Here is a 121,215-nt window from a genome sequence, read left to right on the forward strand (position 1 = left end):
CATCCTAATAATTGACAAGTTCATGATATTCAAGAAACAGCAGGGGTGGTATTAACTCATAAAAAACCTTTTCTACGATATTTCTATAAAGTTAAAAAGTAACATAAGACCCAAAAATATGATATTTCCAATTGTTTATTACCGAACCGTTTTTCGACACTAACACTTTCGCCAAACTCCAACTTGGACTAGCAACCAAACTGATCAAATTATATCAACGTATTTGGTAGTGTTGTAAGTAGCAAAAATTTCCAGAAAATGACCGAGGCCTCTTTTCCGAAATTAATAAAAAAAGTTTTCATTCCATGATTAGTCTAATATTTTGTTTGCAAATTTAAATAAAGCGGCATTTTCGCCTCATTTTTTCGAATCTAAAAGTAAAACTAAACCTCTAGACTAGCTTTAAAATGATTAACAATGTAACAATATTAATTTTTAGTAGTATGTTTACTGTTATTAGACATTTTATATCGATAAAAAGTTAAAAAAATATTAAAACCCTGAAAAAGTAATTTGAGTTTCAATTTTTATTTTTTCCGATTTACGGAAATGTTTCTGGAATTTTTTCCGAATTTTATTTTTCCGGAAAATTAACAACACTAGTATCTGGTAATAGTATATTTCGCTGTAAGAATAAAGGCCTAGGTTCACCCCTCTTGGCCGAAAAAAGGGTTCAAACATCCTTTTTACTTCCCCCTCGAAACCCCACCATTGATAGCGACGGGTCAGCTCGCTCTCCCGACCTCTCCGTGTGGAAGGATTAAGTCCGGCATTGTTAGCGCTGTCAAAATGGTCAGCAGTGACAATGCCCTTGAGAACCGCGAAGTCCGAATTACGATATGACCGTCGCTATCAATACGGGGATAGCGAAGGGAAAAGCAAATAGATGTTTGAACCCTTTTTCGACACTGGGGGACGAAATTATCTGAAACTAGGCCTTTAATTTTTGCTAACTGTCATACTTATGACGTTATGTTACTTATGATAAAAATTATTTTAAAAATTTTCAAATTTGAAAAATGAAAACTGTTTATAGTTAACGTACACGTATAGTTCTTAGTTAAGAAGAACGCAAAAAAACCGTTAATAAATAATTCATTTTTGTCGCGTATAATAAATAACGTGGCATCGAACTTCCGGTCATCTTGGACGCGCCAGAATACGAGACCGAACATTCAAAGAGGAGCGCAACCGTTAATTTTGTGTCCGTGGCCCGCTGGGGTCCCACCGACTTCCCTCCTCCGCCGGGCCACGAAAGAGAACAGGTGGCGGTAGCCGCTCCGTCGCCGCGGGCCATCGACGTCGCCAGGGCCGCCAAAGCGCCGTTGAGGAGTTCCCCAAAAACCCTCCGGCGATTTTACGAGTACTTATTTTACCTGGAGAAGATAAAAAAAGTATCTTCTAAATATCGTATACGGTAGTTTTAGGAAGAAATTACATAACGACCAAACACGGAGAGCGAAGGGAAGTGGCGCTCAAAAGTCCCGAATCTATCAAAGGCGCAATCCACCCCCACCGAGGGTCGGACGCCTAGTCTCCGGCGGCTATTCCTCGGTCGGAGGGGTGCGAAAAAAGGTACCCCTCCTTTGGAGAATATAGCCCTCCCCATCCAGGTAAGGGGAAATGACGCGCCAGTTTTCGTCGGCAAATCAGGGCCCGCGTGGCGTGGCAATTAGTGGTGCCTTCCCCCTGGGGAGAGCGCCGGGGGACACTCCGGCACAGGTGGTTGCGGACATAGACATTTGTTCCAAGTTGGGATTCTAATACTTCTCTCTCTCTCGCGCGCGCTCTCGGATCAAAAGTTTCCGCCAGGTAAATTTTAATACGCGCGGAACAGGCACGGGGAGGTCTCCAGTTTCTAGCGTACGCCCTCCTGGTTTCGCCCGTCGAAAAGAAAAGAAGAAAATGATCCGTAGGCAATAAGGGGGGGGGGGGGGAGTGGGAGACCCACAAACCAACTGGTGCACACTCCGGTAAGTTTGTCGATGGACCATAACGCGTTACTCGCTAGGTTGGCTGGCTTAGTTCCACGGCTGACTTTGCCGACGCGATACAGCGCGAAACGCGTGTCCGATCTTTCTTATTAGGGGACGAATATTAGCCGCGAAGTTTTCGGCCCAAGCCCTCGGACGCAATCTCGACGCGTCGCCACGATCGGTTACAGTTGGATCGTCGCCGCCATGTCCCCGCAGCGGTCAAAAGCCGTCAAACCGTGACCCGGTAACGATATCCGCCCCTGACCTCCCTGACCTTTCATCTCGACCGGAAATTAAAAGTCCGTGTCCGCGACGCATTCGGAAGAGTGATAAACGTCAGTCAACCAAATTATCGCCTTTTCGCGCCTCACCTGAAAATTAATTTGGTCTACTCGCGACGAGTAAAAGTGTTTGACTTGTTCGATAATATTATACCCAATTCGACGAATTCATCTTTTACAACGCGAAAAGAGAAGCTTCGCTTAAACCATGACCTTGGGATTTTTCAGAGGTTGTTTCGAAATTTTCGTCCAAAGTTGAATAGAGCGGAAGACCAAACTGCCCCCGTCCACACAAAAAAGAGTATTACATAAAAGGGAAGATAGTAATTGTGTTGCGAAAAAGTGCCTTGTTTGAAGAATTGCCGACGCTAGCCGAAAGTGTTCCTTTTCACCGGAGGGCCCGCCAAAATATTTCGGAAAAAAATAAAACCGTAAAAAGTTCTTTTGGTCGGCAAACATTTTTTGGATATATCCACGCTCAACTCAAAATCCACAAAAAGGTATTTCAAATATTGTCTTTTTAAAATACGATTTTTTTAAAATATTCTTAAAATAAAATAGAGGTGAAACTTATACCCATAGCTGGAGGATATTTAACGGGTTTAAACCTCACGACGGTTATGGAAGATATATAGCCCGAGGGGGTTCCGAGGTATTTAATTAAGATTACGGGCAAACCCACAGGAAATACGTCGCTTCCACACTCCCATGTTTTAAGGGTATGAGAAACGGCCTATTAGAAGTCGTAATTACCTTGGCATCTATTAAGAGGTAGGGAAAGGGATTCGCGACATCTTGCGGCCTAGAGCGAATTCGCCTCATCCAGAGGCTAATTGAAACTCCCAGGGTGTAGCATCTCGCGAGCCTATAACCCCACAGGCGAATTCGTTAGTAAGTTTCGACGGTTGTCTACGGGGAACGATAGAAGAATCGTTTCATCAAATATTATTCAACGGCAGTATGCGTTCTTTCCGGTTTCTTCTTTTGGAAATTAATGTAATTGACGTTTAAAAGGCTCGAGAAAAACCCCTGGCCTACAGCCATTTCAATGATTTCTTTTTCTTTTTAAGCCACGAACAATGTTTCAGGTGTATTATGAAGTAGTTATCGCCTCTTTGAGAGCGAGAGTCATGGGAAAATTCAATCGAGTGGTTCCCTGAAAACGAATTTATATTATACGCATTTTAAACTTTTAAATTGATGGATTGAATTTGCATTTTAATAAGAATTTAAATTTGAAGAATCTTTACTATTTGATTTGATTTAATTGTTATGAATACCCATCCCATTTCCGTTTTTGATTCATACCAAATTTAGAGATTTTTAGCATGGATATTTTTCCAATTTAAAAGATTATTTAAGAGTTTTTATTAAAAACGTTTGTTTAGTTTGGATAACGGGTTTTTGACAATAAGTCAGTCATCATTAACTGACTTAAACTTATTATGTCAATTCATCGCCGTAAGCGATTGTAAATGCTATTGGTGGTTGTAAGCTTCCGTATTGCAAATGTCCATAGATGGTTTTAGGCTTCCCTGTTGCAAATGTCCATAGATTGTTTTAGGCTTCCCCTCGGGCTTCCCTATTGCAAATGTCCATAGATGGTTTTAGGCTTCCCTATTGTAAATGTCCATAGATTGGTTTAAGCTTCCTTATTGCAAATGTCCATAGATGGTAGTAAGCTCCTTTATTGCAAATGTCCATCTAGATAGTTTTAGGCTTCTTTATTGCAAATGTCCATCTAGATAGTTTTCGGCTTCTTTATTGCAAATTTCCATAGATGGGTTTAAGCTTCCTTATTGCAAATGTAAGATTGTTTATTGCAAATTCCCGCTTATCGATGGGCGGGCGCTTATTTCGCGCCAATTTAAATGCTCATCTACGAGTTCTATAAGCTAGCGGCGGTTGTCGATAACAACTGCCTAAACAACTATCTTTAGAGAGTGAGAGATATTCGCCAATACCACTTTTAATTAATACGTCAAAATACTTCTTTGAAAAACTTAATTTATAACCGAGTTAAGTACAAATAGCGTGATTAATTAGGGGACAGAATCCACACTGTCGTAAATTCGCTTAAATAGTCAATTATCGATGTTTAATTCACGACGAAACTGAATGTCAACTCCCAAAAACTGCGCCTTCAAATGCGGGAAATTATCGGCAATAAATTTCGTACGGACACTCGGCAAAACAAATAAATCAGAGGCCCCGAATATCCCTCAGCAGAGAAGCTTACAGAATCGCCGCTGATAACGCGTACCGGACTAGCGCTTTTAAAAAACCACCAAAAAGTGATCCCGTCCTCGAGCAGATAAAGTAGACATTTTGGTCTGAAAATATATTAAATCTCCTCATAGTTTATAATAAGGAGCGCCGGCCCAGGCTGGCAAATAGAGTCCGATATCAATTCCCGCAATTCCTGGTACCATGTCTACGGGAAGTTTAGATACAGCAAAATGTCTCTATTGACGATAAATTCTGGGCTTATCAACGCGGTATGTTGTTACCGTGCTCCTCTGGTTTTTCTTTTCTTAAAACGGACAGAGAGAAAATCTTATTTTGAGTTGATGACCTCTCTTAAGGTGGCGAACGCCGAAATGGCCCCCTCGTCACAATAAGCCAGGAAGGCGCCGAAATAGTTTCTTCGCTAAAAAAGGTGGTTTTCTCTTTATTCCGGAGATATTTATATCAATGGCGTGCCTACTTTGACGGGCATCTCAAATTTCGTCCGTAACGTTTTCTGATTTCTGAGTCTGAGTATTCTAATTTGAAAGTTTAATTTAAAAATTGAGAAGTTTCCAGTAAATAACATTGCAGGCTCCCAAATATATCGCCTGTATTACTACACATGAGGAAGTGAAATGCAATAATTACACATAAATAATTCAGAAAAGTATCTTGAAATCAATGTTTCAAGCAAATAACATTGCAGGCTCCAAAATGTATCGCTTGTATTACTACACATAAGGAATAAATTTAATATTTCATAGAAATAATTCAGAAAAGTATCTTAAATATCAATGTTTCAAGCAAATAAAATTGCAGGCTCCAAAATATATCGCCTGTATTCCTACACCTGAGGATGTTAAATGCAATAATTACACATAAATAATTCAGAAAAGTATCTTGAAAATCAATGTTTCAAGCAAATAAAATTGCAGGCTCCAAAATGTATCGCTTGTATTACTATACCTGAGGATGTTAAATGCAATAATTACACATAAATAATTCAGAAATGTATCTTGAAATCCATGTTTCAAGCAAATAACATTACAGGCTCCAAAATGTATCGCTTGTATTACTACACATAAGGAATAAATTTAATATTTCATAGAAATAATTCAGAAAAGTATCTTAAAAATCAATGTTTCAAGCAAATAAAATTGCAGGCTCCAAAATGTATCGCCTGTATTAATACACCTGAGGATGTTAAATGCAATAATTACACATAAATAATTCAGAAAAGTATCTTGAAAATCAATGTTTCAAGCAAATAACATTGCAGGCTCCAAAATGTATCGCCTGTATTACTACACCTGAGGAAGTTAAATTTAATATTTCACATAAATAATTCAGAAAAGTATCTTGAAAATCAATGTTTCAAGCAAATAAAATTGCAGGCGCCAAAATGTATCGCTTGTATTACTACACCTGAGGATTTTAAATGCAATAATTACACATAAATAATTCAGAAAAGTATCTTGAAAATCAATGTTTCAAGCAAATAACATTAACAGTGTAAGGCCTCTTTAAGAGATATATATTAAATGCTTATGGCGTAAGATAGAATACTGCATTTGTATTATCTTAATATTTCAAAATGTATTCTCCAAATGTTGGTACCATATTTTGTAAATGTTTAAAATTAATTTCTTTGATTTGCATTTCCCTTAAATGGCTACTACCCACAAAACTTTACTTGACAATAAAACGAAGCTGAACTTGTATCCCAGTTTTTTAAATTTAAATTAGATTTTGTAATACTTAAACTTTAACCGAGCTCAACAGTACCATAAATAAATGTTAAAGATCCAAAAAAGAATAAATATTCTAGAAACTGGAAACCATCTCGAACGAACAAGAATTCTTATAAATAAACCGAATTCGATTTGGTAGTAAAATATCCGCCTATAGAACAGGAGCGCTTACTTCAACTCGTAAAAAAAGCTGAACTGCCAATTAGTAAACGGACCGCATTGGCGGTAACGGCTAAAGAGATAAATTGTAAATTCTGAATTGCGGAGTCAGACCTTAAATTCTAAATTTGGGGGAAATCGGACCCTTATATCGGCGCTAACAGAAAATCGTCCCGAAAGCGTCGAATTTAAGGCACACGATCGTCCCCATCCTAAATCTATACGTCCTCCGTCGTATATATATCTTTCGAGTTGATCTTGACCTTTCAAAGCCTGTCGTTGGGTCATTCCACTTTGCGAGCGACGTACCTGTCTCGCGAACCTTTTTTATTTCCTCTAACGGCGAGCAAAACCGTCCGAGTAAATTTCTTAGCGGGCAATATATTTTTGAAACGAGGGGCTCATCAGCTAGATTTCGTGCCCTTGTCTGCCAAAAGATGGCAGCATCCGAACTACACGTCTATATGGGCCAATTGACTAATTTCTTCGCGAAAAAAATGCTCGCGTAAGAAATGGCCCGAGGCTTGTAGGAAACGCGCGGGATAACTCATCATCCAGCCCGTTGGAAAATCGTGTCTCCGTTTGGCCCGGAGGTCCTTATCGAAAGAGAACTTGAGAGATATAACTTTCTATTCAGGGTCTCTTCTACGGTATCCACGCGTTGTTAAATTTTCGTCGACAAACCGGGAGAAAATGGTTCCCAAGGTAAACCGTTCGAAGAGGTTTTCTCGCGGGGAACCTTTTCAAAATGCTACAACATTTCGTTCTGTCATTTTCTGTCGTACTACAAAATTTGTCTGTCGTCTTAACATGTTCAGAAACGAATTCGCTTCCCCGGAGAGTTCTTATAAATGATATTTTAAGAGAATCATGAGATACCATAAGTATATAGCATGTGAAGTAGTCATAACTGCTCGTGTTATTTGCTAGAAACATTTATCTTCTCAAGCTCTTTTGATTTTTTAAAATACATTTCGATGAAACAAAATTACTGGTCGAAATATTTAATTATGGTGTTTTATTAATGTATTTTATAGTAAAACTATGGTTAATTATTAAGCAAATAATGCTACATAGTATAAGTTTTACATTTTACATTATTAGGCGGACTAATACACGCAGAAAATTAGCTCTTATTTTGAAAACTACTTCAGACAATACTTTTGTCTCCTACATTGAAAAAAAAAGCTCAAAAAACGTTGTTAATTTCAGGAAAAGCACTTGTTATTTTGGCGGTGTTATGGTAATCCTCTTTGGAGATTTATTTTGAAATGTCGACTCCTAGTAAGGCGCGGAAGGGTGATAAGCTACTTGTTCTCGACGGAAGACCATTAATTAAAAGCCAAGAGATATATGTACGCTAAAGTGTATGTACGCGCTAGTAAGGAGACGTCTTCACGTGAGATGTTTAAAAAAAAAAAAAGAAGGTTATTTACAACAAGAAAATACATAAATTTTAAGGGTGTCATTGTGTATACGGCTTCATATTTGTTTATTTTTGGGTCCGTTTTTGGGCCTTGTTCGGATTTAAATATCGTTGTTTCTTTTGAAAACTGTGGTATTTGGAATTTAAATTGACTATCCCATAGGAATAACATATTGTTGAAGATAGCATAATCATGAAAATTAATACGCAATATTTATCAAAAGTAAAATAAATTAAAATTTAAAATTCTATTATTGCAGAAATCATGTAATAATAAACGACTCTATTTATATTAGCAATATAGGATCTTCCTAATAAATTTGAGTTAGTTCTTACGTTGTGTTGTCCAAACCATTGTTTTGTATTCACGTACCCTGTTACACCTCAATATTTTATCAATTAGACTTTCCAGCTGAACTTGCTAAGCTATATTTAAAACAAATCGTTTTCAACGTTACTGATTTTGGTAAATATTTAAAGATTGCTAAAACCTAAGTTCATAATCACTTTTTATAAGTTTGTCAGTTAGTTTAAGTAATTACTGATGACTATGTTGGCTCGCGTGGCGTGAAGGGCTTGCCACCACCCTCCTACGCATTGTAACCCGGCCACCTGAATCAATGGCTTTAAAACTAGCTAGATGACTTGGGCCTTAGGTGGTGCCTTGGGTATTAGCCTAGCTGATTATTGTTATTATTATTGTCGTTAAAACCCAAAAGATAAGTACACATTTTTCAAACAAATTATCAGAAGCCTCTCTATAATTCACCATGATGGTCAGTCGAAAAGCAGCGTGAAATGCACTATTAGCCTCCCACACAAGGAGAACGCAACCCGTCAAAAGTCGTGCATTTTTTGCGTACATTTTTCATTGGTATAGACGCTTTAGGGAAAATTCGGAAATTGTCTTCCCCCTTTCCGTAAAACATGCAGCGTAAAGGCTCGTCCATGGAAATTTGTACACAACACGGTGTTTAAAGACTAGCTGCGTTCTCCTTGTGTTAGTTGCTCCTATGTTTCAGTAAACATTTATCACGTGCTGAAGATAGAGAATAATGATAATAATAATCAGCTATGCTAATACCCAAGGCACCACCTTATAACTGACACACTTTCGTATTTATAAACTTCTGTTAAAAGTATGTAGTAGAAGTAGTAGTGGAGCTGAAAAATATGTGAATGAAACTTTTTCTCAGATGAACCTTTTCAACGTTTTTGGTTATTGGAAGAAAAGAGAATTTAATAAAACAAAGAGGGGGAGGGGGAAAGGGGGGAATCGGAGACCGGTTTGGTGTCTTTGAGAAGTGGCTGTGGAACAATGGCTCAACTAGGATTCGGAGAATACACAATGGAACCGAGAGGGGAAGGCAGTCCGCCAATCTGCGGATATGTAGACAATGACAATTAATCGCCTGGCAACGAATGAATTGGCGATAAAATGAACGTGCGGGGAGCTCTCCCAAATAATGAACCGAAGGAAAGGTCTATTGGCAAACATGCTGGGATGATTCCCAATAACAGACAGGAGCTGACTGCAACGCGTTGTCTCAGAATGCAAACCTCGTAACTCTAGAGAAATTTGGGGCGATCTTTGTCAAAACAAGCGCCACTTTTCCTTCAGCTTTTGATAAATCTGGTGGCTTATAAAAGTGAAATTTGTGTACTCCCTTTAAGAAAATATGAATGTAATGATTTGTTTTGAGAAAGTACATTGATTCGAATTAATATGGTCACTCTTCCAGATCCGGAATATTTCTGAAAATTACGTTATAATTTGTTTGATCAAGTCGATACATTTTAAGTCGTAATGGTGGATTTTATTTACTCAAATTGAGAGATTATTGTCGGCGGAGCTAGATACTTCCACCAAGTCAAATTCCAAATTCCAGAAAGATATTATTGACCAACTTTTACTAGATTTTGTGTCTTTCTAAGACTGTATTTAAAATTCAAGGAGCTCCACGATATTATGAGTTGCGCTATGATAGAAATAGTTTCGGAAGAAACAATTTAAATATCGAATTTTTTTTCAACCTTGGTTTCACGAAGTGACCAAGGTTGAGAACCACGGAATTTTAAAGTTATTTGATATTACTTGATAATTGTACGTGATAATATATAGTAATTCGATTTTTTTCTATTATAATTATATTTTAATACTAGAAACCTTAGAAATGTAACCCGGCCACCTGAATTAATGGCTTTACAAATTGCTTAATGACTTAGGTCTAAGGTAGTGCCTTGGGTATTAGCCTAGCAAAAAATATATATTTAGTTTGGACCAAGAAATCAATAGTTGAAGATTTAGTTTATCAGTGTATACTTGCGAGTTCTATCTTAATTCGAGTAAAGTGTGTTATTTAAAAGCGATTTCGTTATTAGAATTTTCGCCCTTTAAAGATTAAAACCAAGTTTATTCTTCTAAAATAGTTTAAATTATATATTTCTTGGCTATTTCTAGACCGTGATACAAATCTTAACGATTTATGAGACCAAGTCGTATTTGCGGAGGATTTAGATCATTTTCTCTTTGATTAAATGAAATGATTACTAAAGTCGCTAGATGACTTGGGCCTAAGGTGGTGCCTTGGCTATTAGCCTAGCTGATTTAGCCTAGCTGATACCCTTCATTAAACTTCAAATAGTTAATTTTCCCAAAACATGATTTTTCAAATTACGATATATTTGCTCTCGGGGGGCGATAGATTCTAATGGTGGTAGCCAAATTTCGGTTGAATTTAGCCCGCGGTTGTGCGCGCGAACACGCCTGGGACGGGCCGAAATGAATTAGCGAGCTGGGATCATCAAAATCGGAGAGTCGCGCAGCAGCAGATGACGGAGCCGGCGATCTCGGGCCGGGACGGTTACCCGAAAACTTTGTTATTCGCGGAGCGGAAATACCTAACTACCTTTCCCCGGAGATAGGCCAGTTCGGTAACCCAGGGTTTCGTCATTTGCCGGGGAAACGAGTGCAGTTTACGCGGACGCGGTTCTCGTCGAACTGTTAGCTGACCGCCCGCGAAGAAACTCGAAACATGTGGCGAATGGCGCTCTGATCCCAGCCTTTGTTTCGCTCGAGTTTGATCAATGAACCCCGGGTCTGCAACTACCCCCTTGAATGGAAAAAAACGTACAACGTCTCGTCCTTCAGACAACGTACATTTTTATTGCCAAATTATATATTTTCTAAACACTTATTGCGCGGATACCGGGTGTTTCCAAATTCTACGGTACAATTTTAGAGATGTTGGACAAAAGGCACTAGTCACGGCATTTGACTAAATTATTCGAAATCTGGGGCTCACTAGTCAATTTGACTAGTGGGAAATTTATCTAATTAATCATAAATATTGGCGAATATGGCGTATCACAAATTCATCAACAAAACCATTTTATTTAACAAAAATTGTAACTCAAGTGATAATAAATTCCTATTTTAATTCTGACGGGTAAAGCAAAATGTTGGCTGTCCTTCTTGTTTTATACCCCCATCAGGGCTGCCACGGTACCTGGAATTCCTGGAAAAGTCAGGGAATTTTAATATGGATATAAAAATCAGTGAAATGTCAGGGAATTTAATTTCGGTGGCAAAACAATGCAAATAGGAAACTTTTTCTAAAATATAGGTTTACAAATACAAAATCTTGGCACAAAATAAGTCAGGGAAAATCTCCAGAGATGGTCAGGGAAAACCTGGAAAAGTCAGGGAATTTGATTGTGAAATCACTGTGGCAACCCTGCCCATATTTACCCCCACTAGTCAGTGACTACTAAAATAAATTAAGATAGGAGGTTCACTAGTCAGGCTGACTACTACTAACCCTGGTCGTGGAGGGCCTCGAAACTAAATTAAATTAGACAATAACCCGCGTAGAGACTACCTCTAGCGTGGTCTACCAACTAAACTTCTCCAATTGTACAGCGCCATCTCGTATCAGCAGTAAGAACGTTTTATTTAATCTTTCGCGAAAATGTGTATCATTAGTTATGGAAAACTCTTAAACTAGTTTTAAAACTGAATTTAATTATTTATCTAATTTAATTAATAACAAATGGCAATTATTGCGCGATGGAAAAATATTTGAAAACAAGTCCCCCAACCAAAATCCAATTTAAAGTACTTTTTGTTTCTGTAAACGGGTCAACTCGTACGTTCTCAATCACATAAATGCGTTCTTGTGGTTATTTAAAACGTAACACGTACGTAAATTTCGCCCTCGTTGTACAATATTTAATGAAAAATATGAAAATTTAAAAATATATTGCCAAGAGAATATCTGCAAAAATTTCAGGCGTCTGTTAATGGCTGTGTTTGGTATCTCGGCCGATATTCATTGATATCGCGTTCGGCATCAAAAAGAAACCGGTATCTTCGATATAAATGTAAATGAAACGTGTTCATTTTGAGAATAGATTTGATATTAGGGCCCTATGAGAAAGAGATACCTCAAGGTTGGGCCAATTAAAAACGGACCTTCATTTGCTTATCAAAGCGAACGGAATGAGCCCCAGAATTTGAAAAGATTTTGATTAATAAAAGAGTCTAATAAAAGGAAAGCGATAACTTATAATCGAACTGACTACATTCATAAAACCATACGTAACATAATAGTTTAAAAGTATGACTGTGTGCTGCTTAGAAAAACAAATCAATGAAACCAGGTTTAATACGGAACATGCAATGACGTCTTCAAGGAAATATGTTGGTCGCCTAGCAACGCCCTATAATTCGGTGAAATTATCCTTTGCAAATTACATCTAGCAGCGTAGAGCTCAACACGGGAAGTTTATAAACCGCAACTGCGTAAAATAGAACAATAATAGGCTAACTCTTTAATTGTTTCAACGATAATACTCACCTTAATATTAAAATAGATTTTACAATATTCAGAAATTTAGAGTTGCTTCAAACGTTATTATGAAAATTCTGATATTTTTATTCTTAGTTCACGAAATAAATATCAATTAACACTTTATTTTTATGATTTAAGTGTCATGAAATAAATAAGAAAGCAAATTAATGTTTTACATTCTTTTCGTTTCAGATTTGCACGAACAATACACACTTCGGACGACAATCTCAAAATCAAAGTGTTACCGCGTTTGTTAGCAGTGATTTGAGGTCGGTGAAACAGTTCGTGTTCGCGTAGTTTCGATTGGCCATTCACTGTCCGCGGATTGTCCACAGCGGAAACGAAAGGCTTGAACTGACCCTTGGCCAGGCCTCGCCTCATTTCCGCCATTTCGGTGTCTCGAGCGGGCGCCCTGCCGCCCTACACGTCGGTCAGCGTGGCCCTCGGCCCCACCACGGCCACCACGTCCCCCTCCGCCTACCCTCCGTTCGAGCTGGCCCATGGCGGCGGCGGAGGGCGCCGGTCGGACTCCTGGATGCAGGAGGACGTCTACGGGGGCATGATGGACCTGGGCGGGGGACAACTCAACATGTCGTCCTCCGTCCACAACCCCTCTTCGCACCATCACCAGCAAGAGAACGAACCAAAGAAGAAACGTGAGTACTCTGGTACAGTACTTTTTTGAACATTCAATCTCTTATAGCGTTTTCCATTTGACTGCTCTAGAGCGCTCTAGATCTCTCTGATTAACATTTTACGTTTTATTTACGTGCTCGGATCTGCTCCAATCAAGTTGGTTTAGGGAGCTGTCAGCTCGCGTGGCTTGAAGGGCTTGTCACCACCCTCCTACGCGTCGTAACCCGGCCACCCGAATTAATGGCTTTAAAAGTCGCTTGATGACTTAGGCCTAAGGTGGTGCCTTGGGTATTAGCCTAGCTGATTATATAGTTTCGCGTGTTCCATTTCCTGTTGTCGAGATCCCCCAAAACCCATCTGCCGATTTCGACAGATCAACGGATCGAGATCGAAGCAAATTTTTGCGTGTTCCTTTTAGATTTTAGGCAAAATGGCGGACCAAGACGCAAAAATTAAAATTACTAGGAGACGAAAAATAAAAAAGCGCGGGAAAATGTTAATGGGATGTTCCATTTACGGTTTTACTCTAGTCGATTGGGGCGAGATCTATGACGTCAGAGACAGATTCGGAGCGAATCTCGGGCAATCAAATGGTAAAACGCTTTTAGTTTTAAGTATGACCACGAATCTATTCATATACACCAGTGAATATTGAACGCACCACAAAACTATTTATATACACCCGGGTATGTATGAATAAATTCGGGATATCATAGGCACTTGCAGGGCAAACTATGGTTATACCAAAGTTCTTTTTCGAATACCATTTACATTCAAGTTTATTAATTATCCATATAGGACATCAAAAAACCATATTGTACCATATATCGAAAAATGGATTCGATCAAAAATATCCTTGAATTGTGACATAATTTTTTTAAACTACTCATCATTAAATTAGAGATGCTAGATCTTATTCTGAATGTGAATGTTATTTCGTAAATCCGTAAATAAGATTGGATATCTAAACCATTAGCTACCGTGAAAGTGATTTTTATACGCTATCATTAAGCGGAATAAACAAGAATATTTTTGCGTGTTTCATTCTTCGACATTTATCGCTTTTCGTCTCTAGTTTAAAAAGTGGGAGAAAGTGTAAAAAACCGCGCGAAAAGCGTTTCTTATCAGCGTCCTCACCTTGTTCTCAGACTCTCTAATTGGCATTAAGAGAAAAAACGCCGCGTAATTGGCACCGCAACCTTAGCGCAACGTAAGCCGTAAAAATCGAGGTTGTCTTATTCAGCGCTAGACCCTCAGAAACCATTTGTCATCCGTTATAATGGTGAAATTGCCATTACAAAAGTTCGGAATGAGCTCACTTGGGGACATTTGAATAGCGGACATTACAACGCTACACCCTTCAGCCGAAAGTTTTCGTTACTCGAGGCTCTCTCTATACTCAGTATAAAAGAAAACAAGTACCTAAGGGATGCTGTTTGAACGTGGGTGGGTTGCTAACGGTTTAAGCCCTACAGTGCTAGTAATACAGCTCTCCTGGTCCTAAATTAGTACCAGTTACTGAGATAATAGTCCCAATCTAGTGTAAGATTAGTTTTTAGTTGATACGAGACTGTTCCAAAACTGGTGCTATAGACAAATCTTAAATTGGGGGTCTTAAGATACTTGTTCAGTACGATTTTAAAGATTATAAATAATGGAATAATAAGGTGTTTTTACCACCATTTTAGAATCACAGGGGGATTTTGGTAGCCTTGTTATTTGATCAAACCAAAGTTAAATTTTTAGCTAGGCAAACACATCTCAATATTTGCGAATCGTTCACGCTAGCAGATGTTAAACTGGCTAGTATATTTGTCAACTTGTTATAACCAATTTGGAAAACCGTTTTGCAACGAATTTATTAGTGACAGGTGTTTGCTCGCAAATAAATTAAACGATCAAATAATGAAGATAATGATATCAATGGCGAATGAAGGTGACGTGGCTCCGGGCGCCGCATCAGAAAGATGTAGAACGGACCATTCGGAACTTCGGGTACATCACCGATGAGCGTGGTTTGCTGACACGGTTCGTGAACTTCTACGCACGAACGAACTCGAAAGAAAATATTACAAAACTTGTCGAAACTCTCCACAGATGGCGTCAGCTATTAAGGCCCAAACAAAATGTACGTTTCACAAAAATTAAGTTTAATTTGAAAAATCTTAATTTTCACTTAAATTAGATTTTAATTTATTTTCTACAGAAAGTATATTTATTTAAATTATGTTTACAAGTCTATACGAAGTCGAAGGTTTTCTATATCTTATATCTTCAGAAATATTTATATAGAAAACTAACAGTTCTACGTCATACGACGTCACCCATGCTTTTTCCTATTGAAAAAAAAATTCTACCCAACATGGCGGCGACAGCCAAAGCTACGAAGTTTTAGTTCCCTATAGAGTTATCTATCACTGTCTGTAAAAAAACTACCAACATTTCTATAGATTTTTTTTAGACATTTAGGTATTCTATAGAATTCCAATTACATTTATATAATAATAATATACTATAATAATTTATAATAATGTCTATATAATTTTTTGGTCTAACCAACTCTATAAACAAAATTAAACCTTTTTAATGATTAATTTATTTCATTCCATAATTAAATTAAATTTAAACCAATTGATAAACTGCTAGATTTTCGTCTGCTAAGCAGACCAATGGTTATTTATAAATAACAAAGCGTTTGCTGAGCAGAAGAAAATCCAGCAGATAATAAGTTAACCGCGTCGTCCACTACGTGTCTCTGTGTAAATTGAAAATGCTAATTGATTGGATTGGAACCCTAAGACGGGTAATTAGTTTTCGTGGCAATCAAAGAACGTTGATCCTAACTTACAACGTCACGGCGATCATATAAACGCAATAAAACTTTCTGAGCAATGAAAGCGATTTTATGTCCCACAAGAGCGTTCGCAGCGCGGCAGGTTTCGCATCAAATCAAGACGCTGAATGCACTTATTTGTCGCTTTTCATTTCCCTCGAAACCCATAAAAACCCGCCGAGGCTTAAGAGGGTCAAATGACTGTTTATAAATGCGATTTGAGGGGACGCGAAATAAGATTGATGGCTCTATCGCGGCGAAGGTAGCAAAGGGTCGAAAGATTGTCAGATATAGTTATATTTGCTAACGGCTTAGCGAGCGCGTGCTGGATCCTGGAAAGCACCCGCTTCTTTTACATCCGACGCCACATAGATGCCGCCAGAACTATACTCTGACTAATTTCGTTTTGGTCGCGCCATTGCCACCAAGGCAGAGTGGACTTGTGGAGTTGGCGTATCAACTTCAAAGAGTAATTTTAGAAATAAATCATTATAAAATTAAAATTAAGAATTAATTATATTATTATTAATTTAGTATTAAATAAATAATAAAATAAATGTTAAATTAATATTAAAAATAAAATAAAAACAGAAATTTACTTTAATAAACCAGTTAAATTACATTAATATAAAACTTATTATATATGTAATATTATATATGTATTATTAACTTTAATAAATTACATTAATAATAAATTTATGAACTTAAGTAAATTACATAAATCTGAAATTAAATAAATTGCATCAGTATTAAATTCATTAAATTACATCAATATTAAATTCATTAAATAACATCAATATTAAATTCATTAAATTACGTCATTATTAAATTCATTAAATTACATCAATATTAAATTCATTAAATTACGTCATTATTAAATTCATTAAATTAAATCAATATTAAATTCATTAAATAACATCAATATTAAATTCATTAAATTACATCAATACTAAATTCACTAAGTTACAATTATATTAAATTCATTAAGTTACAATTATATTAAATTCATTAAGTTACAATTATATTAAATTCATTAAGTTACAATTATATTAAATTCGTTAAGTTACTATTATATTAAATTCGTTAAGTTACTATTATATTAATTTAATTAAGTTACAATTATATTAAATTCATTAAGTTACTATTATATTAAATTCGTTAAGTTACTATTATATTAATTTCATTAAGTTACAATTATATTAAATTCATTAAGTTACAATTATATTAAATTCATTAAGTTACAATTATATTAAATTCATTAAGTTACAATTATATTAAATTCATTAAGTTACAATTATATTAAATTCATTGAGTTACAATTATATTAAATTCATTAAGTTACAATTATATTAAATTCATTAAGTTACAATTATATTAAATTAATTAAAGTACATTAATATTAAATTAATTAAAGTACATTAATATTAAATTAATTAAAGTACATTAATATTAAATTCATTAAAGTACATTAATATTAAATTAATTAAAGTACATTAATATTAAATTCATTAAAGTACATTAATATTAAATTCATTAAAGTACATTAATATTAAATTCATTAAAGTACATTAATATTAAATTCATTAAAGTACATTAATATTAAATTCATTAAAGTACATTAATATTAAATTCATTAAAGTACATTAATATTAAATTCATTAAAGTACATTAATATTAAATTCATTAAAGTACATTAATATTAAATTCATTAAAGTACATTAATATTAAATTCATTAAAGTACATTAATATTAAATTCATTAAAGTACATTAATATTAAATTCATTAAAGTACATTAATATTAAATTCATTAAAGTACATTAATATTAAATTCATTAAAGTACATTAATATTAAATTCATTAAAGTACATTAATATTAAATTCATTAAAGTACATTAATATTAAATTCATTAAAGTACATTAATATTAAATTCATTAAAGTACATTAATATTAAATTCATTAAAGTACATTAATATTAAATTCATTAAAGTACATTAATATTAAATTCATTAAAGTACATTAATATTAAATTCATTAAAGTACATTAATATTAAATTCATTAAAGTACATTAATATTAAATTCATTAAAGTACATTAATATTAAATTCATTAAAGTACATTAATATTAAATTCATTAAAGTACATTAATATTAAATTCATTAAAGTACATTAATATTAAATTCATTAAAGTACATTAATATTAAATTCATTAAAGTACATTAATATTAAATTCATTAAAGTACATTAATATTAAATTCATTAAAGTACATTAATATTAAATTCATTAAAGTACATTAATATTAAATTCATTAAAGTACATTAATATTAAATTCATTAAAGTACATTAATATTAAATTCATTAAAGTACATTAATATTAAATTCATTAAAGTACATTAATATTAAATTCATTAAAGTACATTAATATTAAATTCATTAAAGTACATTAATATTAAATTCATTAAAGTACATTAATATTAAATTCATTAAAGTACATTAATATTAAATTCATTAAAGTACATTAATATTAAATTCATTAAAGTACATTAATATTAAATTCATTAAAGTACATTAATATTAAATTCATTAAAGTACATTAATATTAAATTCATTAAAGTACATTAATATTAAATTCATTAAAGTACATTAATATTAAATTCATTAAAGTACATTAATATTAAATTCATTAAAGTACATTAATATTAAATTCATTAAAGTACATTAATATTAAATTCATTAAAGTACATTAATATTAAATTCATTAAAGTACATTAATATTAAATTCATTAAAGTACATTAATATTAAATTCATTAAAGTACATTAATATTAAATTAATATTAAAATATTGCGGTGCTTTTCTCGGAAAATGTAAAGAGTATCTTAAGCGCCGAACTGTAACTGGCCGGGCCGCCCTGTTTTTTAACGACCCCACTATGTTAAGATTGACGCCGCGCGGTGCAGATCAAAATATATCGTCGGCGGCGAATTCCTTTCTTTCAGGTTTTTCTCAGAACGGCTCTTTATTAGCCGTTTCCGATAAGAAATTATCTCAATTCCCGATTTGAAACGTTCAATAAAACTTCGCCGATTTCCCCCAAACTTCTAGAGTAGCCTAAAAATCTACGAAAGAATTCTTTTTAAGGGACAGATATTGCTTCATTTTCTTCTTCTTTCGACCTTATCTTTAAGCTTCATTACCAGAAGTGTATTACATATCTCTTACGAGTGAATCTACTATTTAAGCTATAAAAATGTAACGTTTACCTTCGCAGACTCGAAGCAGTTTCACCTACTCCAACTTGGATTCGCAACCAAACTGAGTAGTATTTTATTGTCCTTGGTATATTTAGGCACTAGGGGGCTCTGTGCTGAATTTAACCTTAATTGCGCGATTGCACCGACAATGAGTAACAGTTTTTGCTTATTGTCATACTTGATATATTTACTACGTCACAATATAATTTCTTGATATATTTACTACGTCACAATATAATTTACTGATATATTTACTACGTCACAATATAATTTACTGATATATTTACTACGTCACAATATAATTTAAAGATATATTTTACTACGTCACAGTATAATTTCCTGATATATTTAAATACGTCACAATATTATTTCCTGGTATATTTAAATACGTCACAATATAATTTCCTGATATATTTAAATACGTCCCAATATAATTTCCTGTTATATTTTATTACGTCACAATATAATTTCCAGACATATTTTACTACGTCACAATATAATGTCCAGACATATTTTACTACGTCACAATATAATGTCCAGACATATTTTACTACGTCACAATATAATGTCCAGACATATTTTACTACGTCACAATATAATGTCCAGACATATTTTACTACGTCACAATATAATTTCCTGATATATTTTACTACGTCACAATATAATTTTCTGATATATTTTACTACGTCACAATATAATTTCCTGATATAATTTACTACGTCACAATATAATTTCCTGATATAATTTACTACGTCACAATATAATTTCCTGATATAATTTACTACGTCACAATATAATTTACTACGTCACAATATAATTTCCTGATATAATTTACTACGTCACAATATAATTTCCTGATATATTTAAATACGTCCCAATATAATTTCCTGTTATATTTTATACGTCACAATATAATTTCCAGACATATTTTACTACGTCATTACACAATGTATTTCACCCCGTACAATTTGTTCTTGCAAAATAAATTTTTGGAAAGTCAACGGGAACCTGCGAAAGTTTCAAACGAACATAACTTATGTCTAAAAGTGAATTATTTACTTCTGATTCGTTTAGCTAATTTAATTAGTACCTCTGCCTTAATTGTAATTTATGCCCTGAGGATGAAAATATCTTCCGAACAAAGGAAAAGTTATTTTTCTAAAAAGAAACTATTCTGGCAGATTATAGGACAAACAATGCTTTAGTTTTTAAAAAGCTCCAAGTTTAAATTGTAACCTCTAGGACATTGAAATGTCAAATTGAATTATTTATCTTTGAAAATGTCATTATCATGTTAATAATTAAACCATTAAATGGAAATTATCAAATAAAGAAAAAATCGGGTTTTTTTTTCATTCCTTTCACGAAAATATTCTATAAAAAAATTATGTATTAATGTAATTGAATTTCTATAGAATAATTGCTTAAATTTCTAAAAACCATCTAGAAATTCGGGTATTTTCTATAGAATATTTGCTTAAAATTTTAAAATCAATCTATAGAAATGTGTATTTTCTATAGAATAATTGCCTGAATGTCTAAAATCAATCTATAGAAATTTGGGTATTTTCTATAGAATAATTGCCTGAATTTCTCAAATCAATCTATAGAAATGTGGGTATTTTCTATAGAATAAGTGCATAAATGTCTAAAATCAATCTATAGAAATTTGGTTATTTTCTATAGAATAATTGCCTATATTTCTAAAATCAATCAATAGAAATGTGGCTATTTTCTATAAAATAATTGCCTAAATTTCGAAAAACCCTCTATAAATTTCGATATTTTCTATGGAGCTATTTATAATAATGTAGAAATCTGTAGACTTTTGATATAGACTTGAATATGATTTTATAGAAAAAAATTGTTGTGTCGAAAACGTGTCAATGGGAACTTGTACAAGTTTCCCGTACCCGTTTTTGAAAGGTGGCTTAATCCGACTACTGTTAAATTTGCTTGAACTTTTCCTTGCAAAATAATAAATTTGAAAAATAATTTAGTGAAAAGTATAACATTATTATTGGAATTTAGCACTGATAGTGCAGCTCCAAAAACCAGTTCGTTGGATCCGATAACAGAAACCCGCGAAAACTTAGGCCGAAGCCGCGCAATATTTTAGCATAAATGAAAGTTCTTTGGAGAAAGAAGATTCTTTGAAATCGTGGTCCCGCGTCGAAGTTGTCCTCAAATGAGGGATGACGGTGCTAAGACACCCGCGGCTGCTGCACGGAGAGGATGGGAGGTGGGCTGCCTTACCCTCGACATCGGTGGACAGTGATTGAATTGAACAAGCTCAGGTCAAAAACTAAATACTTCGACTCTGTTTAAATCCCAAATCTATTGAGAGTGGAGACCCCTAGGGACGGCGGTTACAAGTAACAAAGTTCTTCCTCTATCGTTTGAAACGACTAGAATAGTAAGAGATTATTGCCGCTCGGTTTGATCGCAATAAATTATACCAAGAATATCAATACAGATAATACTCTGTCTGATGATGCCCGAGATAATAACCACGCCCCCTCACGTAGTATTTCCCCTTCTGTCCCAGTCGTGGGGGGGGGGGAAGAGACCTCGCTACGATCGCCGGGTTCCTCGTTCCGTGTAGGCGGGGCATATTTTCGGGACATCATGAAACCAGAGGTTACAGTCGCGTACACATATTCTTGGTTTACTTAAATACGTTCTTTTTTATATTTCCTTATAAAAATATATGAAAAAGTACTGCTCAAGTACAACTTGGGTTTATTTCGATCGGGGTAGACGGTTTTAACGTTTGGTTGAGATCGCGATTGACTCGATAGCCTTAATCCTATTTTTTGTTTGTTTCGTTATGATTTTATGATTTCTTTAAATGAGAAAAGCGCCTTTATCCCGACAGGTGGGGGCAATACGAGCTCAGGAAGCATGGAGTCACAAAATTCAAGTACGTTTTCAAAACATTCATTTTGTTTGGTTTCTATTTTTTGGGTTTTTTATTTCGTTTTGTTTCATTTGGTATATTTTAAAATGGCCGTTTCCTAAGAATCGAAGTCTTAAATAACTCTTAGTGTAAAAATCGTAGTGTGATAACACTTAGTAAAAATCGTAGTGTAATAACACTTAGTGTAAAAATCGTAGTGTAATAACACTTAGTGTAAAAATCGTAGTGTAATAACACTTAGTTTAAAAATCGTTGTGTAACTACGCTTAGTGTAAAAATCTTAGTGTAATAACTCTTAGTGTAAAAATCTGATGTAATAACTCTTAGTGTAAAAATCGTAGTGTAATAACACTTAGTTTAAAAATCGTTGTGTAACTACGCTTAGTGTAAAAATCTTAGTGTAACAACGCTTAGTCTAGAAATCTTAGTGTAATAACACTTAGTGTAATAACTCTTAGTGTAAAAACTTTGTGTAATGTTAGTGTAATGAATATCAACTGGGTGCTACAGTTTTTATATAGAAAATAATCAAACTTCAAAATGTTTTAAAAATGATCACATTACAAAATTTTCACACTAGACTCAATAAAAATATTTCATTATCTAAAATTTTAAAACTTTAACACTTTAGAAAACATTGAAAGATTATCACACTTTAATATTTAAATAAAAAATTAAACTATATTTTAAAAGTATTAGATTAGAGAAATTGAAAAAATATTATACTAAAAAATTTGGAAAGACATTATCATATTAGAAAATTTTTTAAAATATATCACAATAGAAAATTTAAAAATATCACACTAGATAATTTGGAAAGACATTGTCATATTAGAAAAATTAAAAAATATATCAGAATAGAAAATTAAAAGAAAAATAACACTAGAAAATTAAAAAATATCACACTAGAAAATTAAAAATATCACACTAGAAAATTAAAAAATATCACACTAGAAAATTAAAAAATATCACACTAGAAAATTAAAAAATATCACACTAGAAAATTTAAAAACGTTATCATACTAGAAAACTAAAAAATATCACATTGGAAAATTAAAAAATATCACACTAGAAAATTAAAAAATATCACACTAGAAAATTAAAAAAATATCACACTAGAAAATTTAAAAACGTTATCATACTAGAAAACTAAAAAATATCACATTAGAAAATTAAAAAATTTAACACTAGAAAATTTAAAAACGTTATCATACTAGAAAACTAAAAAATATCACACTAGAAAATTTAAAACGTTATCATACTAGAAAACTATAAAAATCTAGAAAATTTGCAAAACTTGTAACACTAGAAAAATGTGAAACTGATCAGAGTCGAAAATATGCACGACGGTAAGTGATGAAGTGATTGAATTGAATCCGCAGCACCCTGTACACACGATTTGGAACGCTCAATTGCGGGCGTAACAACGCGTTTAATATCGGGATGATTGAAATCACAGCAGCGCGACCCCACTTTCATTGACACAAGTGGCCCACAATGCCCATTGACGGCTTCGCGGACGGAGCACTCGAGTATGACTCGAGTTGCTGCCGCCAGAGGTCGGGACCCTCGGTGCGCGTCAACCCGTGATAGCGCTATTATTATTTGCTGGATAAACACAACCTCCAACCATGCCCCTCCGCGTGAGTTATGTACACATCAAATTTGCCCCTTCGAGTGAGTAGCAAGCTTGGTTGATTTTCATAAATCAACGCCTTTCTTCCACCTCAATATTTGTACGCATTTGTTAAGCGAACTATCGATAAATATAGATTACTAGATGGTGATTCTGAGTCTCAGACAATATTTACATCGTTACGCTCTGTAAAAACAATGTTGAGGTAAACGGTAATGATAAGTGTTGCGAGCTGTTAGCTCGTGTGGCACGAAGGGCTTGCCACCACCCGGCCATCTGAATTAATGTTAAGTTAATAAGAAGTAAGAACTACCTCTGCACTGTATTGCACAGAGTAATAAAATACGCGAATGTGTAGAATAGTCCTAAACAAAATAAGGTTTAGCTTTTTTCCCCGTTTTCATTATGGCGTATTTTACCAACCGAATGTTGGTAAATGACATTAAAAGTCGTAGCTGAATTGGGTCTAAGCTATAGTTGTGTTGGCTCGCGTGGCATGAAGGGCTTGCCACCACCCTCCTACGCATTGTAACCCGGCCACCTGTTTAAAGGCATTATAAGTCGCTCGATGACTTGGGCCCAAGGTGGTGCCTTGGGTATTAGCCTAGCTGATTATTATTATGTGTAAGCTTTTGGGATCCAACATTATTTGTTATTGTTATTCACTCAATAATGCACCTCGCATATTTCAACAAATCAGCGTGAGCCATAAAGATTATTTACTTCTGGTGAAACCTAACCTCAGCTTCCCAGTGACAAAAAAACGCATAGAGCAAGTATTGACTAGACTCTGGAATTATAGGCAAATAAATGGAAATATTTTCTTGTGGGAAATTGTTTAATTTAAAAAATATCCTTAGCTACCGAACTAGTCTTTTCGGATATTTCTCTGGGAACGTAAAATAGGATACTTAAAGGAATAGGTATTTTTTACGCTTAGTCCGATCGCCGGCAATACAGGTTTCAAAAGAGTACGTTGCGCCAAACCAATTGGTGAGGCCAGATGGGTTTTATACGCCTATTTATCTTCTGGTGGGAACTTATGAAATCGGTATCCGTAGACGACTTGTAATACTAATAATTTGTTATACCACAATAAACTAATTGAAGGATATCCGGTTCTCTGTTTTCCTACTGCCTGCTAGATGGCACTGCAGACCGAAATGATGACTCGGAGGAAGTTCATAAATATGCTGTTAAAACCACTCTTTAAATGTTAGATTTTCGTAAGATTTCCCTAATGAGTATATCTAAGGGTACAGTTGATCATTATTCGATTTTCACTTCGTGAGATTTTGATCAATATTCGAGTTTCACTCCGAAAGATGAGATTTTAAACATAATTCCAATTTTAATGCTGTGAGATTTTGAACTACAATCGATCCTCTGTGAAACTATATAAAACTCTTAGGGCCATCTTGTCACGGACACAAACTCGGGTAGACAAATTCCCAGGAACCATTCACAAGTTTCACCGTCGGTGATGGCGAGTAAAAACGGACCAGGGCCGAGAAATAAGCAAAAAAAGCGACGCCAAGAAGCCCCTGCAAAGTTGTAATTTAGCACGCAACCCCCCTTTGCGTTTGTTTTTTCACGTATTCCTGGCGTAATATTACTTCCCCTCGTTCCCATCAACAACGGATACCCCCTTTCTACAACCAACCACCCCCAAGTAGTTTATCAATCCACCTACACCGTCGTCAAGGTCATCGCCAGACAACGTTACCTCTCTAATCATCTCGCAACTGACTACCGTTCGCGGGAGGAAATTTTCCCACACACATACACACTCGAGGTTCGTAGAAAATAAATATCACTCTAATATGTATATCCACTTCTTCTACGAACCTTTTTCGCAGAAATTTAAAATATTGGAAAAACATAATTTATGTACGTGAAATACCGTTACATATTTTATCGGTTAGTAAATACATTTGGGGTTATCCGCCTCGTCTCGTCCGGCCCGGGGGGGGAGTGGGGGGAGATAACGCAGCCGGTGAATCGTCCACCTGGCGGCCGATAGAGCTAGTTAGTAGTTTCCGTTGGATGGACGCCATACACGCAATTGCGGTATCCGTGGAGGAAAAATAGGCTACTCGATACATCATATTATATAGCTTTTTTCCACCCTTGATAGAATGCAAAATTAGAGACTATAGCCCGGGGTGTCCTTGGCTTTTTTGGCTTCCCCTCGTTTTGAATTGAACCCCCTCTTCCGTTGGGTTGATTAAACAGAAAAGGGGTCTTCAACGGGTCTTCCTCCCCTCTACGGTTACCTATCTCTCTCTCGTGTGTGAGTTGGGAAGAATCAACAGACTGCCAACTTCATTATCTATCGAAATGTTGAATAGTTCCTTTTGTTTCCCAACCGTTCGCCGCGCCGGAAGTCGAAAGCGCGCGTGACAGGTGGATGAGTAACGACTCTTTAGAGATATTTCCACCGGTCGAGGTTCGCGCCTAGATGGCGTTATTCACGTTCGGACTATTAAACGACGTCGTTACAATGACCGTTGCTAAAATATCCTATCGACGCGATTGTATTTTGAGCTTAGCTACATTCTATGGATTCGAAATATTAAATAAACTATTATTTATAAATATATTATATAAAATAGGTTTTATTTTATTTATTAAATAATATGATGTAAAGTAATATACAAATATAGCTTATATAATAGTATATAATATATTTTATATTTTTATTTATTTAATACTAATAAATAATCGGCTAGGAACCACCCTAGACCCAAGTCATTTAGCGATTTTTAATGCCTTTAGATTAATAATAACGTTTTATTTTAAAGTAATTATTGTCTAATTTGAGACCTAAATATTTATCAGCTCAACATAACATTTTAGTAATTCTGGCAACTACGAAATAATAATTGGTCAAATATTTAAAAATTATTTAACTTCTTGTTGAAATCTCTTCATTTAGATAAATCAATTTTGTACACATATTTATTAAATCTAAAGTCCATGGACATTGTTATCAGTCAAATTTAAGAACTTGGCACTCAATATTAAATTAATTTTAACCAAAAACGTAGCAACAATTTAAAATTAATTATCTGATAACAAAATAAATTAAATTTAATAAGTCATTGACGATAATTGGGCACTATTGTTTGGGAGATCTGAAACCGAATTTGACTCCGTACTTCGTGGCTGACAGGAAAAATGTTCATTGAATCATTGTATAATATTTTTTCGTGGTTTCCTTAATTACCGATAAAAAATGTGATGTCAAACAAGGAACAATTTCACCGCATTCAAAGACAGCGGACATTACACGATGGTACCAAGCCGTCATTTTGAAACAAACACACTCGATTTGGTGTATTCAACTCCATCCGAAAGCCGATATTTTTGAGCCGGCGAATGTTTCCTTTCGCGTCTCGCAGAAAAGCGCCTTGTTTTGCTAATATTACCCTCTCGCCGGGAGACGAAAATTCGAGACAAAGGAGAATGGGAAATTAACTAATAACCTTTACTGTACGAAGACGCTAATAGGCAAATCAAATTTAATTTGATATTTTGCGGGAAATAGCCAAAGAAAAGGGGTCAGAGTTCAAGGACAAGGCCTCCTCGAATTACCGCGCCGAAACTCAACAGGATATTCAGCGATATTTTCTCGAAAATTTCGCTAATAAGGAAACGCCATTGTTTAAATGGTGCTTTACCGCCGGTTATGTTTAATTTGATTTTCCAGGGAAATAGTTATTTATTCTTACGAGTTTCCAAGCTACCCGCTTTTGAGTCGTATTAGAGTTTATGCGATAATAAGGTAGAGAACAATATTCAATATGCCGTATACTCTTCGCAGAAAAATAAAGTGTTTATTTCTTAAAATCAATTTGAAAATCCTCAAGGATTAATCAGCCAGGGATTCTGATGAACAATTTCGTAACAATGACTAGAAATTAATGGAAATCTGTAATCTTGTGTACGAAATTGTTCTCAAAATGGGTAGCCATTGCAAAAACCTGAAATAAGCGTTGTAAACTTTATAATGTCGATGAAAATTTTAAATTTTTTGAACACAGTACCTTGATTCAAAATTTCATTGAAATTGCTTCACTTTTACTAACTTCGCGATGTGAGTTTGGTGGATAAGGGATCTTCACTTCAATAAAACAACTAAATTAAAAACTAAATTACCATCAAAATAATGAAAATATGGTTAAATTTCAGTTAAACTGTTAATAAAAATTTAGTCACGATTTTGGTCAAATAAAAAGATACTAGAAATCATTAAAAAAAAAAGAGTCAAAATTGAATTATCATAAGAAGCGGAAAATACAACGTAACTCTGTGGTTTGGGTGCGTGCTCTACCGGGATAGCAGAATTTCTTCGCGACAGTCAAGATGAGTAATATGACAACATAATAGGCAAAGACAGTGCAGGTATCGAATATATGGGAGTTGAAACTTGACATGTAGCTTTCGGTTATAATTATGGGAAAACCGGGCCGCTACGTAATGTAAGTTCCATACTATAATTGTTTCTCGAAACTTTTGAAAAGGGGAGACTCCGGTATTGTGCGCTTATGCTGGATAAGCTATTCAAAATCAAAGACAATGCGACTTTTTTTTGATTATGGGTAACGCTCCGCATTGTGTACTCGGCGGTTACGTGGGAATCGAGACAATTTCCTCGCTGAGAAATTTCGGAATATTGACTGAAATTGTTCGTTTTTTTGAATCTCTTTAACCGGGAGACAACGCGGCGTAATTGACAATTTAAAGAGTTCCGAAATTGAACTTAATGGGACAATTTCGCGACGAGGACGAAAAAGAAACAATAACTTGACGCAATTTATGGGTTCCTAAAAGACGGGTATTTAGTATGACTCCAACGATTGTTATTCGCAGAAAATGCCCCGATTATTTATCTCGTGAAAAAAACCACGTTCTGATTTGAAATTTGTATGTGAAATGGAAGTGTTTTGTATTCATTTTTTATAAAAACATTAAGTATTTGTATAAATTTTTCGTCGGTTAATGCTTGACAACGCGATTGTCCCGGTGAATTAAATTTAATCTGCGGAAATCTGTCTGGGACAAATATTAAATGAAAAGAATTTCTATGATTTCTATGAAATTTATATAGATCATTTTTTTAAAAGGGTTAAACAACAAAATAAACTTTAACATAAATCGTGAAAAAATCTATAACCGCCAATACAAATTTTGTTGAATTTTATGACCACGGGCGTCAAAGATTTCCATCTCGAAAACATCCTAAATTATCGGGCGTAAGAGGGAACTTTGGTGTTGCATACTTAATGCCTGTTACATGGTCATCTACAATCATTTATCTTGAGATTCCCCGCGTCTCCGCAATCTGGAAAACCGCATAATTTACAGCTTAAAAATAATGTTTCGCGCAATTTTCTTTTGATAAACGGCGAAGACCAGTTTATGTAAAATATCAATTTAAGCGAATGACAACCTTTGAATTCACCCTAGAGCTCTTAATTTTTTATGTTCTTGTACGGAACATAATTTGAACTGTGTTTTTGATATTCAAATAGCTAAAGGGTTGAACAACAATGTCGTATTTTTCATTTGAAAACGTTTAAGAATCAAAGTACATATTTTTAAATTTCTGGCTGAATGTTTGAATTTTGATTTATAAGTAATGAATCAATGTAGATATTTTAAAACACCTTAATAACATTTATGAAGAAACCAATTTCTACATGGCTCATTTAAGTATGTTTAGACACAAATATCTCCAGGAATTGTATGTGATTGTCCCCAATAGCAAAAACTAGTTTTTGTCAACTGTTTCAGGGTCGGCATTCAAGCGTTGTTGCGCTTATAAAGTTTTAATCAAATCTAGTAACTGTTTCACAACTTCAAGTAGTATGTGAATAACTTGTGTCATGATATTTTAGATCAAGAAAATGTATTAAAATTAATTATTTGTATTCCTTTTAAGGAATAGAACTCAAAAACAAATCTTTCAAAAAAATATTTAAAATATAAACTTTTTCGGCTTTGAAAAATAAAATATTGTGTCGCAAAACAGTCGGTCATGAGTCGGTAAAAACTGCACGTTTTGCCAACTGTGAAATTCTGAGAACTGTGGTAAATTAACGTTACTTGTACGAATAGTCCAACTATTTGATATTCAACTAATGAAATTAAGTTATTCCTTGACGCGTTTACTTTGAAACCTTTGACCCGTCGTCTGCTTACTATATACAGGATTGCCACAAAATTTTCTGGATAAAATTCCCTGACTATTCCCTTTTTTTTCCCTGACCATTTTAACAGATTTTCCTTATTAAGGCCATAATTTTTCTTTTATATTTTACTTTTATCAGAAGTTAATAAATTTATATGAACTTATATTTCAGTAAAAAGGTTATTGCAATGCTGAAAAAATTAGCCAAACATTCAAGGAAAAAAATTATAATCGTGGAATTTGTCATAGATCTATAGTTGAATTACCTTCAAAAAGTGCCAGGATAAAATTGAATTCCCTGACATTTCCCTGACTTTTTAGGCCAATTTTTAAATTCCCTGACGTTTTCCTGATTTCCCTGTTTTCCCTGACGTGTGACAACCTTGTATATAGTATTGATATTTATCAAAAGTCAAGATTTCAGCCAGAAACTCCAACAGTAGATCGGTTTCGCTATTTTGGTTCTAATCAGTACCGTGTAGGAACTCTGGCTTTCTATTATGATCGCGTACCGACGATTTTCGAGAGTAGTCTTGAAGTCGGCAAAAAAGTCATCTTTGAAAGCCACATGAGCGTGAAAAATGGAACCCAGGAACATTTAGTCCTCGCAACCTACGCGATTAAATACAAATTAGGCTTTAAAAATAATTATTCCCTTGAAAAACGAGCAATGGTACTCCTCAGAAACCATTTAGTGAACCATTACGCCAAACGTAGACGAGCTTGAACAATAATTTAAGGCGATTTAACAAAACATTCTAAGCAATTATAGTGAACACGATAGGCAACAAAGTTAACTTAAGTTTAGAGAGTACCAAAAATAGGAAAACGGTTCTTTGGCGTATGAACGTATGAACCAAGTCACCGCGTTGACAGTTCTTGAAACTAAAATTATCGTACCACCGCCATAACATTATCGATTTCGGAAATAAATTATCTTACTCCTGAAAACTGGCGATACGTTTGAAAACTCATGTTTTAAAGTCAGTTTTTAACTGGTTTTCAGCCAATTAAAAAAATAATCGTACACGGGAATCCATACCTCTACTAGGAATGCTTATCCTGCCGTATCGTGTATGGTAAGATCACTCTGACGGCTTTGGCCCTGCCTACGAGATTAAATAAATCCCCTCTGCGCGCTCCCCTCTCACGTTGTTGTTTGTTAAGTTAACATAGTGACGTCAAAAAACCGTCAGTCATATCGCGAAGAAAATCTGCCGCGATAAGCCTTCCTAGTAGAAGTATGAATTCCTGCCATACATTATCGTAAGCGCAAGCTGAATTATCGATATATTAACGCCATTGATAATATCGTACGTCCCAAAAATTAGTTACAAATTATCGACGTGTACGATAATTATCGTACGTCTGGCAACGCTGCTTGAAAGTCGACCGTATAAAAATGACCAATATCCGTTCAGGATTTTCCTGGTCAACCTCCGAATAATATACGACTACATCCTGATAATTTAGACCCAGAGAGAGAGAATTGGAGGAAGAATTGAAAATTGTCACACAATTATAATTAATCCGGCCGCCAGCAGAGTGCGCTTTGATCGGCCCGTACGCGGGGTTATCGGTTGACAATGCTCGTACGCGCATAATCTGACACCCCCCCCCCTTTCCTCCCTCATTTGATATTCGACGCACGGATTTCTCTTTATGATTGGTTCGCCCGCTTTACATCCGCGCATGCGCCGTTCCCCGATTCGTTATGACCGAACGCGTCAACTACGTACGTCTGGGAATGTCCAACTGGGTTAAAGCGATAATCAGGCGTTACGGAGTTGCAAACGAATTGACGCAAAAAGTATTCGCAATTTCGCATACGTCATTCGTTTAAAATTAATTAAATTAATTATCTAATCACTAATAAAATAATTGTTGGTATATTAGTTTATAACTTCAGATAACTTCCGTATTGACATTCTATGAATCTTTTGTCACTTTTGTGAGTGTCAGAAAATCTCAGTTTTTTTATGTCTAATATTATTTCTTTAAAATCATTTAAAAGTGTATAGAAAGTTTAAGGATTTCTATGTCGTATAGAAAAATAAAAATATTTTGATGGAAATTAAGACATCAAATTTCTAGGAAAAGTTCCCAAATCAGATAGATTCTATAAAATTTGGGTCATTTTCTATGGGAATTCGACTAAAATTCTATAGAATCTTTACAATTTTTTAATTTTTGACTTAATTTAATTTTTTTAATCGTAATCGAAATAAATACATTTAAAATTTGGAGGATTTGAAAAATACCCCACAATTCCAAACGTACAATTTTCAAAATACTTTGTAATAGTCTTTTAAGTAAGCGGAAAAAGTAATAATTTTACAAACATTCTTTAAAAAAAAACTCCTTATACGGCATCATTTTGGGGGGAAAAATTGGTCACATAAAATCGAGGTTTACCGGTGAATTATTACCAGTAAATCGGCAAATCCTCAAAGGCGAATCAAACCGCCCTCATTAAATACAAATTGGCGGAGGGGGGGGTATGATCCCAGGAAGTATATCCTGATATTTTAATCGTTTTCTTCACGCCTTGTCCAATTTAATTTTATCCTTTTTATTTAAAACTGTGTATGGTTTAATAGAAAAAATCGAAACCGTTTATTGAAAATCATTGATAACTACTTCTTTGATAAAAATAATGTACGTAAGTCTTTAGCGGGAGAGTCTCTCTGATTACAGGGTCTGACAGGCTTGGTTTGGGGGCAAATAGTGCCGCTAACGCACGGAGAAAAGTGTTTTACAAAACGATTCACCATCTTCCGAAAATGAGAGGCTGCAGCGCCGACAAGCGGCCGGGACCACCCACATTTCGAACGGCTTCGCTGAGATCCAAAACTATTCATATCTTGCTTCGACAAAATCAATAAAAGACTCTTTTCATTCTCGTAAAAAACTCTTTCTTTAATTTAATCGACTTATAATAAGCCTACATTCCCTTTAATTTCAATTGAATAATCACTTTCCACCACCGTAAGATGGCGCTATTGATGGGACAAAATCAATACGAAAGAAATATCGCGGGAGGCGAGTCGTAACTACAAAAATACGGTTAAAAGCTATAATTAGATATTTAACAGATTAAATATAAACAAAATTAGAATATGTATATATATATATATATATATCAAACCAAAACTTTTAATTTCAAAAGTATAACATAGGCTTACTGAAAATAAGATTTTTACTGACATGGAGTCACTGTTAGTTTTTAGAAATTGTTGGTACCGTATGATACGCGATGTGGCGATGAGTCAAATTACTTTAGACGTAACTAAAAGATACATAATAATGAGCATAAATAATATTTAACCAACTAAACCCTTATCCCTAGAGTAGTGGCTGTATGGCTGGCCTTTTCGGGGCCCTGGGCTGTAGCCCATTTAGCCCTGTAGACAAATTGTCATTTAAATAAATAAATCGCCTGTCCAGCAGTTATTTAACTTCTCCCCTTGTCCGCTACGTGGCTCTGCTTTAACTGAAAATCTAATGGTTTTCCTAAAATGAAACTTAGTTTTACGGTTGATTTATTTGTATCTACTTCCTGTCTGATTTTGTAGAACAAAATAATATAATTGAAAGGTTATGGTATTTCCCGTTTTCCAAAAAAAGGCCTAAATATTCGCCGACGAGAAAAGAGAGAAAAACGATCGATAATTTTGCGTTTCTCCCTAGAAGCTGCCGCCATCTATCGCCTATTATTTTAATAAATGATTTGAAATCTTCCATTTAAAAATCAAAAATAATATTTGCAGACTGTTTACCCCGAAAAAAAGTGAATAGCGTTTCTTAAACATTCGTTTCTTAAAAGTAAATAGCTTTTCTCCATTGTCCGTAACTTTCAAAAAAAGAGTTCGATTTTTAAAACTCGGTAAAAAGCGGTTCCTTTTCAGAATTAAAGGTTAAAAATGAAAGTAATTTTCTTATCGCTGCCAGCCAATTTTATTAAAACGAAATGAAAAAATCGAGGTGGCTATGTGGGGCGGAAAAACATCTTCGAAGAAGCCTCCGGGGAATATTAAAGGCACCGTATATTAAACAGAATCTTATTGATAAAAAAAGTTTACGAGGAAAAAAAAATGAAAAGCGTTTCAAGTTGAAGGGTGAACGGAAGGGAGAAATCGGTTAGTTTTAGAATGGGACTCTAGGGGTCGCTACGGCGCCGGATCAGCCGTGCATGAAGGTTCGTGGAGCTGCGAGGATAGAGATAAGGACGAGACCGTTCTCTTCAACTTTAAACTCTGGCGCGATCCCCGAAATGGAGAGGCTTCGAGCGCCACCGTAACTTGGTCCGCGTCGTTACGCCGGGATGGCGATAGGCCGTTCCATCGGGAAGAGGTCGTAGGTTAAGTTGTCGTCGGTTTCGACTCGGGTCCGAAAAGGGGTTAGACCAAAACGTCCGAGGCCTCGCCGACTTCGGAAATGGCGACGCGAAAAGTGGGTAGCGCCTAAGGTCCCGCACGGATAGTCCCGGCCACGGTTCAACTACGCCTAGGCAGCCATGGCGATTCGCGCGTGCCGTCTCGCCCACTCCCGCCCGCCTGCCTACCTGCCCCATCTTCACTTTCAGCCCAAATTCCCTTCTCTCACTCTCTTTTATTTCTCGATTCGCGAGCTTTGATAAATTCGGCCATTAAAGCTAGGTAAACTACGGCGGGTTCCTGGCCGGGCGTGGGTGGAGGGCCTGCCAAACTGGGAAAGGCTGACATGGCGGCGGCGAGTTCTTGGTCCGTGGCGCCAGCCAACGCTGAAGAGAGAGAGAGAGGGTACACGCGTGTTTCGGAACCGCGCGCGAACCATGAAAAGGAACTCTTCCATAGCATGATTTTCCTTTCCAGAGCCGTGCACATTGCTACATCTACCCAGCGCTAGAGAAGCGAGCTTTTGCCGTAGAACCCCGCAAAGAGCGTACACTTTCGGAACCCGGGATCCGTAGGTTGTCGGATCTCACCTCTGTCCGTTGCTCGACGAGGAATACGCGCCGCCGACAAAGTCCGCGATCCGACGACCTAACAAATAATAATATCTAGTTTGATTTCAAATTGGTCGGTATGATGACGCGTTGCCCAATGGATACCAGAAATGCGTCAAGCAGGTAGGCAGTATACGCTCCATTCCTCGCTTATGCTACGCGCGATTTAAGATACCCCGCTTTCAATCAGCAAACCTAGATTTCCCGCGGTTGATCCACTTTGAAACGCTGTAAGTAGTTACTTCAGGAATCAGAGAAAACCCACTCTGATACGAAACATTCCTGAGGGAAGCGTAAAATGCCTCTTCATCGAAAAAGCGACCGCAGTGCCACTAGCGCTTCAAAGATGCAAATAGAATTGGCCAAAGAACCGAAACTCTTAATAAACCAGGAATTCAGTCCGCTGAGGTCCAAAATTAAGTTGTCGCTTTGCGTAGATAAATTATCGGTGATAAGGCGAAGTGGCCGTGACAAATGTTTTACAATGCTGACGGGAAAGATCAACCGATTTTACATTTTACTGTTAGTAAATGTTCGAATTGTCATATCCGTTTTAAAATCAGCTGTAAACGTTTATTTTTTAGAATATTTAAGGTCAATAATTGTATTGTAGACGCGTTTTAATTTAACTCGCCAAATATTTAAATTGACGTAAACCTAAACCAACTTTAAGTTATCGGAGAAGAACTCCATTGAAAAGGTTCCCTCGAGATTCGGGTCAAAGTTGAGGTTGACTGCAAAGTTTTTAAGAGTCCCAAATGTATCGAACTGAGCCGACATTATAATGAGGGGTTGCAGCGGCAGAGGAGCCCATCCAGGAGTCGGGGAACAGTCTAGGCAAGCGGAATATCCCATGGCACAAAGACATTCCTTGTTCTAAGTAGCGCGGTCGATGTCGGCTGAAGCCAAGGAAGACCCTCGTCGTCGGGGAATTTGCAAACGGGCGTGAAACGGCGGCATCTTCTTAAGTTTGAACCCGGTCCCTGGCATTTCTGGCATTACAAGGGTCACGCTGTAAAGTGCCGCCTAACCTCCTCGGGTCGGCCCTCGATTCTGGTCGCCTCTCTCCGGACCCGGCCTAAAACCTGTGACACACGTGTGACATCGTATCGTCCATGATAATCGGATGCGCATTGCTTATTGCATAGACAACTTGCCGTTCGTGTTAATATTGCGAAGAAGTCTATAATTATCTTCCATAAGTTTGTCCAATTATTTACATTAATTAACAATGTATTGTGGAATACGCAAATTGTAGGCTAAAAGTAATTTTTCCCAAAATTAGTTACTATTTAATAGTTTTGTTTATTTTCCGGAAAAATAAAATGCGGAAATATTTACAGAAAATTGAAAGATAAATTACTTTTTAAGGGTTTTTAATGTTTTAAACTTTTTGTCGATATAAAATGTTTAATATCAGTAAACATACTAAAAAACATTAATTGTGTTACATTGTTAACCAGTTTAAACTAGTCTAGAGGTCTACTTTCAGATTCGAAAAAAATTAGGCGAAAATGCTGCTTTATTTAAATTTGAAAACAATATATTAGATTAATCATGGAATTAAAACGTTTTCCCCCGGAAAAACACGGAAAAACACGGAAAAACACTCGGAAAAGGCCTCGGTCATTTTCCGGATATAACTTCCTATGGTTATATAGTTACTATTTTGGTTGTGTAACTAGTCCAAAAACGCAATAAAACAGTATTTTTTTTACCAGTAGATTTTAAGCATGGAACCAATTAACTTAATTAAGTTAATTGGTTCCATGTTTTAAGTCACTTTTTAGTCACATTTAAAAAATTTTTAGTCACTAAACTCACTAAATTCTACTGTGTAAGTGAGTCTCAGGCCTGAAATTGCCACCCGATAACGTTCAAAGAATACGTATTAGGTCTAATGTCTAAGTCTGATGCCAAAAATTAATTATAAAACGTAATACAAAGTTATTAATATCTAAGTATATATTTATCAATAATTACCAAATTTCAGATTTTATCTAGTTTTAAGATACCAAATTAGATGATAGACTAAATATACCAACTTACGGAAGAGTAGAAATTATTAAACGGAAAAAACTGAAAATCCATCAGAATATATGCTAATGAACCGGAAATGAAATTTAAACTAAATTATGTAAAAAAACGGAATATCTTTTTGCAAGTTAAATACCGATATCGAAGGGAGATTTTGGATGTCAGAAACCTCTGGTTTTTTATCGTGAACTAGTAAGCATGGGGAAATGACCCGTTGTTAAGTGTCTATAAACGTTCCTTTTTCGGGCAGGGAAGGCTGTAAACGATGAAGCCCGGGGCTATTTCTAGCACCTAACGCCGATGCACGTTACGTTAATTTTCCACCTGACTGATTACCCAGCGATGTTACGGGCAAGGTGAAAAACCAAAGAAGAGCTATTCACTAATAGCGGAGGGGCAAATTCGGAGGGACTCGATATTTTAGTCAAAAAAATACGCGTACCAGCCCCGGCGAATTCACTAATTTCACTCCTTTCGCTTTAAAAATACAAATACGTTATTTTATGGCATTTTTAGTACGAGAACAAATTATCTTATAAAAACTACTTAATAATAATAAATTATCTTTAAGCGTTAAACTACTAATATTGAAGTTTCGTTTGAAAGAGTTCACGCACCTTGAAAATACAGATAACAAGGTGGCGCAGAGCAAATATTTCATTATTATTAAATAGCTTAAGCTCGCCTTAGGAAATCTGTAGCGGAAGGTGTATGGAAAACAGTCTGTGCGCGATAAAGCTGCGTCTACAATCTTACGCGTTTCTCCAGAGCTGGCTTCAACCGTCTAGTATTTCGTTGCTTTAGAATCAATAATTAAACTAAATAGTCAGTAATGATACTAAATAACACATTAATTAAACTAAATAATCATTATTAAAACTAAATAGTCAATAATAAACTTAATAATTATTAATAAAACTAAATAATCATTAATAAAACTTATTAATGACTATTTAATTTTACTAATGACTATTTAATTTTACTAATGACTATTTAATTTTACTAATGACTATTTAATTTTACTAATGACTATTTAATTTTACCAATGACTATTTAATTTTACTAATGACTATTTAATTTTACTAATGACTATTTAATTTTATTAATGACTATTTAATTTTATTAATGTTTATTTAGTTTTATTAATAATAATTAAGTTTTATTACTGACTATTTAGATTTGTTAATGTATATTTAGTTTAATTAATAATTAGTTTTATTAATGACAATTTAGTTTTATTAATGACAATTTAGTTTTATTAATGAGTATTTAATTTTATTAATGACTATTTAGTATTTTCATGTATATTTAGTTTTATTTATGTATATTTAGTTTCATTAATAATTATTTAGTTTTAATTATGTTTATTTATTTTTATTCGTGTATATTTAGTTTTCCCATTGATTATTTAGTTTTATTAATGACTATGTAATTTTATTCATGACTATTTAAACTATATAATTATTAATAAAACTAAATAATCATTAATAAAATAATTTTTAATTAAACTAAATTAAGGTTATTTTGATAGAAATATCTAATCAAGAAAGCAAAATGTTTACCCATTTCCCCTCCTTTTTTGAATATAAGGGCTTAAAATTCTCTGTTACCTTCAAATTTGAGTAAAATAGCGTTTTCCAAACAAAGCTCCGATTAATATAAAGGTCAAGTCCAAAACAATGTCCAGCATGAGGCATAAAGGCACGCCCCTAATCTTGCTCTAAATCCATTGTCCTTAACGAAGGTCGTACCCATTTCTTCTCATGTTCAAATTCAATATAGCTTTCCGCGTAATTTTCGGTTTCTACAACTCCAAAAATAGCCCATTCTTTACTTCGGTGGTCTATTTCAGTTTCCTGGTCTGGAAACATTATCCCGCTCGCGAAGGAGTTTTAAGGCAATTTTTTATTTCGAAAGGCTGGCAGGCCTTCGGGTAGAAAAAATAATAATAACAAAGAAATATAGATTATACTAACAATAACCCGCGTTTGAAAAAGTGGGTTATTTTCTATCCACACTTCTAGATCGCATTCCCCATAAACAAGGACTTATTTATAGCCCTTGAAAATGTATTTCGTTATTTTTTATTTATACCCAGTTCAATTTCTCATAAAAGTGTCACTAAAAATCACCGTTATTTGAAATAATCGGTTGAAATTTATCAGGGGTAAATTTATTTGCATTGTAAATAAGGTTCGAAATTTTAAATTAATATAATATATTATTATTGTAATGTTTATTTTACGATATTCAAGGCCTAGTTTCAACGCTCATACGCTTTTACTTGAGAATAAAGAAATAGTAACTTGAATAAAAACTTTATGTTTTGAAACCTTAACCCTTTTAAGCTTTACAATAGATTTATTTGGTTTTCTTAAGATGTATAAATCTACTGAATTTATGATGAAAGTGTTCGGATTAGAAGTAAGGTCACAAGTTTCGATATATATATATATAACTTTAATTTTATTATTAAGCTATTTATTTTCATTATACGAGATAGATTATTTAGCAATTTATATATTTATATAATTGCTATATATTACTTACATATTATCATATATAGTAATTTTTGTTCTATATATTGTTTATATGAATATGCGTAATGTACACTTTTTTTATTTGTGTATCATATATTATTTTTAATAGTTATATAGTGAAAATTGTATATTATAATTAATAGTTATATAGTATAATTTATATTATATAACATTATTAATAGTTATAGAGTATATATTATATATTATTATTAATAGTAATTTAGTATATATTATATATTATTATTAGTTATATGGTATATATTATATATTATTATTAATAGTTATATAATATATATTATATAATATTTCTAATAGTTATATAATATATATTATATAATATTATTAATAGTTATAATATTATTAATGGTTGTATAATATATATTATTATTAATAGTTTTATAATATATATTATTATTAATGGTTATATAATATATATTATTATTAATAGTTTTATAATATATATTATTATTAATAGTTTTATAATATATATTATTATTAATATTTATATAGTACATAGTTTATTACATTTCTTATATATTTAATAACAATAAAAGTAGAAACAAAAATAAAGTTTGTTGGTTTGAACATAACAATGAAATTCAACAACAAAATGTACTATGTTAATTAGACGTAAGATCATAAATTTTTCCAAATTTAGTCCGAACGTTTTTCATCCTAAGTAACATTTTGTCAGAAGAACTTTGAGGGGGGGGGGGGGTTGCGAGTGGGGTCGAAACGTGTAACGTGTCATTAATAGCAGTTTCCACCCGGGCGATCCATTTCAAAGAGAGAGGGTGCATTTTAATAGCGCTTAATTGAGAGATCGGGTAACCCTGGAAAAACAGGCGACTGATAGAGCCGCAGTGAAGCGGCACTCCCAGGGCGTCACGATGACGATCAACTTGGGACACACCAACAATCGAAGGGGGGATGGTACGCGAGTTAAGGGACCAACACCGACCCAAGCTCCACGTTGATACTCAAATACTCAATTTGGGGTTAGGGAGCAAAAGGCAAAATGAACGATGCAAAAACGAATTCCTAGCCCCCCCCCTCTCCCTTCACGGGGTCCTCAGTGCACCCCTGCCTATTTATTGCGAAGGATCCGGGGTTAAAAGCGACAAAGGAAGACCCTTCTGTCGTCTCTTTTAAATAGGGACATGGGCAGATGGTCCAGTTTTTGGGCGAGGGAGAAAAACAGGACAAAACCTAACGCCTGTAGAAGGGGCTTTTTCCGCGTTTTCAACCACCAGCAACGTTTTACTCAATTTATTTAAATAGAGAAGTTGATCAAAGTAGCGTTGTTGTTCGCATTGCACATAGTCGTGCCTAGTTCCTCGCCACCGTTGGTCAAAAGGTTCAGGCCAGAGGCATTCTTTATGAAAACACTTGGTACAAAATAAATCAACGTGGAAACATTGAACTCTGCCGTAAAATAAATAAATCAGAAATAAAAATCTTAAAAACCAGATATAAAAAGATTGAGAAGCGGTTTTATAATTAAAAAAATTAGTAGTAAATTAATATATTTTACACCTCAAAATCAGTGTTAATATCTTTAAATCAACCACAGATTTCTAAAAAAACCGTTTACAAAATAGGAAAATGTCCATCGGTTGGAAATTAGGCTAATTTGGCTAACTACAGTTGGATTTTTTTCACTAGGGCAAAAAACCCTATTAAAAAACGTTGTATTAGGCCTAACGGGTTTTTTGCGTCTACGCTTAAACATTGTGTTAGGCCTAACGAGTTTTTGGCGTCTACGCTAAAACGAGGTATTAGGACTAACGATTTTTTGCGTCTAAGCTAAAACATTGTATTAGGCCTAAAGGGTTTTTTTGCGTCTACACTAAAACGTGGTATTAGGCCTAACGATTTTTTTGCGTCTACGCTAAAACATTGTATTAGGCCTAACGTGGTTTTTGCGTCGACGCTTGTCCTAGAGAAAACCAGCCTTTACGGTCAAATGAAACGTTGATAAATTAGAGAAATCTAAGAAATCAAAAAGTAAATAACGAAAGTGACACTGAAATAAAGAAAAAACCGCGACGTTCCGGGTTACTACGTTCGTTATTTTGAAAATCGCACGGCGCGAGTGCGTAACAGCAGCTAAAAAATAATCAACCTACACACTTTCACTCTCTCTCTCATTAGGACAAAAGGTAGGTCAAAATGTTTTGTATAAGAACGCGCGCTTTCGTGACAATGGCGTCGCGCTCGCTCGCGTGCTCACTCTCGCTCCGCGTGGCACGCTTGGATGGTGCTCCGCTGGTTCCGCACACGCGGAGATCCAACTAGGCCTACGCAGAAAGGTTGTCGGTCGGGGATCAGACCCCGCCGGGCACCGCCGCTTCTCGCTCCAATGAGCGCGTACGAACTATGGGCATCATCTTGATGATGGTGAATGGTACCGACCCGTTCCTAGATGAAGAAATTTGCGAATGTTTTGATTTATGGTGGAAAAGCGGCAATTGGGGAAGCGCGTTACGTCAACACCGATGGCTGCAGTCTGTGGCGGAAACCCTCTCGCGTTCGACCCCTCCCCCGTGAACCCCCTAAACGTCATTTCGCACTTTTTCAAACCATAACCTCCCCTTTTGATATAATTCATCGTAAGTGCGAAAAGTCGCCGATTTTTATATCTGCAGCTGGAATTAACAACGTATTCGACAACTGCATTTGGTCGCACTCTTTTTTGTCCAGCCCTTATTCCCGTTCCAGACGCGTCTAACCGTATTTTATTTCCCACTAACTACACTAACGAACTGTTGAAGGGGACATTTAACAAGTATTTTTGTTACTGTAAGCGTGACGCGTTGTTAACGACGTTAAAAAAACATGTCAGAATTTGAGGTTTTTTCGAGTTTTTTAGTTTTAGTGAACTTAGAACTTTTGAAAATGCTGAAACTTGTGTAATCGCCACACTTGAAACTAAACCATAATTTTCCAACGCTGTTAGGGATCTAATAATTTTATAAAGCTAGTATCATGAATAGCAACAGTGACATAATTACCAACAGTGTGTCTATCGGACCTATTTCTTAATGAATGTTACGAGCGAAATACAAGTTGGGAGGGGAGAAGGGAAAGTATGCCTTGGAGAGGGAAGGAAGTTAAAACCAACAAATAACGCCCAGTAGCGAGGAACGGAGGAACTAAGTATTAGTGGTCAAAGTTAGTGTATTTTTAAATTTTTCGTCGTTCTGTGGAGATGCTATCGCCATCTAACTACGATATAATATCATAGACTAAAAAAGATCCAGAAAGGCGACAATAAATAGTCTTTTATGTGGTCGATCTCGAGTCGAGCATTCATTAAACCTTTAGCATACAAAAGTACGTGGATTGTCACACTTTTGGTAATTATGTCACTTTTGTGAATAGTATATCAAGATAAATACTTGTTTGGGAAAACAATTGCAACGCTACTCAAAGCAATTGAATTTGCTCCCTAGCATCAACTTATCCTAAAATGTAACTTTTGTATTACAAAGAGGCTTCAACAACCCTCAGATTGGTCTGGTAATGCAACCTGCATTAGTAATACAACACTAAAAGACATTATTGAAAAACACTAAGCAAACTATGTAGCAAAAAGCCGAATCCACTCACGCCATACACACTCCTAATCCGTGACCTCGCAATTCTCTAAAAGTTCGAAGCTAATAGCTTGTAAGCCTAAGCTGGAAACACCGAGTAACGGTGGTGTATAATAGCAAATAGACTAAATTGAAAGAAGGAGCGCCACCGTTGAGTAAAATATAGGTGACACGCGGCGTGAAGGGGTCATCAATCACGCGGAAAACGGCCATATTTACCTAGCATTTCCAGCTCAAAAGGAGAACCATAATAGATTCCACAGAGCAACGACGGCGGCTCTTCGAATTGTATAAACGGGTTCTTGTCAATCATAATGCTAGGGTCGGAAAATTAAAACGGGAGAAAAACGTTTATAGCAGCCTCGGTCGGTCTCTGGCGGACACATTCGCGTGTTCGCTTACAGCGCCATCTCTTATTTACCCCTCGTGTTTGTGTCGTAAGCGCTTACAACCCCGCTTGGGTCAACATAAGTGATGGCACACGCGGCCTTTCTAAAATCGAGAGAGAGGGACCAGCGGCCAATCAATTGAATACGTCGCTCTCTCTCGTTTACTCGAGTGGGGTCGACCTCTTTAAATAGATGGCGCGCCGGACGCCATTTCGGGGATACCGCAAAAACCGTCAACAGTGACAACTTCGATCTGACCCAGCCTTTAGATTAAAAAGGTCGTGGTCGTTTACATCGATGGTTATGTTTTCGTGAGAGGGAGAGACACGGGTTTCAACCAAAAGCTATTATTTATTGATCAGATCAGATCAGAGTTCTACTAAGGCTTAAATTTATATCTATATAGTACTTGCTTTTTTTAATCAGGGTTTTTCGTTACAAATTGTTTTCAAGAAAGCAAAATTGACGAACAGATTTTAGAAGAAATAGTAAATGAGTTATAAATTTTAATGTTTTCTCAATATCCGAATGCCATCCGACTGCCTAAAAACAAAACAAAAATCTAACAAGGTTGGAAGTTGGAAATTTGCGTTAAAGTAGAACTAACGTCGGAATTTTCAGCTTAAATTTGGTTTGACTAAAGTACAAATCATAAAAAATTGTGTATGATATTTCTTTATTTAATTATACTTACTTATTATATTTTATTATTTTTATAATAATTTACTTCTAAATGAAGCGATTTTTGGAAATAAAATATATGTAATGCTGTAATTTGGAGCTAAAGTAGAACTACCGTCGGAATTTTAAGGCCAGAATTTTTTGGACTAAAGTATAAATTTTTTAAAAATTGTTTAGGATAATTTACTTACTTTAAAATTAGTCACGAACCAAGAATAGACATCTGAACTGTAATTTCACGTATCAATGCAATTTTTGGCGTTCAAACTGAAGGTTTCAAATTAAAATATACCTAGTGGTTTCCGGGTCAAACTCCACCCTTGGACGTAGCTTTAACTGCTTTAAATTATTAACCAATTTACATAGCCTAAACTGCCCCCTTGGCGAATCTCTGGATACGCTACTGAGTATACCTGTTAAATAGGTCAAATTATATTTTTTTCTTCGGATAATTTAAAATAACAGAAAAATAAGAAAAAAACCGAACAAAACGTTTTTTTTGCTGTCACTTTCTTTCTGAAAAACCCGATACGATCAAAAATCAATTTGAATCGCATACACAGAGAAAAAAACCGGTTTTAAATTTCGAGAAATTAATTATACACCAGATTCAATTTAATTTTTTTACGTCTCAAAATTTTCCTTAAATAACCCAACAGTATCAATTACCTTTTATATTTCTTGTAAATATAAATTATGTAGGATTTTGATTGAAAGCTTTTTTTTAATATTGAAATTAACTTCTAACCCAATTTAAATCACACGCGAAAAAAAATATTTAGGATGAAGTGAAAATTACTTCTCGTATAAAACTTATGGGGTATAAAATGATATAACCCATAATTATTGATACTATTTATTTACATATATCATATCGGGAACACAAGTTACGGTAATTATAGATAAATTAATAATACGTTACTGTGTGTATTATTTTTCCAACACTGAGATGCAACTTTAGAAAAACAAAAATATCAATACAAATTTGGTTAAATTTCGAATTTGATTGGCAGAAGTTCTGTAAAAATATTGAATGCAAGAGCAAAAATATGTTTATTTATAAGGTGGTTCCTTTTAGCTTAACATTTCTTTTTTATTATTCTCCACTCTCCCCCTATTCGGCTTTCCGTTGCTACGCAACTCGTTTTTAAATTTTTATTGTTTAGGATTAGTTTCTCTATTCGGTGTTATAGTCGCGAGCCAGATTTCCCGCACGGTACTGACGAGTCCCAAATAGGACGAAACCGGCCTACCGTTGGAATTTCTGGCTATTTTATTTAATTTAATTTAGTTTTTCACTCGAAGTTCTATTTGATCCGAGTTTCGCGTCTTTATGATTTCTCGAAGACCTATCGGTACGAGCTATTTGTAAGTTTTTAATTTTCTACAAATTTGTTTAGGGTTTAGCTATTTTATTCCTTTTCATAATGGACTAATCTACTTATTCACTAATATAAATACATTATTGCAGTAGGTAAAGCAAGAACTTAAAAATATAAATGTTTAAAGTCACGAAAAAAAGTTTACTCTAGACCCAAAACCAAAATGCGGTCATCAGTCTGTAATATTATTCCATAAGTATGTCTCTTTGTCAAATATCTTATCGAGAACAGAAGTGACGTCATCTATCTATTGAGTGTTTGGAATATATTTCAGTAAAAATTTCGCTCGTGAAGAATATGAAATGTCATTCTTATAGACACGTGATTATAGCCTTATGGTAAACCCAACAAGAAGAGTGACTTTGTTCGTCGAAAATGACATCGAACGGTGGTGTTACTTTTTGAAAATCCCCCAAAAATCAACTTTCGATTTTGATGTATAAAAAAGGTGTCGTTTTGAAAGATATACAATATATAAGTTAAAGAAGAGCCGGGGTGGTTTGATGGGAGGTGGTAAATTCCGGATGACACGTATTTTTACGAGCGAGAAAAGGGTTTTTGGGTTTTTGATGTTAGCCAGAGAAAAGCGGAGTCGTTAACGCTTCTCCGACCTTCCGCCGACCCTCTCCCCGACCGACCCTGGCGTCCCTTTCAAAGCGCCCTGTCTCCCCATCCATCTCATCTCGCAGCGGGCCGCCGATTGGTCCATTCCATCCGCCAGCCTGGCCTCTTTTCCTGTTCCGCCGTTCGTGATGACCCGCGCGGGTCAAAGGCAAATTCCTCTCACCTTTCGATGCTCGCCGACTACTTAGCCCGGAAGACGCCGATCAGGTACACTCCGCGCGTCCGTAAGGGTCGAGGGCTCCGACCAAATACAGCCCGTACCGCCCGTAGGCCTCGTTCGGAGTCGGTCCGTTTCGATCGGTAGGTGAGGCTGGCAAGGTCTCTCTCGTGCGCGCGGCTCCATTGCTTTCGTATTTCACGCTCGCCCGAGCCGAACGGGCGCTTCGGTGCTGTTCGGGGCGCCTCGGCAAAAGCCGGGAGGCTATGATGAATGAAGCTATCAGACTCGCCAGAAACGCGAAGGTGTCGCTATAGAAATGCGCTCGCTATAAAGTCTTCCTTCTCGGGATGAAAATGAGACTGGTGGGGCTTTATGGCTTGTTCTCGATGTCGGCGAAAGGCACCATTATCATCCCGGCGAGAGCGGTATTATGGTAATCGCCAGATAGGTGTACGTGCAACGAGAAAGATGAGGTACCCTATAAACTCCGGGCCCAACATCCACCCACCGACCCGGGCCCCCCCCCCCCCCCGTCCCCGAAAACGCGCAAATCCATCTACTCTATTTCGGGAACTTCATATTTGCGACCCCTCCGCCGCGGGGGGGCGGAAACTGATCTTTTTTAATGAAGCTATCTATTCTGGACACCCCATTTTGTCGCGAAGTTCGAAACCCCCCTCATGAGAGATATTTTTTGAAGCCTCCAATATCATAATGAAAAAGTTTTTTTTTTTAACAGTTAAAAATGGGAACGTGAAAATGATTTAGCGATCGAATGATATCCTAAGACACGTTTTTTGTGGTAAAATAGTTCACGTATTAACTATTTTATGTGGTAAAATAGTTCACGTATTAACTATTTTATGTGGTAAAATAGTTCACGTATTAACTATTTTATGTGGTAAAATAGTTCACGTATTAACTATTTTATGTGGTAAAATAGTTCACGTATTAACTATTTTATGTGGTAAAATAGTTCACGTATTAACTATTTTATGTGGTAAAATAGTTCACGTATTAACTATTTTATGTGGTAAAATAGTTCACGTATTAACTATTTTATGTGGTAAAATAGTTCACGTATTAACTATTTTATGTGGTAAAATAGTTCACGTATTAACTATTTTATGTGGTAAAATAGTTCACATTTTAACACCTGGAGGTGTTGAACGTGTTTACCGCGATTAAATTTTGTTATCAGAAACAAATGATTTGTCCAAATTTGTAGTTTTTTTAACGACTACTAATATTCTGTAGAAATTATATATAAATAATTACCCCAATTTCAGGAAAAATTATTGAAAATGTTGCTTATTTTTTTATGTACATTGAAAGAAAAACAGAAATAATTAAACATTTTCGATATAAATATGTATAGCCTTATATTTCTAAAGAATTTCACAAAAAATTCCGTATAGAAAATATTTTATGTGTTATACTCCAAAAAATTTAAAGTTATATAGTTAATGATAACTAAAAGATGCGCTATTTTACGACGAAAAATAGCTAATGTCAAGTATAGAAATCCAAATGTGCACTATTTTACTTATTTTAAAACTAAGAATAGTTAAAATGTGAACTGTTTTACCATAAAACATAGTTGAAATGTGAACTATTTCACTAGACATGTGTATTATTTTATTAATTTTTCAACGAAAAATACTTAAAAGGTGATTTATTTCACTACAAATGTGTACTATTTTATTTTAATTTACGACGAAAAATAGAATCATGAGCGTACGTAAATGACATTGACGAGTGTCGTCGGTACACGTGACACTCGGTCTGAAATTTCTTACAAGGAAAATTAAAGAAAAACATTTCATTTTTCTGTACGAAGACAAGAAGAAGCAACATGTCGTTACGTCCGACGCGGCTCTGGAAGCTGCCGTTTCTTGAGAATCCAATCTGCAGACGATTCCCACGAAAAGAAACGTTCGTTGCCATAAACGCCAAAAAGGATTTTTTATTATCATCGATATTTCGCTACTTTTTTCGCCATCCGCTGACCGTCCAACGATTGCCATAATTTCGCGGAACCTAATTTTCCCAGGAAACTCCAATTTGAATGTAAATTTTTAAATTATGCTACGAGTAAAAATGGGTATATAAAATACAATTCTTAATTCTGGTGTAAGTCGTATGATTGTACCAATATTTATTTAATATAAAATATAAATACTGATTTAAATTTAAGATCGTAATCTTTTGGGTTATATTGAGTTAAGATATTAATTTAAAGAACTGTTTTGTTAAAAAGTAGGTTTGGCATGACCTCATGTTCATTAAAATCTTTTGACTCATTTTTACAAAAAAATATTATTATAAAAACGTTTCTATAGAAATTCTATAGAATTGGATGCGCGATCCTTTTGCATTGGAAATAGCTTGACATTTCTATAGATAATTTACTATAGACATTGGAAATACCTAGACATTTCTATCGATAACTTACTATAGACATTTGAAATACCTAAACATTTTTATAGATAATTTACTATAGACATTGGCAATACCTAGACATTTTTATAAATAATTTACTATAGACATTGAATATATGTATACATTAAATATATGTATACATTGAATATACATGTATCTAGACATTGAATATACATGTATCTAGACATTGAATATACATGTATCTAGACATTGAATATACATGTATCTAGACATTGAATATACATGTATCTAGACATTGAATATACATGTATCTAGACATTGAATATACATGTATCTAGACATTGAATATATGTATACATTGAATATATGTATACATTGAATATATCTAGACATTGAATATACATGTGTCTAGACATTGAATATACATGTGTCTAGACATTGAATATACATGTATCTAGACATTGAATATAGATAATATTTTAGACATTAAAAACACCTAGACATTTCTATAAATAATATTCTATAGACATTTATTCTATACACATTGGAAACATGTAGAAATTTCTATAAATAATATTCTATAGACATTTATTCTATACACATTGGAAACATGTAGAAATTTCTATAAATAATATTCTATAGACATTTATTCTATACACATTGGAAACATGTAGAAATTTCTATAAATAATTTGCTGTAGACAATGAAAGTACCTAAAACTTTCTGTAGATAATTTTCATAACACAGTGAAAATGCTTATACATTTCGATAGTAATTTTCTATATACATTAAAAACACCTAGACATTCCAACAAATAAATTTCTATAGACATTGAAAATACCAACACATTTCTATAGAAACATTTGTGAGACACTATGCCCAGCTCTATACGATATAGAATGAGTAACATTTCTATAAATCTATAGAAAAATAACGTAAATTGTAGATACACCTTTTTTATGAACTCCATATGCTAACTATCATTTATAAAGAATATTTTATTAAACTGGAACCGACTAACCATCATTTATTAAGAAACCGACTAACCATTCAATGGAGAGATTCAGCCTATTTCTAAATCAGATTACAAAAGCGGCGTGAACAATCGTCATAATGAATGAAAAACGCTCTACCCAGTCGAGATAAAATTAATTTATTTTCAGTTTCCCTTCCGTGAAAAGGTAATTTCCTTCGTTCGCTGTCACGTTAATGTGACGTCTCGGGGATAAGGCTCTACTTGACAAGGTAATTTAAGGACCAACTCGTAGAAGACGGCAAAAACGAGCGAAAATAAACAAATGATAAGGCCGCATTTGCAAAATCCCTTTCGTTTTTTCTCCAAGTAAGTCTCTCCTTGGAACACGCGGCGCTTGTAATCTCCAGCCAAATAAACAAGCAAACTGGAATGCTTTCGCGGGAGCTCCGAACAGCGCTGAAGCAACGAGCGCGGGAGACGGGCTTCTTGTATTAGTTACGCGCCACCGCGTCCGGAGTGTTCGTCGGTCCCCTTTCCTCACCTGTCCCGAGGGACCCCCCCCCGCATGACGTCAGCCCAGCGCTCTCCCTTGCCCCTCCACCGACAGAGGTCGCTTCTCCGCGCGACACATTTCCCATTTACAAAATCATTTGTGGTCCGAAACTAAATTGGCGAACTTGTTGTGAAGATTGAAATCTGTGTGCCAGCTAAAATCGTATAGGCGAAAGTAAAGATAATTTATATTTTAGTTACTGTCAGAAGTAACGCTATTAAAAATAAGTATGACTTACTTACTTACTTACTTACTTACTTATTAGTTATTACTATTACTAATTTGGCGAATTTTGCGTGAAGATTTAAATTTGCATGACAGCTAAAATCGTATAGGCAAAAGTTAAGCTAAATTATATATTAGTTACTATCAGAAGTAACGCTATGAAAAATAAGTATGACTTACTTATTACTTTTATTTTACTATAACTAACTTGAAATTTGAATGCACACTGAACTAGTCCATATAGGTGAACGAAAGGTAAAATAATTTTTAGCTATTATCACAAATAATATTAAAAAAAAATAAGTATGACCTGAGTAACTTTACCCAATAATTATTGCTTAAAGGCCTAGGTTTTCTTCGGCCTGTCCCCTTTAAATTAGGTCAACATGTTCAGCGGTTTGTGCTCCACTAAGTTAATTTAAAGGGCGACAGGCAGAAAAAACCTAGGCCTTTAATACTGCCACTGACCAATAAATATTAGTATTAGTCAGTGGTTTTAAATTAATTAGACATAAAAGCGGTATATTTTCTCAACCAAAATTAAATGTTTTGTGAATTTATTTTAATTAATTTAATTTAATTATTAATGAATGCGAGACTGGGGAATTATAAAATGGCTCTAAAGGTCGGGAAAAGTCGGGGAATTTTAAAATGGCTCTAAAGGTCGGGAAAAGTCGGGGAATTTTAAAATGGCTCTAAAGGTCGGGAATAGTCAGGGAATTTTAAAATGGCTCTAAAGGTCGGGAAAAGTCGGGGAATTTTAAAATGGCTCTAAAGGTCGGGAAAAGTCGGGGAATTTTAAAATGGCTCTAAAGGTCGGGAAAAGTCGGGGAATTTTAAAATGGCTCTAAAGGTCGGGAAAAGTCGGGGAATTTTAAAATGGCTCTAAAGGTCGGGAAAAGTCGGGGAATTTTAAAATGGCTCTAAAGGTCGGGAAAAGTCGGGGAATTTTAAAATGGCTCTAAAGGTCGGGAAAAGTCGGGGAATTTTAAAATGGCTCTAAAGGTCGGGAAAAGTCGGGGAATTTTAAAATGGCTCTAAAGGTCGGGAAAAGTCGGGGAATTTTAAAATGGCTCTAAAGGTCGGGAAAAGTCAGGGAATTTTAAAATGGCTCTAAAGGTCGGGAAAAGTCGGGGAATTTGAATCTGAAAAAACTATGGCAACCCCGTGCCAGAAAGTTACGACTTTCAGCTTTGCTTTCAAAATAAAGTTCCAGCAAGAACCAAGAACAACTTCTATCGAATGCCAACCGCGATCTCGACCACGTGGTGGTAGAAAGTAGATTATATAAACTTCAATTTGCTATTCCGCGGCGCTAGTATCAGCCAGCGCGTCCCAGCTAAACTGTCGCGGGCTAGACTAGTGGCTAGATCGTGGACAAGACAGGATGGCAGACTGAAGATGAACGGGTGGCTAGAAGCGAGGTTGCGTAAGCCTTTCAATTTGTTGGCGACATTTCCCCTTAGATGGTTTATTAGCGGCATTCCGAGCCTTTCTTAATAAGAAGTCGGGATGAACTCTTCCCCGACCCTTCATTATACACGCGACGGCTCCGCCGAGCCTCGCAACTACGCACCGTCATCCGCTAAGCCTAACGGAGTGGCGTAGGATCGGACGCGTCGGGTATTAGCGGTGTTAAGGGCGGCGCGCGGTGGAAGGAACGGCTTTTAATTAACCCGCTCTTTCGTAATCACGTACCAGCCACCGCCAACTCTGCCGGAGATATTCGCGCGCCGAGTGATGTCCCCGGTTGGCGTTGGAGACAGGCTGACTTACGAAACTCTTCTCTTTCTCAAATTAACAAGAACGTATTTACTTTACCCAGAACGTACGAGAAGCTAGACGTAGTACCTAAGCCTAATTGAAAAATACAAATTGAAACAGTAAGGCCATCTATCGGGGACTTTCTGGATTTTTTTGGCAAGAAAAATATTTAATCTAACGACAATTTTGCTACTTATAAATGATTTAACATAATTAAGTCTATACAGTGACGCCATTGCAAGACAGAGGGCCAATTCTGTCTTGGTGACTTACAACGCACGAGCCAAGCACGAGCCTGAGTTTTTTTTAATTTATTGCGCTCGAAATTTCACGCTGAATTTTAAATCGAAAGTTAATTTCGTCTGCTAGATGGGCTTAGCCTAACTCTTATCTAAAAAACATCCGAAAACCTTTTTTTTTTAATTTCGAGTTGGCGTTTGAAATGTTCTCAGTATCATAAATACGATCTTGGAAATATCTTGTACATTCTCCGGATTTTTTACTAAGGAAACGAAAAAATTAAATAAATTTAAAAAATCTTGGCTTTCCGTTTGGAGGAGGAGCTTAGGCAGTAGATACGTTCTCACTATCATAAATACGATCTTGGACGTATATTGTGCTTTTTCGCCTTCTCCTGATATTTTTTAGTAAGAAAGAATCCTTTTTATCTCCGATGCCTACGATGGAAATCGATGTCTTCAGTAAGATAACTATAATTCAGCGACACTATTACAAACTAAATGAACTTATACAAACATTTATTTTGATAAATATAATTATTTTAAAAGAAATATAATTATTTTAAACGAAATATAATTATTTTAAAAGAAATATAATTATTTTAAAAGAAATATAATTATTTTAAAAGAAATATAATTATTTTAAAAGAAATATAAATATTTTAAAAGAAATATTATTATTTTAAAAGAAATATTATTATTTTAAAAGAAATATAATTATTTTAAAAGAAATATAATTATTTAAAAAAATATTATTATTTTAAAAGAAATATTATTATTTTAAAAGAAATATAATTATTTTAAAAGAAATATAATTATTTTAAAAGAAATATAATTATTTTAAAAGAAATATTATTATTTTAAAAGAAATATAAATATTTTAAAAGAAATATAATTATTTTAAAAGAAATATAATTATTTTAAAAGAAATATAATTATTTTAAAAGAAATATTATTATTTTAAAAGAAATATTATTATTTTAAAAGAAATATTATTATTTTAAAAGAAATATAATTATTTTAAAAGAAATATAATTATTTTAAAAGAAATATAATTATTTTAAAAGAATTATAATTATTTTAAAAGAAATATTATAATTTTTATAATAATAATAATAATAATAATAATAATAATAATAATAATAATAATGTTTGGTTACTATGTAAGCTTCATTGAAAGTGACAAAAATATATTTGCATAGTAGGTAACATTTTCTAAGTTATTTCGCACAACATCAAGAAGAAATAAAAATCAAAACATATTAGTAATCAATAGATTTTTATAGCCAGTCTTCCGAATGAACACAAATTTCAAGTATTTATCCGTCAAATATGAAACGCAACCACCTCACAATCGAACTGGGCCCACAAAGAGACCCTTCCGAATTCAACAACTCCGGTCTGTTTTTCAACGCCCTTTCATAGAGCGACTCCATTTCGAAGCGTATTTGACTGCGTATCAAACCTTCGTGGAAAAATGCTGTTTTTCCCTTTTAAAAACCACCAAAAAAGGACAACTACGGAGTTAGCGATAGACCTTAAAGCGGTCCAAGTATATACTGGTTTTGGGGACAAAATTGTTCTTCTCATTGATTCCGAGCGCGCGCATTCTGAAGTGAGTGACTCCTATAATAAGTTTTCAAAAGCTTATCCGGTTCGAGTTCTTTGTGCGATTTTTTTCTGTCGAGCGGACGTATTATGGGGTCGCGGGGAGAAATTGTATGGCACTAAATATATTGTACATTCGGGGAGTCTATTTCGGCCGCTTAATCCGTGTTTTCCACTGCCAGCCTGGATTGTGCGCTACTTCGGGGCTGGCCGCTGTACAATGTTTGCCGGAAGAATCTAAGTTCTATATACATGTAGGTAGGTTTAGTTGGAAAAGGGGGTGTTGGACAAAGAAAGTAACTCTTTCCATTTGCTGTTTTGTTCATTCACCACCACTTTTCAAGTAACTGAAACAAGTTAGTAGCACCTAAAAATCATGTTTGAATATCGTGCCAAAAATGCGATTAGTTTACAGTTTAGCAATGAGTGTAAAATTATTTTTTAAGTTGAAAATCTGACGTGAATTTAGAGATTTTTAAAAATTATTACAAGTTTTAAGAAATCGATTTAAATTTCCAATGTGTTGAATCCGCTTTTGTAAAAAAAATATTACAATTTTTTATTTTTTACAACAAAATTATTTATTTATACCAAATTTAAATTAGATTAAGAAATAAGTTACAAATAGTACAAAAACAATATATTTCAAACACACCTTTAGCATCTAATTGGTAATCTAAATCGATTTCTTAAAATTTCTAATGTGTTGAAACCGCTTTTGTATAAAAAAAAACATTATTACAATTTTTATATATTTTACAATAAACTACAAACTATTTATACCAAATTTAAATTATATTAAGAAATAACTTAAAAATTATACAAAATCACACTTTAACCATCTAATTTACAGCTATAGTTTGAAAAGTACATAATCAAATAGTTTATTTAACCCCTACGACAGTAATATCCACCCAAATAAAACTTAAGGCACGACCCCCTTGAAAGAGACCCCATGCATATAATAGCGAGTTGATTTACGAAAATTTCAATAGTTTTGAAAAATCCAGCCACATATAAGTACTTGGAAGTGTCGGTAGGGGTCGCTTGTATAGCCTAAAATATTCCAAAGGTCTATTTCTGGGGAGAATTCCAGGTACGATATAAAAGTGGTTTGATTTATAACGCGTCACAAAGCGGCTCTCCTGGGACCATTGTCAGCGTCATTTCTTGGTGAGACCATTTTGGGGGAGGGGGCCAATTTCATTCGGGTTTCGGACCCAACAACTCACAAAGGAGAGCTCTCCCCGTGTCGTAGACGCGTTTGCCGCGAACCTAGCTAACCCGGAGAGCCGTGTTCGCTTCCCGAAAGTCAAGAAAAAGGTTTCATTGTGTACGGAGAAAAGCTTGGCGAGTCGATTGAAAAATATTAACAAAATAAAAAAGTCCAGGTCGGCTTCTCCCGCTTAGAATGGAGATTCTTTTGAGAAAACGCGCTTTTCTTAAGAAGCGGAATTAGACACGGAGTGCCACTTCTCTTGTTGGCCGCTATTTTGGCCGACACCGAAACCACTCGAGGTGATAATAGGCATATTGGAAAAGCGCCCAAAAATAATTGATTCTCGGTTGGCGCCATGACACCGTTTGCCACGAGATTAAATTGAACTTATAAAGTTACACTTTCTCAATGGCTCCTGAATTAATGTTATTAAAAGTCACTAGATGACTCGGGCTTAAGGTGGTGCCTTGGGTATTAGCTTGGCTGATTATTGTTATTAGTATTAAAACTATTTTCATATGTAACGTATGGACCATAGGTTTTTTTTATAATAATCAGCTAGGCTAATACCCAAGGCACCACCGTATGCAAAAGTCAATAAGCGACATTTAAAGCCATTAATTCAGGTGGCCGGATTACAATGCGTAGGAGGGTGGTGGCAAGCCTTTCATGCCACGCGAGCCAACAGCTCCCTACACTCACTATAACCGTTAACGTCTACACGTTTTTATGGAAGTGTGTCAGCTAGTCGAAATAGTTACTTATAGTTAAGTGTGGAGTGATATTTTGAACAAATATTCTAGTAACTTACAAACCATAAGTTTAAAACATGTTGTATAAGTGTTAGTTAGTTGATATAATCACTTATATAGTTAATGTCATATTGAAAATGATTAGCGCCCATAGCAATACAAATACGCGACTTAGAAACACATTATCACTATGAGGAATCCATACCTCTACTAGGAATGCTTATCCTGGCGTATCGCGTATGGTAAGATCACTCTGACGGCTTTGGCCCCGCCTACCAGAGAAATAATCCCCTTCCACGTTGTTGTTTGTTCAGTTAACATAGTGACGTCAAAAAAACCTTCAGTCATATCGCGAAGAAAATCTGCCGCGCGAGATAAGCATATTCCAAGTAGAACTATGGATTCCTGCTTAAGTAAATATTTCGAACTGTCACAATTATGTAGAAATGCTTATGATATTGATTTTGGAGCATTTTTTTATATAAAATTAATTTTACATTAGATTAAATACGTCCACCTTACAGTAATCAATATAATATAAGTATTTACGTCATGATATACTCTTTTTTTTGGAATTTTGCTGGGCGCGTCCATGTTGAGTTTACCCCCCTTAACCCCCATTCTCTATATCCTGGGACCAAAGACCCGAGCCTAGACCCCCCACCGGTGGTTCAAGGTAATGGAAAAATTTTAATTAGAATCCGATTAAAATTAAACCACGATTTAGCTGATACAAGAACAAACTTTAAAAACTTTCCTGACAAAAGTTCAAAATCGATAGTGATATTATTTGTAGCCATAATCGAACTGAAAAATGGAATAAAAATCTAAATCGAAAATTACCCAGAAATCGTTTTTCCCCGCCATATCGAAGGACGATATCTTCGACTACAAATTGCATTCCACCCCCCCCCCCCGGGCCACAATTATACACCTATTTCACGCTCCCCCCCGTTCACGAAAAAAGGCAATTTAGTGCACTATCTAATAGGAAGTTTCCGAAAGGGATATGGTGGTATATGGGCAGGAAGGCGATGGATATAGAAAATAATATAGACAGAAGCCGCTAGATGGGGGTGGCGTCGGGGGCGGCGTCTCCGATTTCTCATCGTGGCCGTGCCGCATCGTTGGACCGTAAAATGTGTCGAGCGTCGCGCGCCGTCCGAGCGTATCCGGCGTTCGCCTCGCGGAAGGACTCGAAACCGTCTCTGCTACGCCTAAAGAAAAAGTCCTTCAATGCAATCCGCCCTTCTCGTGATCTGTTCAGCCGGAGATCGGCAAAAAATCAGCCATGGACATATTTCTCGTTTCACGATATGATAGAGGACGAGAAGATTCTGTCAATCCTCCCGGTATTTCGTCGTTAACTAGAAAGCTCCATCTATCAGGATACTCTATTTTTTGACGTAACTCTTTTCCGTGACGCGATTATTTGATAAATTGTATTTTGTTTTTCGGTGGGTGGATCTAATCCAAAGTTTTTAAAAAAAAGCGAATTGATTTTCCATATTCTTGAATATCATTTCGTAATCAACTTTTTGGAATATGTTCCAAACAGAATCAATGTGAAAATAATATTATCTTTCCCCAGATACACACTATTTCGTCACACAGGCAAAATAGTGTACTAAATTTAGGATTTAACTGTTGTAGAGACAATAGACCTTTCCATTAAATAAGCTACGCTTGCTGAACTTGTTTTTATGCAGCTTATTCGTCACGAAATACGAAGAAGTTCAGTTCAGATTTTACTTGAATTTTTTTTTTCGTTGAATTTACCCTTATATCCAGGGATTTTTATAGTAAAACGTCATCGATACGTCACCCTTGACGCAACAGCGAAGTCAAAAAAAGAAGGTCAATGTTATTTTATAGAAAGGCCTATTACGAATAATTTTTTATGGCGGTAAAAATAAAAAAAAATGCATTTTAGCTAATATTGAATATTGAATTTCAAGCTATTAAAAATTTGAAGGTCAAGCAGTGAGCACAAAATGGTTCTATGCCAACATTCGTGTTGCGGCAACCTCGATTGAATATTATCCATCAAAACCTCCCGATTTCAGCAAGGGAGCAAAATTATGACTTTAAAGATAATAAAAATACAATGCAATTGTTGAAATTCAAAAAGAAAATTCGAATTAGAGAAAAAAATAGTCCTAAACGCCTGTAGAAGTGTTCCAACCTAATTCCCGTAAGCGCGACGGTCGAGTTTAACGTGTAGGGGCAAAACTGCCAATTTCATATTACCGAAAATTAAAAAAAGAAACTCTGTCATTAGGTAAAAGTTGAATATCGTTTAATACATTTTAATGATATTAATATTACTTAATACCCGTTTCAGGGTTTTCTCCCAAAAACTTCTAATAACAAAGTTTCCAACACCGAACGCAAAAAAGAGGACTTATTTGTACAGATCTTAATTATGAAATTCCCATTAATAGCGGAAAATGGTTCGTTACAACTCCATAATCGTAAATAGAATATCTGCTCAATGCCTCGTAAGCGCGGTAGAAGTTGTAGGTACGTGTAGACGTCGAGGAATTGCAACGGGCGATTAGTTTTGAGAGAGGCGTGGACGGCGGACGTGGCGGTTTCGAGCGGACGCCCAGACAAGGATTAAAAGTTAACAATTCAATCGACCAAAGTCCGCGAGGAGACTACTAAGCAGACACCAGAAGCTTCGGGATCGGGACAACGAACCGGTTGAGATTAAGCCCCGCCATAAAACGAGTAACGGCAACGCTGAGATGGACATGTTTGATGATCAATTTCAAATCAACTTAATTAGTTCATGACGAATGTTATCGCGATTAAAATGTTTTATTGTACTTAGTTTTGTTAATGAGTTATGTCAAATTATTTTAATTAGTTTCATGATAATTTGTATCCAACGAAATTAACGTAATATAATCATTCCTGTAACGATATTTCAGGGCTTTAACTACAATTTTACTACGAATGCTTCCAATATTTCAAATATATACTGGGCACTCAGTTGCAACCTTAGATCAATTGATATATTTACCAGAATTAAAAAAAACAATTGTTGGTACACTGATAAATATAAATTAAGAAATTCCTTATATAAATATGGCTATCTAAGATTCTAATCTAAGATTGCAACTGAGTATATAGCATCAAATTAATTATAATATAAAATCCGTAAAAATAGATTGGTATGTTTTGCCTCAAATTGTACCAGAATTTTCCCTTTGTTCTAAGATCGCAACTGAGTATTGCATCAAATGAATTATCATATAAAATCTGTAAATAATTATTGGTATGTTATGCGCTAAATTGTACCAGAATTTTCCCTTTATTCCACTATCGCAAGCATCAAATGAAATTGTAATATAAAATATGTAAATAATTAAAGTGTACCAGAACTTCCCGTCTATAATTAAAGGAATTTTTTGCTCCAAAAGTGTACCAGAAATATAATTTTGGTTCTTAAAGTCGCAGCTAAGTATATCATAATATACAATCTCCAAATAAATATTGGTATCTTTCGCTCCCAAATTGTTCCAGAACTTCCCGTGTTTTTTTTCTAAGATCTTGTTTGAGTATCAAAGATATTATAATAATTACAGAGAGAGTGTAGAAAGCGACGGATATTGTACGTAGACTATTTTCTACAGCAAACGTAACGCGAAGAAGAGAGGGGTACCGAATGGGATGGAAATTGGGAGAGAGAGAATGCAGTGTGAAAATTTGCTTACTCTCTCGTCAAAAGAGAACGATCAAGCCGCGAAGAGAGCCAGAGAGAGGGAGAGTGGGATGCGGAGGGACAGAAAAAGCCCGAGGAGGAGGAACCAGGGATTCGGAGGAACCAATCATCCAGTAGCGCCTTGTCACAGAGGCTGGGGTGACGCCCTCACCCTGTGTGGATGTCGGAGTCAGGACACGCGGAAATGCTATCACAGACACGCTATAGCGAAAGGATGCGAGGGAGAAGATGCGAAGGGAGCGGGAGAAGCTTCTCAAAAGGGGGGGGGGAAGAGCGAGAACGGGAAGGGGGATGGAAAGGGCGCGTCACGCGTCACGTGACCCCGCTCGGCGCAATTGGAAGATGGCGGTTCCTACTTTTTCAACGTCCAGATGACTTAACGTCGCGGGGTCCCTTTTTCTCGCTTCCTTCTTCCGAAAAATCGCAGTCGCCCCTTCCCCCGTTCCTCGGCTTCTTCTAACGCCCCCCCCCCCCGCGCTTGGCTCCTACCCCCCCCCCCCCCCCGACGCGACGGCACTTCCCCTGAAATTGCCGCTTCACCTATGGCGCCGCGCTCCTCACTCTCGTAACATTCTCTTCTCTATGGCGCTCGGGCCCCAAGCGCGATTTGTGCAGGCCAGCTACGCTCGTATAGATCAGTTCGCTACTTCGCGCTTCGCCAACGCCGATACGATTAGTTAGCTCCAATTATAAACGCCTAACTAGCGCCAGTCAACAAGCTCTCTCTCTCCCTATCTCTCTCCCTTTCTCGATCCGCGTGTCCGCGTATGTGCGCTACCGTTTTAGATATTGTTAAACAAACACTGGCAAACTCCGCCGCGACTGTCACCCGTCTTAAATCCAAGCGGCGCTTCCAAAATAACACCGAGCAAATTAAAAACGACAAATATCGGTCTTTCGCGTCTTATCCGCCGTCGAAACTATTTGAGCCAAGAAACGACAATTTCAAAGAGAAAGTGGAGAGTATATTTAAATTTAGTTCTCCCATCTTGATTCTCGAGGAATCGGTGCTGATGGAGAAAAGGAAAGATTGGTGAGAAAGGATTTCGGGGTTTAGTCGGAGAAGAAGGTCGCGGCAAAGTGTGCCGACTAAGTGGTCCCGAAGACAGCCGACCGCGAGGACGCGAGTGGATCGGCTCGGAGCGGCTCGGCGCTCGGGTCGCGGCCGACGGAAGCCCGACGGCTGGCCCAGACACGTCGGCTCTCCTCCAGCACGGCCGGCTCGCCTACCCCTCGAACCACGAACGAGTTATAGCCCAGGCGGGGCCGGTTTCGGTCCTTCCTTACATCTGCAACTGTCTGGGTGCGGGTGAGAGGTCACCAGTCATGGATCTCACGACGGCCTACCGATACAACGCTAGCATGATGGAATACTACTCATGTAAGATTATCCACCGGACTATACCATTCTCTCTCTCTCTGTAATCCTACATATCCCGCTAAGCGTGTCGCCAATTACCTCCCACCCCGCGCCACCCCCGATGGTTTTGCATCACCTCCCACGCCACCGCTACTCCCGTTTGACGACTATATCCTTTATAAAAAGCATTCCAACCGCGGGAAATCAATTAGACAAACTCACGTTTATCCCTTTACGTGTTCCGATTATCTAAACGAAAGAGTTTAAGCCACCTACGCGAACGCGCCTACGGGTAACTTTCCCAAACGCCGTTACAATTACATCCGTTGTTGAACTATGTATTCGTTTAATTCGTGGTTTAACACTCGTTAAGACTAAGTCGAATGAAATATTACGGAAAAATTAGGGTAAATATCTTCACGGATTTTGGTCACGTAAGCCCGGACATCTTTGTCTGTTCGAAAGTAACGGGCGAGCCGGGTTAAGTGGGTTAACTCGGTCCGCGGACTCGTCCCCTCCCCTTCGTCCGCGCGAACTGACCGTCGTCGAGTTCACTATTTCACGCGCTTCTTCGGTCGAGATCACCCGAGATCCGCGGACACTTTCGCGTCGCCGCCGACCGGAACGACACGGCTCGAGTCGCGGCCTTCCGAAAATACAAGTACTTTATCCCCTTGGCTAATTCTAGATCTGGTCAGTTATAAGTAAGCCTTTCTTATCTTGTCGCGCTTTCCACTAAGTATATTCGATGGTCAATTTTCGATGGACTATTTTCCATTGGCCTGCTATAATTATCTTCTGGATGTCCGATATCGGATCTCCAAACTGGGTATCTAATTCATATCCCTCATTAGAAACTAATTTATTTTATTTTATTCTTTTCATTTTATATTCTTTATTTAGGTATATATTTTAAGCTACTCAAACTTAAAAATAATTAATATTTAATAATATTATGTATTTATATTTTACACGTGGAGTACGTTTATCAATTTCGATTATTTGAAACCCAAACAGAATTAAAAAATAAGTGAAAGGTTGATATTTCATTGCAAATTTGCCTTTTTTAAATTTATATTTATTCAATTATTTATCTATTGTTCAACGATGTTTAGAAATAAAATTTACTCTCGATAACGTTTGATTTTGGCCACTTGGTGTAATTACAAATCAAGGTTTTGATACGGTTTGTTTATCACATTATGTTAACGAGACAGTTTCTATAAAACCGAAATAAAACTATCAAGTTTGAATAGAATCAGAATTCTATATACTTTTCCTAGACATTTGAGAAATGTACCTATAGAAATATTAAAAGGTCACTCTCTATATAAAAATAAAACCTAGAATTAAAAAAAGTTTCTTAGAAAATGTATATAACTGTAATGATAATTCTATTTTTATGGAAATTTGAGTCCCATTTTCTTTAACCATTGATAATAAACCTTTAATTTAGAGGTATTTCCGTAAAAACCTTTATAGTGGGTAATCTATTAAATCTATTAAATCTATAAAACCTAGACTTCTTTAAGCTACCACAGAATTTCTACAGAACCGTAATTGTAATTCTACGAATTTTCAATAAAATTTCTTTTGCCAATGGAAGAAAACCTAGAAAGTTTGAGGTATTTTCTACAGAAATATTTGTAGAGCACTTTTAATAGAATATATAAAACCTAAACTTCCATAACCTTTTACATAAATTCTATAGAACTGTAATGGTATTTCTATATATTTTCTATATAAATTTTAATAAATTTTCCCACATTGGAAAGAAATCTTGAATTTTGAGGTACTATCCATACATATATTTACAGTTAGGTAATCGAAATTCTGTAGAAGTAATTTCAACAACCTAGACTTCTATAAGAATTCCTAGAATTTCCTTAAAACAGTATATACATAGATATTTTGAGGTACTTTCCACAGATGGGTAATCGAAATTCTATAGAAATAATTTCCAAAACCTTGAATTGTATGAGAATTCCTAGAATTTCCTTAGAACAGTATATACATAGATATTTTGAGGTACTTTCCACAGATAAGTAATCGAAATTCTATACAAATAATTTCAAAAACCGAGACTTTTATAAGAATTCCTAGAATTTCCTTAGAACTGTAATCAGAATACTATATACATAAATATTTTGAGGTACTCTCCATAGATATATTTACAGATATATAAAACCTAGATATCATAGAATGATAAAATGATCACGAGATATTAATATTTTCGTTACGCGAATAAAGCATTAAGTATCAGAGCTTTATCCTCAATGATATCCAGGCAGCTCGTATCGATTGGATGAAGTTAACGATTTTCGCTTAAAACAATGGTTCCAAAATTCCTCAATTAGGGAGCCGGCGCGTTCGTGCGCGCCCTCTGGCGAGCGAGGCGCGAATTAGTAGGCGGAAACATGGCGGACAAGCTCTCCTTTGACCCCTGTAATGGCTCGCCTAACGAAAGTCACGATTAGAACACATCCGCCCATTGGCGCCGTGAACCAGCGGCGGATGTGCTTATTAAACGACCCATAGGTGCACCGCGGGGAAGAGGCATTTTAATAGGTACACCCGCAATGCTTTTCCGACAAATTATCACAGTGCGGCCGAATTTGAGTCATAAATAATCACGCCAAAATTATGTTATCGAGAATGGTATGTCTCAATCTTTCATGGACGAAATGTTTTATTTATATAGTAGGAGCAAAAGTAACGTAATAACCATAAGTATGATACTTGTAATAACCATAACTGTGATACTTGTAATAACCGTAAGTATGATACTTGTAATATCCATAAGTACAATACTTGTAAAAACCATAACTCTGATACTTGTAATAACCATAAGTATGATACTGTAATAACCATAAGTATAATACTTTTAATAACCATAAGTATAATAATTTTAATAACCATAAGTATGATACTGTAATAACCATAAGTATAATACTTTTAATAACCATAAGTATAATACTGTAATAACCATAAGTATAATACTTTAATAACCATAAGTATAATACTTTAATAACCATAAGTATAATACTTGTAATAACCATAATTCTGATATTTATAATAACCATAATTCTGATATTTATAATAACCATAATTCTGATATTTATAATAACCATAATAATGATACTTGTAGACTCGTTAATGCATAGGTTTCTTACTAGTAACTTTCTTCGCCACTGACAAATTATCATTTAGCCAATCCGATAGTACGCAGAAAATGTTGATTGCGGTTGATTAAACCCACACCAAACGCGTTTAAATCACAATAGTTCGTCATTAATTTTCATTAGTAGTGTTCATTTTAAAAGCGCTTCAAATTCCACTAAGCCTTGGACTCAAATTCGAAACAAGTTAACGTAAGCGATTTCGATGATTTTGGTGTCACTTTGAAGAAAAGGAGATATAAGCATAACCGAAGTGTTAGATAGAAGGTTTTATGTTTACTTATGATATAATATAATTTATAGAGTCTAGTGTATCACGTAAATTAATCAATTATACGTAACTCTGTGTTGAACAATTTGAATAGAAATATTTGTAATGGTAACTCAGTTTAAAGCATCTTCCATAAAAATATTAACAATGGTACTTGAGTTTTAAACATTTTCCATAGAAATATTTTTAATCGTTACTCTGTTTAAAATATTTTCCATAGAAATATTTATAATCGTAACTCAGTTTAAAACATTTTCCATAAAAATATTTATAATAATAATTTAGTTTTAAACATATTTCATATAAATATTTATAATCGGAACTTTGTCTTAAACATTTTCCATAGAATTATTACAATGGTAACTCTTGATCATTTTCTATAGAAAAATTTATAATCGTAACACAGTTTGAAACGTTTTCTAAATAAATGATAATAGATATTTTTTACTTTCTACAAACTTCTGTAATAAAAACGTGTTGTAAATTGTAAAGTAAATGAACAAAATCCCAAAACTTGAAAACGTAAAACAGATTTTAAAATCATCGTAAATTTAAATGTATAACTAACTATTTAATAGGATAATCCCATTACCCGTGGAAACATGAAATTGAGACACTGGCGTGACTTTGTCGTCATTATAGAGCCGGCTCATCATTTAATGGTCTTTTAACGCGGATGATGAGATATCACACACACCCACCTCGGACACGTTACGCCTTGTTAGTGCCTCTTCCCCTTCGCAGAGGGCGCCCGCGGCATTAGTGTAAATGGCGAGTGTGCTAAAAAAGCGCGCACGAGACGAGATCCGTGCAAAAAGGCAAACAGATGAAAGTTAAGCACGCGTGGTAACGGTGTTGGCGCAGGTGGGGAGAAAATCAGGTAGCGTGCACCGTGACCGATATTCCGCGTGATTCATAAAGCGAAACACAAGGGCCGTAGAGCTGGTGGGAGGGGGTCAGGGATACCCCCGATAGGTATTCGCCCATTGAAAGCGCAAATCTCTAATATTGATATTTGCTATGTCACCAATTCAGGGGTGTTTTCTTCTGGTGTCTTGGAAGTGATGGGCCAATCACTTAAGAAATTCCGTGTACCAGTAGTGGGAAATCCAAATACACATTTCTAGAAAACTAGATAATCGAAAAGATATAAAGGAAATATGATAAATCCGGAGAATCTTTGGAAATCAGATGAATTAAATGAAATATTTGGGAAATTAAGGAAATATTTGGGAAATAAATGAAATATTTGGGAAATTAAGGAAATATTTGGGAAATTAAGGAAATATTTGGGAAGTAAAGGAAATATTTGGGAAGTAAAGGAAATATTTGGGAAGTAAAGGAAATATTTGTAAATAAAGGAAATATTTGGAAATTGAGGAAATATTTGGGAAATAAAACAAATATTGGAAATAAAGCAAATATTCGGGGGAAATAAAGGAAATATTTGGAAAGTAAAGTAAATATTTGGAAATAAAGTAAATATTTGGAAATAAAGGAAATAAAGAAAATATTTGGAAAGTAAAGTAAATATTTGGAAATAAAGGAAATATTTGGAAATTGAGGAAATATTTGGGAAATAAAACAAATATTGGAAATAAAGCAAATATTCGGGGGAAATAAAGAAAATATTTGGAAAGTAAAGTAAATATTTGGAAATAAAGTAAATATTTGGAAATAAAGGAAATAAAGAAAATATTTGGAAAGTAAAGTAAATATTTGGAAATAAAGGAAATATTTGGAAATAAAGGAAATAAAGAAAATATTTGGAAAGTAAAGTAAATATTTGGAAATAAAGGAAATATTTGGGAAATAAAGGAAATATCTTCGAAATAAAGGAAATATCTTCGAAATAAAGGAAATATCTTCGAAATAAAGGAAATATCTTCGAAATAAAGAAAATATTTGGGAAAAAAGGAAATATTTGAAAAAGAGAAACAAACAATATTAAATCATATAATAAAATAAATCATTAAATAAAACGTTCTTGAAGTTTGAACATTTGATCATTTTCAATTTCATAGTGGAATAAGGTTAAATTAAAATTTTCCTAAAATTTATAGAAATAATATAGAATACACTAATTAACTAATGCAACTAGTGTTAATTATATAAATATTGTAAGCATAGTTTCCCCCCATAGCTGGTCAAATCACGCATTTTATATCACTGTTCAAAATATTGCCGGTACAATTTTATACGTAAAAAAAAATAGGACGCTTAAAAATCTATATATATATATATATATATATATATATATATATATATTCTTGGATGGAAACAAGCAATTCTTTCTTTGCAAAGGGCACGTTAGCAGTAAGAAAGACTTATCGGAATTTGGGAAGATAACTTTTGCGCAATGGTCATAGGAAAAAATGAACGGATGAAAGTGGAAAAAGCGAGCTGGATTTGAGATCTCAAACGGACCCGGAGACGATATATTCGATGTCTTTCTTCCGTGGGCGGCGATCTCGGTCCGCAGAGCTTTGCTCCGTGCTCCCCAAAGCGCACAGCCTCCCTCTCTATCAAAGGCCAAACACCCAGAATCAATTAAAGCCCCAATTCCCAGTTGCACCTTGTTCCCCGTTCCTCTTCAAAGAAGACTCGAAAAAATTATGCCCTCCCTTCTTTCCCGCTAGCTGGCTTTTCTGTATGGATCGTACAATACGCTCGCGGTAGAACGCTTTCCGATTGACCAAATCGTTTTTTCGCGTCAATTCTGAATGCGTGTACGATTATTATTTGTTTCGCTAATTTACATAATATTTTAAGGTCAAAAACTGTAAAATTAAAGATCAATTTTCACCATAAGTTTGTAAATTAGTTTTAAAATTTTAAAATTACTGATTTAATTTCACTAAAAATTTATAATTACAAAAGTGTAAATTATTTAAAATGATTGCTGATAGCTATGTGTAAAGTAACGGAAATTTGATCTTACTTTCTATAGATCTTAAATAAAGGAATTTTGGGTAATTTTTCTAAAACGTTCCGATTAAAATTCTATAGAGTTCCTATAGAAATGTTAAGTTAGTGTTGGCGATAAATAGCAATACTGCGTAAATTAGTTATAATAATTATTTATACTGTTTGAAAATGTATATAACTTTCTACAGATCCTCTAGGAATTTTTTAATGTTCTATAGAATCACGATTAGAATTTCTTTAGAAATGTTTAGTTAGTGTTGGCCATAATTCACAGAGAAGTGTAAGTTAGTTGAAATGATTATTTATAGTGTTTAAAAATCTAACTTTCTATAGAACCTCTAAATTGTTTTGTAATTTTTCTATAGAATTAAGATAACAATTCTATAAAATTTCTATAGAAAAGTTCCATATGAGTAGCGTTTCACGATAATTCAGGCTAAATTAAGCAAATTTCGAAATACTACTATTAAAACTGCTACTACTTTAAAGAGAATGAATTGTAAATATTGTTTTTGTTCTTGGCAGGTCATGGCGGGGTCAACCAACTAGGCGGCGTTTTCGTCAACGGCAGGCCCTTGCCGGACGTGGTCCGGTCTCGGATCGTCGACCTGGCTCACCAGGGTGTCCGACCCTGCGACATCAGTCGACAGCTCAGAGTCTCACACGGATGCGTCTCCAAAATACTCGGCAGGTAAGACACCAGCCTTACCTTATGTTACCTTATGACCGATTCAAATGGCCAAATGTTTGTCATCCTGATACCCATAGTTACATGCTCGCACAAGTAAAATAATAACCATAAGTATGACACGTTTTTATGGTTTTAATGCTAATTTTCTTATCGAACCTTTTTTTTCCGGCACTATCGAATTGAGTAGTATATTATCGTCTTTGGCAGTATTATATTTTGACTTGCGCATATTTATACACTATGGGACTATCAGCAACAAACCCTTAATTGCGAAATAACTCTGAAAATAAGGCCGGATAAATATTTTGATAATTGTCATACTTATTGTTATTATGTGACTTATGATGATAGTTTAGGACCGCATGGCAAAAATAAAAATATTAATCATCATCACACGTGAAATATGTGTACATAAATTTCGCGAAATGTGATGCAATTATTCTACACATCAATGGATTCACGATAAAAATAGGTTAAATGAATGATAGAAAACTGAAGGTCAAAACGAAACCCAAATTTAAATGATTACGTAAAAGTCAACTCGTTTTCAGTCAAATTTAACAGTCTTAATTTAAAGAGGATACAGTATTGGTATTTATTCCCTTTAGACAATATTTGGAACTCTACCCACTTGCTATTTATAATGAAATTCAACGTTTTTATAGCAATTAAAATTGAATCTGTAACGCCATCTGTTGGGGAATGTTTTTAAACTATTTCTCTTGATATAATAATATAATTTACTTACTAATAATCAGCTAGGCTAATACCCAAGGCACGACCTTAGGCCTAAGTCATCAAGCGACTCCTAAAGTCATAAATACTATATGTTAAATTCAGCTTTAATTTTAACTTGTACTTCGAACTTTCGAATTGAAATAAAAAAGAAAACGATACTAGATGGCCTTATTAAATTGACAATTTAGGGAGGGCGTGGCTTACAGGTAGGATATCGTGTTAGAGAGCCTGGAAGATATCAATAATAATAAACTAATTCAGGGAAACACAGTAATACCTTGAATGGTCATTCGCAGTTAGACCAAATCCATTTAAAGCGATCCAGTCAGTCAAAACGATGATCCGACGAGGCGTCCGAGTAAAGGAATTATCATGTCAAATCAGTCAAGGATTAAATCAACGAGGTGGTCCCTACTTAGCCGTCATTCGCCGCGTAATACCACTGAAACCACCGACAGGGGGTAGCGCGGACCTCGCCACTAGCTTTAGCAAAACTTTTCCTACTTCCTCCAATGTTAAATATACCCTATGACATTCGTAGAACATCCATCTTTATTTCTAAGCCACGCACGAGCTCGAAATCACGCCAGTGAATTTTGATGGACTTCTTTCAAATAGATTGTGGGTAATTTATTTTACGTATATGAAATTTAACTACATAATTTCTACTTCGGAATTAATACAATTGTATTTAAGTTAGATCGGTTCGGTTATTAATCGGGGCGTTACAGAAGTAATGTTTGGTGTATCATTTTTGTTAGTAACATTTGAGGTATTAAAGTTTGGTATTAATATTTTGATAGTACAGTTTTGGGTAGTAATGTTAAATTTGTATAGTCGGGATAGTATGTTTTTTGTAGTAATATATTGGTAGTACTGTTTTGGTAGTAATGTTAAGTTAGTAAAATTGGGGTAGTAAGGTTTTTTGTGTTAATATTTTGGTAGTAATGTTTTTTGTAGTAATATTTGGGGAGTAATAGTTTTGTAGTATTATTTAGTTAGAACAGTTGGAATAGTATTATTTTATAGAGTTGTTTGTATTATTTTTAAAGAAAATTTCAGCTAGTTATGTTAAGTTGGGGTAGTAATATTTTGGTAGTTAAGTTGTGGTAGTAATACTTTGGTAGTTAAGTTGGAGTAGTAATCTTTTGGTAGTTAAGTTGGAATAATAATATTTTGATAGAAAATTTTAGCTAGTTATGTTACTGTAGTTAAATTGGGGTAGTAATATTTTGGTAGTTAATTTGGAATAATAATATTTTGATAGAATATTTTAGCTAGTTTTGTTACTAAAGTTAAGTTGGGGTAGTGATATTTTGTTAGTTAAGTTGGGGTAGTAATATTTTGTTAGTTAAGTTGGAATAATAATATTTTGATAGAAAATTTTAGGAAGTGATATTATGGAAGTAAAGTTTGGGTAATAATGGACAAAATTAAACGCAAAAACCGTGTTCAATTATTTGTATTATTTAATTGAAAACTAACGAAAACAGCCCCTAAAAAATATTGGTTAAACAAATATTTTCCCTTTCGGAGTAGAGGCGCGGGTTCCCGTGGGTATCTCGAAAATACCCTTACACATTGAAAGGTTTTTTTTTGGGAGGCAAACAAAAAAATGGCAACAAAGTCTTCTTTGTTCTACGCCATAATGAAGCCGCCAGAAACGCGAAAAAAACGCCGGGAGCGTCTGTACGCGTTGAAGTTCAAGGAAAAAAATGCTTTAACATTTTTCGGTATTTTTGAGCAGTATAAAGACAGTAGAAGTTACGCAATAATTACAACTCGTTAAATCCGCGGAGGCCAGTTGCTTTCGTACGAAAGACAGATTGGATATTTAAATAAACGCGGGAACTTCCCCCGGCGATGGTAAATCGAAACAAAAACTTTTTTCGGGAAGGACCTTTTGAAATTAAGTAAGGCGTAAAAAATTGCTTTCCGATTACGGCCGAAAGAGGGGACGATATAATTTCCACGCTATATCAACCATCACAGAGGGCGCTGGAACGGTGACGTTGAGAATTAGGCACCCCGGCTTATTTCATACGCTGTGACCTCTACTCTCAGGGAGTAATTTGAAATTCAAATTAGGACTTGGTGGCTGTATTGGAACCGAGGTGCCCTTGCCCTTCGCGGGTCATACACGCATTCATACACTCTGTATAGCCAAGTCTATCTCTCCCCGACTCTGTTGTATACATTAAATCGTGATGAATTATAGCTCCCGCCACAGCAGCGCCACTAAGCGACGGATTAAGGAGTTAAAAGACGCGTTCTTTTTTAGGCAGTCAATGCAATCATCTCGCAAAAAAGTCATCGAATAGTATTTATAGCAAATGGCAATGTAATTCGCTGCGTGATTTCTTGGTGCATTAAGATCTGAGCAAAATGTATTATTAAAGAGGAGCTTTGATATTTCCCATTAGTATAGACGACTGGAAGCGAGTCTCGTACTTAAGCATAAATTGGAGTAATTGAATGGTTGAGGAGTTAAGCAAATATTCACGCACGTTTCAACGGGAACTTCAGAGTACTTCGATAAACACTATTGAGTTATCTTGACGATAACTAGACTTTTCCGTACGTTACGATGCGCGCTTGGTGTCTAAGGACTTTCACTAACACCATGAGTTCATTTTAAAACCAAAAGTCAAACGTTTAACTTCTCTAACGAAGTCTTAAGGGGATAGTGAGGACTTTGACTGACACCATGAAGTTCTTTAAAAAAAAGGGTCAGACTCTATGGAAGGCTAACAACGTAGAATTTTGTTTAAATATATTGCATATGAAAGCTTTTGTAACAGAATCACATTCAAAATGTACATTATTAAAAGCGTAGGAAATATAGTGTCATTTGTTGTAATATATTAAAACTAAACCTTGGGAAAATAGCAGATAACGATTTTAAGTTTTTAGACTTAAATTAGTCAATCCCACCTTGTTATAGCGACTAGCTCGTGACACCCGAAAACGTGGCTACTTCCCTACAGATTCAATACTGAACTATTAATTACCTAAGGTTCTCTGTATTCTGGAAATTGTCGTCTGCTAAATTGGGGTTCTGCAACGAATCTAGCGATAGTGTTATTGTAATTAGGAGATTTTGTCAACCATGATCGGCATTTATTGTAAGTAGAATCTCTCGTATATTTATACCTAAGGCTTATTAACGTAGAGCATAGTCGTCTTATTTTTAACTGCCTTATAAACAACTTTGAACGAGCAGACGACATATTTAATTGAGACCTTAGCCCGTAACCAGCAACACTGCTAGCCAAAGTTTAAACTAAGCACGAAGCCCGTAAATCAACCGCTTCAAGCCTTCTGAAATAAGTTCAAATTTGACAATAGCGCGACCCAACTAGAGCGGCCAAAACCGTTAGATTGAATGACATGTTCATTTTGGCGAAGATGATTCGGTTTAGTATGTATAGGCGGAATTGGTGTACGGTCCAATACGTCCTTTTTAAAAAGAACTTAACTTCCCCCGGACGCATTGCGCTCCCTGGCGACGCTTTCAAAGTCTCGGGCACCAACGACAATAAAATCGCGCGGGCGGCTTCCCCTAATTTGGCAGCCGCGTACAAATGCAGTGACCGGGCAAATATTCGCCTCATCCTTCCCCACCGAAGCAGACATTTATGTCCGATTATTCAGTCTTTCGAATGCTGCCCGGAAAATACTCATCACTCACTGCTCGCAATGTGGAAAAAGACCGCGCGACTTTTCCACATTCATTCGCTTCACTTTTAGTTACCGTGGCTTATAAGTAAATAACTATTACAATTAAAAACTTAAACTGCATGTTTATTTATATATATATTTATTTAATAAATAAGCTGAGATGTTTGATAAAGCGATTGATACTTTTATCAAGCTACGAAAATTTAAACGCAAAAGAAAAAACGTTGGTAAAGCAGGGTACACGACGGAGCAAATTAAGACACGAAGGCTATTTATCTAATATGATGTACTACTGCCAAACTCTGATTTCATCGTCGTGTAGGATGGAAATTTGTTTAATATTAAGGAATATCTGCCAGAGGTTCAAAACTTCAGACGTTAAAAAAATTGGTTTAATTGAATTACTTATAACAATAATCGAACATAAAAATTTGAAATTTTATTTATAAGAATGTAATTCGTACAGAGAAGCATCGAACTTAGATTTATTACAGTATTTTACGTCATCATTGTCGTTTTCACAACATTGGAACAAGTTTTATTACAAGCAGATATCAGGATATCGTTAATTCCCAACAATTTGTTAAACCCAATATTTCCGATATTTAGATTGGATCTGAAATTAGAAATTAGAAATATATAAAATCGTTTTGTCCAAATAATAATAATTATAATAGCAACATCTATCGTGTCCGATGTCCAAGGGCTAATCTTATAAATAAAAAAAAATGCAATCGATATTAATTAAAATTTAACCAAAGGCATTCTAACATTGTAAAAATTAATTTTAATTTTGGTATCGAAATAATAGTATGGCTTATTTAATAACGAAAAATATTGATACCAATGATAACACGTTGACACGGGAAAATCACCGTTTTTCGTGGTATCGGAGTTAAAGAGAACCGGAAGTACTTGGGAGGGACGAGCGCTTAAACGATCTATCGCGTGATGTCTCGCTTCCATTAAGAGCGACCAAACCATCAAAGGTCGGCCACAAAAAGAATCATTATTTCCCACAATTTGACGTGTGCCTTCCTCCGGCGTCCACGCTCTTAATCGAAGATTAATTTCGCGGATGACATCCAATTCGGAGATTTCCACAGACTATCGGGTACCTACCATCAATGACGTACGTAAACCGTGGTTACCTTCGTAAATGAAGGCCATCTTGGTAGGGTGAAGCGGCAGGGGTCAGCCACGTCAGGTTGCTAAAGCGAAACAGGGGCGAAAAATGACGTAACTAGAGTCTATATAATAGCGGCGTGGTTGGATGACGAAAATTACTATTGACGGACATTCCCCGCACCGCGTGTTTGGCAGCGCTCTCGTTTTAAATAAAGAACTTCCCAGCGCAAAAAGGCCATGTGCTCCGCTAACCTCGCCAGCGAGTGCGGCTCGAAGCGCGTGGTCCTCTCTGCAGCAAGACGAGGCGGCGCTGTCGTGTCTCGTTTCGTTCTGCTGGCTGCCAGTTGATGGAAGGCGAGATTGAAAGCGGCGGCCAACGTGCGTGCAAACACACGCGCGCACACACACAACACACCGAGAGAAATCCCCCGCAGACACGAACGGGGGCTTCCACGCCAGACACCGTCCTGAGCGAAAGACGGGACCCATTCCCACTTGCCCCGACCGCGCACTCTATTTTTAATATTGTAAATTTATCCTAGTCACACGACACGGTAGAAGTATTCATCAGACAGTCTCGGCAACCCGCGAAAATGTATCAACGACAACGACAAATTCACAGATTTTCCTGTCGTCTGAACCTCGTTCAGAATGGAACCTTTCATTTCACATTTACCCAGATTTTGTTCGATAAAGGAGGACACACGACAAAGAAATCATATTTTAGACAGTAGTATAACCAATAAGCTGAATTGTCCGCTTTACCAAAATTGTTTTATAGTTAAATCTCTCTTTAGACGTATTCCAATAACTATTAACTAAACGATTTGGCTTTTAATTTTTGAACCTTCTTGACCTTCATTTGTTCTTCGCTAGGAGCCAATATAGTTCATGTGAAGGCTTAGTCCAAACTTTCTTGATACATCAGGGTACATGACGATTAAAAACGTGATTAAACAAAACTGACGCAAAGGCTATACCACATTTTATCGTCGTGTACCCTGCTTTAGTGAAAAATAGTAAGACCTCATTCTGCCAAGTTTATGTTATCGTTTAAGGCTTTCGTAAACTACTTTGAGTGAATCGTTCCCAACCGTTAATTTGGGAAGTTCTACTCATCTTCCCCAATGACTGGAAAAAATAGCAAAATATGCTTATTGGATAAAACCGTGTACCTGACGGAACACTTGAGTTTGGACAATAGTATCGGCCCAATGCATTTTGTACAATAAGGAGTAAAAATGAATTATTTTCGGTGTTTTAATATTATTTTCTGAAACCCCCAACCTCGTACAACAACGGTACAGATAATTAACCCGTATTTATCGTTGGGTATTCGGTCTCACGCAAAAATTGCGAATCGAAATTTATATTGTCTAAACACGTGACAACGTACAAATTCCGTCGTCGGGTAGCCGTTTATACATTGAACAACAGCCGTAGTTTGAAGTCCAATAGTGTACAAATTTATAGACGGTCGTGTGGCTACATTCAGTGGGAGAAAACTCAGTTCAGGTTCGAACTGGGCATCGAGTCAAAGAAGCGCGTCTACTCGTCGCGAGTCATCGCGAATCTGAAGAAAGCGAACAACTCGGGGAATGTAAGAAGTCATTTGTCAGAACAAGGGCGGCAGCGGGAACTGGGAAATTAGAAGGCAGTTTGACGGCAGGGAGAGATAAAATGGCGGCATTCTTGCGGGAGGATCCGATCCGGGGGTACTTTCCCAGTGACCTCTTAATGCGGCGTCGAGGTCTTGACCATTCCTCTTTCCCTCGCGGCACATGGGATCCGCGGCTCGCGACACAACAGGCTCCGGTTACCCACGGCGGAGACGCTTAATTCCCAACTATGCCTTTGTGCCGAAGCCGAAAAACAAGAGGCCGGTTGGCCCGTAATGAGCTCGCCTTCTCGAACCCTCTTCAAAATATCTATTTTCAGGGACAGTCAGGAGAGACGTCAACCTCTCCTGACTACTCAGTAGTGTTGAGACTAGCTACTTCGCTTTAGTTTCTTATTAACTGCCATCGAAGATTGACTTTCGTTCCTGGCGTAGGCGAGATAGCGCCGGTATTTTGGCCAAGATGGACCGCCGGATACGGAAATAAGACAAACAAGAATGAAGATATATCAGACATTATTCGGACACAGAGATCGAATGAAGTGATGACCTAGCTTTTTCGCGAATGTTCGTCTCGCATTCTACGCGCGTCTTTTCCCGTTTTAAGGATCGAATTTTAGATTAAAGCGATACCGCCAGCGGGTTGGGCTAGATTCTTCAACTCTTGGGAACCAGCATTCTTCTCAGGCGTATTAAATCGCCTCGACAATTGCATACATTCCCACTTCTCGCTTACCAAAATATTACTTAGAAAGTCCACGGAAATGTTATTGGAATTCCATATAATAATGGCCCAAATTTCTAGACACTTCTATATAGCAATTTCAGAAATAGAAAAATCTGAAAATCAAATTAACCGAAAGTGGGGATTGCACTTTTAGAAAATCTCAGAAAAAGTACTTAATACAGACGTAATTGAAAGGGCTTTTAATTCAATTACTAAAAATGTTCTATAGATATTATACATAAATTTAAGTGTAATTCTATAGAATAATCGCCTAAATTTCTTAAAAACGAATATAGAAATTTTGCTGTAGAAATTGAAAAAGTAGACCTAGAATTTACTATAGAAATATTTATAGAACACTCAATTCGATATAGAAAACCTTAAACCTTGTATTAGCTTTTATAGAAAGTTGACTTGTGACTTCCCAGTAAATAATGACATTTTGCTCGATTAAACGGAGGTGAATCAACGAATTGCATTCTGCCACTAGGTGGAACGTAATCTAGAAATGATTACCCTATTTTTTAAAAACCAAACTTACTTCCATACCAATTGCCTACTCTTTGGAAGTACTTGTTTACTAATTGTAAACTTTGCCTCTTCTTTTAGGTACTACGAGACTGGTTCTATCAAGCCAGGCGTAATAGGCGGAAGCAAACCCAAGGTGGCGACTCCCAAAGTGGTCGACGCCATTGCCAATTACAAGAAGCAAAATCCCACCATGTTCGCTTGGGAAATTCGGGACCGACTCTTAGCAGACGGAATTTGTGATCAAGACAACATACCCAGTGTCAGCTCCATCAACAGGTAAACAACGTTCTTTTGATCAGCCATTCTGCGCATTTCAGACTCGGCAATTACCCTATTTTATGTTTATACTCGTAACGCGACCAGGCAGACAGTGTCGACTAATAAGGGATTTTCCCAAATACCTTTCACTTCATATACTTTAAAACTTTATAAAATTAATAAAATTGTAGAATTTGGACTAAATATTATAAAGAAATTATATACAAATGTAATTGAAATTCTTAAAGAAAATTGCCCAGTATTTTCGGTACCTCAATCGTGTGCCTGTTGGCTTTTTGGTAAATCAGAGTACAAGACGACGAATTGAGTGATTGGACCATACTACAGGTTAACGTAACAGATATAATATAGTCAAGAAAGCATTCAGGTACTAAGAATATGGCCTCTGCATGGTAAGAAAAGTTTATCTGCATTTTAATCACAAAACGTAATCATAGATGGCGTGAAAGAGTGTTATGATAAATTTAAAGCAGACGATTTTTCACTACAAAGTATGCGTAGATGGAGCTTAGAATATCTGAACGTACCTGTCTTCATAATATAATTTTCCAATTTTTGTATTTCGTCGTCGCGTACCAAGCTTTACTTAAAAGCCACTTTCCAACCTGAAGAATACTAGTTATGTTCTAACCGCTCGGCCGAACTACTTTGAATAAATTGCCATTGATATCATTCTTATTTTTCGACTTAAATATCTCGTCGTCGCGTACTCAGCTTTACCTAAAAGCTACTATTCCATCCTGACGAATACAAGCTATTTTCTAAACGCTCGGCTGAACTATTGTGAATAAACTGAAATTTAAATAATTAAATTTTTAACGTATATATTTTGTCGTCGCGTACTCAGCTTTACCTAAAAGCTACTATTCCATCCTGACGAATAGAAGTTATTTTCTAAACGCTCGGCCGAACTATTGTGAATAAACTGACATAGAAATCATTATAATTTTTTTAACGTATATATTTCGTCGTCGCGTACTCAGCTTTATCTAAAAGCTACTATTCAATATAGTTATTTTCAAAACGCTCGGACGAATGAAATCATTTTCAATAGCTAATTTATCCCGCATAATTAAAAAGATGTCTAGACCGAATTTTTAAACAAAACTACCCACTTTACATTTTCTGGGAAATAAAAACGCGTATCTTTTTAAAAGAGTTTGAATTAATTTGAAATTGAAAATGTCAGAGAGCGTTTGATCTCTGCGCCGCCAGGGGCCTTTGATATAACTGCGACGGAAAACATTTAAAAGAATGGCCGGGCAATTTCTGTAAGAAACGGTCGCAATAATTATTAATTAGAGCCGTTAAAAACGACGGGGCATTCAGTTCGTCCGGACAAAAGACTGAAAAATGGTTGTAATCGTCAATTTAAAAAAATCCCGACATCTCTACCATTAAAGATGGAGATTCTATTAAAACGGATCCCGAGCGGGGAGACAGTAGTTCCTTTATTTCGTTATAGGCCTTTGCCGGTAACCATTAGAATGATATTAGCAGAGATAACTCGGAGATGAGCGGGAACAGTTTATTATCTCTTGGCGTTCATCCCCGACGAGGGTCAAATTTGTCGAGAAGGATGGATATTAAATTAAACGCGGGAGGGATCCGCGTTTTCCGCAGTTTGAAGTTCCCCGCCTGTGCTGCCCTCTACAAATCTACTCGTACCAGTAGTAGATTAAAAAAGTAGATAAAGCGCGGAGAGTATTAGATAACGGACGAGGCTTAGCGGATTCTCTCAACGCCCTTGTCATTTCGATTGTTAAATTGCCCAAATCTTTACAAAGCGAAAACGGAAATGCTGCAATTTTTCTTAAGCGAAAAATTGTTTGTTTTTAGGAATAATAATTCAAGTACTTTATAATTTGCATATTACAAATGGTGGTCTACGGAAACTTCTAACATTTATATCCCTTTTGCTTTATAAATAAATACCACTGGGTTTAAGGAAAATGATAATTAGACCGTTTTATAAATATTCTTCAAACAAAAATAAAATTAATTAAATTTCAAAATTTATTTAAAATAAACAGACTAGTTTATTTAATCAAACCCCTAAAATCTATATGGAAACATAATTATAATAAAATTATTGGTGAAATACACTCTTTATTACCGGAATTTGTATACGTAAACACTCGGAATATCTAAAGGGTGAAATTACCAAAATAATTCCCGTTTCTACAAATCTTATCCACTTTCCAAGCACTACTTAAAATAAATACTGAAGTTAAATTAACTTCAATCTCCGAGTGTCTGTTATTAAGAGAGCTCAAATCTGTGCCGAAAATAAACAATTACCGGTGTAAATCCATCGATAGCACTCATATTAGGGCGAATATAAGCCGGAAGCTTAAGTGGTGTAAACAGAAATTTCACGAATCCCATAAGTAAGTCATCCCTGGAGGTTAATCCCTCGAAGCATCGGAGCGGTCCAAGACAACGAGAATAGAACGATGGCTGTGGAGGAGACATCAGGGAGTAGCTCCAACGTATCAATAACGGCAGACCTCGGGACCTCACGCCAGAGCGTAGACATAAAGGGGCACGGGGGGTTCGGAGGGGGCACGGAAACCCCCCTCTTTTTATATATAAACAATCTTCGTTATCGGGCGACGCTGTTAGCGGAAATTGCACTTATTCGAGAGCGGCCCTTGGAGTATAGTCGGCCCTACAAGTCCCTGGACGCGTTTTCAGGCGGCGGGCTTGTATTTTCGTCAGCCCTCACCCTCACCCTCGCGGCGGGTGCCTACAAAAGGGCTGAGCCCTGGCTTACGGGCAGACCCCCGCTAGCTGCGATAGGGCTGATCGGGTGTCGCGTCGCCGGCCTAGGACAATCGTGGCGCTGAAAGCTTAAGTCGATTACCAGCCATTAAGTGGCTGCCATCAAAATACAGAGAGATGCCGTATTTTAGATTATATCGACTCTAGAGGGGTTTTTAGTTGGTGTGATTTTACCATTTTTTACTACCAGTAGGACACCAAATGTTTTGAGTTCTACGAAATCCAAATTAATTCAGCGAAACATTCTGCATTCATTGATAAAATTAACTGGTTCAGTCCAATTTTAATTGTTATCTAATTTTTTTACGATTTAAATCGATTAAATTTGATTTATCACGCCCTTACCTTTCTATAGAAATTTTATAGAATAGTTATAAAAATCCTATAGATAAATGACCCACATTTCTGTTTATTTAAAAGGAATTACTGTCAATATTCTATAGCCATTGAAAAATCAATTAAATTTAGACGTTATTCTATAGGAAAAGAAAACTATACCGTCTTTAGACTTTTATAAGTATTTATAGAAAGTCTATAGAAAACTTTGTAATAACGAGTTTTGAGTAAACTCGTGGTTAGAAGTAGGCAAAGCAAATATTAAACTGATCCCTGACGTAATCAAATGCAAGTTATTATAGGACAATGGAAGTTTAAGTCCACGCTAGGGTAAACGTGTAGGATAAACAGTCTGTGCACAAGAAAGCTACGTTTACATTCCTACGCGTTCCTCATAGACGTTTTTTAGCGTGGACTTAATCTACCTGTGCCAATATTTAATCATACTCTACTCAAATAAAATCAAAGGTCTGTAATCGTAGTCAATGAAACTGAAACATGACGAAGTTCAAATACAGAACCCTTAGTACAAGTTGGGCTGACGCGTACAGCACCCGCGCGAGGCGGTTGGAACACTTCTACAGGCGTTTTTAGACATTCGATCTACTAAATAACGAAATACGAATTATATAATATTCCATACGAATTACAACGCAAAACAGAAACGTGAGTCATTCAAACTAGATATGACGAGAGCGCGGTAATTTTAACCGCGGTGAAACAGGGTCTAAAAATTGAATTAAATTGAACAGAAAACTGGGCTGTTTCAGTTTTTGGACGGGGTCTGTGCGCGACGGGAAAGAAGATAAGATTCCTTCCCTCTCGAACTGCTTTACATCAGCCACCGGCGCTTATCCTATGGGAAGGATCGTATAACGCGCGGAATTGAAAGAAGGAAAGCCCAGCGGAGGGAAGCTTTCGGGGGATGGCCGGACGCGCCGCTAGATGGCGACTCTTTAAACTAATTACCTCACCACTATACCCCGACTCAATCTTGATCCCTGGGCTACTAGAGAAATATTAGTCGAGAGGCCCCGATATCACCAATAGTATAAAAGTGTTTTTATAACCCATATGTACACTGAGATTATGGCTCGAAGAGGATCGACACACAATGGCCAAATCTCCCGTCGGGGGAATCGCTCAGCGTACACTCGACGCCAAGGCCCGGGAAAGGCTTCGGGACTCGCTAGCTAAGCCGCGGCGCTAGGGTATTTTTGAAGGGGCAGATATTAGATAGGGCACGTGACTGAAAAGTGGCAATCGGCGAGATGGGAGGGAGGGGGCGGCTCCTCGCTTTTAAACGATGACGAGGTACACAATACATTGATGAGGTGAGAGGCCGTTTGCAGACTTCCCCGGAGAGATTGGCGAGCTCGCAGCTGTTTATATCATGGCACACTTCCGTCCGACACTTCGCCAGATTACACTCTTTAGCGTCGATGTTTTCGCTCCTGGGGGTGCGTTTCTACTCCCATCTGGCCGCGATGTTTTCAATTATGGAAATTTACTCTTCGGCCGCTTGAAAGCGATACCACCGCCCTCGAATGTACTTTAGATTTTTAATTGCTCAACTTGGCAAGCCTCGAAACCAAGGAAAACATCTCTTCTAATTTACTTCAACTACCGGCGCGAGTCTTTTTATATAAAACCCATCTAGGCTATAATTTAATCAGCGAGCACCAACTTGTAAAATGTAGATAAAAATTCCGCCTTCCGAGTGTATGTTACCGTAGAAGCGAAAATTAGTTCACTTATTTGCGAACATTTTTAAAAGCTATAGATGGTTTAGAATTTAGATAGGTGGTATGTTTATATATATTATATTACATTTATTTTAATGTTTAACACTAAATCATCATAATTAAGAGGAATATGAAGGGCTTTGAAAATTTTGAACTTTATTTCAACTCGCTGCTAAATCTGCACTTGGATTATCCACTACAAAAGTTTCCCCCAATGTTTAGCAAAATCTTCTTAATTCTCGGACGTTCGAATTTTCCATAAGGTTGGTAGGAATAGTGGATTCTACAGTCTTTTATCCTAAACGTTGTTAACAGCATTCCTAGTGGCAACAACATTAATTCTCGGACGTTCGAATTTTCCATAAGGTTGGTAGGAATAGTGGCTCCTACAGTCTTTCATCCTAAACGCTGATTAACAGCGTTCCTAGTGGCAAATACATTAATTCTCGGACGTTCGAATTTTCCATAAGGTTGGTAGGAATAGTGGCTCCTACAGTCTTTCATCCTAAACGCTGATTAACAGCGTTCCTAGTGGCAAATACATTAATTCTCGGACGTTCGAATTTTCCATAAGGTTGGTAGGAATAGTGGCTTCTACAGTCTTTTATCCTAAACGTTGTTAACAGCATTCCTAGTGGCAACAACATTAATTCTCGGACGTTCGAATTTTCCATAAGGTTGGTAGGAATAGTGGCTCCTACAGTCTTTCATCCTAAACGCTGATTAACAGCGTTCCTAGTGGCAAATACATTAATTCTCGGACGTTCGAATTTTCCATAAGGTTGGTAGGAATAGTGGCTCCTACAGTCTTTCATCCTAAACGCTGATTAACAGCGTTCCTAGTGGCAAATACATTAATTCTCGGACGTTCGAATTTTCCATAAGGTTGGTAGGAATAGTGGCTTCTACAGTCTTTTATCCTAAACGTTGTTAACAGCATTCCTAGTGGCAACAACATTAATTCTCGGACGTTCGAATTTTCCATAAGGTTGGTAGGAATAGTGGCTCCTACAGTCTTTCATCCTAAACGCTGATTAACAGCGTTCCTAGTGGCAAATACATTAATTCTCGGACGTTCGAATTTTCCATAAGGTTGGTAGGAATAGTGGCTCCTACAGTCTTTCATCCTAAACGCTGATTAACAGCGTTCCTAGTGGCAAATACATTAATTCTCGGACGTTCGAATTTTCCATAAGGTTGGTAGGAATAGTGGCTTCTACAGTCTTTTATCCTAAACGTTGTTAACAGCATTCCTAGTGGCAACAACATTAATTCTCGGACGTTCGAATTTTCCATAAGGTTGGTAGGAATAGTGGCTCCTACAGTCTTTCATCCTAAACGCTGATTAACAGCGTTCCTAGTGGCAAATACATTAATTCTCGGACGTTCGAATTTTCCATAAGGTTGGTAGGAATAGTGGCTTCTACAGTCTTTCATCCTAAACGCCGGTTAACAGCATTTCTAGTGGCAACAACATTAATTCTCGGACGTTCGAATTTCCCATAAGGTTGGTAGGAATAGTGGCTTCTACAGTCTTTTATCCTAAACGTTGTTAACAGCATTTCTAGTGGCAACAACATTAATTCTCGGACGTTCGAATTTTCCATAAGGTTGGTAGGAATAGTGGCTCCTACAGTCTTTCATCCTAAACGCTGATTAACAGCGTTCCTAGTGGCAAATACATTAATTCTCGGACGTTCGAATTTTCCATAAGGTTGGTAGGAATAGTGGCTCCTACAGTCTTTCATCCTAAACGCTGATTAACAGCGTTCCTAGTGGCAAATACATTAATTCTCGGACGTTCGAATTTTCCATAAGGTTGGTAGGAATAGTGGCTCCTACAGTCTTTCATCCTAAACGCCGGTTAACAGCGTTCCTAGTGGCAAATACATTAATTCTCGGACGTTCGAATTTCCCATAAGGTTGGTAGGAATAGTGTCTCCTACAGTCTTTCATCCTAAACGCCGGTTAACAGCGTTCCTAGTGGCAAAAACATTGATTCTCGAACGTCTTACTTTATTATCCCTTTAAGGCAACTTCGAGTTAAAAACTATCCTAGATATTAAACAATACAGCCGTGATTTCCCACCAGGCGTTAGGGTTTAATCTCTGTAATAAATCCGAACAAGGTCCTGACGCTGGAAAAGAGTGTAGGTGTAGAGAATGGCCGAGACACGCGGCGTGACGAAAGTATTCGTCGGGCGCTGGCTGCTCCAAATGCTCTTTACGTGTTACGGCCACGTCATATTTCACACTGACGGCTTCTAATTACTCGGCCAGAGAGCCTAAAGAGAAAGCCATTTCGCAGGGGCCACTCGCTCCCCCGAGCCTCGCCGCCGCAGACGGTACCCCGTCGCTCGCCCTATCTCTCCCTCTCCGACCCCCGGAAATTTTCTTTCTTTTCTAACAAGGCTTCAAAGTGGCTCCCTCTCCCCTCGCGTCGGGCTTCCACCCCGTACATCCATCCTGCACTTCCTGAGTCTGGACCCGTAGTCTTTTCCACTTTTACACCCAAGAAATCTTCCGCCTCGACCTTTGTAACAAGCTGGGCGGCGTGGGCCCGTTCCAATTGATCTCGCTCATTAACCGCCTCGCTTCGTTGTTAATGGCTTTCGGAATGATAAACAGGCGCGCTCACATTCGATCAATATTGAAAACTATTCTTCTTACTCCGAAAAATTCTCCAAAATGAACAAATATATCTTTTTTGTATCTAAACCATTATTTCATATCTAGTCCTTTGGATATCTTTATTCCTTAAAGCTACCCTTCAAACTGATCTGCTAAGAATAACTAAGAATAATAATAGCCCTTACAAAAATATTTCTATAGACATTCCACTAATACTTATATAGACATTCCACTAATATTTCTATAGACATTCCACTAATATTTCTATAGACATTCCACTAATATTTCTATAGACATTCCATAAATATTTCTATAGATTTTCCATAAATATTTCTATAGACATTCCATAAATATTTCTATAGATTTTCCATAAATATTTCTATAGACATTCCATAAAAATTTCTATAGATATTAAATAAATATTTCTATAGACATTCCATAAAAATTTCTATAGATATTAAATAAAAATTTCGATAGACATTCCATAAATATTTCTATAGACTTTCCAAAAATATTTCTATAGACTTTCCATAAATATTTCTTAAGACTTTCCAAAAATATTTCTATAGACTTTCCAAAAATATTTCTATAGAAAAATCCTTGAAATTTCTAGATTTTTTCAAAGTCTTTATGAAATCGATCCAATTTTTATAGACACCATATATTTTTTTTATAATTTGGCAGTAGATTATGGATTACAAATTTATAGAATACCTATAGACAATTTTATTCGGACGTTTTAGCCGCATTTTAAATGACCCAGAAGGAATAATCGCATCGCCATCTATCGGTTTTAAAAATAACTATTACGATGTTACTGCTCACGTCATTTCTAATGCACAAAGCGGTCGTCATAACTCATAGTTACATCTTCAATCCCACAATTCCTTTCGTTCCCATATTGTTAACGCGGTGATTCGGTTAATTTATATTAAGTTTAGGCTTAGGTTAGGTTAGGGTTAGGTTTAACTGTCCATGCGCCAAATATTATTGGAGCACGTGAAAAAATGATGAAGAGTTGGACATTTACACCGATAAACGGAATAGCACTCGACAAAACTGACATATTCATACGCTAAGTACTCGCGTACGATTACAACGCCACCTAGTATCTGATAATGGTAGCGGCGGTGGAAAGAGTTTTGATAATAGACTGAAGCTGAGAGAAGTGGTCGTGGAAGAGCAAAACAACGAGACCCCCGCTGACCCCCCCCGATGCCACTGATCCGAAACGACTTCTCCAGCAAGAGTTAAAACACCTCAGGCCATCTGGTCTCTATACGAAGCGATCGTTTACTCACCGCGATACTCCCTACAGATGATCGGGTACGCAGACCGCGCCTTAGTCACTAACATCAACGGAGCCGTCCGGTAAGGGGGATCCATTTATTTGGACGTAAAACGCTCTTCCCTGTATAGTGTCCCCAATCCTCGTTAGAGGCATTAAAGAGGTTCGCCATCCAATAACTGCCCTTGGCGAGCTTGCTCTTTTTAAAACCATCGGGAGGGTTGAGCCCCTAAACGACCACCTTGCCGCCATCTCGAGTCGAATGTACCTGGCGATAAGGCTGGTCCCCGACCTCACAATGACTTTACAGCCTCCTCCCGAAACGAAGTCACCCAATTGACCCTTAAGCGGTTTTAGTTCCGTGAAAGTTCAAAGCCTCTACATCACTCTCGATGGCCACCCCGACCCCTGATGCCCTCGATGCCAGCCATCCTTTTATTTATAGCGAGGGTGCCTTTCTTTATAGCGATGTCGGGGTCGGTGGTGCCATCGAGAGAATCAAATCTACCGTAAAAGCACTCAGGAAATGGACCTCTTAATTGTTTTATTTCTGCACGGAAGATATATTTTCTGGCCATAGTCGCTTTCTAGCTGCTAAAAAGGATTGCGCCTTTTAACTTAAACCTTCAACGGCTCTTTACATCCAGTTCGTACATGATCCAGAAAATGAAAGAGCTTCACGTTTCCGCATTTTATTTTTCCGGAAAATTAACAACACTAGTATATTTTCATCTTCTGGAACCTGGGGTTTCGTAAACGTCGACGGCTTCTCGTTTAAGGGTTTTGATAACCCTGAGTCTGAGGTCATGGCTCGAGAGGACAGAATTCCTCGATGCTGCAGGAGGTGGGTGACGCGTGGAAGCTACACCCTGTACATTTCGAAATCGAATTAGAGAAGGCGGCCCATTATTTTAGGCTTTTACCGAAAAACGAGAGCGGAAAAATAAATCCGTCGGAATAAATAGTAAGAAGGTGCAAAGGTTCTTCTGCATAATAGGGGCGAGGTGCCCCCTTTCGGGGGTTAGTGGAGGGGCTGCTTTGGCACTTTTCCCGAACCAGCTGAACGGGGATAAATTGATTTGTACCGAGAGTAGGACCGAAAGTTTGCGCCTAATATCATTTGGCGTGGCTTCCAAAAGAGAGTGAGTCTGCCTATTCCTGTAATGTCATCACCGGCACACAGAGGGAGCCGCCTTCGTACTTAATGCGCTTAATAGCGCTTTGATTGGGTGGTAAGGCGCCCCGCTACAAGACGCCTTCGATAACTCCGTCAATCTTTTTCGCCCCCTGTCGGAGCCGCCAGAAAGTATCAAACGAGCGAGCCCGGCCTTGATTCGCCGTTTCATCCGATCTCGTTGGCCGCCCTCGCTACGCGCTGACTTTACCCACGCTGTTAGAAATTATCACGGATTTGGTCGCAGCGGCTGAGAGGGTTGAATCAAATCTATGTACGACAAAAACGGCAACCGGGAAAATCGCCTTTCTTCGCCGCCGATAGATGGCGCTCTCGCGGAACTATCTCGCTTTATTATTCAGAGTCGCGCATCTAGTATTTTCCGAGTGTATCGCGAATTAAATTAAGAGCTAACCGTATACAAAAAGCCTTATTGCCTACGCCAGTCCGGGCGAGCAAAGAAACGCGAGCGAATGGATAGAAGAACGCAGGTGTTGTCAATGTGACCACCAACGCCATCTACTGAGAGATACGATCATTATTTTTAAAATATTTGTCCGTTACGAAAAATTAAATTGTTTCTCTTCAACCTTCGACTGCCGATACGATTGAAACACAGCATAGTATAAAGAAATATATTCTTGGTAATAAAAGTAGTATAATATTCTACTGTGAATATTTCACCAGGTACAATAAACAATATTTTTAAAACTAACTTCGGAAAAAATAGCAGAAAACTTTCAGATGTCGCTGAAATTTTCCACAAATTTTATTTGACAAGTTTGCCATCTCAAAAACTAGGATTTAATTCAAATTACGAAAACGATATGTGGTCGAACGAGTTCGAATCATCTGAAAACATACTTTGATCTTAGTCAAACCACGAAGATATTTATTATTAAATTCCAAAAACATTATTTGGTACAAAACATAATATTTTATTAGTATAAATTATATTTTATTTTACGGTTTTCAAAATTGTCACTGAATTACACCAAATCCTACAGGGTGTTTCAATAGGTTATCCAAAAAAATGTAAGGAATTGTAGGCGGCGAGTTGAGAAGTATGCCTGTTTTTGTACCATTTTCCTACGATGAGTGAAAAGAGCGCCAGAGAGCTTCAAAGTGTGGCCTATTAGCCCCTGGAAGTAGGCTGCAACAAGCGCCAAATCAAGCAGCAGGGACTTTAAATACTGTATAAGTTACCTTTTTACGCTGGTTACCTCGATTGGTTTTTTACCTATCACACGAACCCAAACCTTAATGTTCGCAATCTTCCTGCTGCTTGGTTTTGCGCTTGTAGCAGCCTACTTCCAGGGACTAGTAGGCCACACTTTGAAGCTCTCTGGCGCTCTTTTAACTGATCGTAGGAAAATGGGACCCAAACAGGTATATTTCTCGACTCACCCCTACAACTCCTTAGGCCTAACATTTTTTGCATAACCTTTTGAAACATCCTGTATATCGTAAAAAAAAACACTAATATAGTGTTAGGTATCCCATTAGGACAAAACACAAACAATACTCGCAATTCCAATTACTTCCGTGACTTGAATTTACTTAATGAGGTACTGTGCAATATCTGTCCCTTGTTCAATGAGGTACTGTGCAATATCTGTCCCTTGTTCAATGAGGTACTGTGCAATATCTGTCCCTTGTTCAATGAGGTACTGTGCAATATCTGTCCCTTGTTCAATGAGGTACTGTGCAATATCTGTCCCTTGTTCAATGAGGTAAACAAACAGAAGTTATGAAAGAAACCGTTTCATAAAATATTGGAAACAGAAAACATTCGAGGTGAAGGATGCTCTGTTATTGATTTCTTTGAGCAAGTGGATTTTTCGCAGTTTCTCCTTTGCGAATTGGAAAGAGCTACCGCTGAAAATGGCGCTCGGTCGGGAATCTTTCCAAAAACGGGGTGCCAAGCGAAAACCTCCGTAAATTTAAAAGCGATATTATTTTTCGAACCCAAAGATACTGTTTTACGATAAATTATTTACTAAAATGTTTAGAAACTACATGTAGATTGAATTGAACTATTACTGTCATTAGAAAAATATATGGTTATCGTTTTTGTGATTGAAAGAATTCTATCAATGATGAAATCGGGACTGAATGGATGAAATGGTGGTTAAATGGATGAAATGGTGGTTAAATGGATGAAATGGTGGTTAAATGGATGAAATGGTGGCTAAATGGATGAAATGGTGGTTAAATGGATGAAATGGTGGTTAAATGGATGAAATGGTGGCTAAATGGAGGAAATGGTGGTTAAATGGATGAAATGGTGGCTAAATGGGTGAAATCGTGGTAAAATGGATGAAATCTTGGTTAACTGGATATAAAAATGGTGGTTAAATGGATTAAATCATAGTTAAATGTATCAATTATTTGTTAATTAAAGGAATTCGTGATTACATTAATTTGTAATTTCTGATTTGAACGATTAGAAGATTTTGAAGACGGTACTGGTGAAATGTCTTTCAAATAACCTTCAATTACCATCTGGGGATCAAATGAAGTCTGACTAAACAGATTATAAAGTCGCGAGTTATCCAAGAAAGTGTCGAACGGGCGCGTGCGAAGTCTGAAGCTTATGAAGCGTCGAATTCCGCATTGATTTTCGCAGCCGAGGATGATCTTTGGACGGATAAAATCTCACTTCGGAGGCGCAGTCTGATCTATAAATAGGCGCGTGAAAGTGGCCGTTAAAAAGGTCGACGGGCGAGTGGAGCCGGAACATCCACTTTGGCGTCGCCGATAATCAAATTAAAACGCGCCTCTTTGGCCTGTTTTTTTCGCACGCCAGGAGAGTGAGAGACCATTATGAGCTTGAAAGAGCGTATCAAAAGGTATCAACTTCGCGAAATGTATCGGCGGCGGACGCTTGTTGTTTTGGGCGCCGACCAAATTGGACGTTTTATTGAAATTAAAAAAAAACAAAGTGACGCTAATGACACGTCAAAACTACGTAATTAAAATATTCTTCTTCGCACGGTTTATTACTAATGATGTCAAACGAATTATCAAATGAATTTTAATTTTCTATCGCGTATACTTTAGGGGATTACGGATAATTAGACTATTATCCTTGCCTATGTTGTCTGTTGCTAGATTCGGGATTTTTATCCTTGGTGTAATAATATGAAAAAATCTAGATTTTTAGAGAAATTCGAGATTTACATTTTATTCGGTTATAGAAAAATATGGACTGTAAATTATGTACATTCTTCGACGGGTTCGACTTTGCTCCAAATCCCGTACACTCTAGATACAAATGATCTTGGAAATCAGAATAAAAAATACAGAAATCAACACGAAAATCATGCTCTAAAATATCAAAATCAGATTCTGGTTTCTGAAATCACTTTGAGATTTAAAATCCCGTAAGAAAAATTTACAAATGACGGACCCCTATACATTATTATCTTCATAAGTAACATAATAAAAACTTTTAGAGGTTAAAGGTAATAGTAAATGTATGGAGCTGTTGGCTCACGTGGCTTGAAGGGCTTGCCACCACCCTCCTACGCGTTGTAACCACCTGTTTAAAAGCATTATAAGTCGCTCGATGACTTGGGCCTAAAGTGGTGTCTACGGTATCAACCTAGCTGAATTATATATATATGTATGACCCTTACGTTTAAGTCTTTTCCAAACTAAAAATAGTTTTAAGCATAAAAATCGTAGTAAATTGAACTAAGTTCCATTCTCTGTTTGTTTCCGTGTTTAGGATTGTCCGCAACAAGGCCGCCGAGAAGGCGAAGAACGTGCACCACCACAACGTGTCCAACGGCAGCAGTCCTCAGCCGGTGCAGCAGCAGACGCAGCCCAGTTCCAACACGACGTCCGTGATCACGCACGCGCCGCCCGCCCACGAAGGGGCCCAGGCCCTGCAACGGCCCTCCTACTCCATCAACGGCATCTTGGGCATCCCCAACGCCAACGGGGGCCCGCCTAACTCGGACTCCATCAAGAGGAAGAGGGACGAAGCCCATCAAGGTAAATATTCCTTGTTTCAAATGAAAGCGACGCGCTGTGTCAAATATATTTGAGAACATATTCGCGTTTAAAAAGTTGAACAAGACCTTAATTAAGATTAACCTTACATTTAACAACCAAGTACGTTTAAATGCTTCAAAATTGTTCAATTGGTCAATCTGAATCGCTATTAGAATCAGCGCCATTTTATTTCTCTAGACAACCTACCCACAGAACCCATCTGCCAAAGACGCAAAAACTTAAATAGAGTCCGAGTTGCCATGGTTGCAGCTCGGAGCAACAAACACAGCACCCCACACAAGGAGAACGCAACCCGTCAAGAGTCGTGCATTTTATTGTGTACAGTTTTCATTGGTTAGACGCTTTACTGGCTGCTGTCGTCGGAAGGGGAAAATTCGGAAATGGTCTTCCCCCTGTCCGTAAAACATTCAGCGTAAAGGTTCGTCCAATGAAATTTGTACACAACAATGTGTTAACGTGTTTAAGGCAAGCTGTGTTCTCCTTGCTTTTATTGCTCCTAGGTTGCAGACAGGGTTCTAAGAATGCTAGCAGTTGTTAGTCAAAGTTCTTAGAAGCGACCAAAATAACAAGAGCATGTTTCAGAGCATGATTTCGGTTCGTCTGCTAAGCAGGGGTAATAATCAAAACCCTCTACAGATAGCTTAGAGATACCAGTTTCTTAAAGTTATTTCTAAAACAAAATATCGTCTGGAAGCCCTGCTACGCCTTTTTCTTAACCCTAGCTTGCGTAAAACCTGTTGGTACAAATGCTAAATTAGTTACGTACGCAGTAAGGCGTCGCCATCGACAACACCGTACGTGAAAGTATTACTTACATTCCCCTTTTGAAAGTTGTACGTAAAAAATGCAGATGTAATTTAAGCAACGTAGGCTGTATTACGTACATAGCGGGACTGAGCCCGGGCTAAATATTTTCTAAAGATAGATGGCAGTGCAAGCTCGTTTTAGAAGATAACGTAACACCACAAATGTTGGGGGAGTTTTTTTTAATTTTTTTCCCAAGACGTAAAAGGAAAAATAAAAAAATTCTTAAGAGATGAGACTAATTATTTTTGGGGGGGGGGTGGCACTCAGAAAAGAGGGGGTAGTTGAAAAGAGGGCAACTACGAACTTGGCCGTAACAAATTGAGGAATCTTCGTTGCTAAGCGGTCCGCGATGGATGCGTCTGAGAGCCGAAAACGGTATCGTCTTACGCAACAATTACAATTGGCGAAAATGCTCAACTAGATTCTGCGAATTCTCTTTGAACTTGAAAGCGCCGTTCTCGGATATGAAGCTCTACGAATACATTACGTTTATCAAGTGCGCCCTTAAATTCTTAACTATGCTCAATAATTTAACACTGAGACGGATTAAATATTAGAATTTAGAGCGAAGTCCGTAGTACTATCTTCCCTCTTAAGTGCTTTGGATGATATCAACATATATCTGTAATTATGTTCCATAAGTGTGTCACTTCGATGAAATAATTAACAATGGCTTTGTGTGGAGTGCCATAGAATTGACGTCACACGCTTAACGTGAGGACGATAGCTTATGTGAAAGATAATTAGAAATTTATGATAGCACAGTCTTTAACGGATAATCGAGATTTAAATTAATTAATGTACGATGGTGGTTCATCGAAGTTCATGTTTTACCCGCTAGGAACGCTGTTAATTGCATTTTAGGGTGAAATATCTCTAGGAGCTTCTGTTCCTACTGCCTTATTCAAAATCGAATGGTGCGGGCGATATTCATTCTACCAAATAACTCACCGCGTCCACTCGGGGGAAAACTCCTATCGTAGTAGGTAGTATACCGAAGTGCAGATTTGACTGAGTGTGAAATAGCATTTCTCAATTTCCATAAGAACTTCATAATAGCTTTTGGTGTCTAAGGCCTTTGGCTGACACCATAAGGTTGCTCTAAAAAAAACCGAAACATAAAATATCTATTGGCACCATTTTCAAAATATTAAATACAAATAAAAAAGGGTAATTACTCAATATTAGGAAAACAATAAGCTAGTTTCAATAACCACACCGCCACAATTCTATCGTCTTTAAAAATAACTATACGGATGTCACAACAAATGGGAAGCCTAAGTTGACGTCACCGAGGTCACGCTGAGGTTTGAAGTCAAAGTACCATACATGTGCCAGTCATTATTGAAACTCGCTCATTGACAATAAAATGCGTGAGATTATTTCCAAATTTAAACCCAATTTAAATTGCGCAGTTCCGGACTCAATATTAGATTATTTACCTTGTATTTAATTTGGGGGTGGTTGACTTCAGGGCACCATTCTGGATAAAAAAAAACCCCCAGTAGATCTGACGCCCCTGCCACCGCCGATAAAAACACATGATGACGTGTCGACTGCGTAAGAGTCGTTACATCAGTTTCCCCTCCCACTTTTCGGTAATGTCATCTTTTTTTCGGGCCCTAATACAATTTCGCATCTTCCGGTATTTTTTGGTGCAGTTCCCCATTTATAGATTTATCCCAGCCCAAAAAAAAGGCATGATCTCCCCCCCGCAATTTGGATATAATGAATTCTAACGTAATCATCCGTAGATGTAATAATCCTAATGGGTTTTTATTAGAGCAGTCGTTAAAGGGGGGGGGAGACCGAAAAAAGCAACTGTAGGCGAGAATAACCCGATGACGATTTGTCGGGGGGGTAATAAGAGCATTAGTGGGGGGTGGGAGTGATTGCGTTACCGCTGAGTGACGATAATGTTGCAACAATGGTGGGAAAACATAGCAGGAATTTGTCAAACTAGGCGAATAATTTTTTATGACTGTTTGGCTCTTTTAACTAGTGAGTACAATACTGGTTCGTCAGAAAACATTATATGAACTGTAGAGCCGGTATTGAATATTCGTCACAGTTTATACGGTTCTGATCGAAAGTAGAGCTGCTTCTCCAGTACTGAACATTTATAGAACAGGTTATCCGGTACTGAACATTCATAAATCAGGCTATTCAGTACTGAACATACATAAATCAGGTTATCCAGTACTGAACATACATAAATCATGTTATTCAGTACTGAACATACATAAATCATGTTATCCAGTACTGGACATACATAAATCATGTTATTCAGTACTGAACATACATAAATCATGTTATCCAGTACTGAACATACATAAATCATGTTATTCAGTACTGAACATACATAAATCAGGTTATCCAGTACTGAAAATACATAAATCATGTTATTCAATACTGAACATACATAAATCATGTTATTCAGTACTGAACATACATAAATCAGGTTATCCAGTACTGAACATACATAAATCATGTTATTCAGTACTGAACATTATTAAAAGAGGTTATCCAGTATTGGACATTCATAGAACAGGTTATACGGTACTGACCATAAAAATAGCACGTTAAAAATATAAATATTATTTCGAAATACATAAAATTAAGTTTGAAAGTGTAAAGTACGAATTTCGTGAGAGCGGACGCAAAAAGGCGACTAAGCCCGCTATATACTAGTCAATATTTTGTTTGTCATACTTATGGAACACAAGTATAGATTTATGAAATAACTTAATTAATTTGTCGAAATTGATAAAATGATTTTATCTATGGGGACATAAAGATTTTAATTCAACATGGTCGAAATTGTCGCTTTTACTAAAGGAGACAAAGTTTTCAGTGGATAGAAAGCGGTTTTATAAAGAGCAGCACGGCAAATGAAGATCAAGAGAGATTCTTTCGAAGGCAACGAATTTGGGAGATTGGACGCGGCAATATCTAACTATACAAGAGACAGAATGTCTTTACCCTTTCAATAAGTTGATGGAAAGACAAAGCTACGGCTGACTCTCGCAAAGGAGAAAAAACATCCCTGGCAAATATACATCAAAGAAGCCAGTTATTTTTTGTACGGTTCTATACTTAAGAAACATCAGCACTCGCATATATTTGTCATCTCTTTGAATTACTCTGGATACGTTGGTCGGTGGGCGGTTCTGTCGAAACGGACAACCGGGGTAAAGTCGTCTTTGTCCCAGCGGGGACAGCGAGTCTTCTTTCGTCGTCGGTGGTATGCGCGTCAGAGTCTGATGCAAAAAGCCGACATCCTTCTAACCGCGTATAAGAAAAAGACGCGACTCTCCCACGACCAGTAAAAGAGACACAGCTCGCTGACTCCTGACAATCGGGCAATTGTCCGGAATCAGAGTGCGAAACCGGCGTGTGGCCCTTCTTTCTCCCGGCGACGTCGAAGAGAAGTTGCTTTGGCTCCGAGAGCGGAAGAAAAGACTTTCTCCCCATCGGAACAGCGGCATCCTGGAGTCGCGTACGCCGTCCCTTTCTCGTTGTGTCTTGCCGCTCCTGGTTTGCGGAGATCTTTTCCGGCGTCTACCCCGGATGCGAGCACCCGGCTCCCCGAAATAGTCCCACGTTTGATTATGCTATAAGAAGAGTTTTCCCTTTTCCACGGATAATCCTGACTTGAATGGGACAACGAAGACGAAAAGCACCAGGGAACAAATGCCTTCGAATGCACCGAAGAACTAAGAACCAAAAAAAAAAAACAATGCCATTGCTGTCATCACAACTCGCTCGAAACGCAAAAATCAGTTGCTTATTCATACACGCAAACAAAGTCTTAAATCTTAACGGGAGTATTATGTTTTTTGAAAATTTGGGGTAGTATTGGTGCATTACATTCCCATTTTACACTACAATGGTAATTTTTCCCAAGTTAACTCTCTAAGCTGTGTAATGAACGAATCATCAATAGAAACGCCCATAATAAGGCATGCGCATAGAAATTTGTATAAAGTGGTAGAATTAGCGGCTCCTACGAACCTAACAGCCTAAACAACGCTACTAGTAGCAAAATGTGAATGTTTTTTTTTAATCATGGTGAAATGGGGCTTATTGGAAATATAAAGTTGATTGAAAATTAAAGCTAAATTCACACAAACAATGGCTGCGAAATAAAATGGCCGACCTATGAGCCAAATTCGTTTTAGTTTATCTGCAGACGACGTAGCAGAAAGCAAACCTAAAATGCTTTTACTCATGGGTCTATAATTTTTCCCATATGAAGCCCATTGAAAAATATAACCAAAGTTCCAGGTGTTACCCTATGTTTCTTTAATAACAAATCATTTTCCACCATCGGTGAATAATTCATATAATAAGATATATTTTCTGGCAAATCTGAAAACCGAGTTCGTTAAATGTGTTGATGAGTGCGAAATCAAACTCATTTATTGGTTAGATTTTTTAAACAAACCATTGTGTTCATTGAAATAACGATATCTCATTGATTGTGTAAATGTTCAATTTAACATTATGCTATATTTCGAAATATACTCTCTTCACGTTGGTCACCATAGCTATATTAAAAAAAGCTACCTTCAAGCTGGCGCTTCACGAAAGGGCTGAACATAAGCAAAATTTATAAAACCAAAGAATAGTTAGTATTACCAGTCCTAATGAAGTATAGCTATATAATCATTCGGACAGATAGCTAGATGGGTCTACTCGTTCCCAAATAAAATACGTGCAATGGCCAAAATATTGTTATTAAGCTCGTTATAACTTTTACTATCAACGCAATATATAATTGTATATAAATGCGGTTAAACCCCTCAAACTCAAACTATTATAGTAGCGCAAAAAAACAACCCTCCTTTTCAATAGCGAGTTTGTTTCTTTTGGCAGACAGTGAGCGCGATGTTAAGTTCAGAGTGAGTAAACAAATCCTTTCCGATCCGCGACGAACAAACAAAGTTTAAACGGCGATACGTTTTAACAGTCTCATCTCGAAAGAGAAACTAACGCTTTATCTATAATAATATGAAAGATAAGTGAGAAGAGGGCGCGCGATAAGACGAATTTGAAAACACTCGCGGAGGGAAAGTAGAGCGCAAAAAGTACGCGGGATATCGCGTCTGAACGCTCTCGTAAACCCGTCCAAGGGAGCCCTTTGTAATCCAAGATGATTCCCGCGTTTCACGCTCTCTCACCTTCGAATCGGCGCGCCGAGGCTTAGTGACTCCGCGGTCGCGCAAAAAATAAACCCCGTGTCCTACGCTTCTAATCCCGCGCCGCGGCTAATGGCCAACCGCCCCCGGCCACCTTCCCTTTTTTCCCAAAGGCTGCGCCTACCGCGCTAATCCTCGGTTGAGGACACGCCGACTGGTTTCCTCGTTGACGGTTCCTCAATAAAGCCGAGTCCTCCTCGTCGCTGAAAATCTTGATTTGGATCCGCCATATTGCTCCGTCGGCGTTCCGCTTCGCCCACGCTCCAGAGCGCGCGAAATAATCTCGCGCCACCCCCTTCCCCTCCCCCGCGACGCGAAAAGATTCGGGCGTTGACGCAATTTCGAATCGGCCCTACGTCATCCGAATTGGAAGAACACGCTCCCACATGATGAGAATGGCTCCCACATGATGAGAATGGACGATAGGCCTAAAGGGGGGAAAGGGGGGCACTTGCCCCTGACCCTCATCCAAAAGCCTAATTCGGGATTATGGGTCGAGAATGGTTGACTCCGCGATCCAATGGAACTAACCGAGTGGATAATTTAAAACAAATTGCTTTGTTATCGCCGCTAGTTCAAATCAAATATCACTCGGTAGCCTTGGCCATGACCGAATATTTTTGGAGCGGTTTTTTCCGCGTGGGAAATAAAGTGGGTTTTGTCTCGTGACGTCACAGTGATAATACTCTATGCAAAATTAAGGGAAGTTCATTAAAGGAACTCTAAAACATTTGAAACATTTAACCCGAACTTTACATAGCTTCTGCCCTTCCAAAGTCCAAACAAACGTTTTACCACTATTTCCGCAAAAAAATTATTTCTATAAAATCTTACACAATTCTATAAAAATTCTACGGTTTTCTATATCGTACACAGTGCTCAATAAATATTTCTATAGAAAATACTTTTAGAAATGTTTTTTCAATGTCTATAGAAAAATGAACCAAATATTTGTTTTCGAAATTTGACCCATTATTTTATAGATATGTTAATTACATTAATATCGAAATTATATAGAATAATTTTTGTAAGGTTAAACATAACAAAAGCCATTGAAAGCTCCCGATAAAAAATTTCTATACAAAGCCGATAAATTTCTATATAGACTTGTTTAGAAATGTGGGTAATTATTCTATAGAATTTCTGTAGAATATTTTTTATAAGGTTAATGTATGACAAAGCCATTGAAAGCTCCCTGAAACGTTTTCCCTACATAGCCTATAAATTTCTGTAGACTTGTTTAGAAATGTAGACAACTATTCTATAGAATTCCAAATTACATTTATATATAATTTCTATAGAATATCTCGGTAAAACATGGCCATAGCGAATTAAAGTCACTTTTAGAAGTGTTCCCAACAGAGCAGCAGGGAAAGTGGGCCGCGCTGCAGTGTTTTAATAATTAGAACTATCGATTCTTGGTGTGGACTAGCGTCTTGAAACGCGGGTGAGCCCAAAAAAAAGGTCTTTTGTCCGGTATCGTCCAATCTCCCGTCGAGTTACTTTCATTGTTCTCGGCTGGCTGGGACGTTTTGATTGTACGCAAAAGTGTCGCTCTCGGCGTGGGAATTAAATTACCAGGAAAATTAGACCCATACAAAACAGCTCTCACTTTTAATATTACCAGAAGAAAAGGCCTAAATAAATCCCCTCCCAGGACTCTCTGTTGGATTTTTTTATTTATTAAACATTATTAATTGAACTGTTAGCATAATTATATACGATACCACAGACGAAAGAAAACTCAACAATATTATAATTATTATAAATGTGCCTTCATAGGTATGTTCCAATGACAGTCAATTTCCCACCAAAATGCGGATGCATACATTGTAATTGTTTTTCGTTTCGTTCAAAAATTACATCGCCTTGGGATATTTACATATTTAACTTTTTCCCCCGATGCGATAGTTTTATAAAGCTACCCACTATTTGTAAAAAATAAGTGAGAGCCCGTGAAAGTGCGTTTTTCATATAGACGTAGATGCACACTTATATCTTTAAAAACTATTATTTACTTTTGATATTCTCTGATTGTATTCTTGAAACATATACATATAATTGTACTTTTCAAATTCACTGTAAACACACAAAATTGCACTTTTCAAATACACTGTAAACACACAAATATATATATTTACCCTGCAAACACAATATATTTTAGACAAATAACGTTATCAGTAAAGTTAGGTGCGTAGAAATTAAACTAACATCATTTTTTACCAAATTAAGGTGCCTGTTTCAAGCTAATAAAATACCTCTGATACGATCTGATAGCATTTTTAATACCAAGACATATCTAACCTATTCAGATCAGTTTTTACCAAACTAAGGTGCCTATTTCAAGCGAATAAAATGAGAAGACTAATTATATTAAATATTTAACTTTTGATACGATCTGATCGCATTTTAAGGACATAAACACATAATTAAACTATTCAAATTAGATCTTTAGAAACGCGACATTGAAGAAGCCGAAATATCAATCGACGGAAAACTGGAAGTATGAACAAGGGGAGATTGAAACGAGCAAAATAGGAACGGTCTAGCTGTATTCGCCAGGGAGAGCGCAGTTTTTCCTCGCTTTAGAGCCATCAATAAAGGCTCCCCTATAACACGACGAGTTCTTCAAAAACGCGGAAAACGAAGGCGCGCGAAGAGAATGCTTGAACGGCAGCTGAGTGGCCAGCGCAGATAAGAAACATTTCGGATCGAAGGCTTTCGAAGCCAAGGCCTAGCCGCGACTGGGGGCACGTGCTGCCGCCAGCTTCGGCGTGCGGGGCGCATGCGCGGAAGAGGAGAGAGGGAAACAAGAAGCGAGCGAGGTTGGCGCGTTTTCTACAGGGGCTCGACATTGAGGGGGGGGGGGTTGGATCGAAAATGGATAGTGAACCAACGTCGGCCTCAACAGAATGGGATTTTAAATCACAAAAGGGCTTTTCCGAGGGCCTTTTGATTATCGCAATCACGGTTATCAGTGTCAAGCCAGCAGCGGCCCCGTGAGAAAACTTACGCTGCCGCCATCTAGCGCTTTAATAAACGCCTCCCAAATTTGCTACAGGGATATAACCCGAGCCTCTTTACAGCCGCGGCTGCCGCTTTGAATTGTTGTAAGGCGGGGAAGCGATGCTCAAGGATGCTAGAGTACGTGGCCTTTATAAGTTATTGTAATTAGGTTGCAGGTGTTTTATCTAATTGCGTTATCAAGCCGCTATTTCGATATTGCACACTCTAGAGAAATTGTCCTAGATTAGGCGCGAAAAACATTCTATACATAATAGGTTGAATTTATCATTTTATAATAAAAATTAAAGCTACAATTTTAGTTGATTTTTTCGCCACTAGGTGCTAGACCAAAAGTATCTATAATTATTTACGATCATCACTAAAAACATGCCTATTTTTAGCAATAACTCACGGTGTAGTGTAGGTAAAATTTAATATCTTGTAAAACCTTTTTTTCAACTATTGTTAATCTAATTGTAATATTTTCTGCAAATTTACACCGTACCAAATATTCGTTTAATAACTTTTAGAATGACAAATTCCGTTTAATTTCGAAGGTTAGGATAATATTTTCCAGTACAGTAGCTAGGTTTAAAATATTCTATTTTGGATTTAGTGGCAAAACGTGTTATATTAAAAATTTAATCATCCCACAGCTGATAATACTGTTTTCAAAATAGTCTAAATTTCAATATTATATTTATCCTTCATTTTTAATACAGTGTCGCAATATTTTGAAAAAAATACCTGTGTTGATACAAATCGAGATACCTTGTACGTAACAATAGTTTGGCGACAACCTTGAGAAAAGAAAGCTGTTGCCAGCCTATTTCAGTCGACCTTGCGCTAATGATATGGCTTAAAGGTCTACAAAAAATTCCCCTTTAATTCGTAACATTACCGTACAGAATGACTAACTTCGGCGATGACGAGAACAATTTGCATTAAATACAGCTAATTCATTTCAAATATCCCGGGAGACTCTAGAAAATTGAATCACACCGGATTTAGAATCAGCATGCACGAAAAAAACAAAACCAAATTATTTATATTTCAATATAGTCCAGCAAATTATGATAAACAATAAAATAACGCACGAGTTCTTAAGTTATACGAGGGCTATCGAATCTTAAGTTAATTGCTTACACTTATTTCTCTACGTACGAAACAGTAAACACTGAACGACCTTCTGAAACGCCGTCCAAAATACTTTTATTTCATTTTCCTATTTCATTGAGCGAGGTTAGCCAATGAATTGCACATTTCTCGGGTTGAAAAGAATAAATTTAATTGTTTATTCCGCGATATTTTTGCATAGAAGTATTTGTCCTTACAATTAATGTTCGGTAGAAAATCTATATAAATTTAATTTGGAATTATTATCTATTAAAATTAGTTTTTTATAACGATTGAAATAATTAGAAATTCCTAGATATATTTTCTACCAGTTTTTCTATAGAAAAACTACACCCCACACTCTATAGGCTAAAACCCCATTCACCATCAAGAGATTGGATAGAAAAACTACACCCCACACTCTATAGGCTATAGAACCCCACTCACCATCTAAAGAGCTCTAAACGATTTCATAGAGAATGGATAGAAAAATTACACCCCACACTCTATAGGCTATAAACCCATTCACCATCTAAAGAGCTCTAAACGATTTCATAGAGAATGGATAGAAAAATTACACCCCACACTCTATAGGCTATAAACCCATTCACCATCTAAAGAGCTCTAAACGATTTCATAGAGAATGGATAGAAAAACTACACCCCACACTCTATAGGCTATAACCCCATTCACCATCTAAAGAGCTCTAAACAATTTCATAAAGATTGGACAGAAAAACTACACCCCAACACATTCCAATAAAAGTAATATATCTTTGGAGTCTGTTACGCCAACGGAACAAAGGTTGTCTCCGCTAAAAGGTGATCCTAAACGCCCACTTAGGCCAAAGCGACGACAAACAACTCCTCTGACCCTGAATGTTTTAATTTCATTACGCCGCGACATTTGTTTTGGGCTAAATCGGGAGGTTCCAACGCCTTAATAATAATAAAAAACACACCGAGAGAGAAAAGGCAGAAAAAGTAATAGTTTTAATGCATTGTCTTCGGGTCGACGTTTCATTGGGGAATCAACTTGATTGAATGAGTAATATATAGTTCCCGGGCCCGAGCGGGAAAAAAGGAGATCGCCCCCTGTAAGGTAGGCCGAGCGGAGAGGCCTTTGCCATAATGGGCCCCAGCCAGAGAGAAGATTAAAGTTGGTTCGCAGTCCCCTTCCTCGGAGTAATGGTTGGTGTGGCCGAATAGAGTTCCCTGCTTAATGTTGCATAGTTTCCTCCTTCTCGGGGCCATATCGTTGCCGCAATTTTCATTATTCTCTCAGCCAGAGACTTCAACCACTGCGCCCCCGAGCGCCCCCGAGCGCCCTTTCTTTTAACCAGCGATATTTTGTCTCTTTTCTCGGGGTATACGTCTTGGCCAAAGTGCATCTCGGCATTAATTTTCTATCGCTTAAAGGGAATGTAACCTCCACGCCGATTTTCCTCGTCCCAATAAAAATGGGAGAACTGTATTTGTATGTGTAACGGATTTGCTTAGAAAAATATAAATATTATCATATATTAAATACTGAATTTTCGATACGAATTTTTTTGAAATTATCAGATTTTAAATAGCTTCCAATTATCGGATTCCAAATATCTTCCAATTATCGGATTCCAAATATCTTCCAATTATCGGATTCCAAATATCTTCCAATTATCGGATTCCAAATATCTTCCAATTATCGGATTCCAAATATCTTCCAATTATCGGATTCCAAATATCTTCCAATTATCGGATTCCAAATATCTTCCAATTATCGGATTCCAAATATCTTCCAATTATCGGATTCCAAATATCTTCCAATTATCAGATTCTAAACATTTTCCAATTATCGGATTCTAAATATCTTTCAATTATCAGATTCTAAACATTTTCCAATTATCAGATTCTAAATATATCCCAATTTTCAGACTCGAAATATCTTCCAGTTATCAGATTTTAAACATTTTTCAATTTTCAGACTCTAAATATCATTCAATTATCAGATTGTATACATTTTCCAGTTATCAGATTTTAAACATTTACCAATTATTAGATTCTAAATATATCCCAATTTTCAGACTCGAAATATCTTCCAGTTATCAGATTTTAAACATTTTTCAATTTTCAGACTCTAAATATCTTTCAATTATCAGATTGTAAACATTTTCCAGTTATCACATTTTAAACATTTTCCAATTATCAGATTCTAAACATTTTCCAATTATCATACTCTAAATATCTTTCAATTATCAGATTCTAAACATTTTCCAATTATCAGACTCTAAACATTTTCCAATTATCAGACTCTAAACATTTTCCAATTATCAGACTCTAAACATTTTCCAATTATCAGATTCTAAACATTTTCCAATTATTAGATGAAAAAAATTAAAATGATTAATCTCAACATTTAATAACAGACGATAATTTGTAAATTTATTACAGACGAATTTTTTTAAAATAGCCGGATTCTGAAGGTCTTAGAATTTTCAGAGGCAAAAAATTCAAATGATCATTCTCCAAATTTATTAAATTATCAGACTAAGATTTTTAAAATGATCAGACCTTAAAAATGATTGAATCGCTTCCCCGCGTGAGGGCGCTGTTAGCTGATCCTAGGGGCTAGATGGTGTTTTCCTGCAATGCAATCAATTTGTTTCTGACGGGGTCCTTTTTGTGTCGTCTAGGTAACGATTCGAGAGACCTCAACGGCGACCACAACGCCCTCCAGGAGGAAGAAGCGAAACGACTGAGGACGGCCCAGTACAACGGAGATCAATTATACGCCACGGTATGTACCTTCTATTCTTAAGCGCTCAATTAATTGATTTGTATTTCATTAGCTAACCTTCATTTTTATTATCTTCATTTGTCGAAAATTTCGGATTTCAATTTAGAATCCCATTTGATGTATACAATTCGAAACTTTTAGAGTTTTAAGTAATGCTACGCCATTTTCTATAGAAATTCTAAGACTCTTTTAGTACTCTACAGAACCATTATCGGTATTCTATAGATATTTCCAAGAGTTAATTATGGAATAAGTAATTAGCTTTTGATATTTCTAGATAAACATTTCAGAGAAAAAGGTAACTCGAAACGTTCTTGATCCAATATCCAAATTTGACTGTCAATGTAATTAAGACATATCCCGTTCGAATCTAACTCTGATTGGATCAAATTTGAAAAAGTTAAATCCATTCATTGTAAATAAATAAAATGTAACACATTTTTAATTGAAATTTTCGAAAGTTAAATTTGGATCAGTCCAATTTTGGATATAATTCTGGAATTAATTTTGATCCACCATTTACGTAAGAGGTGTATATAATTAATCTAATTAGAAGGCTAATTTCTTAGAAGAAATGACCCATACTTAAAAAATTCTATAGTTTTTTTATAGAATTTTTCTCGATTTTTCTATAGAAACAACTAAGAAATATATTTAGGAAGTAATATTCAGTTAAATTGTCAAAAATTAAAAAGTATTTAAATTTAAAATTCAAGTTGAATGATATTCCACTAGGAGCCAGTGTTATTAGAGATAAAAGTTATAAATCATAATTTATTATTCATCACCTCTACCATCGTAAAAAGTTAACAAACAAAAAAAAGCTGGTAATGAAATTTCCAAATTAACGACATTTTGAATGACAATTCGGAAAAAAAGAGTTGTCGAAATTGCGCGGAGTCATAGTTCATCGACTGATCATAATAAAATAATTCAATGTAGAGTTATCTCAGTCCCCTACAAATAATTCTGTTGGCGGCGACGGCGAGCGCAGTCGGGAATGTTTGGGTGAATGGCCGAGGAATCTGTCCCATCCGATCGGCGCGACAAAAAAGGACAATGGAGAGACACCTACTCCATTTCTAACTTCCTTCGCGTGACAGCCTAACGTGATTTTAATCACCCCGACTCTGACATTCTCTCGTCCTCTCACCATCAAAACGTCGTAACTTTCAAAATCTCCTTTTCAAAAACGTTTCGAAATTATATTTTAGGCAATTAATAAAACATTATATTCTTTAGGGTAATTTAATAATTTGATCCACTTACGTTTTATAGAAATATAACAAGTTACTCTAGATTTTAACGTAGTTTTTCGGTCAAATATACCCATGCAAAAATTTCTATCGATTTTCTATAAAATCTTGAATATATTCTACAATATTTCAATCGATTTTCTATAAAATCTTGAATATATTCTACAATATTTCAATCGATTTTCTATAAAATCTTGAATATATTCTACAATATTTCAATCGATTTTCTATAAAATCTTGAATATATTCTACAATATTTATATCGATTTTCTATAATATCTTGAATATATTCTACAATATTTCTATCGATTTTATATAATATCTTGAATATATTCTACAATATTTCTATAGATTTTCTATAATATCTTGAATATAATCTACAATATTTCTATAGATTTTCTATAAAATCTTGAATATAATCTACAATATTTCTATAGATTTTCTATAAAATCTTGAATATAATCTACAATATTTCTATAGATTTTCTATAAAATCTTGAATATATTCTACAATATTTCTATATCTTAGATATTTTCAATTCCTATAGAAAAATTTGCCACATTTCTATAAATACTTTCGAAATTTTGTTAAATTGTTTTAGGATTCCAATTACATATATCCTACTTTAAATTATAATGAACAGATGTTTTCAAAGTCAATGATAATATTGAACGTAATTAGGAAGAATTAATATATAAATGTAAACGCGCGAATATGTATGATATAAAAAAATAAATATTAAATTATAATTAAATATTAAAATGGAATAAATTATTAAATTACAATTAAATATGAAGTTATAATTAAATATTAAATAAACCTTTTAAAGTTGATGTTTTAATTTTTAATCATTAAAGTTACTAGATTTTATTTTATTAAAATATTTTATTAATTACTAAATTATTATTACGTAACTAGCGCCAATCAACTCCGGCTTATGTTAAACCTACCATAAACGTTAAAAATAAAGGTACGATGTTTATCCTCGCAGATAATAGCGTAGTTTTATACTTTATGCCCCAAAAATAACCTTTTTTGGCGCATTTTTTGGATAGAAGCTTACGCGAAGCCGTATTTCAATAAAAACAAAAGGCTCTAAATCGTGAAACGTATGGTTCTTATTTTAAAGTGATATCGCTCTTAATGGTGGTTTATCGTCCCCGATTTGGGATGCAATGACTGGTCTGATCGTCTAACGTGGGAAACATTTGGCCGAGTTTATTCTGAAGGAAGTTGAGCTCGTAAAAGAAGCAAATTATATTTAAAATTTTGGTCGAATTATTGTATTTCCTTTGCTTTTTATTATACCTTAAATACACCCGCTTTCCTCCGAATTCGCGTTTTTCTACCACCGACCTCGGAACCTCAGGCTTTTTCCGTAAGGTTTCTGTTGAAATCTGCTTAACAACTATCTCACACTTTACGGACAGTGTAGTGAAGCTCGTGGTTAAACGAATTCCACGATAATGTACTTTTTCAGTCCATTTTAAGTGTCTTTGTTTTAAGATGTAGAATCTTAATTGGGATTCGTGTTCTCAGAAATTATAAAACACCGACCATAAAATTGGACGGTGTCCGATGGATATATTTATGATAATTAGCACGTATATTTTTCGTTGACGAGCTCGAGTAAGAAGTACGTAAATTGAGAGATCTTTGTTCAACTAAAATTAAGCATTTAATTAGAAATTTAGGTACTTTTAATTTCAGTGTACGCAAAAAGTAAAAGATTTATTGAAATATTTGATTATCTTTGTCGTTTGTAGCAAATGTGGGCGAAATGGCCGAAGCAGGATGACCTGAAGACGTCCGGAATGGTAGTCGACCTGCCCGGGTCCACGGCAGCGGTCCCCAACGGGTCCCCGTACGCCTCTGCGGCGGCGGCGGCGGTCGCGCTGCAACAGTTCACCAACCCAGAACAAGCTTTCGCCCCTGTGGTCACCTCATCCAACGAGCACGGCAAACCGGACATTGTGTCCTACGACGGAATGACCGCCATGACGTCGCAGGTTCAATCCACGGCCGTCTACTCCCCTCCACTAGGTAATTATCTTCTACAAGTACTTCGTTTTGGGTGATTGGGTGGTGGGATTACATAGTCATTATCATTGTGGTTAGGTTTAGTTTAAACATGACGTCAATTACCTCTCAATAAGTTCCTCAACTAATGATACTAAGTTGTTGTTTGATCTTATAGAGTGGTCTCAAAAACCGTGTTATTCAATGTTTATAGAATAGTTACCCAAATTTCTATAGACATTTGATAGATTTCCGATTACAGTTCTATAGAATGTCTAGGTGGGGTGGCGGAGTGGTTAGCACTTTCGCCTCGCAGCGAGAGGAGCCGGGTCTGATCGGCTCCAGTTTGTGGCACTGGGTGAAAACACTGAAAAACTCCTTCGGCGTTGAGTTTGCAAGTTCTCTCCCCGCTGTTTAAGGGTTTTTCCCCGAGCTCTTCGGTTTCCCCTACCTATAAAAATGTGTCGAGGTTAACGGTAATAGTAAGTGTAGGGAGCTGTTGGCCCGCGTTGCACGCAGGGCTTGCCACCACCCTCCTACGCGTTGTAACCCGGTTACCCGAATTAATGGCTTGAAAAGTCGCTTGATGACTTAGGCCTAAGGTGGTGTATTGGGTGATTAGTCTAGCTGATTATAATTATATTTTGTAAGGGTTATATTAATTTTGAATGTCTCAATAACATCATGAAGAATGTATTTATAATTTGGGGATAATCATCATGGTCTGTTTCAAGCTCGTCGGAACAAGTCAGATTTAGGGAACCAATGAGATTAAGTTTGATTTATTTTATTGAAGTAGGGAGGAGTTTCTCTTAGAGCTTCAAAGGGATTGGTTACAACGATCAAAATCGTCCTAAAATAGTAATTCTGCCTAAGTATTTTTGGAATGACAAATTTAACTTGAAACGGTATGGGCACCAATCCCCGGGGAATTATATTAATCAAATGGCTACAATCGTAGTTTAAAATCAAACGTAGGAACATTAATAAACGGAGACTGACGTCTTAGAAAACGTCGTTGCGCCCGTGTGGAGGAGACGACTTGGGTTACGGAACACGGTAGATTGGGCGGACGCGATAGCGACATTCCCGCGCTGAAGACGCAAACGTACAAATAGAAGTTCTTCGCAACTGCTAAATCATCATCCGGGACCTCGAATCTTTGGCTTCTTATCAGCGAACGAGATTCGAAAGAACGAATCAGAAGTCCCGTCCCAATTTCCTCCTGAAGATGCGATTCGCGCGTCACCTGATGCCGTTTCAAAAACGCAAATTCCGGGTCTTATCTCGGCGGATTTAATTATAGCAAGCAGCCCGGCCGAATGGGAACTTGCTAAAAAGCGACTCCGCACTCGAATTCTTGAAATAAAAAAAGCCTTCGCGAACTTTCTCAAGGCGAAAGCCAGAATTCCCTTATCAAGATGGCGCTCCCCTTTACTTCAAACATCCGTTTTTTGCTTTCCATCCGAAAGCCGTGGAAGTTTCTCGCCCGATAACCGTAGAGCTAACACGAGCCATATTTCTCAAACTCGAGAGATAAAACCCGAAAAAACCATTTCGTATCTTTGAAACAGTATGCCTGTGTAGCTTTCAACTGACGCTTTGTAAAAAACTTCCTTATCTTCACCTCTGAGCTTCACCTCTAACCATATTCTCCTCGCTATCCCTCCGTAAGATGCGGGAAGTCTACAAATACGCCACTTCGGTAATACGCTCTACTCACGCGCAGTTCACTTACGCCCCATCTACTATCTGAAAAGAGAAATGGTTAGCACTAATAATAATAATAATAATCAGCTAGGCTAATACCCAAGGCACCACCATAGGCCTAAGTCATCAAGCGACTTTTAAAACTTTTCAGGTGGCCGGATTACAATGCGTAGGAGGGTGGTGGCAAGCCCCGCGTGCAACGCGAGCCAACAGCTCCCTACACTCACTATTACCGTTAACCTCTACTGAGTATTCCGTTGCACTATTTTTTAAACAGACTATTGGATAAATATACTTTTCTGAAGTTTAAGAATCAAGATTCCTAAGTTTACTAAAATTATAATAGTCATTTGGACTTATTATAAATTTTAAATTTGTTAGCAACAACCTCGCAATTTACGGACAATTTACTCCAGCTCGCGATAAAATATTAAATGTTAATTAACGTTAGAAAATCGGCCATTTCGCACAATCGTTTTTGTATTCTGTAGTATGTAGATTGGTAATCTCATCTTTACGTAACACATACTATCAAAATAGACCGAAAACGGAAGGTTTACCAATGTAAAGTAACACGGTAATTTTTGTTAATGAGCTTGAGTAAACTGGGAGATCGCAGTTAAGTCAAAATTAAATAGCCTTTATTTCAGTGACGCATACTACAAGGAAGTAGTTTTGCGAATACGGCTAGCCTGATCACTTATATATTTTCATAAATATCTGTGTACCAGTTAAACAAATGAACAGAACTAAGATCTATACTAAAGCGATATTGTTAGAAAATGAAACGTTAAGTTTGTAAGTTATAGGTTATTTTTTGGCGTATTAAATTTACGGGTGTCAATTTAAAATACAATATATACCGTATTTGGTAAAAAAAACGTTCTAGATGTTCAGTCAGTCAGAGAAACCGAATTTTGCCACGAACTAAAATGGAATAAACGCTATTCGAAAACAATAATATTAATTTCCATTTAGTTGACTGGAATATCAGATTTTAAAAGACCCAAAACATTATTAAAAATTATGTTCGACCAATTAAGTTAAACAGCGCGAATAGGAACAACGCTACAGTTGACAATTTGCGCAACGGATACAGCTGATTTCACGCGGTCTTTTTGCCCAGTATTAGACACGCCAGTGACTTTCCGTGGTCGGGGAAGCAGTTGTCAACTATATACTTCTATTAGTTATAGTGTTTAAGTTGGGTATTAGCCTAGCTGATTATTATTATTATTATTAACATCGCACTGATAAAATTGCGACAACGCCTGAACAAAATATTCTACATTTATTTGTTTGTTATATGCAAATATTTATTGAAAAATAATTTGATTCACAAATTGCTTACAGAAAATATTAGAGCGAAGCCCTTAGAGGTTTTATTTTATTGTTTTTATATACTAGATGGCGTTTGTTTAAGAATTTGTTGGTAATAGAATAAAAACTTACAGATTTATTTCAATAAAACAACACTTAGATGACTCCTGTATAAACGTTTGTTGGTAAGGGAATAAAAACTTACAAATTTATTACAATTAAACAAAACTTAGATGACGCCTGTTCAATCTTTTGGTGGGATAATAATAAATACTTACTAATTTATTACAAAACAAGATCTGGTAAGACTTGAGTACTTAAAATGTTACTGCTAATGGCGTTACGCATCCCTCGTAAAATATGTATTTGAAAGCGTCAGCCAGTGAAAAGTGTTGTTAAGCGATGCGAAGCGCTTCTAGGGTGATTGACTATTAAACGCAACCTTGATTTATAATCCCTTAAAGCCAGCCACCCTGCACCGGACAGCGTTCGCAGTTCTCAGAGCGGTGGCCAGAGCGACTTAGTGAGCGAAGGAATGTTTATGTTCTCGACAGGTAGCGGCTCACTGACCCCCCTGACCCCCATCAGCGTCCAAGATATCCGGCCGTCACCGCTCATGAATAGCACGGTCACTCACAACACTATATTCTTAGACAGTAGTTCCGCTACGCATCCATACCAGACAGGTACTTATCAAAGTAAATAAAGACATTTTCATCACTAATTGGTCTGGTCTGGTGGTGGTGATGGAATCATAGTGCTAGCGCTCCGGTTAGGCCCAAATACTAACAAAGCGATAGCAACGGGGTACACGAGGGTACTAATGTGGTGGTCGGGTTCAAATGCTCGGAGGAGGTGTCCGGGTCAAAGGTCGGGTGACGGTGTACCTATCCTACAATCCCTTTCCCTCCATATCTTAAATGTATTACATTCGTATATGTTCTATTTTGTATTGGAAGTACGTAATATATATCTTACGAAAGAAGTTTCTTAATATACACTTAATGTTATTCGTTTGAAACATCTACCTTGGCAAGTTGACGCTGATTTTTCAGAAAAATTGTGCAGAGCTAATTAAAATATAAAGATTTTAATTAAAAAATAAATTAATACATAGGTAGGCGGTGTCTGCTTTTGCATTTGTCGCGAACATTGAAAGCTGTCACGAATCTGCGAAGGTCTTGGTTTCACTTTCACAGTTTCGAGGGTTCGAGGGATAGATAGATTAAGGGATATATTATGTACTTATGCTTTTATCAAAATGAAGCATGTATCCTGTGTACACGTGAACTAATATTGAAACTAATCCCAAATTAAGAAGCATGCGCAGCTGTGCACGCTTAATGCACAGGCCTGAAATGCAAGCGTATCAAATGCTTACATTTTCAGGTTAAACAAATATTACCCCGTAAGCATGATATGTTTTAAGTGGTTACCAGTAAATATTCTTTCGAGTAGAGAGTCAGAGAGTCGTTAGTACCGAAATCAGAATCATGCTCGAAAGAATGCGTGGTTTGTGGGCATGCTGTGTTTTTGTTTATCCTGATAATTCATTGCTAAGAATCCTATTGACACGAATGCCTCTGCATGTTGTTAATTTGCAGTAGGCGGTAGCGAAGTGAGTAGTATCCCATCCCCAGCCAAAGCCGAGTGTTCCACGTCGTCCGCTTCCTTGACCATCCTGCAACCCGTCCAAAGTGCCGGGTACAATACCAACAACTCTTACAGTTCCTTCGGACAGTACTCAGGCAAGTTCCATCTCCCACACACACACCGTCACCCAAGGACGGATCAACTCTCTACTGTTCTTACTACCTCAATCTCCTACTGTCCTCCTTACTATAGGACGGATCAACTCTCTACTGTTCTTACTACCTCAATCTCCTACTGTCCTCCTTACTATAGGACGGATCAACTCTCTACTGTTCTTACTACCTCAATCTCCTACTGTCCTCCTTACTATAGGACGGATCATCAACTTTCTCTACTGTCCCTACTAACTCAATCTTGACTGCTACTGTCACCCTTACTAGCTACTAACTCTACTGTCAATAGTTCACTTTTCCGTTCTGGTCGCTTATGGATCTTTAAATATGCCTCGGTTGTTCACTGTTATAATATTTGAATTTTTGTTGTCTTTTCGTTGCTTGACCACAGTGACCGGTACGACTGTAGGAGGGTCGACGGTGGCGGGAGTACCAGCGGCCGAATACGCCTACACGTCTCCTTACCCTCACCAGTACCCGACGGCGGCGGCTTACAGTCCCTACGGATACGGCTCAGGAGGTATTATCAGTAAGTTTTCTTGCCAGCAATTTTATACGCACCAACATGTCTTGTGGCCACCTTTTTCAGATTTATTAGCAGAAAGATGTGTACTTTCGGATTTAACTGACTTATTGAGAATTCAATTAAATAAATGGTTTACTGGATAACTTCAAATAACGCGATGAATTCAACTATCAATCGACAAAATTAACTAAAATGATAAATTCAGATGTGACCACTTGATAATTTTAACATCGTTATTGATTCGAGAAATTGAACTTGAAAGTTTAGAGAAAGGGAACTTGAAAGTTTAGAGAAAGTGAACTTGAAAGTTTAGAGAAAGTGAACTTGAAAGTTTAGAGAAAGTGAACTTGAAAGTTTAGAGAAAGTGAACTTGAAAGTTTAGAGAAAGTGAACTTGAAAGTTTAGAGAAAGTGAACTTGAAAGTTTAGAGAAAGTGAACTTGAAAGTTTAGAGAAATTGAATTTGAAAATTTAGAAAAATTGAACTTGAAAGTTTAGAGAAAGTGAACTTGAAAGTTTAGAGAAAGTGAACTTGAAAGTTTAGAGAAAGTGAACTTGAAAGTTTAAGTAAATATGAGCAATTACATTTTTATTATCTTCTCAAGTTAAACCATAGACGAATTAATTAAACAATTTCGCCTTGAGGTGTTGTCCTGTAAAACATTCTTGGTCGTTAAATAATTTACGTGCCATGGTACATACTTTACGGCAACTGCATGAAGTCAACCAATCCGAAAGTACCCAAACATTGTCCCCTGATACGTGCACCAGCATTTTACATAACCCGAAACTAACCACCATTTTGCTTTAAATATTTCAAGACAATAATCATTCCCAAAGCATGTTGATGTTGAAATTGCCTTATTTGAAATGAATAACACCAGGAAACTATATATGTTTACACTTGGAATGTAACGTGCTAAGGCAAACTCGGCTCCTAGTCGACGTTAAGCCTTGTCTCGAAAGGAAGTTTGTTTACCTTCTGTGCTCTTTCTAAACCCATCTAAATACGAGATTTTACGCGGAACCAGATCAGTTTCGTGAAGAACGTTAAAAATTTCCAAGATTCTCAGTGCGATAACTAATCAGGGTTCTTCCATAAATTTTAACTTCATTTTCTTCGCGACAGCATCCAGCCAATTAATTTCGAAAACACGCGTTTGGTCGTACATTCGACGTAGTTTAAGCCTCGGCCGTTTCCCAAGTCGCTTTCGCAGTCATATACATTCCAAGTGTATACGCGTATAAATTCCTGAAAACACCTAATTTACCAGCACATGGAAGTTGATTATTTTTTGCGTTTTTTTTTTTCAATTTGCTTTCCAACCTGGCACCTTTGATATGTGTAAAGGAAACAATCACGACCCGTACTCAAGTGGAACCATTGTGTTTCCAGACCCGTCCTACTATTACGCTCACGGCGGCCGGCCCGGGCCCACCAGCAACGCGGGCCTGGGGGCCCCGCCTCCGTTAAGTCCCAACGCCTTCAAGGGTGACCGCGCCTGCTAACACCCAACAAGACGTTTGAGCCGGACACACGACGATTTCTCAACTTTTCGTGGAAAAACTCCTGTAAATCTCGTAAAGGGCGTCACTACAAAAAACTATTACCACGATTAAATGAAAAACAAAACTTTGATTAACAAAGAAACGAAAGGATAAATTTGCGAACAATCGATTTTTCAAGTGTCCCTGACAATGAAAACAGGGCCTCGGAAAAAATTTACCAAATTTTGAAGACAATAAAATATTAGTTTTACTACCTCTATGCATTACAAAGTCATCTTCATCGGAAATTTTTAGACTTTTTGGGGGGTTCTCGAGAAATCAAATTTGGTCTGTAATATAGCGTGTGAAAAATTTACAAAAAAAACTTTGTTTTACATAAATCGAACGAAGCGTTACAAAATTTCCCCCCAAAAAAGTAACTTAAATTCTAATCTTTCACGTAAATTCTAATTTTAATTGGCTGTATTGGCTAATTTTTGGGTAAAATAAGGTATATACCTCTAGTCTATACCGTCAAATACAATTTTAGAAGAAAAAATTTCGGTGAAATAAACAAATAATAAAACTTTAACATAAAATAGTAATAAAAAAACCAAAGATTTTTTTTAAATATATTATTTTCAAAACCCCTAATTAATATTTGTCCAAACCAAATGTTTAATTAATTAGATTTTCTCGCGAGCCTGTTTGTCCACTGCACCTAATTTTTGTTCTATTGCACCAAATGTTTAGTTTGTAAGGCTCTTAAGGGTTAGTAGTTCATCGCGACTTTCGGGACGAGTTCGTTTACTTCGACGAAAATCTACATTTTGCGCTTTAAGATATTCGCCATGAACGACTAGCTAATTATTAATTATAATTATTATAATTAAAAGGTTCTTAAAGATAGCTTTTAATGAACAAAAAATACACCGGTGTTGATCTAAATGAGCTTATGTATTATTGAAGATTTTAAATCGTTGATAACTTGATTTGGTTCGTGAAATTCAGGCTGTGTTCGAAGTTTAAATTGAAAAATGTTATAAGTCCAAAATAATAACTTAATTCCCAAATCAGGCTACTAACGTTTTAACTATCTCACAAAGACAAAAAACCTTCAGGTTAAACTTAAATCAAATTTTAATGGTCTAAGAAAACAAATATTTTCGCGTTTTTTTTTGGTAGTCAAAAGCTTTTTATAGTCATTATTTATAAATCATAAGTTTTAAAAAATTTCGTTTGGTAAGGGGAAATTAAATACTTAAGATTTTAATTAAACCCCTTTAATGAAGGGTATTTAAATAAAGATGAAAGAAATATTGAAATTATCCCCCCCCCCAAAAAAAACATGTGTTATTTATTATAATTTAGTTTTTCATTTTTTTTCGAGTTTATAAAAGTACCCGATCTTTATGTAATATAAAAACATTAACGTTTATTTCGTTAATTCAAATGTAAAATAAAAAATCAATATAATCTTTCATTTTAAACGAAAAATTGTGGTAAATTTTTAATTATTTCAAACGCGTGTAGAAAAAAATAGTTTTGAAGAAAAAAAGGATGACGTTTTAAAAATTTCGAAAATCGAAATAATTGTTTGAAAAGGGATAAAAATAACACCACCGAATTATGAATGGCTGAAATTTTGGGGAAAAAAAGTGAACGCGGTGGAAAAAACACAAACGGAATAAAAGGACGATTTGGAAAAAAACAATTCCACAAAAAAAAATTAAGCTAAAGCTGTGATGTTGCGAAAAAAAATAATTAAAACAATAAAAAACGGATTTAAGTAATCCCACTTTGACGCGTAAATTTTTGGGCCTTTTTCGGAAAAAAATTTAACAAAAAACACTTTTTTTCCAAATAATGTTAACGAAGAAAAAAAATTAAAATATTGTGCGCGTCATCTACATTAACGAAAAAAACACAGAATTTTTCTCCTTGTAGAACATTTTCACGAATGATTTTCATTATTTAACGTCGGAGGAAATTAAGAAAAAAAACTTTAATTCATATTTTCGAGTCTGTCCATATTATGGTGCATTTTGTGTTACTTTTTAATGTCGAAATAATTAAAAACCTAAAAGAGCAAAAAGGAGATAAATAAAAACGCACATAGAGAAATAAGAATGGCGCGTTCACATTATCGGAAATAATTTTCGATAAAAACATATGTAAAATAGAACACGGATCCTTTACATTATATTTGATTAACTAATAATAATTACGAAAATCCAACCGATTGTCTCGATTATTAGTTAGCGAAGAACAAAAGCAACGGAGTTTCTAACGCTGCGGGTTTCCAAATAAAATTCACAAAACAAATAATAAAAATGAACCTTTTTAATGAAACGCCATCAAATCGAGGAAGTTTTGTTAGACGCTCAAAACAAATGTTGAAATAAAAAGTTACATAGATCCGATGAAGTTTCCAATTTTTTTCATACTCTACTACAACTATAGTGCCTATACATTACTAAGTGTAACCTAATTAAACTGCCTCAAAATTACTACTTAGGCATTACTAACTAAACAGTACAACCACAACGTTACCATCACAGTATTACCACCGTTAAAAGATAACAACAACAACGTCACTGCCAAAAGATAACAACCACAAGGCTACTGCCAAAAGATAACAACAACAACGTTACTGCCAAAAGGTAACAACCACAACGTTACTGCCAAAAGATAACAACCACAACGTTACTGTCTAAAGATAACAACCACAACGCTACTGCCAAAAGATAACAACCACAACGCTACTGCCAAAGATAACAACAACAAGGCTACTGCCAAAAGGTGCCAACCACAACGCTACTGCCAAAGATAACAACAAAAAGGCTACTGCCAAAAGGTGCCAACCACAACGCTACTGCCAAAGATAACAACAACAAGGCTACTGCCAAAAGGTAACAACCACAACGCTACTGCCAAAGATAACAACAACAAGGCTACTGCCAAAAGGTAACAACCACAACGCTACTGCCAAAGATAACAACAACAAGGCTACTGCCAAAAGGTAACAACCACAACGCTACTGCCAAAGATAACAACAACAACGTTACTGCCAAAAGATAACAACCACAACGTTACTGCCAAAAGATAACAACCACAACGCTACTGCCAAAGATAACAACAACAAGGCTACTGCCAAAAGGTGCCAACCACAACGCTACTGCCAAAGATAACAACAACAAGGCTACTGCCAAAAGGTAACAACCACAACGTTACTGCCTAAAGATAACAACCACAACGCTACTGCCAAAAGATAACAAACACAACGCTACTGCCAAAGATAACAACAACAACGTTACTGCCAAAAGATAACAACCACAACGTTACTGCCAAAAGATAACAACCACAACGCTACTGCCAAAGATAACAACAACAAGGCTACTGCCAAAAGGTAACAACCACAACGCTACTGCCAAAGATAACAACAACAAGGCTACTGCCAAAAGATAAACACCTCAACGCTACTGCCAAAACACATAGTTTTACTACCTAAAAAATACTACCAGTAAGTTACTACGTAAACATAACAATCATAACATTTCTGCGTAAACATTACAACCACAGCTTTACAAGCTTACCAATACTACCGCAAATTTATTACCAAAAGATTACACTTCTGTTTCAAACTTAACAAAAAATTTAAATTTAGTAGAACGTTACCTCTCAACTAGTATTATGTATTCATACCGTAATTAGATTTCGCACAAAATATAATTAATATAGTACTTCCTATAGGCCTATTTCCTTAAAGATTTCCAAAAAGTAATATTTGATTTTTTTAAACCTGGAGTTTTCAAGGTACGTTGTTTTTATTCTCAAGTAATAACAATTTTTGTTTATTTCATTGTTTGTTTATTTTTTTTTGTAATTATTTAAGAAATCATAACATTTTGCAGTAAGATACAGTTCAAATACCATACAGGTGCGTACCTCAGTTCCAAAATAAAGTTTCTCAAAAATGCAAATTTGAAAATAAATTATATAAATATTAAAAAATATTATCAAAAGATTTTTAAAATGAAGTTAATTCGTTAACATTTAAAATATAATATAAATTAAGTTTGTAATCGCTTTCTAAGAGCAAAAATCAGGAAAGAATAAAAGACAAATAAAAAACTGTTTAAATTCTAGCAGAATAACAGTAGTAAACAAATAAGGTAAATTTTTAAAAATATATAAAAATAAATTTTAAAAATTTAAGTAGCTGATTATTATTATTACAACTGGATTTATTTCCAAATTAACGTATTTCTATTTGCGTGACTATAGCTCTTAGATAGCGAAATCCTATTTTCAAATACCCCAAAAGCAAATGAAAGTCGATTTAGCCAGTTTCACAAATAAGATTTTAAACTACATTGAAAGTACGGCAAGCAACTCAACTGCCTCGTGACAAAACCAAGTAAACGCCATTTGCGAATATATCGAGTAAGTAGTAAATTCAAGTATAATGGAACACCCGTAAATATTTCAACCAGTAAGTGCCACTCACATTACTATAAACGGTAATGAAAATAAAAATGAAAAGATATGTAGAATTTAAAAATATGTCGTTTACAAGGTTTTATCTCGGGCTATAGCGCTCCGAAACAGCATCAAAAAGCTAGAATCCCACGGCGTATAACAATAAGAACGGTAGTTAACTTCGCCCGCACCAAACAGAGTGGCGACGTTGATCAATCACGGGATGTTGGCCGAGGAATCGACGGGTGGTCATCAACCATGCCCCGCCAGCGAGGGCTTTTGAAAAATATCGCCAATGACTATTCTCTAAAACACCCCTGCGGGGCTCGCTTTCCCGACCAGCTTAACGAAAACCGCCCCTACTCGCAGCCCCTACTCGCAGCCCCTACTCGCAGCCCCTACCCTCGATCAAAATCAGCCCCAAATGATGGTGGGGTCAGGAGCGCGGAGGACTGCGATAATCCCGGGACCACCCCGAAAAGGAGATTATCCCCCTCACGTGTTATTTTGTCGTTTATGGAACCGCCATCACCCTCAGTACTTAAATACCTCAATCTGGGCCGAGTACAACTGATGCCCTTTGACGGCTCCACCATTCCAAGTCAATTACGCAGTCCCCCTCACTCGCCCGTCGTGATCGGATCGGAAAAACAGTTGCACCCAATTTATACACCATTATACGGATTCTATCGAATATTGTTTTATACTTACGTTACAAGTTAATAAACAGATTAAGATGGTACAAGATAACAATGAGCACGGTAGAAGAGGTAAAAAAGACCAACAACGTTTGGGGACACTAAAATATATTTATTTAATACGTTAATCCCGATTTAATTTAATTAACGTATTAAATAAATATATTTTAGTTACCCCAAACGTTGTTGGTCTTTTTTATCTCTTCGATCGTGTTCATTGTTACCTTTAAACCAACGGTGGTTCTCGTTTTCTTGGTACAAGATAAAATGTTTAATAAGTATGATCCGTGTGTCATTAACAAGAAATAAATCGTTGTTTTGCTTAATTTAAATAATTATTAAGCAGTTTAATAATAAGAAAATAATAATCAGCTAGGCTAAAGGCACCACTAATTCATGTGGCCGGGTTACAATGCGTAGGAGGGTGGTGGCAAGTCCTTCAAACCACGCGAGCCAACAGCTCCCTACACTAACTATTACCGTTAACCTCGACAAATTTTTATTACGACTGATAAATTAGTAGAAATATTAGAAAATTTACGGTCTGCAAAACCTTTCAGTCAAACGGACTAAAAACGTTAGAGCTTTTATCCACCATTTTACAAGATGGAGTTGAATTATTTAAATATCAACCAAGAACTCATCTGCTGGGTGTAATTATGGAAATTATCACACTGAGATTTCTTGTAGTTTTTTGGTTTTCTAAGTAAATAATGCCTTACAAAATTGTATTTCTTTGGACCCTTTTAGAAGGGTCATAGGGCCCCTCTGTTTGCTTACAGCAAGCGAAATATGGTAATTAACATTCCAAATTTTAATTTTACGCTTGCTCTAAATACTCCACTGAGCGGGTGAATTTCACCCTTTGAGTATGAAGGGACGAGGGTTTGGCCAGATGGCACGTGAACCAGGGAGGCTAGCAAAGAGATAACTTTTCCCGGCAAACCAGCATATCATGTTGCACGGTTAATTAAGTAGATTTTAGTGATAAATCAAACTATATTTTCGGTTAAATTTTTAAACAAACCCTTATATTCCGTGAAATTATGATATCTCATAGATTATGATAATATTAAATTTTATAATATTGCCACATTTTGAGTTCTACTCTCTGCATGTAGGTTTCCCTGGCTTTTTAAAAAAATGTTCTTTTGTTTGTCATTACAAAACTAACCAACTAAAAGTGACAGATAAATAAAATATTTAAAGAAGTAAATTTTTTTAAATATTGTTATTAAAGGGTTGATCGGGTTTGCTATTTTCACACGTTGTTTTCAACAATGAACAAGCTGATATGTATACATCAATACTGTTCAAAATGTACCGCCTGTATTTCAACGCCTGGGTATGAAAATGTTTTCCTCTGTATTTGTTTTAGAACATAATGTAATTCAACCCACACTATTTTAAAAAATTGAAAATGGACCCATGTTCTATGCGAATAAAATTATCATTATAATGGACACTTATCTCTAAGATCTATTTTATATACTTCTGATATAGGGCGATTAAATAAATTTTAAACTTGTGGTACGGAAAAACCTTTAACTATTTTTCTTCCGTAAAGTAATTTGAAAAATGGAGATTGGAACCCCCGTAGTTACTCACTTCAAGCGCGTAACATTAGCGTGATAGGAATGTGGAAACTTTTCTATTATATACTTGTAATATTACGTATAAGCCAATGAAAAGGTACGCGAGTTCAATTTTGGTAAATAGCTGTTAGCGGAGATGGACAAACAAGACACGAAGGTGGCTACAGGAATTGGAAATCGTAAAAGTTGAATGGGAAGATCCTTCGTCGGTGGGAGCATTTTACGCATGACGGGATCGAGATCAGAGTGAGATCGCGGCCGTAATGTTCCCCGCCGTGATGTAGATTCTCGCGAGTACCCGACCACTAGTCGTTCGACG

The 121,215-nt window shown here is 36.3% G+C and overlaps 1 protein-coding gene across 1 annotated transcript; it reads left to right on the forward strand.

The window, feature by feature from the left end:
* The first annotated feature begins 9,140 nt into the window (after positions 1-9,140).
* Positions 9,141-114,482, forward strand: LOC149926310 (uncharacterized). Its single transcript, XM_090157660.1, has 12 exons — positions 9,141-9,212; positions 12,868-12,944; positions 13,045-13,343; positions 22,276-22,320; positions 68,281-68,446; positions 76,948-77,145; positions 90,840-91,108; positions 103,934-104,037; positions 107,060-107,336; positions 111,947-112,085; positions 112,495-112,628; positions 113,985-114,482. Exons 1-12 carry the CDS (start codon positions 9,141-9,143, stop codon positions 114,140-114,142), a joined length of 1,938 nt encoding a protein of 645 aa, XP_090013786.1. The 3' UTR covers positions 114,143-114,482.
* Positions 114,483-121,215: the final 6,733 nt, after the last annotated feature.

Source organism: Leiobunum rupestre, chromosome 9, assembly GCF_980474605.1.
Source record: "Leiobunum rupestre chromosome 9, qqLeiRupe1.1.hap1, whole genome shotgun sequence".
Taxonomy (NCBI): Eukaryota; Metazoa; Arthropoda; class Arachnida; order Opiliones; family Sclerosomatidae; genus Leiobunum; species Leiobunum rupestre.

Excerpts from the sequence above, each read along its gene's own strand:
- LOC149926310 (XM_090157660.1), top strand. The coding sequence starts at position 9,141 with ATGGCTCAACTAGGATTCGGAGAATACACAATGGAACCGAGAGGGGAA. Across the intron at positions 77,146-90,839 it reads AGTGTCAGCTCCATCAACAG|GATTGTCCGCAACAAGGCCG; the intron begins GTAAACAACGTT and ends TTCCGTGTTTAG. Across the intron at positions 112,086-112,494 it reads TACAGTTCCTTCGGACAGTA|CACAGTGACCGGTACGACTG; the intron begins CTCAGGCAAGTT and ends TCGTTGCTTGAC.